This window comes from Chrysemys picta, chromosome 2 (assembly GCF_011386835.1).
Source record: "Chrysemys picta bellii isolate R12L10 chromosome 2, ASM1138683v2, whole genome shotgun sequence".
NCBI lineage: Eukaryota > Metazoa > Chordata > Testudines > Emydidae > Chrysemys > Chrysemys picta.
The window spans coordinates 205,844,141-205,977,448 of record NC_088792.1 but is presented as its reverse complement, the minus strand read 5'-3'; the positions used below and the strand labels follow the sequence as shown (position 1 = coordinate 205,977,448).

At 41.4% G+C, this 133,308-nt stretch overlaps 2 protein-coding genes and 1 long non-coding RNA gene across 8 annotated transcripts; 2 read left to right on the top strand and 1 right to left on the bottom strand.

The window, feature by feature from the left end:
• Nucleotides 1-12,383: 12,383 nt before the first annotated feature.
• On the top strand, nucleotides 12,384-77,658 carry LOC135981688 (probable basic-leucine zipper transcription factor R). Of its 4 annotated transcripts, none has more exons than XM_065585316.1 (7): nucleotides 12,384-12,484; nucleotides 38,442-38,522; nucleotides 40,668-41,689; nucleotides 56,003-56,139; nucleotides 62,387-62,544; nucleotides 68,830-68,942; nucleotides 74,306-77,658. In XM_065585316.1, exons 2-7 carry the CDS (start codon nucleotides 38,474-38,476, stop codon nucleotides 74,867-74,869), a joined length of 2,043 nt encoding a protein of 680 aa, XP_065441388.1. In that variant the 5' UTR covers nucleotides 12,384-12,484; nucleotides 38,442-38,473; the 3' UTR covers nucleotides 74,870-77,658. The 4 variants fall into 4 exon arrangements, with proteins under 4 accessions (XP_065441388.1, XP_065441387.1, XP_065441386.1 ...); XM_065585315.1 differs by lacking the exon at nucleotides 12,384-12,484 and adding an exon at nucleotides 16,450-16,494; XM_065585314.1 differs by lacking the exon at nucleotides 12,384-12,484 and adding an exon at nucleotides 16,572-16,703 and having other exon boundaries at nucleotides 62,387-62,439.
• Nucleotides 77,659-93,487: 15,829 nt separating this feature from the next.
• Nucleotides 93,488-99,293, bottom strand: TMEM200C (transmembrane protein 200C). 3 transcript variants are annotated; one of them, XM_005303143.4, is made up of 3 exons: nucleotides 98,882-99,292; nucleotides 96,766-96,870; nucleotides 93,488-96,067 (listed from the first exon to the last, which is right to left on the bottom strand). In XM_005303143.4, exon 3 carries the CDS (start codon nucleotides 96,022-96,024, stop codon nucleotides 94,396-94,398), a length of 1,629 nt encoding a protein of 542 aa, XP_005303200.2. In that variant the 5' UTR covers nucleotides 96,025-96,067; nucleotides 96,766-96,870; nucleotides 98,882-99,292; the 3' UTR covers nucleotides 93,488-94,395. The 3 variants fall into 3 exon arrangements, with proteins under 3 accessions (XP_005303200.2, XP_023964465.2, XP_023964475.2); XM_024108697.3 differs by having other exon boundaries at nucleotides 96,766-96,866; XM_024108707.3 differs by lacking the exon at nucleotides 96,766-96,870 and having other exon boundaries at nucleotides 98,882-99,293.
• A 69-nt stretch (nucleotides 99,294-99,362) lies between these two features.
• On the top strand, nucleotides 99,363-102,030 carry LOC135981687 (uncharacterized). The gene is made up of 2 exons (XR_010598824.1): nucleotides 99,363-99,501; nucleotides 100,572-102,030. It is a non-coding gene; the product is annotated as an uncharacterized LOC135981687 (long non-coding RNA).
• Nucleotides 102,031-133,308: the final 31,278 nt, after the last annotated feature.

Sequence of the window (133,308 nt, the reverse complement as noted above, 5' to 3'; positions counted from 1 at the left end):
AAAGAAAGTAACAGACCGCCACTAGCCGTCACCTACAGCCCCCAACTAAAACCTCTCCAGCACAACATCAAGGATCTACAACCTATCCTGAAGAACGATCCCTCACTCTCACAGACCTTGGGAGACAGGCCAGTCCTCGCTTACAGATAGCCCCCCAACCTGAAGCAAATACTCACTAGCAACTACACACCACACAACAGAAACACTAACCCAGGAACCAATCCCTGCAACAAAACCTGTTACCAACTCTGTCCATGTAGCTATTCAAGGGACGCCATCATAGGACCTACCCACATCAGCCACACCATCAGGGGCTCGTACACCTGCACATCTACCAATATGATATATGCCATCCTGTGCCAGCAGTGCCCCTCTGCCATGTACATTGGCCAAACCAGACAGTCTCTATGCAAAAGAATAAATGGACACAAATCTGACATCAGGAATCATAACATTCAAAAACCAGTAGGAGAACACTTCAATCTCTCTGGTCACTCAATAACAGACCTAAAAGTGGCAATTCTTCAACAAAAATCCTTCAAAAACAGACTAACATGAAGCTGCAGAACTAGAATTAATTTGCAAGCTGGATACCATCAGATTAGGCCTGAATAAAGACTGGGAGTGGTTGGATCATTACAAAACCTAAAGCTAATTTCCCCAATACTAATCTCTCCCTACTGTTACGGTATATGGGATGAGGAAGATAAGAAATGTAGAATGGAGGAAACTGAAAACAATATATCAAAGTAGTTCTGGATAGAGCCACAGGCAATATGCTACAGAAATTCCATGCTATGAGTTTGGTCCTGACAGGTGCTGAGCACCTTGACTTGATTCAGCAACCCACTTACGCATTTTCTTAGCTTTAAACGTGAGTAGTCCCCATTGACTTCAATAGAACTACTCACATGCTTTAAGTTAAGCACATGATTACGTACTTTGTTGGATCATGCCATATAGTCCACTGCATCTCACAGGACCGAGCTGTATGGGATGGATTAAGGGTTTCTCCATATTGTTCTCTGCCAAACATATACCGATTTTTCTTCAATAAAAATTCCTTCTTATTGTGTAGCTACCCTTCTGAATGTAAAGTAGGGGTGTGGTATCTTTCTGAGCGTGCATGCACAATGAAATAACGGGGAGGTGCGACCTTCCCTGTTTGTCTCAGTGGGATGTTGACATTAAAACTGAATAGCAGCAATTTAAACATCAATATTAACTACAGAGGGTCCTGTGGCACCTTTAAGACTAACAGAAGTATTGGGAGCATAAGCTTTCGTGGGTAAGAACCTCACTTTTTCAGAGGTTCTTACCCACGAAAGCTTATGCTCCCAATACTTCTGTTAGTCTTAAAGGTGCCACAGGACCCTCTGTTGCTTTTTACAGATTCAGACTAACACGGCTACCCCTCGAATATTAACTACGTCACTGCTGAGACAAGGTGGGTGAGGTAATGTTTTTTATTGGACCAACTTCTGTTGGTGAGCAAGATAAGCTTTCCAGCTTACACAGAGTTCTTCTTCAGGTCTGGGAAACATACTCAGAGTGTCACAAGGTGGAACAGATTGTTTAGCATAAGTAGTTAACATGTATTTCAAGGGACATTTTAAGGTGAGGCAGCCCCATTAACACCCCACACATATCTCCACTGGTAGAATAGTCAACACCCTTTACAACACATCTTTCAAGATCCATACACATGCCTAACACAACATGTGATGTACCTCATCCAGAGCATTAAATGACCCAATAACAGTTATGTGGATGAATCCAGACAATCACTAAGCTCTTGAGTGAACTCACACAGGACAATGATGAAGACAAAAACACCATTTCACCTGTGGGTGAACACTTTTCATAAAGCAGTTGCTGTAATTCAGACCTATCAGTTCTCATCCTCAAAGGAAATCTACACAGCTCTTTCAAAAGTTGAGCCTCTGAGCTTAAATCATAACTTTGCTAGACACTAAAAATCAAGGACTGAACAGAGACTCTGCATTTATGGCTTACAACAGCTATCTCCCCCCATCCCAGCTGCCTTCTCCCCCCTTTCATTCCTTCCTACAACTGAAGGGGTGCTCTGTGCAAAACAACTGGATTAATTTAAAACTACATTCTACTGGAATAAGGTGGCAAAATTTTAAAGATGCAAATAATGAATTTTTTTTTCCTTCAAAGATGGGATGAGAGAAAATAAGTCTAGCAGGATTGGGAGGCCGCTGTCGTTCTAGAGATGATTATATTAAAAGAAAAAGAATTAGGCTTAGATGAAGTTCATCAATTTTATTTAAAGCTACTCCACAAAGATACAATTACATTAAACAATTGCTTCCATATGTGCTTTGAGTGATTTTCTTCTAACAAAAAAATCTAAGGATTTTCCATAGAATCTGGGGGAGAATTTGCCCAAAGCTGGCAGAATTGCACCAGATTTCCAGGATCTCTCATTATAGACCAATTTCAATTTAATGGCTTAGCCTTAGAGGCAACATGACAGAAGCAGCCTGTAGGTGGACACTAGGGGCAGATGGTCAACTTGTGGAAATAGAACTAGGATGATTTATACCACCTGAGGATCTATCGGCCATAGATTTTCTGGCTGGAGGTAATGTGTTTAGATTCTGTGGACTGTCAATCCTGATTCAGCAAAGCACTTAAGCAGGAGCTTAAGTACCATTGTGTTGCTGAATAGAGATGGATTTAAGTACATGCTTAAATACTCTGTTGAACTGGATCCATAATGCATAAAGCTGGTTGTCTGGTATAGCAAAAAAGGGAAAAGTCATTTTAATTTTAAGAAAGGAAAAGTTAATAGCACACAATATTGTAATAAGTTATGAGGGAAAAACATCAAATAAAAATTCAGACTCCACTACAATGTACATACAGAGAACCAAAGTTATAAAAATGCACTGAGAACCCTTCTCTATAGTAGGCTGTCCAGAGTGACAAAAATAAGTTTTTTATTTAAAAAAAAAAAACCCGCCCCAAAACACCACCACTACTACAAACTAGATATGATGGTTTATGTCACGGGTGTCATTGCCACACCAAACATACAACATTGATAAAACATCATGAATTCCTCCCTTTTCTTCAGGTTGGACAATTGGTGTAGTAGTATTTGTGCTGATATCAGTGGTGGCATCTTAACTTTCTGTCTAGAGTAAAGATTGCATCATAGTAGCTGTCTAACAAAGGGTTTTAATCTGTAAATGAAATATGCACTAAAGCCCACTACACTGAGGCAACACCTATCTTTGAATTATACTCCAGGTTTCCAGACAAATTTTGTTTGTCCTGCAAATTAAAAACACATATGCTAGTTAAGTAGTTGTTTTTGATTTTACTGGTTGCTTAGGTGCTCGCTGACTGAATATTGATACAAAATTGAAGCACTAAAATAGAGTTGCAGAAAAGTAAGGTCCATCTAGATCAGCATTCAGATTGGGTGTAGTTACTGCAAAGAGTTCATATCCTCTCATGCATGATTGCTTTAATTGCTTTAGCTCCTATGGAGATACAGCACAGTCATACCAAAATATACTTTACATCCAGTCAGTCTTTTGACTTGGGATGCTTCATAAAATAATAGTCATAGAATATCAGGGTTGGAAGGGACCTCAGGAGGTCATCTAGTCCAACCCCCTGCTCAAAGCAGGACCAATTCCCAACTAAATCATCCCAGCCAGGGCTTTGTCAAGCCGGGCCTTAAAAACCTCCAAGGAAGGAGACTCCACCACCTCCCTAGGTAACCCATTCCAGTGCTTCACCACCCTCCTAGTGAAATAGTGTTTCCTAATATCCAACCTGGACCTCCCCCACTGCAACTTGAGACCATTGCTCCTTGTTCTGTCATCTACCACCATTGAGAAAGAGCAGACCTCCATTCTCTTTGGAACCCCCCCTTCAGGTAGTTGAAGGCTGCTATCAAATCCCCCCATTCTTCTCATTAGTCACAGCCTCAGATGACATGACATCAGATCAAATAAACTATACATTTCATAATACTATTTATTACCTGGAATAAGCCCAGTCTCAGGCAGAAATAATATTTCCACCCCTTGCAGCAGGCATTTCAGCAATGTCTAACAGTTTCTCTATCTTCTCTCATTAGAATGTTTAGCTAAAATGTCCCGGGGGAAGTTAAGTCTAGCATAAAGCAATCAATCTGATTTTCAGGACAGTGAAAAGCTGAGGATGGGATACAGTGGGGATGGGTGAAGGAAAGGAGAAAATAGAAAGATTTTGGACTAATATTTAATACCTAATCTAGCCAGTGTGTACCACCCACAAGCTTTTACATTTTGTGCACCCAGTACTGCACTCAGATACAAGGGGACACTTTGTATCCAATGGCAGAATTAGACCCTATTTACAGATAATGTATTCAAATGAGCATTAAATTTAATCTAAGGAAATTGCAATGGTATGTTTTTCAAATGTAGTTTCAAGTCACTCATTTATTGGTTTCTGACTTGTGACTTCTAAAAATGAGCTATGTTTAAAAATAAAACTGCTAAAACTAAATGCTTCACTTGTAAATATTACTGAAACATTACTTGGATTTGTGGACAATGCAAAAGCTTTCTCACTCCCACAAAAAAAAGTTTCTTAAACTTTATTATAATTTGCAGAATAAGTGAAATGTCCCCTATCTAGCCTCTAAAGGAAATTTTAATACTATTTTGTTGTTGTTGTTTTTTTAAATAAAAAACAGGCCCATTTATCCACAGCTGGGTATGAGTAAATCCTACTGCCTACTGTTTCTCTATCACTAGTAAAAGAACAAAAACATTTAACTAGCAGAATTACTGGCTGATTCATTTTTGCATTGCATCTCCTCTTGAAGTCAATGAGGAGCTGTGCTTAAAAATGGATGGCCCTTGTTTTTTCAATGCCTCTTGTAGTCACTGAGGCTCAGATCCCTAAAGGTATTTAGGCTCTTAACTTCCTTGAGGATCTGGCCCTGTGGGCCATTTTCTTCCCTGATGTAAGTCTCATACAACCCTAGTGAAAACAATTTGGTTACACAAAGTATATGTCCGGGCTAACTGCATTCATAGAATTTATAAAAGGTTGGGTCAAGCTTTTCAAAAGTGACTAGTGGTTGTAGGTGCTTCAGTTTTTGGGTGGCCAACTTGAGACACCCTAACAAGGGCTTGATTTTCTGAGGGTGGTTCCTTAGCACTTTCTGAAAACCAGACCCCCTTCGTGGTAAATCTCAAGTGGGGTATCCAAAGCCTCTTGTCACTTTTGAAAATCTTAGCCCGTCTCACTGCAGATTATAAGTAAGTCCTGTTGAAAGCAGCACTCTGGCCCGTATAAAAACAAAAGAATATAGGATGCAAAGGAAGATTAACTAGTGATTGTTCAAAGAAGCAGATGATATACCCTCTTGGTGAAATAGAATTGGAAAAGCACTTTTATTGAATAATTTCAGCAATCTCCATAGCCTTTCCTACTGGTGTTAGTAATGAATACTTAGGATAAGACGTGAGTTAGAAAAGCTTGATATGGAGAAGGGAAGTTGGAAAAATATTTCTAATTCTGCAGCATGTGAAATGGTACATTTGTCATTTTGATATGTTACCAAATTAACATTACCACATGCTATAAACTCCTTTAAATTGGTATGTTATAGAAGAATATGAAATATTTCAGAAGATATAGCCTATGAGGGCTGGAGCTTTCACAGGAGTGAAATTTAACTCAAAAGATATGTGACGGGGGATGGGAGGAAGATAACCCACAATATAATTTAAAATAAGAGCCATTTCAATTTTGTCAACTAGATATTTCAAAATATTCTTTGTACTGAACTCTGACAGGAATTAAAAGAAAGTTGGTGAACTACTAAAATGGGGTAACATCTTCTTCTAAAGTTCAAGCAGCAGTCAGTTCTGAAATAAAATTAATATACTGAAATTTTCTTGATGAAAAGGATTGAGTTTTTTTAAGACTGTCTAGAACATTTTGCTATGGCTACATTTTTCAACCGTTTTATAAATGTAGTAATAAATGTTATTTCTTCTCAGAGAAATAAAACACTGCATGATCTCCAGTCTCACTTTCTACTAAGCTAAATAAAAAAAAAAAAATCACATTGCACAAGCTGTGCGTGTCACATTAGCCCTATTTTTATAGAAGCTGAACATTTTCCAAAGCCTGTTTTATTAGTCTGTCAGCCCCAAAGACTAAGCAAAGACTCTTATAAGTGGCAAATAAAACAATTTAGGGATTTAATGGGCTGTCACTTTAGAAGAAAAATTATTTAAATTCAGGGAGCTATTGAGTCTCGCTGTGACCATTCTGCTTTCAACAATCCTCATTACCATAACCTGCTGCACCTTGGTTAAACTACTTTACCAAGTATGTGGACATGGCTGAAGTGATAATTTAATGTGGCAAGATTCAGGGCTGTATAAGTAAAATTCATTAAAAAGCCATGTTAAGATGGACAGAAGTAATTTAGTTTCGTCCTTCTCAGTTCTATTTCACTGTTTATCTGAACTACTGCAGTAGTTCAATTTGCACAGAGAATTTACATTTCTCCCAATAAAGAGAAAAAAATGGCATGAAATTCAGTATGGAATTTGACTTCCTCACCTGTAAAGGAAATGGGCATTTGTTCCCTACTTAAAATGCATGCTGGCAATGTTAGACATACTTCTATATTATTGTTGTGAGTACTCCATGGAAAGTGGTGAGGGAAATTTCAGCATTTGCTTTTTCTCTTCTGAAATCAAATGAGATGTGTGAAGTTTGGCAAGAGAATGTTAAAGCTTCATTGAAAATTCAATCTACTTTTAGAAATGTGCTACCTACATTAAATAATTTCTAATTCACATCTAACCTAACAAATTCTGCTTGCTGAGATAAATACCTGTATTGGATGGGAAAGGTATTGGCTGAGGTAATTTACTATCACTAATATTAAAAATCTTTTATACATCATTTGCATGGTGCTTTTCAAACACAAGATTAAATGACATTACTGCAGTTTAACATTGCAGTTACAGACCATTATAAACACATTCTCCATTTGGAAGGATAGGTGTTTGGCAAAAATAAAATTTGTGGTGAAGCTTTAATTCAACTATTTTAGCTCACGTTAAAAGCAGCATGCCTTTTCTACAATTGACTTTTCAAACACCCTAATTAAAATGTGTTAGCAAATATGCTCCAACACCACATCTTTTATATACCCCTAAGGGATAGTCTACACTATCCGCCCGGATCGGCGGGTAGAAATCAATCTCTCAGGGATCAATTTATCGCGTCTCATCTAGACATATAAATTGATCCCCGAATCGACGCGCTTACTCCCACCTCGTCAGGAGGAGTAAGCGCCGTCGATGGGGGAGCCGCGGCGGTCAATTTGCCGCCGTCCTGACAGCAGGGTAAGTCGAATAGGATATGCCGAATTCAGCTACGCTATTTGCGTAGCTGAATTTTCGTATCTTAAATTGACCCCCCCCCTTAGTGTAGACCTAGCACTAGTCTAGACAAGCCTAAGGTGCATCCAATAGACACATCAGGCCAGGCCCAAGGAAAGCCTCTCTAAGGCCCTCTAGGACTTCCAGTTGTTTGAAGAGGAAAAATAGAAAGGAGTCGGAGAATAATTTAAACCTCCAACTGCCAGAAACTGGGATTAGACAAAGATGACAGGGGACGGATCACTCGAAATTGCCCTGTTCTGTTGATTCTCTCTGAAGCAGCAGCCAGTGCCCGATGTCAGAGACAGGCTACTGGGCTAGATGGGCCATTGGTCTGCACCCATATGGCTGGTCTTATGACACTCCTTTGTGCTCCCCACCATGCATCCAGCCAACTCTGCTGCCTGGTACATAGGAAAGGCAGGTCATGGCTCTGTCCACTCACCATCAGTGATTTGGGGAGGAAGCAGCAGCTCAGGTATAGCCCTTCAGCTCCCCTAAATACCTAGAGCTGCAGTATGGGATGCCCTAATGCAATCTTACTCCTTCCTACATGGGTGGTAATGTAAAATCTGGCCTGAGGTAACTTTTGAAGAATGTTTCATAATCCTCACTTTCCTCAATTTTGTTATGAATGGGGTAATAGGGCTCCAGACCAGGAAAAGAAACATTGGAGCACTTACAACATCCAATACTCTGAAACTGCCTTTGAGTAGCTCTTTTGTTTCTTTCTGAAAGATCCTGCAGAATTAAGAATTTAAGAACATAAGAATGGCCATCCTGGGTCAGACTAATGGTACATCTAGCCCAGAGCCTTGTCTTCTCACAGTGGCCAATGCCAGATACTTCAGAGGGAATTAACAGAACAGGGAAATTATTGAGTGATCCATCCCCTGTCATCCAAGCCCAGCTTCTGGCAGTCAAAGGTCTAGGGACACCCAGAGCATGGGGTTGTTTCCCTGACCATCTCAGCTAATAGCCAATGAGGGATATATCCTCCATGAACTTCACTCTTTTTTTGAACCCAGTTATACTTTTGGTCTTCACGGTATCCCCAGCAACAAGTTCCACAGGTTGACTGCACAGTGTGAAGAAGTACTTCCTTTTGTCTGTTTCAAATGTGCGGCCTATTAATTTCATTGGGTGACCCTGGTTCTTGTTTTATGTGAAGGGGTAAATAATATTTCCTTATTCACTTTCTCCACACCAGTTATGATTGATAGACCTCTATCATATGTCCACTTAGTCAGCTAGTCAAGTATCAGGGGGTAGCCGTGTTAGTCTGTATCTACAAAAACAACAAGGAGTCTGGTGGCACCTTAAAGACTAACAGATTTATTTGGGCATAAGCTTTCGTGAGTAAAAACCTCACTAAGTGAGGTTTTTACTCACGAAAGCTTATGCCCAAATAAATCTGTTAGTCTTTAAGGTGCCACCAGACTCCTTGTTGTTTTAGTCAGCTAGGTTAATAGTGGGGGAAGAACAAATCATCCGAAAATGTGACTGTGGCACAGTTCATCCAGTTGGTAAGTATTGACTAAGGGCCAGATTTACAAAGTTATTTAGGCAGCTAAAGAAAATCTGCTCCTAAGGAATTCAGTATCAGGGCATTGGCAACTACAGCTCCTCTCAATGGGCATTTGAATTGCCAAGGAATTTTGGATCTGGCCTCAAAGTTTATACTGGGCTTTAAAATTTGGTTTGCAAACCATATACAATAAACGGGAAGAAGTTAGCATTGTAAGGGATTCAGTGGAATGTCTTGAAGGTGTAAATTAAAAGGTTAGAGCACATCTCACTTGTAAAAGTTATTCACATTCAATAGGAAAAAAAAAACAGCCTCTTGATGTTGTACCGACTTTCTGATTTCCAGCTCAGTAATTGAAAGGAGCTATTTTTAAAATTGATGTTTGTTAATCCCAGATGTTGTTACTTGGCATTTCAATCCAGGCTGAACTCTTGTAGGTTTGCTCATAAAAAACCCAAAGAAAGCTGCAGTTTTAAACAGAAAATCCTGTGAATATTTATCTAATAAATTTAAGCTGTAATGAATTTAAGAAGCTTAGAAAAATGCCACCAAAAGTCCACCAAGTTTCTAGCAGTGCAACTAATGTGATATGAAAAAAGGAAATGAATTTATTTAGGAAGGAAGGGCTTATGGTTGAAATTATGCATGCTCTTACAGATGTCCCATTGAAACAGAATGAGAGAGAACCCAGACACTTAAGAGAAACTTAAAAGAGAGAGAGCGAGAAAAAAGGAGGCAGGTGGGGGATTCTGTTCTATTGATCATAATAGTAGGCCTCAATCCTAATTGGAGCCCTCCAGGGATGTCTATGGGACTCTGCTCTGCATTGGCCAGAGCAGAAGAGCTTAGAGGATTTGGGGGCCTTACATTGTTATATTTACCAGTGCAAGTCCCAATCTTGTACTCCTTGCACACCCAAAGCTTGGATTCAGTATGAGACTTGGGTGCACAAGGAATGCAGGTTAGGCTTTAGTGACTTTACTCTTCATGGTTATGTTTGCCTGCAAAAATATTAACTTAGAGGGTGGAATCCTGGCCCTGTTGAAGTCAGTGGGGGCAGGATTTTATTCAGATTAATTAAGCATATTTTCAGTGTCTCCATTTCCTTGATTTCTGCCATATTTTTTCAAGATGAAATATACTAAAGAATTTTTGAAAATTTGTTAGATATTTTTACCACTAAGAATGAGAAAAGTGTCATCTTGAAAGTGTTAGCCAACACCTTCTGATTAGGCATCAAATACAGTCAGGTTAACTGATTTATTTTAAATGTATTTAGTAAAGAATAAAATGACAGCTGTTTTGTAATATCGCATCTTCCTACACTTTTGACAGCCTGCAGTATTTTCATTGCACTGTAACGTTTGCATGCAAAAGCTGAGCTAATTAGAAGTGGCTATCCAGAGTGCAGTCAATAAATAGCTTGACTTCCCAGCTTGTGATAATGCAATGCAAGATCAATAAGAACTATGAAGATTATTTCTTCATTTCCTTCTGCTGCGAGTAAGTTACCAATGAAGGGCAGACTGATTCCTTTCAAAACAAAAGTGTGTGTGTGTGTCTCCATTATACTGCACCTGTGTCACTAAAGGAAAACAAGTAAAATATTCAGAGTTTGGTATTGATGCATGTTGACTTTTATTTTTAAAAGCAATCCATGCTTAAACAAATTTTATGCAAAAATTGTAAATATGTATTTTTGCAGGCAAATGAAAGCATTTTAGGGAAAAGACACAGGACTTCATGTTGTAACATCAGTTCTTAGTATATATTCAGTGGATCTTCCTTTCTTTAGTGTTCTTGTGGGATAGATTTAGGTAGCCTTAAGTATTGTTAACACCTGGTCTCATTTAAATCAATGGCAAAACTCTCATTCGCTACACTGTGACCAGGATTTGGTTCCTATGCATAAATCTAGTATGACACAGAAGTACTATAAAACAATCAATTCATATTCCTTAACCAGAGAGTTCTACATCTATTTTGCTTTACATTCTATCAAATCTTCTGCGGTTGCGTTTGAATTGCATATAAGAAGGGGGTAAGTACTGTGTAAAATCCAAGTGTAAACTGCTCAGACTCCTAATCCCTGGAAGCTCCACAGTGACAGAGACCAGTTGCAATTCTCCAGTCATGGATGCCAGTTGTGATTCTTCACAAGAGCAGAATCCAGGACTCTACCCATCTCATTCATCCAATATGGTATAAAAATCAAACTTTTGAGAGGAACCCCACTGAACATACTCAGGGTGCCCCACAGACAGGGCCGGCTCCAGGCACCAGCTTCTCAAGCAGGTGCTTGGGGCGGTGGCTCTGGAGAGGGGCGGCATGTCCAAGTATTCGGCGGCAATTCGGGGGACAGTCCCTCCCTCCGCCTGGGAGCGAAGGACCTCCCGCTGAATTGCCGCCGCAGATCGCAATCGCGGGTTTGTTTGTTTTTTTTTTTTGGTTGCTTGGGGTGGCCAAAACCCTGGAGCCGGCCCTGCCCACAGATTTTCTGTGCCATTTCCTGTCATTAGAGGAAGAACTTCACAGGGACCACTGTGTTTTTCTTCCCATTAACACAAAGAAAATGTGTTAAATGAATGCATTATTTATCTTTACATCCACCTCAGACCACACAACTAGCCTGCTCCTAGCTGCAGCAGGCAGCTCTCTGTTCTGAACAGCATTCATCAAGCCATTCACTGCAGTGTGAAGTGTGGCCATTTGTCTTTTCCAACCAAACCCTTACATAACACTAGAAGCAGCAAAAAGCTCCCATTGACTGACAGGTCAGTTCCTGATGTCAGTCAGAGAAAGCCATTCATGCCAGCCATTTACCTCTTTGTCAGATTTTAGAGGTGCTCAGAGATTATCAAAATATTTCAGATAATAAAAGCCTGACTGGGATGCAATTAACTTGAAAGGTTTGATTCTTTCCATTCTTCTTAATTTCTGCATAAAAAGATGAAGAAATTATGCCTACTCTCCACAGTAGGTGCATGAGCTATAATTTTCAAAGGAATATCATGAACTGTGTCATACTACAGAAGCATTTAACGTAATTAACATATTGTAACTTACCCATGATTTTGCATTCAGTATATTTCAAACAGCTGAGCTCTGGAAAAAAATGCAGTTCTTTGCTTGTCACTAAATATCAATGGGGTTCTGCAGCTGTGGAATTTCTCCTAGCTCTGGCTTGCACAACAGCCAAGTGATTCTCTGGGAACTTAAGAGAACCATAGAAATAATAGCAGTGAGTGGAGATAATTTCAGCTCAAAAATGGATCAACCGTTGGGCCTTCTGGTTAAGTCATGAGTTTCTGAACCTTTTAAAACTTAAAAGCAGTGACCTAGCCCTGAAGATTTGACCCACCCTTTTCTAGGCCCCACATATTTGCTGCTATCCTGCCAGCTGAGAATAGTTTCACGTAATGAAGAGTTCATCCTCAATACCACTTATTAGTCAGCCAAAGGAGAGAAGTGCATTGCTTAAGAATATTCTATCACCTGAACATTCAGAAAGGTAAAACAGAGAAAATGGAACAGATATTGCTAGCTGGAAGCAAGAAACAGGCAGCTAGTTGCAAACTGGCTGCTTTTTTGCCAAATGTGGAGAGTTAACTCCAGAAAGGCATGCTGGGGGCAGGAGTTCCCAAAACTTGAGTGTGGGGAGAGAGAGTAGGGACCAGAAAGTCCACAAGGGAGGTGCTTCTGGGGAAAGGGACTGCTTTAGTGTTCTGTCTCTCACCACTGTGCTTGATATTTCACAGACTCTTGCCACTTTTGGAAGCAAGATAATACTATATTAAAGCTTGGTTCTCCACTGCCTTGCATTTTGCTTAGTTGCTTAAATCAATGTTACCTAGTGCTTCATTTGTGCCAGGCCTTGTCAGGACAGAGCCCTGGCACCTCTAGGCTTGGCAGTTCATAGCCCTGCACCTCTGGGCTTGGCATGTCAGTTATAAAAGTAAAAAAAAATTCTTGAGCCCTGGCACCTCTTTCATTACAAATTAAGCACTGATGCTACCCCTGGTGTGTGATTATTGCTTTGATAGCATGTGACACCTACTTTGCAGAGATGCTAGTGACTACCCAACAGGCAAGGCAGTAGAAGATTTGACTCTTAGAATTACTTGTGTGTTTTGCATAGAAGTACCAATCACTATTACTAAACTAGTTACTTTGGGTGGGATCCATAAAGGTATTTAAGCACCCCTGTGATCTACAAAGCTCCCTTTTTGTTGCCTAACCCTGCATATGCCAAAACTCACTCTGTGCCCAAGTTTTTGCAGTAATAGTTTCCTAACTCCCCATGTTTGTCTCTGGCATGTGCACTGCTGCCTTGTTCTAGGCAACCAGGTGCCTATTTCCTGCCTAAGCCCTAGAGCAATTTGTGAACCAGGGGAAAATAAACTGTTCAGCCACCCAAGTTCCAATAGAGGTATGCAAAGAGCCTGCCTAACTCCACACACAGCTAGCTGGGAAGAATCACCTCCCTGGTAACCTTTAGCCCAATGGCTAAGGTATTCATCTAAGATGTGGGTGACCCCCTTTGGTTCAAGCCCCGCCCCGCCCCACCTGTTGAGGAGGAGGGATTTGAACAGGGCTCTGCTACATCTCCGGTTAATGCCCTAACCCTTAGGCTATGGCATATTGTGATGTAGGACTCCCTCAACCTCTTCCACATTAACTGAATACTAATTAATTGGTCTAGTGCACATTGGAATGCTTTAGCCTACAGAGTCACTCACGTAAGAGTTGGCAGATCCCTGTTCCAGTCCCTTTTTGTCAGGCAGAACTGGGGGTCTCTCATACATTGGGTGAGTACCCTAACCACTGGGCTACAGGCTATAAAGGAGAATGGGCTCATCCTTCACCCCCAGCTGTTTTGTGTGGAGTTAGGTGGCCTCTGATCAGGCCCCACACATGACTTAGGCAGCCAAATGCTTCTCTTCCCAGTTTGTGAATTACAAGCAGAGATAGGCTTATCCCTGCGGACCAGACTTAGTCACTATACTCCAAGAGAGGGTTAGGTCGTAGCATGCACCCCTTTCGCTGGCATCTCCCATTAGCTACTTTAGGCAGCCCCTCACCTAGTGTGCTGGCTTTATGGATCATATTCTAAGGTGCCTCTCATTTCCCGTTTATTGCATAGGAGTGTAGGCACCTAACTCAGGCTTTGTGGATTGCAGTGTTCTCCCTATGATATTCTAGGTGCCTAAAAATAAGGCACTGTGACTCTCAGTGATGCAATACTTAAGCCCCTTCGGGGAGGTTGGGCCATTATATTTTAACTCCCATCTAAAGAACAGCACAGGCATTTTTAAAAGAAAATTGTTTAACCTCTTAAACTTTTAATAAAATTGCATGTATTTAAAAGGTTAATATGCCTGAGACTGAATGTCTGTGATAGTGTTTCTAAATGGGTGTATCACATATATAAGAAGAACATAAACCCCCAGAAATGCTCCAAAAACATCCCACTGAGGTGAGGATCATTCACACAACACTTGGGACATGGACCATGCTGCACAAATGCTAATTGTAGGCCTCAAGAGCAAATTCTGCACAAACAACTAAAGTTTAAGACAGAGGAAGAAGTAGCAGCATTTATTCAAATACTCATACATAGATTTTTTTTTTAAACCTACATACTTGCAAATATCAGAGGGGTAGCCATGTTAGTCTGAATCTGTAAAAAGCAACAGAGGGTCCTGTGGCACCTTTAAGACTAACAGAAGTATTGGGAGCATAAGCTTTCGTGGGTAAGAACCTCACTTCTTCAGATGCAATCTTGCAAGATTGCATCTGAAGAAGTGAGGTTCTTACCCACGAAAGCTTATGCTCTCAATACTTCTGTTAGTCTTAAAGGTGCCACAGGACCCTCTGATACTTGCAAATGTCATTGAGACAGCTGTTTAAATGACAGCGTTAAAGATGGAGGAACAGATGAGGGTTTAGTGGGTGATTAAATTCTGGAGCAATGCATTTTGATAGCCACAAAAGTAATTTATTGAGGCTATCCCAAAGCAGGAATATTGTTCCTATTACAGGACAAGACAAAAGAAGACACAATCAACCTCAACACTTCTAAGGAATGTTATTTTTCCTACCTTGTGAAAGTTCCGGGCTGTCGCTTTCTGAGACTTTCCTTTTATATCACTTTGGGAGCAAAGAATGATGTTTGAAAGGTGCGGCCTAGGAAGAAACCATAATGACACAGGATGTGCTCTAGTCTCACCCTGATTTCCTTGAGTTTGGGCCCAATTCTCCATGCTGTTGCACCAGTTCTTTATTAGTGTAATTCTGTATAAGTCAGCGGAGTCACACTAGTGTAAAAATGGTGTAACAGAAGGGAGATTCAGGCCTTTGGACTTCACTGAAATTACTTTTGATTTATACCAGTGTAACGGAGATCAGTACCATGCCCCTAGCATCGGTAACTATTTTCATACGTTGTGTGAGAGGATTTCAAGAACTTCCCTGTATTATAGGGCAATCCTTTGATGAAGACTGCCTGTAATGATGATTTTGACGGGTTTCTGATGCAATACCTGGTGGTATTGCATAGAAACACTATTGCATTAAATACCTGGTGGTATTGCATAGAAACACTATTGCATTAAAATGTGCTAGTGCACCATCATGGCAAAAAAATATCGTAACACTCTTGATACACTGGAAAAAAGTGGCAATAGCAGATTGAGATAATGTTTGATTTTTCTGGGACTAGAAATTTGTATTCCTTCTCTTGTGATATATTTACAGAGAGAACACAATCTACTAGTGCCAGCAGACTCTGAAATGTCATAATACATTGCATCATCTTTATTATGCTGCTTTCCTACCCAAAAGGTCAACCTACTTGTGTAGTAATTGTTGCCCAGACCCTCTTTGCTTTGGCCAGTCATATTGCTGGCTGAGGGAAACACATTTTACTGCCAATCTGCTAATATCTCAAACTGTTGGAGAAATCTCATAAACTACTCTGATCAGCTGTGATAATTTTCTGCCTTTGAAAAAAAACAACCAACCAACCAACCAAAAAACCGCTAACCTTTTCCCTGTATTTTTCTACAGCATCTGTTTTCTCCTGACATCTCTTTGCTCAGTTCTATTTCACATCCAAATGCAATACGAGTCTTTTCTTGAATATCAAACAAATGAGTGATGAGTAAAAAAAGAACAGTGTGGGAGAGGTTTTTATAGAAGTGGATCACAACCAGCCTAAAGCATCAGTGTATTAATATTTATCTGACAACACCTGATAGAGTCTTCAGCCAAAACACCAATTCAGTGACTGTTCTCTGACTCTATGCAGTAGGGTCTGCAAGATCTAACCAAGAAAACAGATCAGAATAGGAACTGCCTCATAATGAATGTTTGTATATAAACGGATGCACTGCCAGTTCTGAATGCTGTGTCCTTTGATGTGATCCAGATGCGTGCTCTCCCTCAGAACCCAAATAGACAGTAGCCTGCTCAGTTACACATTCTTTCCCTGATTGACTGGTTCATCCCTCACAGGTGCAGGTAGGTCACAATTATGAGAAGGATTAGCTCATGTATGGGGTGCTTGGTATAAAAATCCACCTCAGGGAAACAACCTTTCCTTTTAGCTACTGTCAGATTTAATTAACAATTCATGGCAATGTTTGTGTGCCCAACTGGGGCTATGGACAGAAATGTTCATGTCAATGCAAAGACTTCATACAGTGAAAACACAGCACCATTACCAGCAGGTAGGTAGTTAAGCAGGCACTTAGCTAGCTTTATAACTTCCTCTTTGTGCTGCCCTTATCCCTAGAGGAACTTTATGTGGTCATACAAACATACTCCATACAAAAAATGGCAACTCACAACAAGAGTTACTTTTTTCATTATTTGGGAAATGGTTAAGACTAGTAGGATTTCATTGAAAAATGTTGTGGCCTAACAAATGACTTGATGTGGACCTTTTAAGCCTGGGAAAATCTATCATTTGGTCAGTGGTTGGTTTCTGAGTTCAGCAATGTGTGATATGATACTAAGTGATGTGGTATGCTGCCTTCCTTTGTAAGGGAAGATCCCCTGGGAGTGTCTTCCTTGAGATATGAAGTATATTGTAATGCTGGCCATTAGTACTGGACTAGATTGGAATAAGCAGTGTTTGTATTATACATGTAGATTTTATGGGGCTTAATTCTGCTGAGGCTAAGCACTATATTTAGTTTAACTGAAATACACAGTGCTAAGGGTGTCTCTCTCTCTTTTTAAAGAGGGCTATGATGTAGAACTAGATGCTTTTCTTAAATAGTAACTGTCCCTCAGCAAATAGGAAAGCTGACACTGTTTATGTGAGTTAGAATGTAGCATAGCTTGGCTGCAAAGTGGGCTAGCTCCTGGGTTTATACTAGCAAAGAGAGATTAGTCAACGTTCCTGAATTTTGAAATTCTCACTGAAAAACAACAAAAGTCAATGGTGGTGGTACCATTTTTTCCTTCATTTTTTGACTAGCTCTAATACAAATCTTGTACTCTAATGTATCAGAACACACTGAAAGTGAGTCGTTCGGGAGGACACTTTGTGCAGAGCTCCAGATAATATAGATGAAGGTGCAGTTTGTTCTGGGATATGCCACATGATAAATAAGCCTTTTTTTTTTTTTCAAATTATGGCCTGCTATGCCACTTGTGGGCCCTGCACTAACTTTGAACACCTTTCCTGCTAAGGACAGTCCAGGAGAAAGCAAGGGTGATCCGACAATTAGAAGCACTTTACAATAAATTATTCAAGACTAAGTAAACTGTAGTCCCTGCTATATGTGAGAGAGTCAATGAAGTCAGCATTGAGCAGATTGCAAACCAAGATACAAAACTACAGGAATGAGTGGGAAACCCCAGAAAGGAATCCACCTTCCCTGGGCAACAATCTATCTGAAGCCTCTAATGGTTTCTAGCACAATTTTTATTGTAACTTTTATTTTAAGAAACCTTCAATGATACAGCAAATTGGGAAAAGAGGGTGTTTCATACAGTACAAAACTAACAGAATGGTAGTATAGCAAATTACAGCACAGATCTGTAACTGGAAATGTGCAAGGATAGTTTTAAGCCACCTTTGCCTTGTTCTGCCCTACCCGTGGGGCAAGCTAGATACCAGGGAGATGTTCTGTGTTGAGTGTTCAAACACTGTTAATGGTGATATGCCATTGTTAAGAGTAACTTTGTGGTTGTCACCACATGGTATAAAGGTGTGTCAACGACATGTCAAAGTCATTCAATTGGATATTTTAAGGTGGTTCTGGCCAATTCCCACCTTTTTCCCCCACCCCCCAAATTAATTCCTAACTCTGTCTCCCAAACCATGCTGGCATCTTCTGGGAGGAACAGGGTTGAAGCAATTATGGATTCCCTTAGACTACTTTCTAGCTAATATTTCTTCTAATCAATAGCATGTTCTAGACCAATGATGACAAAGAACAAATTTGTTCTGTTCTAATTTTTCCCCACTATCTAAGACAACTGTTTTTGTCACTGAGAGACCACAGCCATACAGCGTACACCTAGAAGTTGATTATTGTGAGCTTAAAAACCCGATAGAGACTAAAACTGGAACAAATAAGAACAGAAAGCTGACCCATTAAAAAGTAAAGCTTTAGTATACTGGGCTACTATGCATTTAGTTTTAATAGTTTTTTTTTTAAGTTTGTTTTTAAGAGTCACAGGTCAGAGACCAATAAATGAGTCATTTGAAACTACATTTGAAAAACATGCCATTTCCTTAGATTAAATTTATTGCGCATTTGAATGCATTATCTGCAAATAAGGTCCAATTCTGCCTTTGGATGTCCCCTTGTATCTCAGCACAATACTGGGTGCACAGAATGTAAGAACTTGTGGGTAGTAGACACTGACTTGATGGGGTATTCAAAATGGGTCCAAAGCAGCCAAATCTTTAAATTTCCTCCTTCCTTTCACCCACCTCCACGGTAACACACCCTCAGCTTTTCACTGTTGTGAAATTCTGATCGATTGCTTTATTCTCAATAGTCTCTGTATTTTGTGATTGAGCCTTAGCTATTGCTGGGTTTTCTGAAATAAAGGTGCTAACCCTGAGGAAAAGAGAGTTATGTTATCCAAATGTGTCCTAGTTTTTATAACTTTTGTTGAACTACTCATGAAAAATGCAGGGTTGGTAGCCCTGAAGTCCTTACTTTATTCACAGAACAAGTGCAGAATGAGCAGCAGTGGTGCAGACCTCCCCAAATTGCCCTGCTAACATACCACAATCCAGAACTCTCTGTTCATGCTATAGTGGTGAGGTTAAGAGGCAGTGTGTGGGTGGGTTGGGAATGTCTCTGGTACCTGTAGCCAAGCAGCCACTGCCTTTTATATAAATAATATATTTTGCTAGACTGAATTGTGGGCATTTTAGGGGAAATAATAAATCCATAACAGAAAGAGAAGACAGATACAGAGTTCCTTAAAGCCAATTGCAAAAAATTGAGCAGAGGCCACCACTTATGCTGAGTTGTCCAAAACACTCCAATAGTTTTGTGATGTGCATGTATAATTGTGTTGTAATATTATCTAGTAGCTTGCGTTCATCTAGGGTTTACACTCAACGTTCATCCAAATTAAATAAAGGTGTGAATTTAAAGTGGATTAGTTAAACGGCATTAAATTCCCTGTGTAGATGTTCTCCTTCAGAATTCAAGTGGTTAATTAATTCTAAAATTAAACCGAAGTAAGTCCACTTTAATTCTGAATGTGATTGTCCACACAAGGGTTTATTGTGGTTTAACTAATCCACTTTGAATCCACATCTTGTTTTAACTCATTAATTTTTCTGAGTATCCCAATGTAGTCAAACCCCTAGTTTTACAGAGTTGAAAGACTAATGCACTGAATCACTTTTTTTCCTTTGGCTGTTCTTCTAATGTTTAGGAATATAGTGATTCCTAATATAGTTAGTCATGCCTGACTAACCTAATTGCCTTCTATGATGAGATAACTGGCTCTGTGGATGAGGGTAAAGCAGTGGATGTGACTTTGACTTTAGCAAAGCTTTTGATACGGTCTCCCACAGTATTCTTGCCGCCAAGTTAAAGAAGTATGGGCTGGATGAATGGACTGTAAGGTGGATAGAAAGCTGGCTAGATCGTCGGGCTCAATGGGTAGTGATCAATGGCTCCATGTTTAGTTGGCAGCCGGTTTCAAGCGGAGTGCCCCAAGGGTCGGTCCTGGGGCCGGTTTTGTTTAATATCTTTATTAATGATCTGGAGGATGGTGTGGACTGCACTCTCAGCAAGTTTGCAGATGACACTAAACTAGGAGGCGTGGTAGATACACTAGAGGGTAGGGATCGGATACAGAGGGAACTAGACAAATTAGAGGATTGGGCCAAAAAAAAACTGATGAGGTTCAACAAGGATAAGTGCAGAGTCCTGCACTTAGGACGGAAGAATCCCATGCACTGCTACAGACTAGGGACCGAATGGCTAGGTAGCAGTTCTGCAGAAAAGGACCTAGGGGTCACAGTGGACGAGAAGCTGGATATGAGTCAACCGTGTGCTCTTGTTGCCAAGAAGGCTAACGGCATTTTGGGCTGTATAAGTAGGGGCTTTGCCAGCAGATCGAGGAACGTGATTGTTCCCCTTTATTCGACATTGGTGAGGCCTCATCTGGAATACTGTGTCCAGTTTTGGGCCCCACACTACAAGAAGGATGTGGAAAAATTGGAAAGAGTCCAGCGGAGGGCAACAAAAATGATTAGGGGTCTGGAGCACATGACTTATGAGGAGAGGCTGAGGGAACTGGGATTGTTTAGTCTCCAGAAGAGAAGAATGAGGGGGGATTTGATAGCAGCCTTCAACTACCTGAAGGGGGGTTCCAAAGAGGATGGAGCTCGGCTGTTCTCAGTGGTGGCTGATGACAGAACAAGGAGCAATGGTCTCAAGTTGCAGTGGGGGAGGTCCAGGTTGGATATTAGGAAACATTATTTTACTAGGAGGGTGGTGAAGCACTGGAATGAGTTACCTAGGGAGGTGGTGGAGTCTCCTTCCTTGGAGGTTTTTAAGGCCCGGCTTGACAAAGCCCTGGCTGGGATGATTTAGTTGGGAATTGGTCCTGCTTTGAGCAGGGGGTTGGACTAGACGGCCTCTTGAGGTCCCTTCCAACCCTGATATTCTATGATTCTATGATTGTGAGATTTATGCCAGTGCTTTGTTGCTGATAGTTTTGACTGTTAATAAGTTGCTACCCTAATGCTAGTAGAAAGCTTTAAATAGGTCTGCCTCACTCCCACGCCCTTTATTGGCTTTAATGTGAGTGGTCTGCTCTCTCAAAGTTATTGCAAATAAAACCTCTCCTCTAGCCTTAAGCAACAGAGAGTCCTGTGGCACCTTTAAGACTAACAAATGTATTAGAGCATAAGCTTTCGTGGGTGAATGCCCACTTCGTTGGATTCATGAGAGTGGGCATTCACCCACGAAAGCTTATGCTCCAATACATCTGTTAGCCTTAAAGGTGCCACAGGACACTCTGTTGCTTTTTACAGATCCAGACTAACACGGCTACCCCTCAGATCCTCTAGCCTTAGTTTTCCACCATCTCTATGACTATTCTTCATCTGATCTTTTTTGGGGGCTCATATTCAGTCAGTTCTAGAACAAAATCCTTGTCAATTGCCAATGACTTTCCTTCAGTCTCTTTTCCTACAGGAGTAGCAGGAGCAATTATAATTTCTTTATTTGTGATAGTGTGCTTCATTTTTCTTAAAACTGCCAGCTGTTCTTCCCTTGTACTATACCATTGTGACTGTAGGGTTTTCAGCACATCTTACAAATGGAAAAGTTTATTAGTCTTTTTATATGATTCAAAACTTTTTTCCTGTTGGTGGTCTGTTTGTGCTGTTTCTATTAAAAGGCATGTTAGGAAAGGATGTGTGAGAAATTCTCCGATCATTATTGGAACCAGTGGATTCACTATACTATGGAAATATTTGATCCACATCAGTTGATTGGTGTAAATAATATTTACTATGCATCTCTTTTGGAGGCTGCATTTATAAGTTTTGAACCATATTCTTATTACTAAGCAAATTGTCTTTATTTTAGCTTCTCTGTTATTCTAGTGTTAGTTGAAATGCTGTTTTCACTATTCTTCCACAAATTACTTAAGGTTTCCTTATTAAATGTTAGATTCATGAAATCATTATGATGTCTTTGCATTGGAGTGATCCATTGTTCGCAGTGGTATCAAAACATTGCCTTGAAATGTTGAATACAGAACAAAGGCCACAAAAGACTCACCAAGCTTTTATATCTAACAAATTTGTATTCTTGTATTTGTAGGTTTCCATGTCTCCCGGTCCTATCACACATGTTAAAAATTCAATTCTAGGTGATGAATGCCTCTGTCATAGATCTCTTCAGGGTGCTACTGAAATTGCTGATCATATGTATTTATATGTCCTTCATCTAGGATTGCGTGATTATTCCATGCCCATAAATCTATTCAATTCTTGCTACAGTTGCATCAAAAATCAATGGAAGTTTATTTAGAGCTCAGATCTAATCCAGGCTAGGATGTTGATGGAAAGGTTTAATTTTCCTACCTCTTAATCAACTTACTTGTCAGAAACCAGTAGAACAAAAGGAGACAGGATAGAGTCATTCCTTTTAATCCTATACTCTGCAATTAATAGTGCAAATATAGCTTTATGTGACTACACTATTGTGCCCCAGATAATTTCTTGTAGAAAGCTGAATTACATCCATCATATGTTAAAGTGTGTACTGCCTTTTAAAAAATCTCTAAAAAAGGCTGAATAATTTTTGTAAATAATTGTTTTTTTGTCATGCATTTGAGCGACTCATTGAGAACATTTATATTCAAAACTTCATTTGTTTTGATTGGACACTTGGGAAGTATTATGTGTGGTGGATTTTGTAGTTCTTGACTGGATGGGCACAACTCTTAGCATCTGTGGCCAGTGAGACTACTTGTCCCTATTCAAAATGGGTATTCCACAAACATTTAGTAACAGCTTATCCAACTTTAGTTAACATCTTGAGTTCCTGTGGGCATTCCTGTCAGTAAATGATTATGTTCTTACGTTCTTAAATTCATTGCTAAAATTTTTATAGAAACTGGCTTCCCAGTTCAAAGGCCTAGACCACTATCAGGCGCACATCCAAAGGGAGAGGTCATAATATCCAAAATGGATTACTTACATTGCTCACTGGATATCCCTACACTGCAATCACTTCTGCAAGTACTGTGTATCTTCCCATATTTTCCTTCTGATATACTATTCTCATTGTTGCACCTTGAGGTGTGTATATGGAGGTTCATATATGATGAGGTGCAGCTGGCTGAGGTGCAAGTGGACTTTTCTAGTGTGGCTCTCTGATTTGCCTCTACAATTGCACAGGAGGATCTGGGGCACAGTAAATGGAAAAGAACTGTATGATGTTTGTGGTATCTTTTATTATCCATGCTTATCCAGGCCAGTGCATCTGAGCATTCTGGATGTACACTAAACCACAGCAAGTATGGACTGCTTGTTTAAATAGATGCCAAAGAACTTTTTTCCTGTAGCTGAAATTGATCTGAACAGAACTGAACTCTGAACTGAAGCATTGAACATGGTAACAGTTATTCTGCGTGGAAAATGTTTTCAGTGCTATGACCCCCATCCTGAGCTGTGGAGGAAAAACATAAATATTATTGTCCAAGTGATGTGGCACCCCAGGGCAACTGCTTTGATCCTGGTTATGGTGAAGTTCTTTTGACAACTGTCAGAGGCTAGAATCCATGGCGGGACCCCCAGAAGCTGCTGACTGAATCTGACATTCTTAGACAGACTAGGTGGGTGAGGTGATGTCTTTTATTGGACCAACTTCTGTTATAACTGGGAGTGGCGTTGTCATTGTGAAAGAATTCTCTGAGGTGGAGTAGGCGGAAGAATTCTTCTAGTTCTCCATATGTTAGTAGGGTTTCAGGTTTTGTGGTGGAGCAAAAGTTCAGTCCCTTAGAGAGTGCAGATAATTCAGCTCTAGTTAGGGGTAGTCTTGATAAATTGATGATGATGGGGTGTCATGTAGTGTCCATGTGGTGGGTACTGGTACCACGGTTTCTCTCGGAGGTGGTGTTCTGTGCCTTGTGGACTAGTTGTAGCTTCATGAATGTCATGAGGTTTTTTTATCGCTGTTTTGGATTTCTTGCATGTTTTCCAGATAACTTTCCACACATTTTTACTTCCAGCATGTGGGAGCCTGTGATGATTTCTCATTTGAGGTGATCCCTCCTGGAATGTGTGAGGTGCAGTAAAAGGTTCCTCATTTTTTCTGAAGTCTGTCTGCAGAGCTGTTCTGCATATTTGGAGTTGTAAGTAGTGGTCAGAATGTTATGGATGTGAGACTTCTGGGGAAGATGATTTGTTTCTTGCATTTGCTCAGGAAGTAGATGTGGCTGTTAAGTTTTGCTTCCTTTTTCTTCATGTTGTGGAGTGTCCATTTCAGATAGCAAAATTCAGTATCATCTATGGCTGAATTGAATGTTGTTGTAGTACTCATGTTGGTCCCAGGATATTAGAGATGCAAAGTAGGTGAGGTAATATCTCTTACTGGACCAACTTCTGGTCTCTCTAATTTCCTGGGACCAACACAGCTACAATACCACTTTGGACATTCTTGGCTGTTTCACGGCTGCAATGAGACTGTCAATTTCAGTCAGCAGCAGCCGGTCCAGGGAGCAATATTTTATTTTGCTTATGCCATGCAAATTTCTGAAACAAGGTGGTTTTTGTTTGGTTGGGTTTTTTGGCGGGTGGGGAGGGGAGATGAAAGTTCTGGTTGTAAGAAATTAAAAAAAAAATGGGTTAATTCCAATTTGGAACAAAACCATTTTTTTGAAATAGCAAAATTTAATGTGGCTGGAAATCCTGAGTTTTGGTCAGCTTTGCTCAGCACCTAGAAGCTCCTATAGTGACATGGCTAGATTTTCAAAATCGGTGCCCAATGCATCTTGACTCTTCTGAAAATCTAACAACTTAGGTGTCTAAATAAGAGCTGAGCTCTTTCTGAAAATCTGGCCAGGAGTGTTTGGAGTGTGTATGTACATATATTCAGACACACACACACACACCTGTCTCCCTATGTCCATGTTTTGGTTGTGCAGTAAAACTATTTGTATCTGAATAAAATATATGCAAATTTTAAGTGAGATATGAACAATTTCCCATCATGTAAACAAATGCAACTCTTCATTGCTACACAACCAGTGCAGATCACCCTAAACAGGTCAACATCACCTGTAAAGATTGTGGGGGTTACTACTTTTCAATAGGTGAGCCCACACGCTCTCTTCCCTCCCCCAAACTTGTGCTGCTCACAGGAGCAATGAGAAAAATCAATAGAAAGTTTTCTTATTCAGATTTATTATCAAAGTGTAACTGCTTCTGTACTGATAAACAGGAGTAGATAGTTTTTATGTCTTTTGTCATCATTAAAGTAATATAGTTCATTTTTTTCCAAATAAAAGGACACAAAAACCACCTAACAAACAGAGTGCGATGGAAACACGATGTGCACACTATCAGTGGGGAAATAAGAACAATGAATCTTAACCTTTTCAGCAGAGTTATTGGCAAACTTCACGTGTAAATACTGTTTAAATCTATAGCAGGAAATCACACAGGAAGGTCTGACAAACGTTCTAAGCAGCAGCTTACCACAGTTAAGCAAAGAGAGAAAGTAGCTTTAGGGATAATGCTGTTTTCCTTATTTCTGCTAACATTGCTTGTTCAGTGTCAGAAGAAACTCACTTTATTTTTGTAACCATTGTCACAAAACACTTTCCTTTGTTCAGTTTCCCATTTAGATATTCACAGGGCACAAAGACTACATTTAAATTGAACATCAAAGCTTCTAATTTACACTTGCAGTGTTATACAATCGTACTACATAATCATGTACTTTCATTGCAGTCTGGAGTCTTTTGTCACTTGTTTTGGCTTTGCACCAAAAATGGAAAGACTTATGTTTAGTGTACTAAAGAAAACCATTTATTGTGCTGAACAGTCTTTAAAAGATACTACTGTAATAGCATCACTTTGTAGAGGAGAATAAAATAGCAGCTTTTGGTGTTTAATTTTAGATGTAGTCTTTGTGCCCTGATATATTGAACATATGAATGTGAAATTGAACAAAACAAGGTTTGCCAGTTGCTTTTGTTGACATTTAGAGGCCCATTGCTTTTATTTCCTCACTCGCATTTGTCTTTTACATCACATTTCCATCACTCTCTGCAGATATTTTAATTTGGAAAAAGGAGTTCTGTTCCTTTAATAGTGACAAAAACCATGCACACCAAGCAGTATCTACAGTATTCCTGTTTCTTTAACCAGAAGCAATTACTCGCATCATAAATTTGAATAAGAAACCTTTACATTGATTTTTCTAGTCTCTTCCATGAGCAGCACAGGGCATGGGTGACGGCAGTGTGGGGAGGAGAGCGGTGCTCAGTTTCTGTAGAAAAGCAGAAACTGGCATAATTGCCACAGGGGAGACATTGGCCTGTTCAGGATGAATTGCAGCAGGAGTATGGCACTGCGGAAGCTTTTGTTTATATGGTGAAAAAAATGTCCAAGTAGTGGTTTAGATTAGTGTATGTGTGCTACATTGCAACAAACCAACATCTCTCCGTAATCTCTCCCTACACCTCTAAAACATTCACAAGGAAACGGGTGTGTAATGCGTACACAGTGTTGATGGAATACCTCTTTCTGAATGTTTGTTTTAGTTGCTGCATATTCTGCCCTGGTTTAACTTACTGATGTGGAACGCAAAGTTTCAAAGGGGTTACATCCATTGTATATTTCATCTTCCTTTGTGCTCTCTTTGCAGAAAAATCTTTGAGGCACTGACATTTTTTTTATAAAGATGTTACACACCTTGGCAATCTTTTATATCTAACTCCTTCAATTCAGCATGTTTAAATTTTATTTGGGATTATTTTTATTTCCAGTTAGATGAATAATTAACACATCTTTGATTTATACTGGGGTGGGCAAACTATGGCCCGCGGTCCAGATCTGGCCCACAAGCCATTGTAAGCCGGCCTGTGAGCTCCTGTTGGGGAGCGGGATCAGGGGCCGCACCAGGCAGCTTAGCCCCTCTCCAGTGCTCCAGCCGGGGTGCTGCACCACGTAGCTCAGCCCCACTCCAGCCGGGACACAGGGTTGGGGCTGTGCGGGGTCGGGGCTGCACAACGTGGCTTGGCCCCTCTCCAGTGCTCCAGCTGGGGCGCTGCACCACACAGCTCGGCCCCGCTCCGGTGCTCCACTGGGGTGCAGGGTCGGGGCTGCACCATCTGGCTTGGCGGCTGGGGCACTGGGTCGGGGGCTGCACCGCGCTGCTCCCAGAAGCCGTGGCATGGTCCCACTCCAGCTCCTATGCACTCCAATGGGAGCTGCAGGGGCAGTGCCTGCGGATGGGGCAGTGTGCAGAGCCACCTGGCTGCACCTCTGCATAGGAGCCAGAGAAGGGACATGCTGCTGCTTCCAGGAGCCGCTTGAGGTAAGCACCGCTTGAGGTAAGCGCCGTTTGGAGCCTGCACCCCTGAGCCTCTCCCCACACCCTAACCCCCTGCCCCAGCCCTGATCCCCCCTTCTGCTCTCCAAACCCCTCAATCCCAGCCCAGAGCACCTTCCTGCACCCCAAACCTCTCATCCCCAGCCTCACCCCAGAGCCCGCACCCCCAGCAAGAACCTGCACCCCTTCCCACATCTCTGCCCCAGCCCTGATCCCCCTCCTGCATGCTGAACCCCTCTGCCCCAGCCCAGACCACCCTCCTACACTCCAAACTCTTCATCCCCAGCCCCACCCCCACCCCAGAGCCCACACCCCCAACCAGAGCCCTCACCCCCTCACATACCCCAACCCTAATTTTGTGAACATTCATGGCCCGCCATACAATTTCTATTCCTGATGTGGCCCTTGGGCCAAAAAGTTTGCCCACTTCTGATTTCTACAATGAAAAAAATGCATAATATTTAAAACAAGCAACTCTTACTATGCAGGATTTATTTAAGGGACTTACAGGTTTCAAAATTGGACTTGAGATGGCCAAAGGGATAAATAATTATTTTAAAGTATTTGTTAGATAGTGGGGTAATTCTGCAGAAATAAAACTGCAGTTATCAGCATAAATAAAGACAAACAAGCTGATCAAAGAATTGCCCCATCCTAAGATTAATTCTTCACCTGGTTAGAGAGCACAGCTTTCCACCGCATCAGGAATTTTCCCTTTTCTGTCTCTCCAGCTACCTTCCTCACAACTCTTCCCCTGAGTACATGTACAAAGGGAGATGAAAGTGAGGCTGCAGAGAACCCCTTGTGCACTGAGGATCAGCTAGACTTCATGAAGTTTCACTGTTATCTTTAAAGCTCTTGGGACTGGCTGAACAGATATGCTTTAAAAAAATAAATACTGGAGCAAATCCCTTCTTATTCACATGTGTAAAGTTAAGCATGTGTGTAAATCTTTGCAAGATTAGGACCTAAAACTCTAAACATTTTAGGGTAAGGATTGACTTCTATTGTGTTTGTATAACACCCGGCACACTGGGGTCCCAAAGCTGCATAGTTCTGTGTGCTACTTTAATACAAATAAAAAGTAACAAAATAGGTAAAAATCTTACCTCTGGCAAAATTACTTGCTAGTCGTTGAGCTTTGGGCAAGAGTCCCCCTTCTATTCTGTTCACCTCTCACTCCTTTTAAGTATACTGACAGATCTCAATTTACAAGGTATTTTCTTTGCTCACAAGCTCCTTCACTTTCTCTCATTTGTCAGAGAATAAGATTTGAAATGCTCACTTGCATATTTTTTTTAAAAGGGGTAGATATTAGTCTAGAGAAATTTTAGCCCTCTCTCCCCAAAATAAGGTTGAACATTGTATCCAAATTGGGAAATTCAAGGTGAAGGCTGACAATTTATCTTTTGCCTCCTACTCTGTTCTTAGTTTACCATGTTAGGTAGATGAATTAACAGCATATGGCCTGGGGATCTCAGATTTTGATGGTTCTGGGTTTACACCAAACATATAGAAGGTCAGGGACGGGCAACTGGCATGCCAGATCATTTTATCTGGCACACCAACCAGAGGAGACTGAGGCTAGGAGGCAGCTCTGCAAGCCCCTGGAATGCGGGCAGGGGAGAGAAGCTCTGTCAGTGCAGAGGATGACAAATGAGAGCAAGAGCTGTTCTTCCCACTGCCTGGAGGAGAAGAGGAGGCTGCTACTTGGCACCTCATCAGGTGCCAGCTCCCTGACTGCAGCAGATTTGCTCTGTAATGGCCCTGGTGGACAGCACCCATTGACTACCAATGGGGCAATGTGACACCAGCAGTAGGGACCAGGGCAGGGGCAGTATTCAGGGTGCAGGCTCATTTGCTGACCTGGAGATCTTGGGGGTGAACGTGGCTGGGCAGGAATATGTGACACAGTGCAGCATGTTGGTATTGGTATGGGACTCGCTGCTCGGTGTATATTCTCACAGTAGCAGCCAGGCAAGCTGCCCCGGGATAGCCAGGGCCACTTCTTCCTCAGTCACAACAGCTCACCGAAGGATTTTAGTGGATCTTATGGCCCTCTGCTACCTCAACGTTGCCCATCTCTGCAGTAGGTTAATGGACTAGATCAGGAATCGGCAACCTTTGGCACGTGGCCCACATTCCTCAGCCTGCTCTGCTTCCTGTAGCCCCCATTGGCCTGGAGCGGCAAACCGCGGCTAGTGGGAGCCACGATCGGCCGAACCTGCAGACACAGCAGGTAAACAAACTGGCCCAGGCTGCCAGGGGGCTTACCCTGGCGAGCCGTGTGCCAAAGGTTGCCGATCCCTGGACTAGATGTATCATCTAGGCACCAGTGCTAGAATTTAGAATTCTACCCGTTCATTCTTGTGAATCAAGAGTTAAACTACTACATTTTAATGTTTATGCCAGCCAGGACTGGAGGCCAGGTTGAGGGCCGCTTAGGAAATTTTGCTTAATAAATCTTTTCCATCTGTAATTTCTGCTGCTTTGTAGCCTTTTTGTTGACTCTTGGGTATGTAAATATCTAGGAAGACTATCCCAGGAAAACATTGGCCTTTTTTCTCTCGGCTGCTGATAATTATATTCTTTAACCAGTTAATTACACATTTAGGGTAAAATTTTCAGAAGTCCCCATGTCCTATTTCACAAGTGACTTGAGCACTTTGGCTCCTGAATTCCTTTATGCTTAATTCCAAATCCTTCAATGAGATTTGTGTGGATGGACCTCCAGTGAAATCAATGAGGCTCCATGCAGGCACAGGCTGTGGAGTGGCTTACAGTATATGGACCTTAGTATTTAAGCTAGCTTTGGAAATACATATTTATTGACAAATTGTAGTGACTCTTTAGCTGTATTGTGTATTCTAACATATAGCTATATGCTCCCAGATAAAATGATGGGTGCTTAGACATTTTTATGCATTTGAAGAATTAAATATATAAAAGGAACATGTAATCCACATTTTAGATGCTCTTTGCATGAGGGGATATTTGGTACTTATGAGGAACCATTAGAGTAAATCCTTTAGACTGCAGATTACTGTTGCAGCCAGTTCCAATGAAGACCATAAAACTGTGTCACTTCAGCTACTGCTCATGCCTTATTTCTGCTTGAAGGTCATGTCTTTAAAAGACAGCTTGAAATGAAGCACCTATAACAGTAATACTATTGCTTTGTGAAAAACTACGAACATAATGGAATCCTTAAAATTGTAAGAATAGAGCATGTAGCAGATGTTATCTGGATTATACCTCTGCCTGCTTAAAAAAGGCAGGCTTTCTATGGTGTGGAACTAAGAGTGCCGAGCTTTGTTTTATCTTAAAGTATAAAACAAAGGCAGAAATCCTGTGAAAAATGTATTGTATGTAGAGCTGACCAGAGGATGACAATTCCATTTTGTGGCAACTTCTGAGGTTTTGAATGTGTTTTCATTCTGCATTAGAACAAAATCCAATCCTTTCAAATGCTGTGAAAACAGGGAATTGTCAAGTGAGAGAGATAGGGGTGTGTGTCTGTCAGTCTGTCTATATAGCCTGGGATTGACCACTGGCCGGGGAGGTGGCAGACTCAGGTTCAAGTCTCTACTGCTTTATTTAGAGCAACAGAGGGTCCTGTGGCACCTTTAAGACTAACAGAAGTATTGGGAGCATAAGCTTTCGTGGGTAAGAACCTCACTTCTTCAGATGCAATCTTGCAAGGATACTTGCCTGAGATGTGGGAGACTCTTGCAAGAATCTTGCAAGATTGCATCTGAAGAAGTGAGGTTCTTACCCATGAAAGCTTATGCTCCCAATACTTCTGTTAGTCTTAAAGGTGCCACAGGACCCTCTGTTGCTTTTTACAGATTCAGACTAACACGGCTACACCTCTGATACTTATTTAGAGCAGTTTTTCATCTTTGATGGCTCCAAATCAGATAGAGCAGGACCTTAGATCTGAGTCTCCCACATCTCAGGCAAGTATCCTAATCATCCAGCTATCGCCCGTGTGTGTGTGTGTCTGTCTTTCTCTTTCATCTCCCCCACCCCCAACCCCAGGGCCCAAAAACCTTCTTGATGAAAGTTTTCTGGAAACCAGTACAACTCTGCAAAACATTTTGGCTCTGAGGAAACATCATGCTGTTCTGTTGAGCTCTAATCATATGAGATCAGTTGCTGATTTTTAAATCTCTAGAGGGCAGTTATTGTTTTAATTCCTTAAAATACCAGAAGTGTTTTAATCTCTCTCTCTCTCTCTCTCTCTCTCTCTCTCTCTCTCTCTCTCTCTCTCTTGGAATGATGTTGAGTTATACAAGTGTCTTAAATATAGAATATTAGCATAATCTCAAGTGTGTGCTAACTGACTTTCTTATGCAAATAGTCTTGAATTTCTCTTGGGCTAAGACTCTCATTTTAGAGCAAGTTGAATGATATTGCTAAACCTCAGATGAGCAATATTATATCAGTTACAGCTGTGACCAAGAGGTGTCACTTTATTTTAAAAATGCAATAACAAAGGAATAGATGGTTCATAGGATCAGTGATGAAATATAGAGCCTTTGCCTCTGTCATGACTGAAAGCCCAGCCTAGTCCAAAGATAATTGCTATGTAATAGCTGTTCAGTGACCTTTGTGAAGGGAGGTAGTGCCCGCAGTACCGTTTCAATGGAAAGGGGGTATCGCTTTTACTAAAATAGAAATACCACAGGCATCATGGTTACATGTTTTAATTTGTGGAAAGAAACTCTGACAAAAAACATCTATAACAACACTACATATTCTTACTGTAGCTCAAAAAGGAGTATGTGCAAGTTGAATGAAGATGGGGTTGTCTTGCGTATCTGACATCTCTCTTAATACTTGTATTGAAACAATTGTTGACAAATCAAATTACTTGCCATCTCTTAAAAGCTAATAACTGAATTGCCCATCCAATTTTAAGAGGATATGGGTATTCTTCACATCATGTCCTAAACTGTTCTACTTTGTTAAAAACAATAATCAACATTACACGTTTACTGTATCAATATAAAACTGCTAAAACTCTGCCCAGATATCAATATGTTACATGGTGCATTATTAAATACAAGTCAAGCATTATATGTCTTTAAAAGGTACTCTGTGATCAGTTCATTCAGTGTGGTCTCATAATGCATTGCATTATAATATGTCACTGAGGAAAAACGGGCTTCGTAAAGTACTTGTTGCCTTTGCAGTGGACCAGTTGTATCTCATTTCAACACTTTTTGACCAACCATAATTAATTACTGGGCAGAATCTTCATTCTTTATAGCTTCTATTTCTTTATATTCAAAAACCCCATTTTCTTCAGGGCTCCTCTTCTATTAAACAGCAGGTAACAAACGTTATAAATTGGCTGTCACTGTAATGAATTGGTGGGCTTATATTAAATAGAAACTTAGAACACATTATGCATTCGTTACTTGGACTAGCAATCTGGCAAATATGGATGTACTCCAGTACAATATAGATTTGAAAATAAGAGGCATAAGATGGTATACATTACTACTTCTATATGAGTGGAATGGAACTAAACTTAAAATGAGAACATCAAGAACCAATTTTCAGTATCTCTCGATTACCAAATAACTTTGTACACAGAGAAGACATTCGATGGAATGTCTTCATCCTGAAATGGTTTGGCTTAGACCTTGAATACATCTCTGTATTACATACAAATTTGGGAGCTTGAGTTTCACACAGACTGAGTTGAATTCTCTCATTGTGGTTACTTGTCAGGGACGCCAGATTCTATGCATCTGAAGAAGTGAGGTTTTTACCCAAGAAAGCTTATGCCCAAATAAATCTGTTAGTCTTTAAGGTGCCACCAGACTCCTTGTTGTTTTTGTAGATTCTTCTTACCACTCTTTTTTACTTGGATATTGGACCCCCTGACAACTCAGGAGGAAATGACAAAGGTCTAGAAGGCATTATGAGTGGTAAAACAAATTCTAAATTTCCATTATGTATAGATGACTTGCTGGCTTATTTTGTTAAGCTTAATTCCCCAGTTCCTCTCTCCTATATCATCTCTTATCTATCAGTGACAAATTTTCACTCTTCCTAGGCTGCAATAAACTAGTAAATATTAACAGCGCTGTCACAAATATTCTACATTTGCATCTGCTGACATGCCTTCTATTTAAGTTTAAATGGAAACCAAATGAAAGATGTTTTGTGACCTACTGTGGTGATTTAGAGAGGACCTCAGAACTCAGTACTGAAAACATGCAATTTAAAAGACCATTAACAATTGGTTCCCTGACCCCCACCTCACCTTTTCTGGTAGGGGAGGATATGACTATCAAAATTGTAATATCTTGACAAATCAATTACATATTATGTGTGTGCCTAGTAGACTGCCAATCTAATGTAACACTATAAAAATTCCTTGAAAAAACTAGGCCCCTATCTATACAAATACACCTCTACCCCAATATAACGCGACCCGATATAACACAAATTCGGATATAACGCAGTAAAGCAGTGCTCCGGGGGGGGGGGGGGGGGGGGAGGGCAGGGCTGCACACTCTGGTGGATCAAAGCAAGTTTGATATAACGCGGTTTCACCTATAACACGGTAAGATTTTTTGGCTCCCGAGAACAGAGTTATATCGGGGTAGAGGTGTACAGAAAAAAAAAGTATCTCCCTAGATTGTAAACTAAAATATGTTAATCTCCCATCTATGAGTACCATATGAGTCATACAAAGACTGCATGATTTGGACCATCCACAAGGGACTGACAGAGGCCAAGAGTGTTGCAGAAAATGGCTTATTTTCCCTGGCAAACCCTGACTCGGTTATCCCCTACCTTTGGCTTTGCTAAGATTCCTCAACATTGTTTTCACCATTTCAGCTCCACTAGTGATTACTATTGTTAATTATGTTTAGTACAAAATCGGGTCCCATTGTGTTAGGCGCTGTACAAACACAGACTAGCACAGTCCCTACCTCTATTTACATTCTAAATAGACAATAGAGATGCAGAGTGGGGAAAGGGGCATAATACACAAGCAGAGAGAACAATGCGATGGTGGCAAACATCATGTTGGTGCCACAACTTTTTTTTTTTTTTTTTTTTTATGGGGAAGGGGTTTAGTTATGTGTGGGGGAGGGATAGCTCAGTGGTTTGAGCCTTGGCCTGCTAAACCCAGGGTTGTGAGCTCAATCCATGAGGGTGCCATTTAGGGATCTGGGGCAAAAATCTGTCTGGGGATTGGTCTGCTTTGAGCAGGGGGTTGGATTAGATGACCTCCTGAGGTCCCTTCCAGCCCTGATATTCTATGATTCTATGATATGTAAATGGAAAGAAAAATGAGGGGAGAGGGGACATTGATGGGAAAGGGGGTGAGGGGAGACAGGGCAGGGAGAAGAAGATCCAGTATGGAATAAAGCTGAGGTGAAGAGACCTGGAGGGAAGAGGAGTGGGAGGGTTGGAGCAAACAACCAATCAGCACAGAGCAGAGAAAGTCCAGTTAAAAATGTAGAAATTTCTCCATATGTCCAAAGGTCTCTGCTTTGTTTCTACCACTAGAGTTTCTGCAGTCCACATGGCTGGGGGGAGGGGTACTGAGGGGAGTCACCACCTGGGTCTTAGCTTCCCCCAAGCAGGGTGTGTGTGCGTGTGTGTGTGTGGGGGGGTTGTTTCTCCTGCACAGCTTGGAGTCTGAGGAGGTGACCCATTTTACCCCTCCCCCAATAGCAGCAATCCCTGCTTTGGCTGCTTTTGCAGCTACTCCTATGGGCTAGAGCAGGGATCGGCAACCTTTGGCACGCGGCCTGCCAGGCTGGTGGGCCACGTGCCAAAGGTTGCCAATCCCTGGGTTAGAGTCTCTGGCTGGTTCCTCTCTTCAATCTTTCCCCAAGGCCACATGGCAGGGAGGTGAGGCATGACCTGGTTCCTAGTTTCCCCAGAGTGAGGGGGATACTAGTATAGACAGGACTCCAAGCAGCCATGAGGGAAGAAATTCAAACACACAAAGAGCAGTTAGGTGCCTAACTCCTATTTGTATCTTGGAAAATCTCCCCACGTCATTGAGGCTTGCCCTGAACAGGGTTAGTTGACATGGTGCTTAAAACACCAGCAGTCACCTGGAACCCTTCCTACACTAGCTGCCCCACTGTTGCTACCATTGGTGGAGCTGAGACTGTGGTAGCAACAATAGGAAACCCTTGGCAAAAAAGCATAGTGTAGGCACATTTCTAGGCCTGCTAAAGAGATCTCTTTACATTCCCAGGCACTAGGCCAGGCAAACAGTTGTCACACCAGTAACCCAAACAGCTTTGAGCGTTTTGTCTGACCTGATGTAGAGTAGCCACATAAAAGCTGCTATTTTGGCTTAGTCTGCCCAGGAAGGCAGTTGATACTAGCTGGTACTGGCTGGGGCTCAAGGGTGGCCAAGGCCTCATAGGAATAGGCTAGTTTAGTACCTTCCCTAGACAGCTTCCACTTCCAGGGTGCCTGGAGTCCTGACAACAGTCTCAATCGATTGACCACTGGATGAACCTCTAGAGAGGGTGTCAGTGTAAACATTGCCTACCCTCTCCTGGTGATGATTTCTCTCCAACAGGCTATGGTTTTATACTGGCCCAGCGGGTGCAGTTTGTCAACCAAAAGTGTAGGGATGAATTTCACACTAAACAAACCTTAGCTTAGAGTAGTAAAGTTTAATAATGTATGTATGTAACCTACATGCCTTATTCTGTAGCATTGGATTATTTTTAAGTGTAAAGAAAGGGAGAGCAGCAGTAGGGAAGAGACAGACATTTTTTGATTTAATTGTGTGTGTGTGTGTGTGTGCGCACAAGCAGAGTGCAGAGCATGACAACGTGCTAGAAGGACCCAGAAATAGCCAGAAGTTGAACAAACTCAGTAGCTGTTTCTGAAGCTAGGCAAGGGATTACATTGAGGGCAAGCAGTTCCACACATTCACTATCTGAGAGGGGAGCCAATCAAAGGTCAGGTGGGGTTGGGAGGTTATAAATATAGGAGTTAAAGACAGCCTAATGGACTGAGCAGTTGGATTGTTGTGAAGGCTGGGTCCCAATACCTGTAGCCTTTTGGATACAGGTGAGTGCTATTCCAGCTTTACTTACTGGGGAAGCCTTCCATTAGGATAATGTTTGATCTGCTGTGGTGAATTTGATGGACCTAGAGGAATATCTGGGACAGGAGTATTTGTTATTCCTAAAGGCTACAGAGCCTATAGAACTTGGTTAGCTGACAGGGTTCTGAAGTGTTCAGAAAAGAATTGAGATGCTGCCTTTCTTCTCAAGCTCTGAAGAGTCCAGATGAAGTCCACTGTGTATTATGGTCATGCTATGGTCGCGGCGGGGACAGAAAGTGAGAACAGGTGTTCACATGGGACGTTTGTAGCCAGCATTACAAGGTATTTACATGCCAGATATGCTAAACATTCGTATGCCCCTCCATGCTTCAGCCACCATTCCAGAAGACATGCTTCCATGCTGATGACGCTCGTTAAAAACATAATGTTTTTATTAAATTTCTGACTGAACTACTTGAGGGAGAATTGTTTGTATCTGGCTCTATTTTACTTGCGTTCTGCCATATATTTCATGTTATAGTAGTCTCAGATGATGACTCGGCGAATGTTGTTCATTTTAAGAACACTTTCCCTGCAGATCTGACAAAATGCAAAGAAGGTACCAAAGTGAGTTTTCTAAAGATAGCTACAGCACTTGACCCAAGATTTAAGAATCTGAATTGCCTTCCAAAATCTGAGATGCACGAGGTGGGGAGCATGCTTTCAGAAGTCTTAAAAGAGCAACACTCTGATACCGAAACTACAGAACCCAAACCACCAAAAAAAGAAAATCAATCTTCTGATGGTGGCATATGACTCAGATGATGAAAATGAACATGCATTGGTCCACACTGCTTTGGATTGTTATCGAGCAGAACCCATTAGCAGCAGGGATGCATATCCTGTGGAATGGTAGTTGAAGCATGAAGGGACATATTAATCTTTAGCACATCTGACATGTAAATATCTTGTGACGCCAGCTACAACAATGCCATGAGAACTTTCAGGTGACCTTGTAAACAAGAAGTGGGCAGCATTATCTCCTGCAAATATAAACAAACTTATTTGTCTGAGCTATTGGCTGAACAAGAACTAGGACAGAGTGGACTTGCAGGCTCTAAAATTTTAGATTTTTATTTTTGAATGCATTTTTTTGTACGTCATTCTACATTTGTAAGTTGCACTTTCATGACAAAGAGATTGCACTACAGTACTTGCATTAGGTGAATTGAAAAATACGATTTCTGTTTTTTTACAGTGCAAATACTTGTAATCAAAAATAAATATAAAATGAGCACGGTACACTTTGTATTCTGTGTTGTAATTGAAATCAATATATTTGAAAATATAGAAAGCATCCAAAAATATTTAAATAGCATTCTATTATTGTTTAACAGTGCAATTAATCGCGATTAATTTTTTTAACCGTGCGGTTAATCACGATTTTTTAAATCACTTGACAGCACTAATAAGAAGGAGTTTCTACTGGTGTAGTAAATCTAGGACCTACTAGCTTTTATTTAAGAAGTTATTCATAACAGAATTTGGAATATTTACAAAATTTTTATATGTATTCAATGTTTGTTTACTGTCCCTGAAGCTGACTTATAGAAAAACCTTAGGGCTAAACTCTGTTTTCTTAAAAGACAGAACTGTGGCCTGTGCTTCAGCAAAAAGTTGAGCTGAGTTACAGGAAGAAAGGGAGTGTAATAGTTAAACATAATATCCTGTCACCATCCGCTTACCCTGTCACATGTAGGCATAAATCTATTATTCAGCAGTTGCGTGCATGTAACTAACAGCTTTCTTGATTTGTAGGCTATAATATTGTTTTGTGTCTCTTCCAGTTAATCACTTAAGAAGTGAGGAATGTGTTCTAATGGCAGAGCTTCCCTTTCTTAAATCTGACATCAGAGAAATATTTGAAAGTAAGTATTGAGCTACTTTAGCTCTGAGATACCATGCTAGTTCTCTGCCTTTCATTGTAGGCAATCTACTTGCCAATTTATCCCAGCTTTGATTTAACACTCTTCTAGAAAGCTTTATCTTTTGATAAAGGCCTAGGGTAATATCTGACTTGTAATTAGTTTATGATCACAATACGTCCTCTATCTGGAGGCACCATTATTCTTTTTTTCCTGTAAGAATGTGTTTTCTTGCATTTTTAAATAGGTTGTAGAAGTGTTTAGAAATATGTTTCTCTCAGGCCATCAGTTTTAAAATATATAAACACACTTCTGGAAAAGTATAGTTACCTGTATGAGCTTTTGATCTTTTATCTATCTTCATTCCTTTTCACCTTGAATGATGTGCCTATTGCAAATAAATCAGAGTAGTTGAAGTCTGTGACCTCTCAATTCTCTCCTGTTAAGGAATGAATCCATTCTATGGAACAACTCCTCCACCTTTTGAACTCTTGGAAATTAGGACAATATTTTCATACCCAACCAGAGCAAATTTAATGTTTCACTTGCTGAGTAGTGTAACACATATCTGACCACAGAATAATACTAGTAAATGCCACTGTTGTCTTATTTATAGCAGGAACTAGCCAGAATTGCATATAATTCAGGTAGCTTAACATGTCACATTCAGACGCTGTTTTCAGCTGCTTAAAACTTTGCCAAACTTTAACCATTCAGGTTGAAATTTTCTATTCTGAGGGTCTATCTCAGGCTGATTTTTTTTTTAATATATTTTTTTAAAACCTCAACAAAATCAGCTGTTTTGGAGAAAGAGTTAAAATAGACATTGTTCTGCCAAGGTTAATTTTTTTGACCATTCCATTAAGAAGGTCCAGCATCTTGATGCTCTGAAGCAGAGACTTGAAGTTTGGCAAGATCGAAGGGAAAAGGTCAGAGTGACACAGGCCCCAGGGACAGAGAGGTGTTTTTTGCTGTCCCCATGAAAATACACTCAAATGTAGCCAAGATATAAGCCTCTGGAAATTACTGTTTGGTCAGAAGCAGATTGGTAGCTAACTCTTCAGAACATTCCTTCTGCACTGAGCATGCTCCATCCTGCAGCTGCGGTTACTGAACTGGACTTTTGCTGGAATTGCTCCTAGTGGCTGCTGTGGTTGTCACTAAAACTAAGAGCAGGGAGACTCTCTCTCTCTTGTGCTGTCAATTCTGCACATTCTGGTACCCAGGCAGAGTGGAGGGGAAGGAATGCAGAGGGAGGGTGAAAGAGGGGTAGGTAAGATGAGGATGGGACAAAAGAAGAGAGGGGATGGTGCCAGCAGAGGGGAATGGGGGACAGGATAAAGTAGGGATAGAGAGGACACCGAATGAAGAAGGCTGTAGGAAAAATATTATGTGATCATGTAATTAAAGACTGTATCATCATGCACACAAGGCGGCAGAATTAAGGCTGCACAGACAACCATAATTCTAGTATTTCCGTGCTTGAATTTACAACCTTAATCTTCTTTTAAGTTTGTTTCTACGTAGTTATTTTATATTACTGTGGTGTCTAGAGGCCCCAAATGAGATTGGGCTGTCACGGCACTGTACAAATGTGCTGTAAGAGACAGCCCCTGTCCTGCAAAGATTGCAATCTAAATAGACAAGACAGGCAAAAGATGGGAGGAGTAATAGGCAGAAAGAGTAAATGACTTGCCCAAGGCCACACATCAGGTCAGTGGCAGAGCTGGACATAGAATTTGTATCTCCTGCCTTCCAATCCGATACCCTACCCACTAGACCAAGCTGCTCCTTGTATATGTGACATCAAACATTACATCTCCAGGTAAATAAGATAAAGGATAAAATTCATTCCTGGTGTCACTCCATTGGCAGAAGTGGAATTACAGCAGTGGTGAACTTGGCCTTTTGTTTTTGTCCACTCTCATGAGATGCTGGACAACTTCATCCAAGGCTTTTTCTAGAGGGCCTGTTTCTGCCATCCTTATGTTGGGTGGTGTGGGAGTCATCTCATTGTCACCCCTGGGACTATTGGTGAGTTCTGCTCAGCATGAGTTAGGCTTGTAGAACTGCGTCCATAATGCATTACTGGCATGTAACTATCTCTGTATCTTGCAAATGATGGAAGTGTTCTGCCATCTGTTTCAGTTCCTTTAAAAAATGATTTCAAGCCCCGAAAAAGGAGGCGGCAATTTTGGAGGAGGAGTCAACTTTGGAGGAGAAAACTCTGGTGCCATAGGCCAAAAGTGATGGAGCAGCAGCAACGGGGCAGAGAGGAGAATCAAGAAGTAACACAGGAGCAGAACCCTACTAATAAAGGTCCAAAGGTGATTGTGCAGGTGCAGCCGCAGGGCCAAGGAGGGGTGGTCCCACAGGTGACTGTGCAGGTGCAGCAGTGGGGCCAAGGATGGGAGGCACCTCAGGTGACTGTGCAGGTGCAGCCACAGCAGCTGGGCCCAGGATGGGAAGCCCCAGGGGTGACTGTGCAGGTGCAGGCACAGCAGCAGGGCCAAGGAGGAGCAGCCCCGCAGGTGACTGTGCAGGTGCAGGCACAGCAGCAGAGCCAAGGAGGAGCATCCTTGCAGGTGACTGTGGAGGTGCAGCCGCAGACGGGCCATGACAGGGAAGGGTCCCGGGTAACACAGACCCAGCACCAGGACCAAGATGAGGAAGGATCAAAGACCATGGAACAGCAGCTGAACCTACATGAGAGAGAATCACAGGTGATGGCCAAAGATGAGAGAGAACCAAAGGAGCTGGAGCTGGAAGGGAACCAGGGCCAAGACAAGGAAGGGGCAGAAGCAATGGAGCAGCAGCAGGACCAGAGCCAAGATAAGGAAAGGTCAAAGGCCATGGAACAGCAGCTGAACCTAGATGAGAGCAACTCAAAAGTGAGGGTCGAAGATGAGAGAGAGCCAAAGGAGCTGGAAGGGAAGCAAGGCCAAGACAAGAAAGGGACAGAAGTATTGGAGCAGCAGCAGGACCACAGACAAGATGAGGAAGGGTCGAAGGCAGTGGAGCTACAAAAGTCAAGCCAAGAAGAGGAAGAGCTGAAGACTATGGAGATGGAGCAGCAGCAGGGCCAGGCGCAAGATAAACAAACAATGTATAAGAAACACCTGAGAGAGATGCCAAATTATTTTGTCTCTATCCCAATAACAAATGATCAGGTATTTTCAAGTCACTGATTTAATTAAGTAAAAGTGTTATATATGCATACCTGACAATTCTAAAATATTGTTGAAGTTATGCCTGTTGTTTGCATCATGTTCAGGTTTTTTTCAAGACCCATAATGCCCTAATTTTGTTTTTCTGCACTGGTAAATATGGAGATTTTATTTCATGGGTTTTCTTTTTAACTTCTGTTGTTCCCTTTCATCAGGGTGATGTCAGTGAGTGTTTGCAACTCTGGCAATAGTATTTGCTAGTTAACTAGTTGTCGCATGTGAAGAGGAAGGGGTGGCTTGCTCAACCTGTGTGTGTGTGTGTTTGTACTAAAAAGTGGTTTGGAAAACACAGCATGCACCAGAGCTGAGATTTTATTTCTTTAAGGAGGCTATCATAGATAACTTTGTAATAATTTCAAGATTGGTCAAGAGTTGGATTTGAGCCTGGCTGTAAGGTTAAGAAAACTCTATTACCGGAAATTTCTTTCTGTTTTAAGGAAAGTGGTAGGAATTTTTACTATGAATCCTCTTTAGATGTGTCAAGGACAAGATTTATTTCAACTGCCTGTGGTGGAGGAATTATTTGCACATCGTTATCAACTGATCAGGATTAGCAAAAGCCTGTGCTGTTCCCAATTACTATATTTTTTTCTCAGAGATAGTTGGCCCAGTTCTGCTTTTTTAAACATAAGATTTAACAGCAGTTTGTATCTTCTATGCTAAACTGTGGGCATGGAAACACAGATACAGACACCATAATAGGATTCAATGTGGAGGCCACAACTTTATTAAAACTATTACATAACTGGGTGTGATGGGGCAGAGAGGCCCCACACCAGGAAAGAAGGCCTTAAGAAGAGCCTCTGGGCTCAGCTAGTCCCACCCTGCTATACCTGCAGCCAGGCCTGGAGAGGGAATAAAAGGAGAGAACTTGGCTCAGTTCTGGGCTGACTGGTCAGGACAGAGTTCTGTCTCTCTGCCTAAAGGGAGCTTAGCCTTCAGGGTTAAAGAAAGATGGGCCTGAGAGTCTGAGAAGCCATATGGAAGGAACAGTTAGATCCCAAGGAGTGAGTGATACATGAGTAAAGACTGTTTGGGAGCCAAGCCTGCAGTAAAAGGCAGGGACACCCTATGCAAAGACAGGTGGGCACCCCAGTATTGCATTGGCTTTTCGTTTCGCTCAGCCCCTCCAGCCACCCAGAAAGGGATAGGACTGACTGCAGAATTAGTCGGTGGGCCACATTCCACCTCAGTGGACACTGGAGACAGAGACTTCTTCCTATTGGGAGCCCCGTGGTTGTGCTGGGGTACCTGGAAGATCCACCTGGGGGAGCTGCTCCAGCCATGCCACTACACTAGTGTAAATCACCCCAAACTACCTGGCGGGGTTATTCCAGTAGGAAGCACCAATGGCCTCCATGTACTCTGAACCTGAGGGTGAGTGTGAAGACCATGTCCCCTCTCCAATTTCATGCCTGTCATTGGATCCTGACCTTTTCCCCCTCCTCAACACCAGAGGTAGTAGAAATGAGAGGGGAAGCCACAAACTGGGACAGACCCCCTCACCATGCAGTGTTATGCTCAGAACCAATTTCTAAGCAGCCCACTAGGTTATAGGTATTTCAGTCAGACTCCTTCTAACTCACCAACCACAGTGAAAACCACCACAGCAGATGACAGCATTCACTTTAGAGGTCCTTCTCTACCCTGCTGGCCAACTAGAAAGGAATCCATGTAGCACTGAGGTCCTCCCACAAATTGTCTGACCCCACATAAATGTACTCCATCCTCTCAAAACTGTGCTGGGAGGCATACTTAATTCACACATAGGAAATCACTCTCCCTGCCCCCTGTCATTTTAGTATACATACATTCCAGTTAATTATTTTTCTGGTCTGATCAATCTTTGTCAAGTCAAGTGGCCCTCATAAAACCTGATGTAGAAGTATCTCTGACCAGGTCAAGATCACTCCAGGGAAATGAGATCTCGATGGGGCTAGTATTCCTCTTTATTACAATTATCAAATCAACTCCTTTTGTAGGCCTAAATCATTCTACCCCAGGTGAATAATGATCACCTGCAGGGAATGAAAACAGTCTGCCATAGAATGGCAGAGGGGCACTATCTGGTCCCCCTCATGTCCCTCCTTCCCTGCCACCTCAGACAGACAGTCAAATGGGGGAACCTAGCTGGCAGCCTGCATACTAGACAGATGCTCCTTTGCTGGCCCAATGGACTCTACTACATCCTCAGTTTAAATCCTGTAATCAAAATAGTAACTGGTTTTCTGCAATCTACCCAATGGCCCCTTTAAATGACTGTAGAAATAAACCTGCTTGTTTTGGAATCTGAAGTCCCAAAGAGTGATGGCCAGTAGGGTTAGAAAGGAAAAAAATAGCAGATATATGATGTCCTTCATAATTTGATTCTTTGACCATACCAGTCCCTTGGAAGTACACTTTGCCACCCATGCCACCTGCAGCATCCGAGTGGACCTGAAGGCAGCAGCCGTTCCTCACACCAGGAGGATACCCTTTTGTGTGTTCTAAAAAAACAACAACCACCCTGTCTCAAGTCTTATTACATCTCCTGGGTTACTTTAATATAATGATGAGGCCTGGTAATTCCCATTGTAGCCACCACTAGGCATGTGTTAAAGGAGACGCTTTTAAAAAGCGGAGACAAAAAACACTCACTGGTGTGTGTAATTTAATCCCCCAGCTATACCAACTGGGAAACAGAGTCAGAGCCTTCTCTTTTTCTCTTGCTATTGGTACTCCCCATAGCTTGTCCAGTGCCTGAAATGTTCTCAGATACAGTCCCTACTTTCCCTACAAAAAGAAAATCATCAACACAATGCTCAACCTGCCTATGTCCTGACCACTAAATGTGGAACTAAACTTTTCAAAGGCCAAAGAGAAGATGAAGCCTCCCATTGACATAGCTCTGTTGAATTAAAATTGGCCCTCAAATTAGTTAGTAGGAATCTGCAGGCTGACTTAGGATCCCATTTTGCCAGCAGAATTCCTCTTCCACACACCCTTGTCACATTGATGTTGTAATTGAAGGAAGAGTAACCCATTGAGCAGAGGTCGGGGTCACTAGCTTCATTGGCCAAGCTTCCTCGTGGGTAAAATAAGATGGTTTAAAATTCCATTTGAGGGGGATTGGTGTAATGTTATATAATTTGAAGTCAGTCAAGGACTTCCCATGTGTTAAGGAGGAGATGAGGTGGTGCAAAATTGAGGGAACTTTCAGTTACCAATAGCTGGTTTGCTGGTCTCTCCTTCAGAAGAGGTTTGAGTCATCACTTTTCACTCGGACTCAGGAGTCTGGCTTTCTTTGCCCAGCTGTGCCACTATCCTGCTGAATGACCAAATCCAAATCAATTCCTCTCCGTGCTTCAGTTTTCCCCATCTGCAAAATGGGGATAAATCTGCTTTGTAAAGCACTTTGAGATCTAGGATTAAAAAGAGCTATTATTCTAGTGATGGGCAGGGCTGTCTCCGGTGCAGTTGGGGAATCCTCCTGGATATACAACTGCATTGTCCCTTTGTGGCTTTAGCATTAGCAGGGTTCCAACTTGGGTGGAGCTAGTGTACACTGCAGTGACAAGGATGGCCCCTGTCCACAGTACCACATGCAGTGGGTACGGGACCATGGAATCCCCTGAAGAGTGCTCATCCTATCAATGTTTCATAGGGATTTTGTTGAAGAATCTCACCTTTTAAACAAGCAGAGAGACACACTATTTTGAAAGTGGCTTCAATTAAGTTATCAAACAACATTTACAAAAAAGGACTGCGTAGTGTTTTTAGGCACACCTGCATCGCTCTAAGGATTTTTGTTCCCACAACGGATTTCAGTTTCTGACGTAGAACACTCCTTTAGCAGGTTAGCCCTGATTTAAAAAAATAAAACTGCCTCTGATCTACCATGGGCAAAGATTGCATGTTGACCTTAGCAATGCTATCAACACTGTGCAGTCTTGCAAGGAGCCTAAATTATGGTAGTGTCATAAATATGTTTGCTTAAAAAAATCATGATATTGATATGAATGGGTTCATTTCTGAGCCTGGATTATCTATTTATTAATCAAAGATAAATCAGCACAATACAGAGAGGGTATACATTACCAATCTCTGGGAAACAGTCCTGCAGCATCTAGTCTGTCCCAAAAATGATTACAGAAACTGTCTGTTTTATACTCATCTTGTTTATAACAGATGGAAAACCCCCAAATTCCACTATTTTAGCATAACAATTTCATCCTTTTTCTTATCTGGTTCCATACATGTTTTACAAGACACAGAGGTGTCCGTACCAACCTAAACCAATACAGATAATTATCCATTCCTGGCAGATGGTGCATATCTCACAAGCCTCACCAGAACATACATCTTAGTTTCTGACAGATTGTACACATACAAAGAAAAGAGCTACATATACAAAAACAGAGATTGCAACAGTTCAGTTACTAGTACTTTTCCATAATAAATTTAAGCATGAGAACAATTCTTAGTTCTACAATTCAGCATTTTAGTAATATATGATATGCTTTGTCTACTATTAGTTTCTTATTTTAGTCGCACAACACACCTTATCCAATTACGTCTTGTAGCTACAGCAAAAAAGCAAATTACATATTTTAGTTAGAACTAGTTTCACAGTCCAGAGTACAGTTCCATTTCTTATAGTGAAACTACTGCTGCCGCTTCATCACTATAGTTTCATAGGCAGTAGCTTTCCACTTCGATTTTGGTCTAGCCCATAGAGCTGTATCATTCAGTTCAGGCAACAATGATGTGATGTGTCTTTTATGATAATAAATCAGCTTTAAAGTTTTCAATAGTATTCTTCTTAAACTCTTTCATCTCCATGGTAATTTTGGGGAAAGGTGGGAAGATCCCAGTTTCTGATTTTGCCCTGGGAATCCTGAAAACCTTAGTGTAGTCCAGAGGGAAAGAGATAAAAATTAATCTCCACATACTAAAGGGAGGGTGACTGTTTGTAGAGGGTGCAGGGGTGTGGGTAATATTGTGGAAAAATGCCCCAACTGTTCCCAGCTGAGATCTCCCAGATAGCAGGGTGATCATTTGTAAAGACTGTGACAAAATGGCCAATGTTGGTATGGTGGGTCCTATGCTTTTCTTGGTGGGAAAGTAGGGGGTTAGGGTGCCACCCCTTGCTCCTGCTCTTGGGACACCAAGGGCCCCGATAGTGGCCTGGGAAGGTGGTAGAGGAGGGAAGTGGGGAAGAGGGGGGGGGGTTGGGTTTGCTCCTCATTCTGAGCCCCAGCCCCTCTCAACCCCTGTGGGTTTCTTACCCTCTTCTCCATGGGTAGGGTTACTGTTGGTCCTTGATTCTGGGCGAGGGAGTCTCCCTGCTCTTTTGAGGCAGGGTCTCCCTTCCTCTGGTTCTCAGGTCTTTCAATTCTCAGCAACACATCTCCAAACTCCAGTCCTCTCTCCTTCCTCACTCCACACTTCCTGAAGCAGAGGTTTTTTAATTAGGTTCCTGACAAGGGCTTAATTGGCTACAGATGCACCAATTAACCTGTAGTAATGTTCCCTAGGCTACAGGGAACCACGCCTTAATTAGCTTAGGGTTTGTATATCTCCCCTCTACCACTCTCCCACTGCTCCCGGGCCCTGCTGTATCACCTCCTTGGCAACTTCAGCCAGGGGGATCTGCCAGCAGCCTTTTGTCAAGTCCAAGGTGGTCAAGTATGGGACCTTGCCTAACTTATCCACCAGCTCATCGATACGTGGTGTCGGGTAGGCATTGAATTGGGATACCTTGTTTAACTTCCGGAAGTCATTACAAAACCTCAGGGTGCTGTCAGGCTTGGGGACCAAAACAATAGGGTTTGATTACTGGCTGTGGGATTCTTCAATCACCCCAAGTTCCATCATCTTCCTTACTTCCACCCTAATTTCTTCTCTTTTTGCCTCTGGTGTGCGATATGGTTTTATCATCACCCTTGCTCTGGGACAGATTTCGATGTGGTGTTGTATCAGCGTCATACGGCCTGGTTGTGTGGAGAACATGTCTTGGTTCCACTGGATCATCTTGATGACCTCTGTTTGTTGTTCTGGGGCTAATTTGAGGGATATCTTTACCTGCTCTTGTGGGCCATCTGCCTGGGGTGGAGCTGGCAGGATGGCCAGGCACATCTCCCGATTGAGCCAGTAAGTTGACGTTGTAGATCTGCTCTGGCCATTGGCGGTCTGGCTGCTTCACCTTATCATTCACCTCCCCAATGGCTTCCACAATCTCATATGGTCCATGCCAGCTGGCCAGGAGCTTTCTTTCTGTTGTTGGTACCAGCACCATCACTCATTCTCCTGGTTGAATTTCCATGTTTTCGCCCAACAGTTGTAGTAGGTTTTCTGGGCCTCTCGTGCTTTCTCCAAATGCTCTCCTACATGGGGGTCATTCGGGCTATTTGTTATCTCATCTGGGCCATGTGTGCGATGACGTTCTTTCACAGGCTGGGTTGTTCCTCCCATTCCCCCTTTGCGATGTCTAATATGTCACATGGATGGTGTCCATACAGTAGCTCCCAGGGGGAGAATCCAGTAGATGTCTGGGGAACTTTTTGTATCGCAAACATCAGGTATGGTAGGAGGGTATCCCAGTCTTTTCCATCTTGGGCCACCACCTTTTGGATCATACTCTTGAGAATGCGGTTAAATCGCTCGACCAGACCATCTGTTTTGGGATGATAGACCGAGGTCTGCAAGGCTTGGATGTGGAGCAGGGTACATAAGTCTTTCTTTACTCTCGACATGAAGGGAGACCCTGGGTCTGTCAGGATCGCCTTAGGGATGCCTACCTTAGCAAAAACCTTGACCAGTTCTTTTGCGATCACCTTGAACATGGCTTCGGAGTACCATGTAGCGTAGTCCAGGATGACGAGTATGCTTCGGTGGCCCCAGGCTGATCTTTCTAGTGGGCCCACTAGATCCATGGCTATCCCTTCAAAAGGGACTTCAATTACAGGCAAGGGTACCAATGGGTTGGGGGCTATGCAGTTGGCACTCTGGGCAGGAGGTGCAATAGCATTGGACTTCTGCTCGTACACCCAGCCAGTAGAACCTCCTTAGGACTCTATCCAGGGTTTTATCTGCTCCTAAATGTCCCCCAAACAGATGACTGTGAGCTAACTCTAATACAGCCCTTGTGTGCTTCCGTGAAACCTAGAGCTGTTCTACTACTTCCTCCTGTATTGGCACTACCCGGTACAACAGATCATGTTTGATTATATAGTATGGCCCTGGGCCTTTGGTTTTCCCTTCTACTGGCATGCCGTTTACCTCTACTACCTCCTCCCTCTCATTCACATACAGTGGGTCTTAGGCTTCATCCTGACCAAAACACTTGGTGCAGGACCGATCTGGCCTGATTCTATTGGATTGGTCTCCCCTCCATCACTTGAGATGCTTCTGCTCATGCTTGGGGGGCCGTCTCTGGGTCTCCCTTGGTCCGTGCTTCCTTGAGGTTTCCCTGATGGGGCTGCCTACCAACCAGAGTACCTCTCTGGTTTGCCACCAAAATCCTGGTTCCTAATCTTTTATCTGCCCTCCTTCTGGGCACTTCCTGGGGGTGAAAATAACTCTGGGGAAAACCCAGCAAAAATTGGGGTGGGGCCATCCATAGGCACCTCGATCTCTGCCTGGGGCTTACTGCCATCCCCTAACTCAATGAGGGTGGGGGGTTAGGGTGTTGTTTCACAAACTTATACAGGATCGTTTTAGGGGTTAAGATCTCCACCAATAATGTTGTCCCACAAACTTATACAGGATCGTTTTAGGGGTTAAGACAAAGATGCCACATTTATTAGGATAACAATTTGATTTATGACCAATAACTAATATTTTAATCCTAATACACACACATTATACCTAATACCTATAAACACACACACACATTTACACACACACACATTTATTAGATGTTTTGCAGCTGCTGCATAGTTACCAGTCCTGCTTGAGTTTGTAGCTTGTGGCGGCTAACTGGCCAGGAAAGCCAGGCACAAGGACGAGCTGGGTCTTTGTTGGGCATGCACCGATGCCCTTCCATGTTGGCAGCAGAATGTTACCCTTTTTTAAAGTTTTTTATTTTACCCATTTTTTTTGTAGGCTTTAGTTTGAATTTAGAGTTTATAGGTTTTGCTGTGTTACGCTGCCTCTGGGTTTGGTGATTGATCACCTGTTAATTGCAGACATGACTTTCAGCCTCGGACCGAGCTTTGATCTTTTTCTTATTGTACCTTTTTTTTTTTTTTTTAGGGTGGATTTTTTTTACTTTGTTAGGGCTTTTGTCTGCATCTTCAGCCGCTGGTGTTTGAACGCTATTTAATTAGGACAGGCTGGGGCTGGAGGTTGATTTTATTATTTATACATACCTTATTTACACATTTAAACTAAACTAATAAGATTACAGAAGGGTTTGCAAAAATGAAGGTTGCAGCAAGCTCTTACAAAATGGAGTAAGCATTTTAAAATGGGGTTTGAATTACAATATGGCAAACAGTGAACAGAAGTTACAATATAGACAAGTATAATGGATGGCAAACAGTAAACAGAAGTTGCACTGTAGGCAAGTGTAATAAATGGTGAACAGAAGTTACAATACTGAAACAGTGCAAGTTTTAGTGATTTAAGCAGGAATTGGATTGATAGTGAAACTTACAAAGGCAGCTGACTGAACAGCTATGGCTCTTAACAAGCATTTTAATTGTTAATTAGCCAGTTATTGGGGTAACCGGTTTTATGAATGAATATTGTTTCATTCATAAAACTTTACTTATGAAGTTACATTAATAAAGTAAACAATGAAAAACAATTTTATTTATCAGTGGGAAGTCCCTGCCAATTAAGGCTGGGTAGGGGAGCTTGGGGACCACCCCTGCAGTCATCTTGATAGTGTTCCCCTGGATCTCAATCTATATTGGACACATGTCATTCTGGTGCTCTTGGCCCAGCTCAGTTGGTCTTGCCCTACTAGCTTCCCTGAAACCAGTGTGACCGCACTCCCAGAGTCCACCAAAGCTATGGTCTGGTTGCCGTTAATCTTTACAGGTCTGGTGTACTCATGTGGGGCCATCACCACCCCCACCAGGCTGATTAGGCCACATTGGTCCCCGCGATCGCCCAGATTGCATTGCATGGAATCCTCCCTGTTGGAGCACTGCGCTGCTATGTGCCCCAACTCCCCACATTTGTAACAACGATATCTCATCCCAGAGGTTGCCCTTTGTCTTGGGCTCTCTGACCTGCTCCACCAACCCTCTCCCCGCGGACCCGCAGGTCCCTTTGGGGCCTCAGGCCACTCCTTGGTGCCCATTCTTCCAGTTATGGCTTTCCTGGAGTTCTTGATGATCTGGGGCCTCGGGGTCAGGACTGACTTCCTGAAACGCCATGTTTCACCTCCTGGGGTTTCGAACAGTTCACGGGCTGCCAGTTGTCTCTCTATGAGGGTGACCAGTTAGTCATAGGTGGAGGGGTCATTCTGGCCTATCCAGGCTTGGAGGCCCAAGGGTAGTCCCCTTGTATAGCAGTCCAGCACCAGGAGCTACATTTTCTCAGAGCTGAGGGTCCTCTGGTTGTAACCACTTCCGGGCTAGGTGGATTAGGTCAAACAGTTGTGACCGCGGTGTCTTGTCTTCACTATACTGCCATTCATGGAAACTCTGGGCTCGCAAGACTGTTGTTACCCTGGACCTGGCCAGGATCTCTGCCTTCAGCTGGAGGTAATCTGCCACCTCCTCTGCGGTCATATCATAGTAGGCTTTCTGGGCTTCAGCCGCAGGGCCTCCTGTTGGGCAGCTGCCTGGATCCGGGTAGCCTCCTGCTGGGCAGCGGTGGCTTGCACCAGTACTTTGACCACATCCTCCATCTTGGGGACAGGGTGGTAGTGACCCACCCTGGGTTATGTTCATGGCATGGAAATCCCACCCCTGACATCACATGACAAAATGGCCAATGTTGGTATGGTGGATCCCACACTTTTCTTGGCAGGGGGGCTAGGACACCACTCCTTGCCCCTGCTCTTGGGGCACTGAGGGCCCCGCTAGTGGCCCAAGAAGATGGTAGAGGAGGGAAGCGGGGAAGGGGTCTGGGTTTGCTCCTCACTCTGAGCCCCAGCCCTTCTCAACCCCTGCAGGTTTCTTACCCTCTTCCCCCTGGGTAGGGTTACCCTTGGTCCTTGATGCTGGGGGAGGGAGTCTCCCTGCTCAGCTGAGCCAGGGTCTCCCTTCCTCCAGTTCTAGGGTCTTTCAATTCTCAGCAACACACTTCCAAACTCCAGTCCTCTCTCCTTCCTCGCTCTACACTGTCTGCCTGAAGCAGGGTTTTTTTATTAGGTTCCTGATGGCCTTAATTGGCTACAGGTGCTCCAATTAACCTGTAGTAACCTTCCCTAGTCTACAGGGAACCATGCCTTAATTAGCCTAGCACTTATATTAGGGCTGTTGATTAATCGCAGTTAACTCACACAATTAACTCAAAAAAAATTAACTGTGATTAAAAAAAAATCAATTGCGATTAAATCGCACTGTTAACACATTTCAATTGGCATTCTATTGTATTTTTGGATGTTTTTCTACATTTTCAAATATATTTATTTCTATTACAACACAGAGAACAAAGTGTACAATGCTCACTTTATATTATTATTTTTGATTACAAATATTTGCACTGTAAAAATGGTAAACAAAAGAAATACTATTTTTCAATTCACCTCATGCAAGTACTGTAGTGCAATCTCTTTATCGTGAAAGTGAAACTTACAAATGTAGGGTTTTTTTGTTACATGCCAGATATGCTAAACATTCATATGCCCCTTTGTGCTTCAGCCACCATTCCAGAAAACATGTTTCCAGGCTCATGATGCTCGTTAAAAATAAAAAAAAGTGTTAATTAAATTCGTAACTGAACTCCTTGGGGGAGAATTGTATGTCTCCTGTTCTGTTTTACCCACATTCTGCCATGTATTTCGTGTTATAGCAGTCTCAGATGATGACCGAGCACATGTTTGTTTTAAGAACACTTTTTCATGGCAGAGTTAACAAAACGCAAAGAAGGTACTAATGTGAGATTTCTAAAGAGAACTCCAGCACTCAAACCAAGGTTTAAGAATCTGAATTGCCTTCCAAAACCTGAGAGGGACGAGGTGTGGAGCATGCTTTCAGATGTCTTAAAAGAGCAACACTCCGATGCGAAAACTACAGAAACCAAACCATCAAAAAAGAAAATCAACTTTCTGCTGGTGGCATCTGACTCAGATGATGAAAATGAACATGCATCGGACCGCTCTGCTTCGGATCGTTATCAAGCAGAACCCGTCATCAGCATGGACACGTCTTCTGGAATGGTGGTTGAAGCATGGAGGGACATATGAATCTTTAGCGCATTCGCCTTGTAAATACCTTGCAATGCCGGCTACAACAGTGCCGTGTGAATGCCTGTTCTCACTTTCAGGTGACATTTTAAACAAGATGTGGGCAGCATTATCTCCTGCAAATTGCAACCAAACTTGTTTGTCTGAGTGATTGGCTGAACGAGAAGTAGGACTGAGTGGACTTGTAGGTTCTAAAGTTCTACATTGTTTTATTTTTGAATGCAGTTATTTTTTGTACATAATTCTACATTTGTAAGTTCAACTTTCATTATAAAGAGATTGCACTATAGTACTTGGAATCAAAAATAAATATAAAATGAGCACTGTACACTTTGTATTCTGTGTTCTAATTGAAATCAATATATTTGAAAATGTAGAAAACATCCAAAAATATTTAAATAAATGGTATTCTATTATTGTTTAACAGTGTGATTGATGGCGATTAATTTTTTTAATCGCTTGACAGCCCTAGCTTCCTCTCTCCCACTCTCCCACTGCTCTCTGGCCTTGCTGTGTCACAAGACACAGGCCAAAGCTGTGCACATCATTTGTGCATGAGCATATACAATCTGATATCCTCTTCTACAAAGCAATACGTGAATTCAGTTTTGGTGTAATGCATGCCATTACCTGCCTGTGTGCTTTTTCAGGTGGCTATATGAAAATGCACCCCTCTTGCACTTTATTTTCATGCTATTTTATTTATGACTCATTTATATTACTGCTTTTTTGAAACACATCATTTGACCTTGTTCTTATTGGAGTGTTATTTTTTAACTGAGTTTGATTGGCGTAATCTCTGGAAGCGATCACGAGGCAGGAGAAAGGTCTCCATATAACTTTCTGTGGCCCCCTAAAACTGACTGGTCACGTGTGGCCCTTGAATGGGTAAACAAAAGTGCAGAAGGGAGATAAAGAACTTCCTTTCCCCCCATCCATCTGTATACTTGCACAATTACTGTCTCCTGAACAGAAGTTCTCCTTACTAGTATCCTTAGGCAGATATACAGCCATAAGGACCTGGGGCCAACCTACCATCCTCTCTCCTTCTGGACCAGATAAGCACAGAAGTTATCTCATGCTGCAGTGTGAAGGGAAGCTCCAGAAGGCATTCTACCAATGGGAGGCAATTAGGTCTCTACCAACCCAAATTAGACTAATTGAGCCTTGCGGTTTGCCTGTCATTACTTTCGATTTAAAAAACAAGAATAGGTTAATAAAAATCAGCTTTCAGTATGAGCTTGCATTGGAAAGGTTGCTGATGATGTTGGGGCGATATTGTAATTGAGTGAGACTGGACACTCTCATTGAGGAGGAAAGCTCTGAAATTTTTGATGGTGCTTCCCCACATCATTCTGGCAGTGGGGAGAGGTTTGAAGTCCATTTCATAATGCACAGGGGTCTGCGCCAGAAAGTACCATCATAATTAGCTTCTTTGACAGTCTCCTAGAGACTGGAATTGAATGGGCAGAAAGATTTATCTACTCTCTCATCTCAAGGATATTCTTGAAACACGTTGTTTGGATGATGGGAAGGAATCTTACACGGCTCCTACCTACACTTGCCCTCTTATGTGGAGTGAGGGCTTTGGTACCCAGGGCTGTTTGACACTCCGCACACCACTGAAGCTCTCTTTGAAGAAAAAACATTCCCTTGTAAATATTTTGATTTTTTTATTGATATTTTTTGCAAATGTGCCACAAGTAATGGGCCAGTTTAAGATACCTTTATTCATGACAAGCGGTACCTGACTGTAGGAATGGTTTCATAGGTGTCATTGAAAGGGTGGCAGAAGGTGGCCATAACATTGTAATTCAAGTGGTTCAATATTTTTTCATACTTTCAAACTAAGTTGTCTTTAGTTGTATCGCAAGATGTTCAGTAAATGCCCATTACACCCAACACCAAAATCAGCATTTTGGCCAGTAACTAAACTGTACAATAAGTATGCCAAGCTTTTCTGCTATCCAAGAGTAAAGTGGAATCCTTACAAATTCTCTCTCTCACACACATGCACACATGAATTACAAATTGGACCCATGTGGAAATTTAAATATCTACAAAGAGTTTTGTTATTATACAATTCCATTATGTGCTAAATTTCCTGTGTACTAGAATTCCCTTTTCTTTTTTCTTATTCATTATTTTTATTCCTAACCCTTATCAAAATTGTTTCAAAAGAATTCCTTCACTTTTCATTGAGTCAATTACAGTAATATACAAATAGACCCAGAAGAGCTAGAAATTGCCCAGGCAGCTCTACAAAATGCTATCTCAAGGAACAATACATTTAGTCAGATGAACTATTTTGTTTGCCATTACAGTTCCCTTTTGGGAAGAGACATCAATTTCATCTGTGATCAAACTTGTAATCAGATAATGGCATAAAATTAATTATGGAAATGCTATTCAATTTCCACAGACTATTAACAACTGACAACTGCATGATGATCACATTAATATTTGCACAGGACTTGTGACTTTATTCCAGCACACTTAAGGTCAAATTCAGAGCTGTTGTAAAGTCCATGGAATTAGCAACTGCTTACACCAGTTCTGAATTTAGCCCATAGGATTTTAAAGGAAAGTAGTTTGGCCTTTTGAAATGATTTTGATATAAAAATCTTTGGTACAAATTCTACTGTTACAACTGTGCAACTCCATTGAGGTTAATGGGCTGGACAAATATCTTTGAAGACAGAATTTTGCCCTTTGAGTGACATGATGCATTTACTTAGGATTTTGAGCTGTAAATTCATGTTTTCTAAAACTGGAGAAACCTGGCTGCCAAGTTCAGCATTAATCTGCATTAAACTGCAAGCTACAGTTTTATGGAAATTCTTACAGCAAGCCCTAAGCCTTTTTTAATGTAAAATGATGTTTTCTCCTTTTTATTTATTGCATTGCAGATTTTGGACAAAATTGAAGATGTCCAGGAGCTAATATTCACTAAAGAACCTGACTTGTTGAGAGCTCTAATTCCTGTTCAAACAATGCATCTCACCATCATTGTAGCCCATCTGAGAACAGAAGAAGAAGTGAAAAAGTAAGAATTCTTTAAAATAAATGTATCAGAGGGGTAGCGGTGTTAGTCTGAATCTGTAAAAAGCAACAGAGGGTCCTGTGGCACCTTTAAGACTAACAGAAGTATTGCAGCATAAGCTTTCGTGGGTAAAAACCTCACTTCTTCAGATGCAAGTGATCTTCAGATGCATCTGAAGAAGTGAGGTTTTTACCCATGAAAGCTTATGCTCCAATACTTCTGTTAGTCTTAAAGGTGCCACAGGACCCTCTGTTGCTTTTTAAAATAAATGCAAGGCTAACTTTTAAGATGACATATACAGCACTGTAGCCGTGAATAACTACTTTTACCAAGGCCTAGATAAGCTTTTCCTTTTCAGCTTTTTTTGAAACAGTATCTGGTTTGCTAGCTTATTGAATGCATAGCCAAGAGCTTCTTACATGAACTCTAGGTACAGTGACTTTGGAGTTTGAATTTTTTAAATTAATTAATTAAGTGGTGGGAAGTGAGCAGCATGGGTATTAACTGTATTGTTGCTTTATGATCCTTTCCTATAGAGTTAAATGAAGGAAGAATGTAAATTTATCTGTACAGAAAAGCTCATGGAAGTTATGTAGCAGCCACAGACTTTTGAAAAGGGGTGCCTACTTGTGGTATCTGGAAAGCCTTAGCAACTGGGATAGCTTAGTATTCTATAAAACATTGAAAAGAGAGGAGAAAAAAAATGGAAATGTGGTTGGTACAGCTTGATAGAGAGCTATATATTGACTAGCTGTAAGACCGCTTTGAATATGCATTGTTGGGGAAACTAACTAATTGTAGGTTAAAAGCTGTGGGGGAAGGCTCCCAGGTATCTAAGTCCTAGCTGACAGACTCCAGTGGAAATAGGAACTGGACTCAAAGAGCATCCTTTCCTGTGTGCCTGCTGAAGGAAGCCAAGGTTAATGACTCCAACCTGAGCATTAGGGCTTTGACATGACTAGCTCATATGAACTTGAAGGTGTTAAACAGGGTCTACGTCGATATAAAGGGGGATTTTTAGTCTAGTTAAGCAAACTCAGTTGAGCTAACTTTATTGGAAGAAAACCAATCTTTTATGCCTGAAAACCTGTTGTCATGCTGAGGTGCAATCCAGACTAGTGACAGATTGTATCACTGCCACTCTGTAATCCTGAGTACCTCAACATGCTTTGCTGCTGTGATTCTCTTCTCTGGACACAGGCAGTATCCTGAGTGGCTGTGTGCTGTGCAGCCCTGGTTTACCTCCCTGACCACAGCAGTCTGCCTACAACTCAACAGCCCCTCTCTACTCTCTGTTATCCAGTGAACTTATGCAGGGGTAATCCCAACATACTTCCAGTCCTGAATTTCCCCCCAAATCATCTGTCCTGGAGTGAATAGCCTTCTCTTGGAGCACTCAGAGGAATAATGAGGATTGTTTTCTCCTTTAAAGAGACAAAAGCTCATCACAGCTTATTAACTTAACTGGGGTAAATACACCTTTCCCTTCAATTACAACTCTGAATTGGTATATAGTAAAAATATAACAAGTTTATTAACAAAAAGACATGGGTTAAATGATACCAAGCACAAGGAATAAAGCTAGAAAGGGTTACAAACAAACAAAACTAAAATATCTTTCTAGAGTCTAAGACGTAACTTTACCTTGAACAAATGCTGTAGCTTGTTGTTTCCTTATCAATCTTTGGTTCTGAGATACTTCAACCCCCTTGTTTGAAGGACGCATCTTTCTCAGCTTGGAACAGCTCTGGCTTCTGTCTATCTAGTAATGGATGCCAAGATGGCTTTTCCTCTCTCTCTCTCTCTCCCCCTCCCCTTATATCTTCCTAAACTTCATGAGTCTGAGGACAAAACAGTATGACTTCATGCTGTTCTCCTCTTCCTGTGGTCTTCCCGTCCCCCTGTTGATTTGTATGTAAATGGGTCTTCCACTGTTTTTGGTCACACCTTGCTTAATTTCACTGAAGACAGGTAGATAGCTGCCTTCCCTCCTGTCTTGGAGAAAACCTGTTTTTCCCTGTGTTTGGTCACAGACTTTAAAGCATAATATCATTAAGTATTCATATTTCCTCATACAGTGTTCACATATACATTTCACAATGATGTTAATCACCAGTGTGTCATTAGCTTTCAGAAAAGACCTTACTTGATACATTTTTATTATACAGAAATATTTTATACAATCAGTTGATTCAATTGCTTATCATTTAAGGTTCAGTCCCCCTGTATTTATAGCCCAGATAAAGTTTCTCTGTCCTGCTGGGAAGTAGATGCTAGGCTGCCTTTGCCCAACTTAATAGCTTTGTTTACCATCCATCGTTGTCACTTCCTGATGACAAACAAACTAGTACACATTCCTTTGTCTAGGGCAGACGGTGCTTACTGCATTGCTGCCCAAGGACATTTTGAGAACATAATTCTAGCACTTATTCATAACTGTTTGTACCCACCCATACATCATACGAGAATGTTAATTATCAATGACTTATTAGTTTTCTAATGAGATCTTACATGTCATCTTTTAGATACAGATAATGACAACAGTGTGTTAAGTGTAGTCTGTCAGGCCTGATGAGCTGCTGACACACAGCAGTGAATCATAAATGCATTTCTGTGTCACACCCATCTTTTTTGCCTGTTTAGATAGAGCCTTGTAGTCTTTTTATCTATCCCCAAAATGCCCAAAAGACATCATACATCTATTTGTCTGAAATAGGCATTTCTATTGGTATTGCTTTTTTGTGGGGCTGGGAGAAGAGATGTGAATGCTCTTCTGTGAGTTCATTCTGCAAGGGAATAGATTATGTAGTGTATTTCAGTAATAAATTCCTGCCCTTGCTGTTGGCAAGGCAGGCTGTTCTCCAAGAGGATAAGAGGGTGGTGGAAAGAGGTAATCAAAATATGAATCAGACAATTACAGAAGTGATTGGAGCTAAGTAGTACAAATGAACTTTCAAAAAGAATGGACATGTGCCTGTAATACAAAAATAACAGGAGTAGCTATTGAAAAGCATATCTTTCTTGTCAAGTTCTCTTCATCCTTTATCTTCTGTTTATCTATAAAGATGTACTAAATAGGTCCAATCCCTACAGCAGGTATTCCGTACTAGTCACATGAAAGACCATTTCATTTGGTCTTAATTAATAGAGGTCTATAAAATCAGGACTGGTGTGTAGAAAGTAAATAAGGAAGTGTTATTTACTCCTCCTCATAATGCAAGAACTAGTGGTCACCCAATGAAATTAATAGGCAGCAGGTTTAAAACAAACAAAAGGAAGTATTTCTTCACACAACTCACAAGTCAACCTGTGGAACTCTTTGCCAAGACTATAACAGGATTAAAAAAAACCTAGATAAATTCGTGGAGGATAGGTCCATCACGGGCTATTAGCCAGGATAGGTAGGGATGGTGTCCCTAGTCTCTGTTTACCAGAAGCTGGGAATGGGTGACAGAGAATGGATCACTTAATGATTACCTGTCCTGTTAATTCCCTCTGAAGCACCTGGCATTGTGCCCTGTCAGAAGACAGGATATTGGGCTAGATGGACTTTTGGTCTGACCTAGTATGGATGTACTTATGTTCTTATTTGATAGGTTTACTATCTCACTCCTCATGCCAACAATATATTTGAAGAAGCAAACCCAGCCTTTGGGAGAGGAAATGTCTTGCCCTATTGCAAAAATCCCTTTAGCAAATCCCATTGTATTGCTAGTTTGGAGGACAGTATCAACTGATCTGAAGGATGGGTCACTGCAGTGCTGGTGGTTGATGATGAGGGTGCAGAATCTTCTTCAAAGGGCTCTTGCTGCTCTCCTGTAAAAGATCTGCAGAGTCCTAATGAGCCAAAAAGAAGCAGCTCTTATGCCATTATAATTGGAAAAATAGGATTCATATAATATTGAAGACTGTTTGTCCTTAATATGGATTAGTAGCTGTTGGGATTCATAAAATAATACTTAAGTGGCTTTTATATAGGCACAGAAAATGCTTTCCTAATGGGATTAGTGTGCACAACTCCTATGCACAACATACAGTGGATTGCACAGCCTGTCCTAGCTTTGTATAACATTACTTTACTAATTTTTTATGCAACAAAATCAAATTTGTTGGCATGTAATTTGCATATGGTGTAGTGTTCCATAACATTCATAAGTCAAAGTAAACAATAGTTAAATGTCCCTAAACCGCTGTGATATAAGTACATAATGCTTTATTGTCTACAGCTTGAATTCGAGCCAGGCTTTATAGCTGGGGGCTCTAACAGAATCACATCTGCACAAAGAAAGGAATTTTTAACACACTGATCCAGTGGTTTACATCTAACTTATCTCAATCCCCCCAAAATAACACAAAAAGCCTATTATTTTAAAAGATGCATTATCTAGACAGTGTATTAGTTTCTCAGTGTATTTAGGCCCTGATTTAGCAAGTTACCTTTAGGCCTGTGCCAAACTTTAAGCATGTGAGTAATCTAATTTTGATGGAGCTACTAGTGCTTAGTTAGGTATGTGCTTTAATACCTTGCTGAATCAGTAAAGGTGTAAAGGTGGGGCGTAAAGCTCCCACATTTGCACTGACCTGACATTGTAGCAACTTTAAGAATGCTTTCCTGGATTTGTAATGTATTAGGTCAATGATCCAATAAATGCACTTCATTTGAGATAATGGATTTGTTTGGGTTGGAAGGGACCTCAGGAGGTCATCTAGTCCAACCGCCTGCTTAAAGCAGGACCAATCCTCAACTAAATCATCCCAGCCAGGGCTTTGTCAAGCCTGACCTTAAAAACCTCTAAGGAAGGAGATTCCACCACCTCCCTAGGTAACGCATTCCAGTGCTTCACCACCCTCCTAGTGAAAATGTTTTTCCTAATATCCAACCTAAACCTCCCCCACTGCAACTTGAGACCATTAATCCTTATTCTGTCATCTGGTGCCACTGAGAACAGTCTAGATCCATCCTCTTTGGAACCCCCTTTCAGGTAGTTGAAAGCAGCTATCAAATCCCCCCTCATTCTTCTCTTCTGCAGACTAAACAATCCCAGTTCCCTCAGCCTCTCCTCATAAGTCATGTGCTCCAGTCCCCTAATCATTTTTGTTGCCCTCTGCTGGACTCTTTTCAATTTTTCCACATCCTTCTTGCAGTGTGGGGCCCAAAACTGGACACAGTACTCTAGATGAGGCCTCACCAATGTCGAATAGAGGGGAATGATCACGTCCCTCGATCTGCTGGCAATGCCCCTACTATAAAGCCCAAAATGCCGTTAGCCTTCTTGGCAACAAGGGCACACTGTTGACTCATATCCAGCTTCTCATCCACTGTAACCCCTAGGTCCTTTTCTACAGAACTGCTTCCTAGCCATTCGGTCCCTAGTCTGTAGCAGTGCATGGGATTCTTCCATCCTAAGTGCAGGACTCTGCATTTGTCCTTGTTGAACCTCATCAGATGTCTTTTGGCCCAATCCTCTAATTTGTCTAGGTCCCTCTGTATCCTATCCCTACCCTCCAGCATATCTACCACTCCTCCCAGTTTCGTGTCATCTGCAAACTTGCTGAGGGTGCAGTCCATACCGTCCTCCAGATCACTGATGAAGATATTGAACAAAACCGGCACCAGGACCGACCCTTGGGGCACTCCACTTGATACCGGCTGCCAACTAGACATGGAGCCATTGTTCACCACCTGTTGAGCCCGATGATCTAGCCAGCTTTCTATCCCCCTTATAATCCATTCATCCAGCCCATACTTTAACTTGCCAGCAAGAATACTGTGGGAAATAAAGAAAGAAAACAGACTAATTCAAAACTGTGTAACAATATGGCTCTACCTTCACACCACAAAAAGTCCAAGTTCATTCTTTTGGGTTTTTTCAGTTCTTGAGCAGCAGTTTAGCAGAAGTTTTGCATATTAATGACTTGATCACTATGAAGCACTAGCAACAATGTCAGGCAATTTTTTTTAATGGATCAGTCAGTACATACTTGAAGAAGTTATTAATTCTCTAATGTATCAAGGGGTACATAAACCACTTGCACATCTTCTAGTTGTAATCAAAGTGGTTATATCCAATTTTACAGTGAAAATACACTGTGCTTTCATGTCTTGTGCAACACTCCGGAATGACCTTTCTGCCCAAAATCAATGTATCATAACAATCCATCATATCGCCAATGTTGTACCCTCCAGATGATTATTTAGCTGTCGTGTGATCTCCCTTTTTGAGTGTGGATTTTATTTATTTATTTTAAGGGCTGGTGTGGCACTGGAGCAGAGCAAAGCTAAAGTGGAAGCCATTTTGCAGGGTAAACTCTTTAACATGACATTTCATGGGATTGGGCAATTTAACAACCAAGTGATATATGTGAAAATGTCAGACGATGAACAGCAAATGTTAAGCAAAATTGCAGGTGAGTATCTAAACAGATTTACCATTTGTGTAAAATAACTCTTGTTTGAGATGGCTTTTTAGGCTGTTTTAAATGATCAGGGCGGCTGTGACTTCTGTGCTTCATGTTTCTTTAGAAGGTGGGTGGAGAAATGTACCCTGCAGAGGCATTTTTAGTAGTTGAAGCATAAAATTTGGAATAACCAGACTGCATAGAAACTGATGGATGGATAGACTGAGTTCTGTGCAGTTCAATAATATGGGAAAACTGAGACACAGAAATGTTAACTTTTCAAGGTCGCAGAGCAGGGAATGGAAGACAGTTCTTCTGACTATTGTGACTTTTGGCTCACTCTGCTCTTTTATGTGTGGGTCTTTAAGGTATGACCTTAAGAACAGAGGTCCTATCCACTCTAATAGACCTTAAACGTTGCATGATATTTTCTTTTTAAGAGTGGATATTTGCCCCAGTGGTGTTTACCAACATTTCCTTTCCAAGTTGTGCAGCATGCTTGTAACAGTTATAATATAATTAATGGAGATATCCCATCTCCTAGAACTGGAAGGGACCTTGAAAGGTCATCGAGTCTAGCCCCCTGCCTTCACTAGCAGGACCAAGTACTGATTTTGCCCCAGATCCCTAAGTGGCCCCCTCAAGGATTGAACTCACAACCCTGGGTTTAGCAGGCCAATGCTCAAACCATTGAGCTATCCCTCCCCCCTTGTTCACCTGTCTGCTACCATCCATTAGGTGGCTGTATTTCCGTGGTTGTTTCAGGGTGGAGTTTGTAAAGCACTATAGGATCCTTTAGGATGTAGGTGCTTTAGAAGTATAATATAATATTCATAATAATAATTTGTTTAACAGCATATTGTATATGATGTACACATTTTAATACACTTTTCTTTCTAAAGAAATTGGCTAGAAATTGATTTATGAAGAACTAGTAATTAAAATGTATGAAATCTTTATTTTCAGGGTTGGAATATGATGCATTTAAACAGTGTCATGTGCTAAATTCAGAATGGCTTTTCATACCTTGCTTAAGTTTCCAAGAGCTGTTTTAGCCTGCAATGCAGAGCCTAGTCTAAGTATCCTGGGTTCCCAATTCTAACAAAACAGAAATAATCAACATGATATTCTTTTTTTTTTTGCCAATTTCATACTTCGCGCAAAAAAAAAGGCTCTTCTTCCAACACAGAATTAATCCATCTGCTCATATATAATTTCTTTCAAAATATTCCCCCATTAGGAGGGGAGTAAAGGTCCACAGTTAGTGAAGAATAAGAGGATGCTATGTAAGTCCACTAACCTTGATGTCAGTTGTCTATCCTTTGCAAAGTTCTGCTTGGTTTTATGTTGCTGAGGCAACGAAGTTAGCTACAAAGTGTATTCATTATTATATTTCCTTCAGGGCAAAACCCTTACTCCTTTTGAATTCTGAAATCTTGGCTTATAGCAATTTTGCTTTTCCCTTTTTAATTATTTTTCTCTTCTGCATGAAATAAGCAGACAGTATTGCATCCACATGGGAGATGCTTGTATCTCTTAAGCAGACCTGTCTGCTTCTCTATCTCTATGTAACTCTGCTGAATGAAATTAGCCACTTTACTTTCCATTACCTTTTGCCTGACTCTGTAGTCCTCATTTTTCTTGATTATCTACATCCATAGCAGAGGATAATTTTGGACCAAACCAGCTGTGCTTTTGTTAAAAATATTCTGACACTGTCCTCACTCGTTTGGATTTCACCACATCCAAAACTGTTTCTTTTCTGATGTGCTTCTGGCACATTTGTCTGTGACAAAATTATTCTGATTGAGGTTAAATGAATCCTCATCATGTGCCCCTTTTACTTAATCATCCACAAATCTGGGCACCATCTAAATTAATGCTCCTTTTCTTCCTCGGAGCACACAGCATATGCTTGAAAACCTACTGAAAAAGGAACTGTGTATATTGTGCTGTGCAATGTCCTCCTAACTTGCATGCCCTTCTGGTCTGTTTTAGATTAATACATGTGTATCAGGGAGAGGATTACCTGTGGTGAGATCCTGTCTACCAGTCTGTTCTTTCTCCTCTTTTTTTCAAAGGAATGACTAGCTTTCTGATCCTGAGTACTTCAAAATTCAAAAGCCAAAAATAAGTATTCCAATAATGGTCTACTCCCTCTTCCATCAGTTGTCCAGAAGGGCAGCCAGTCCTTTGACTGCCTTTTCCTTGTCCAGATGCTGTTCCTGATTCTGCCCCCCACAGCCCTAAAGTTTTATTTTCTTTGCAGTCAGTATTATTTTTAGTGCAAATCAGTCCTGCTACACAAGACCAATCTCCAGGATATAACTCTAGCACAGGCAAAAATGTGCTAAATTTTGTTGGCTTCACACGTGAATGTTTTGTGTACCTTCCCCCTTTTAATGATAGTAAGATTGTAATGGCTTTTAGAATTACTAAAATATTGGGCTTACAGATTCCCATATGTACTCCCTGCATGGGTAACCTAGTATTTTCAGAGATTCTGGAAACTTGGCAACTAGTCCCAGCAATATGACCCCTCCCTCCACCCCATTGAGAAGAGAATAATTTTGATTGCAAACCCCAGGCATGTGCTTTCAGTGCTTGATTTTGTTAATATCTGATTGCACATTGATTGCCTGAACTACTTCAAAATTGTCCGACCATGAGACAACCTGCCAGTTTTTGTACTGTTCACTCAGTTACTAGTGCTCTTGCTACTGAAAAATACTCAAGAAATTGAATATTCCATATTTTTATTCTCCTTTATCCACAATTTTGATCATCTTCTTGCATATAATGAGCCTTGAAAATATGCATCAAAATATCCTCTTTCAAAAATATCTGAATAAATGCCTTCCAAGTTGGTTAGACTAGAACATAGAACAATTGGTCAATTTGCTGTAGAGACGAAAAACAACATCCTTCCTTCATTGCATGGTCACACTTGTTTAAAAAAATACATTGCCTTTGATGTGGTCAGGCTGAATGAGGAAAACCTGCTCTGTGGGATTGATTATACAAGCAAAGTTCAAACGACTTATTACCAGCTTTATCTGCTTCAATGTGCCCCTATTGACGCCGCATGTCTTTGTCAAGAAGGTTTTCATTGGAGTTGGTCAACATTTTTGAAATTTGAACGTTCAATGCAATTTTAATTGGAATTCCAACATATGGGAATAAAATTTCACAAATCTTTTCCCTATTTGCTTTAACCTGCTCTCATTCTAATATGCTGGAGTTGGTCTCTAGGGAGGCATTACTCTGTCTCCTGACATGAAATTTGATGCCCTAGAAATCTGTAGTCATAGACCTCTGGCTCTGTTAAGGACATTTTAATCATAGGTACTTGTTCTGTCCACACTATACAAGTAATTTGTAATATTTAAGACTGAAACTATCAAGATTAATTGGCAATAAATTAGAAAGTGCTCATTTTTGTTAAGCACAAGGCACTACTTAAACAAGTTATAATTTTCTTCCATGCATCAAGGGAATATAAAATTGAGCGGAGCTAAGGCTCTGTAATTACTGACTCCTTCTTCAAAGTAGGTTAAGTGGAGTTGCCTAAATTTGCCAGAAACCTTCTTTAGAGTATTCCCAGAAGTGAAATCCACAGGTGCTTTAAGTCACACTTTTAAATTGAATCTAGTGCTGGTGAAATTCAGCTTTAGAGTGACTTACAGGTGATAGATCAGGCCAGACCATTGCTGTTAGCCCTGGGAGGCGGGTCGCTGGGCTGTTAGCTGCTAGGCACTGACAGTCGGAACAGTCAATAGAGAGGTTGATGCAGTTTCAGTGTAAATGAAGTACATCGACCTATGCACTACACCTCTTGCAGAGGAGGAGGAATTAGGTTGGTGTAGTGGGTGACTTACATCAGCGGAAGTAACATTGTCGTATAGACAGTTACAGAGTTAGATCGATGTAAGGCAGCCCAGGTCTCAGTCTCAATACCTAGTCATTCAGTCATTGACCTTTATGATGAAACTAACAGGGTGATCAGTCATGATGAACCCTTTGTGATGTAGACACACACAACCCAATCCACAAGCCACCAAATTACCAAGGTATTGACTTTCAGGTCAGTAGCAATGCAGCGGTAACAGGACTGGTATTGGCTTTTGGTTGAATAGTGGAGGAAACTATTTACAGACATGTTCACAAATTACATTTCAGTTTGGGCATGGTTCAGGTTCTCATGTTCACGTCCATCTTGAGAACAAGTTTTGTTCCTATGAATATGTGGAGAGGGGCTTCAGTGAACATGATCCTGCATATTCTCCTGCACTAGTGTGTGTTCACACTGGAAGTGCTTGCCCAGCCACTCCTTACGTATTAGTTTTATGGTTTGTGAGTAAGAGTGTTAAGAAGCAAAGGGTGACTTAGCAGTAAGAACAATGTGTTTTTATAAGAATAAAATTAAATACTGATCAGCGCTAGTGAGGAGGAGGGGAGGAAAGAGTATTAATGGGGAATGCTTGAGATGTAGCACAAAGAGCAGTCCTTTGACTGGAGACACTTGAGGATTGTTCTAACTCCAGCACATGGCGATGATATGTTTGCAGAGTGGCCAGATGTTGAGGTAGGGGAGTAGGAACCAGAGAACAAATGCCTTATGTAGGATGGGACACTTTAACATATCACTTTTCTAAGCCCGAGACTTGATACTAACATTTAATCAAATGAGATGCATAAGGGCATGGGGCAACTCTTTTTTTGCAAGCAATATCTGGGCTGTGGTGAACAAAGATGGAGACGGAAAATGGGAGATGGGTGAATGCACTTGTCAGACATGTGAAGTCCTGTTATATAGCACATAATACTTAAAGGTCCACATTCTGCACTTAGCCAGAGGCCTAGCACTGAAGCAATTAATGAGAGAAAAAGGTAAGGATAAGGGAGGAGCTCCTGCTATACTACTGTTGTTAGCTGTTGGAGCCCTGCAGGGAGCTGCATGTTGCTTCTGCTGATTTATTGGGCAGGTGTGGTTCTTCAGAGTACACCCTGAATATAAAGGAAGAGGGAATAATCCTCTGGCAGGAACAACAAGGAGTCCAGTGGCACCTTAAAGACTAACAGATTTATTTGGGCATATATTTTACCCATGAAAGCTTATGCCCAAATAAATCTGTTAGTCTTTAAGGTGCCACCGGACTCCTCGTTGTTTTTGTGGATACAGACTAGCAGAGCTACCCCTCTGATACCTCTGGCAGGAGATGTGATCTGGGACAGAGTGATCCTGAGGGAAAGAAACCTTAAAATCAACTCAGCCTGAGAAAGAGGCTGAGGCTGGAGTTCATTTAGTGTTATTTTGGAATTTTGTTAATAAAACCACACTAGATTTCACATAATTCCCTACCAGCTTTGCTTATTTTTTTTGCCCAGGAAGAGTGTGTGTTCTCTGCCAAATCTGTTTAATTAACATTGTTTAATTGACAAGTCTGAAAGAAAGTAAATGATGGAGCCCTATTCAGTCTATTGAATTTGAGAATAAAACATTGTTTTATTGCCCAAGGGGCACTTATTTGTCCTTTCTTTTGTAAATAACCTATAAAAAAAAGGATCAAAGCAATTGTGACACTCCCTTCTCCAAAAGGTTTTCTTTGAGTTCTGAGAAGACATGTAGCCAAAAGCAAAATCACCTTTCAGTGGAAATAGACACCTCTTCTCATTAGCAAAGCAGTTCAGAACCAAACAGTAGGAAACGTGAGCATTTCATATCACTGAGCATTCATTAACCAGAAAAGGGGATATATAGAGTATAAGGGTATAAAGGAATTGACTTTCCTTTATTGTACTGTTCTAACTGTAATACTTGCATCTGATTCACAATCCTTTTTTGCCATTGTGGGTAATCTGCCAATTTTTGCCCCCCGCCACCCATTTCAAGCTTCTATCTCATCCTCTTGCTCTGCATGGGAGTGTGGGTAACCTTCCACCTCATTGTTTCCTCCACTTGAAGCTGCTGGTATTGCATACTGTTTCTTGTGGGGCTGACATATGCGCACACGTCCTCGAACTCTGATTATGGGAAGGCTGTGCAAGGAGAAGTATCTTGTTTCCAATCTCTTGAATTTAGGAGAAGTTTGGCTCCAGAGCCAAGCTTTGCATCTCAGACCTATTTCTAGTTTTACATTTCACTTTTATTTTGAATGTTGAGACAAATGAAGAAATGTAAACCATGGCAGTTTGGCTGGCCATGGCCGTATGTAGTGTTTCGTATAAGAAAGTGATAGTCTTTGACGGTCTCTGCTGTAGATAACTGTCTCTTTTCACTCACTTGTTTACCAGAAGCTGTGGAGGGATCTTTCAGTGAAATGGGTCTCGATATTACAGGGAGTAAGGACTTCAAACCACACCTTACATTTCTGAAGCTATCCAAAGCACCTGCATTGAGAAGGAAGGTAATTAAGTTGATTTAAATTCTTCCCATTAGGCTTTGTTTTAAAGTTTCTCCTGAAGAGGTTTTTAATGACTCTGCAAAAAAATAGTCTTCATTGTAATTCATGAAATACATAATTTCCTAGATCTGACTATGCTGTTTTGCAGACTGGCCAAAATAGAGTAATATTGGATGCATTTATGTTCATACCCAACTGAGAGAGACAAAGTGTGTCCTTCCTTCATTGTGTAAGCCTGTAGTTTGTAGACGGTATAGTTTGCTTTTGTTGCCATGGCCAATATCACTGTTTAACTGCATCCATACCAACAGGATGGCTTTTGAACAACATTTGTCTGGAACAAGGGTAATGTCACATTGAAGCCAGACTGCTGGTTTCTTTTACAATATAAATATATGATGTGCTGATCTAACCTTTACTGCAACATGGCATGGGATTTGACTGTTTTTATCACTTACAATTAAAGTGAAAAATAACTCTCTGATTAGTTTATTCTTTCCCCAGTGGAATATTGTCCTGCTAGTTCCCAGGAATAGTTCTCATATTTATGAGGTCAATATAATCCCAAACTAATACACTAAAAGTACATGCACAAAGAAAACAGAAAAAAGCTATAATAGCAGAAGAAAGTGACCTTGTATTTGTATGCATCAGGTATGTCAGATTGACTTGATGTTTGCCTTTTGTGTATGAAATGTAATCCAGGCTAGATAGAAAATATCAGAAGTTAGAGCTGATGGTTCTGTGCTGGAAATCTTGGTTTTTTTAATGGTCTTTGGGGGATTATACAAATACAGGCACTATCGATGTCTAATACAAAAGAAAAATAGAATGTATGTGTAGTCATTATAATTGACTTCTGTCTCAAAACTATGAAATTTGCTTAGCAGCACCTTTAGCTTTAAAATAAAGAAATGGATTCTAATGAATATATGTGTCATTGTAAAGGGATATTGTTCAGTAATTTAACACAGCATACAATATTATTTTCTACATAGTTGTCAACTTTTGAGCAGGAATTTCTCAAGATTTTTTTAAAGTCTACTGGAAATAGGGCTTTTAATTTGGCAGTTGTGAACAATAGAGCGTCCATCTGTGTTTTAATCCCCTGAAGTGCTGAGAACTTTCTGAGAAGAGTTGAAGGTGTTCGGCATGTTGTGTAGGACATGTCTAAGGCTCTGATCCTATAATCTGATCTATCTGGATGGTCCCTTGTTCAGGGTCTAATTAAGACATAGTCACAATATGTCTGTGCTTTAAGGTTGAGATCAGAATTTCAGGTTTCATTTATAAAAATATTCCTGGCCTGATGGATTGAAAGAAAAGCTTGATAACTGCTGCCCATCTGAATCTGCAAACAGCCTTAAACACAATAGCTCCAAAAGGTGTGAACTGCCCCATTCACCATAACTCTGATACAATGCCACCAGGGTCTGGCCGTGGAGATGCCATGTGGGGTGTACTTAGGACCTATGATTGCCTCAGTTCAGTCCTACTGTTATAGAATCCTAGCAATGTAGGGCTAGAAGGGACTTGGAGAAATCATCAAGTCCAGCCCCCTACACTGAGACTGGACCAAATAAATCTAGACCATCCCTGACAGGTGTTTGTCCAACCTGTCCTTAATAACATCCAACCTCCCTTGGAAGCCTATTCCAGTGCTTAACTACCTTTATAGTTAGAGAGGTTTTCCTAATATCTAGCCTAAATTTTCCTTGCTGCAGATTAAGCCCATCACTGAAGTAGGACAAAAAGTAGACATGAAGGTCAACTGATCACCGTCCTCTTTATGCCTAAACATAGTCCCAATTAAGTCAATAAGGCTCGGCAAGGTCATAGGATTTGCTCAGGCAGATCAAACTGGAGGCTCAGGGCCTATATATGTGAAAGATCTCTGACATGAGAACTGAGAAAGAGAATGTTAAGAATTAACTTGGTTTTAGAACCTTTTTGAATGAAAATCTAATGGTAAAGAAGGGACAGAGAATGGAATATCTTGAATTGATCCATTACTAGTGACTAAAGGAAAGAAATTAACCTTTATAAAAATCAAAATCAAGAAATAAAGGACAAGATTTTGTTTTAGCTATTATGATGCCATCTACTGGTTATAATTACATTTTTCATATAACAAACTACCACTTCACCATTATACCAAATGCATCTTGAGTGCTTCTTGTGTGAAGTTGGAAAAATAATTATAACCTGGTCATATATTGAGAAATATTTTATATTACCAGTGGCTAGTAAGATGTGTGGCATGGATAGTTGTCAAAGATCTTGTCACTTAGAAAAGATTAACTTTTGATCCTCTTTCAATGAAACACTTTTGCAAGCACTAGCTTTTGTCTTCATGGAAATAGTATGTTATCATGTAACGAAAGACTGTAGGAGTAGGCTGGGTGTGTTGGCTGCATGCTACTACCAAATGAGCAATTGTCAAATGGGCAAGTTTGGCTGGCAGCATCTTTGTGCTAATATAAGTTACAGGGATAGAGCTCATTTTCTCACCACAGTCCCTTTAACCATAGATGGGAAATGAGTCAAATGAGACACCTCATATGTTAAAGCCTGATGTTATTTCTGTTGAAGTCAATGAGTCTTGCTATTGATTTAGAACATAATCTAGCGCATATTGAGCAACCCCGAGAGAGCCTCCATCACTCTCCCAGGGAGAGCAGTGAGGAATATGTCCCAGTATATCTCCGGGCTTGTCTACACCGAGAGTGCTTCAGTGGTGCTGCTGTAGTGCTTAGTGAAGATGCTACCTATACTGACAGGAGAACTTCTCCCATTGGCATAGGTACTCCACCTCTCTGAGAAGCTCTCCTGTCAACATAGCACTATCTACACCAGCGGCTAGGTCAGTAAAACTATGTTGCTCCCAGGTGTGGGTTTTCCACAGCTCTGAGCGAAGTAGTTATACTGGCATAAGTTCCTCGTGTAGACTGAGCCTGAATTTGATAAAAGAAGTGATGAGAGAACATTAATGGCTCTTAGCCAAGGCTGTAGTAGATTCATCAATCTCTAGCTGGGCTAGGTGGCACTAGAGAGGGACAAAGATTTTTGGGGGGTTACACAACATCACAACATTATTTTTAATACAGATACTTAGAAGTCTGTCCATGCTATTGTGCACACAAAAATACAAGTTCTGCTTGCAAATATAGATGAATGCCCAGTTATCCAGATTGCACGTGTATCATAGAAAATCAGGGTTGGAAGGGACCTGAGGAGGTCATCTAGTCCAACCCCCTGCTCAAAGCAGGACCAGTTCCCAACTAAATCATCCCAGCCAGGGCTTTGTCAAGCCTGACCTTAAAAACCTCTAAGGAAGGCGATTCCACCACCTCCCTAGGTAACCCATTCCAGTGCTTCACCACCCTCCTAGTGAAAAAGTTTTTCCTAATATCCAACCTAAACCTCCCCCACTGCAACTTGAGACCATTACTCCTTGTTCTGTCATCTGGTACCACTGAGAACAGTCTAGATCCATCATCTTTGGAACCCCCTTTCTGGTAGTTGAAAGCAGCTACCAAATCCCCCCTCATTCTTCTCGTCTCCAGACTAAACAATCCCAGTTCCTTCAGTCTCTCCTCATAAGTCATGTACTAGAGCCCCCTAATAATTTTTGTTGCACTCCGCTGGACTCTGTATTTTTGGTAACTGAATGCACAGAGGAAAAGTCTCACAACTTTACTCATCACGGTAACTATGCAGGCAGGTTTACATATGGCTGGCCTGTAATGTCTAATATTTTAACAGAACGTTGAATTTTGAAGCTCTCTTTCTGATTCCTACTCCAGTATCAAAGTGACTTTGCGACTGTTTTTACAATTCTCATGATGCTCCCATGCTGCAGACTATGCAAATTTTCTGCACTGTAGCTCCCATTAGCTGTAGACTTAGAAAGTAAACTGCGAAGAATTCTTTATTTTCATATATGTTGCACTCTCTTAATCTTAAGCCTTTTCAGACTGCTGGGCTGAACAAAATTGGTACACGGGAATTCACTGGTGTTCTGCAAAGGGCTCCCAGGAGCCCTATTAGTTTTCCCATTCGGCTGAAGGGAAACTTGGGATGATTTCTCTACTTTTTACTAGTTCATCTAGCCTTCGCTCATCTTCTGTGTAAGCACATGGACCCCTGACTCTTCTGGTTTGTTATAGGCTAAGGGGCAAAAACTTTTGTGGGAGATCCTTGTTAAAATATTGGCAGCATGTTACTGAGTGAATTAGAACCTTTAGGGATAGCTTAACTGTAAAATTATTCAAACACTCTTAATTAGTTTCTATAAAGGGCAACTACTTTCATAATACTTGAATCCACTAATCAGGAGAATTGCAATGAAATTACTCAGACCATATTTTTACCAGTGGAGTTATGGGAACTTTTAGTGAATTTTTTTTTTAAATTTTGACAACACTTAATTTACAAAGATCATTGAACATACTCCTAGATCATGATGGAATGGCCGTTATTAGTATGTGTATGAAGAGAACATTTGTTCTTTGAGGTGTTTTCATATATTGACATTTCCATTTATACATTGTGACTACTGTAGTATTCAGCTGCCAAGATATCAACAGCGATAAGTAGTTCTCTAAGAGCTGGGGCTTCTGGTGTGTTTGTTTTCCTCTCTTTCAGTTTGCTGAAATAAGCTTGCTTTCACAATAGGCCACTGGGTTGAATCTTTTTAGCACTTTTTGCTTCTGGATAAAGGGAAAAGAAACTGTGTGAGCTCTATTTGTAATCTGTCTCTAGTGTACAATTTTCTTTCCATTGTAAGGTGTAAACACCAAGGAGGGAGATGAATTATTCAGTATGTACAAGGTGGTAATGGGATGAAATTGACCAAAGGAAACTTTATGTGGCATAATAGAGAAACCTTCCTGAATGTGATGAAGGAGATTGTGAAAGTCTCCCAGTGGATGTGGTGGATACAACATCATTTGAGAAATATTTAAAACTGAAGTGAGCCAGGGCATTTAAAACTTATTGGGAGGTTGGATTTGATCTAGTTTCTCTGCTTTTTTTGATTGTCCTAATGCAAATGACCCCATAACATCCTGTTTGAAAAAAAGTTACACATTTTTTGCTTAGCCAAAAATAGTGCTATACCTTATTTTACTCATGGCATACATCTCTTTACACCTTGAAACTGAAAAACAGAGTAGATCTACTATCCCCCCCTTAATTTAGTATTGTATAAACGTGGCTGCACTGGGGCGGGGGGGGGAGAAGGAGGAAATTTCTTGGTTTTTATAGTGTATTAAAGTTTTAAATGTTTTTATGAAACTTAAGTTTATTTAAAGACTAAAATCTTTCCTAAGTATGTAATGCTAAAATGCTTCCTTAATGTTTAGGGCTTCAGAAAGATTAGTTCGGATCTATATAAGGAATATGAAGACAGCCCTTTTGGCACAGAGGTCTTCAGTCAAATTGATCTTTGTGCCATGCATAAGAAGAAGCAGGAATCTGGTTACTATCACTGCGAGTATTCAATTAATGTATGTTCTGGCAGTGCAGAAGAGAATAAGGTGAAGACCGAATACTTGGGTGAGATGGCCACTGAGGTTTCTCCAAATGGTGCTGCAGAGGTGGAAACTGAAGACATTACGGCAGGCTGTAATTGTGCATCACGTGTAGCAAAAGACTATGACAAACCATCTGAAAATATTGCTGAAGCGTCAGTCACAAATAAAGAGACAGAAATCGATGAGAAGGATGTACAGCCTGAAGCTAAGGATGAGACTTTCACTGCAGATGGAGAGGTCTGCTCACAGTCAGCACCTGATCTCTTGCCAGTAAACCCAGACACATTAAAGGGTGTGGATGACAGACAAGAAAAAGCAAAGCTTGCAGATGGTAATTTGCAAAGAGTTGAGGCAACAGAAGTGGCATCTGATCAGCTAAACATTACAGCATAAAGGACAAACTGTTCCAGTCCTCAGCAAATGTAGATGTAACCATTATCGGTGATGCCAATCAATGAAGGAAAGCCACTAGGGTACAATCCAGTTAGAGTTGGATACTGTACAAAGACAGAGACATGTTACTTATTCTGAATGCCATTTGGATGATTACTTTTCAGCAGAAATTGAAACTCTTTTCTAAAGTAGTCAAAAAAATCAGAAGTGGGACAAAGATTTCTACATGGGAAAATTTGAGTGAATAAAACAGATTTTGGTGGAAACCTAGAGCTCAATCCTGCAAATATTTAAGCTCCCTAAACATGTGCACTTTCAGAGACTAATGATATTATGAATACTCATGAGCATGTGTCTGTGGGAATGGGTCTTTAAAAGTAGTGAATTCATTACTCCAAAAGAACCATTACGCAAACAACCCTTGCTTTCATGCCCATACTTGGTAGATGATGTTAGTTTGTAAAGTTTGAAATTTCTTTTGAATGATAGCTATTTAATGAGAAAATATTTTGTTTGAATAATAGAAATAGCTCACTTAAAATCTACACAGAAATTGAGTCCTTGATTTTTGGCTTTAAACTAATATAGTATTACACAAAGGAGTAATGCATAAACAAACAAAAAATCCATAAGATATAGTATGTTTTTGTGAGATGCCTAATTTAAGGAGGAGATGGGGCACAACAGCCTTTAAAGCAAGAATATGGAGTTATTTGAGACTGAACTAAAATATATATTAATAAAGAATGCAGTAAAAGAATTAATAGAGAATTACTTTCTTCCTTGTAGAGATGAAGTATTTTTTGTTTTTCAATGTTACAAAAAGTCATTGGGCCAAATTTTGCTTGTCTTACTCATGCAAGCTGTCCTATTAAAATCAATGAGATAACTTGCATGAATAAGGTAATCACCATTTTGCTCATAGAAAGCGTGTTTGTTAGCTTACATGAACATAGAGGATTTAGAACCTAGTGGCAATGTTATACCAGTAGATGGCACTAATGGAAAAACAGATGTAACTGGTGAAACACCATGAAAATGAAAGGTTGCAGAATTTGCAAGTGGAGAAGTGCTACCCTGAAGATCTTTCTTTTGTACTTACTGGGGGACTAAAAACCCACAAAGGGCAGAAGTAAATGTTGAGAGGAAGCACAGTTGAAACATTTATAAAATACCATACTTCCCTAGCCTGCTTTGAATGGTCATTAAATAGTCATGTTTGGTATATTAAAAGCTCTATTTTTTACCAGTAAATTCATGCTATTTCAAGTAAATGAAGAGCACACGCGTTTCTGAAAAAATAGTTTCAAGCATATGGCGCTGGGAATTCTACACATGGTATAGAAATACTAATCTTGAGGCAATTCAGTGCCTCTGAATTGACACATCAAATTAATACTATGCTGTTTGAAAGCCAGTTAAACTTGTTACCGGACTGAACACTCTCTAACATTTCCTGTAAGAGGAGGTTTGTAGGAAAAAAAGATAAGTTTAGTGTTAAAAGTAGCCATTTTGCACTGTTTCATGCACTGTGCTGAGTAAAGCACAGGTGCAGTATCTTGAGGCAGAAGGGACCAATCTCATCCCTGGTGTAACTCCACTGCAACTAGTGGAGTAATATCCAGGATGAATTTGGTCCAAGCTTTAGGAATTTCTAGCTATTTCATTCACAGATTCTGCCAGTAGGAATGCAGTTGAAAAGGTTTTTTTTTTTAAGTAAAAGTAAGTGTAAGAAAAGGATTATTATTTTCCTGGGTTTTAAGTTCTGGGTATCTTAAACTCTTAATTATATATTAAAGCCACATACATAGTTTGTGTTTTAGAAAACCCTTTTCAGAAGTATTTGCACTAAATATGAAGCAGGCATTGAGAAACAATGAGATTCTTAATAATTCATAACTGAAAAGAGAAATAGTATAATCATCTTCTTATGAAATTAAGTGGATTACACAAATTCCCCAGTCCAAACTATTTTTTTTTTTTACTACAGAAAATTCTAATTATCTTCTTCTAGAAGCTGGTACTGGAGCATAGCAAATGTGTGCTGAACCTGTTATCCTTTTGAAATATTTGCTTTTCTAATTGTATTGTATAGATTTACATTTAAGTTTTAATGCTGCTTTTGGTTTATTGAGACATTTGTGGAAGTAGATTACCTTATCTCTTAGAAATACTGTGCACTTATTTTGAGTAAATTGTTAAATACTATTTATTATGTTGTACAGCTACCGCTATTCTTGACCGTTCAGAGCAGCTTTTAAAGTATAAAATGTTTAGCATGTAAAACTTTCAACTCTTTTTGTCTTGGCAATCATGTCAAAACAAGTTTATGTAATGCTGTTCAAGTTTCCTCCCATTCTACAATCTGTGGTGAAAATATGGTATTACAAATGCTGGAGTGGCTTGACATTTTTTGTTTTAGCTGTAGTGATCCATGATCTTGTTCCCACTCCTGTCTTTTCTATTCAAACTAATTGGAAACACGTTTGATTATTATACATTTATGATTTGGGCAAGGCAGGTGGGAGACAGCTTCTAAAATGAAAGTAATTATGTACTGCAGAAACTGATGAATTATCCTGCATTGTGGCCATTGTATGAAAATTACATTGTGAAATCTAGGTCTTGATTTGACGCATTCTTTATGATCCATGTGTTTAATCTTCTATCTGTATCCATAATACCTACGATGTTCCCTTTATGGTCTATGATCACCTATGTTTTCCTTTTGTGAACAATTTCCTTTATAAGTACTGGTGGTTATATGGAGAATAAATACAATCCTCTAATTTCTTTTAACTGAATGCAGTATGACTTAAGGGGAAGAAGGTGGCTTGTGTGAAATATTGCCTGTTGGCTTTGTTTTCTGTTGAGGGAAAATGTTATATGCTGAATTATGCTAAAACTATAAGCAATCCCCCCGATGAACTGAGAGGTGGGGGCAGCTTCTAACACAGTGGTTGTTGTATCTTCCCTTTCGTGGTGTTTGAGCCAGACTTACTCAGCTTTCTCATGTTAGTAAGTTCAACTAACTGTTCTTTTAACAAAGACAAAAAGATGGAGGGGAAGAGTCAAGAAAAGAAAATAATTCAAAACCCTTGTAACTCTGGGTTTAAATGAAGAATCATAATTGAGAATATCTTTGGTAATGTGAGGAATCCAAGATGGTCTTAAAAAAGGGGAGATTCTCTGCTTCCACACTCTTCGTGCCAGTCAGGCACTGCAAAGGGAGGAGAGACTAGCCACCACACCCTTGCTGGGGAATAGATCAGAATTCTAGCTAAAATAGCATACATCCATAATTATTCATCCAGAAAGCCTGACTGAAATAACTTAGAATCCTCACGATGATATTAGTGTTTTCAAAAAACAATTAGTGAAATTGTCCTAAAAGGTAAGTCCCTGGGCTCCCGGTACAGATGGAGGGTATATCTACACTGAAATAAAAGACCCATGGCATGTCCACAGTGGCCCAGGTCAGTTGACTTGGGCTCATGAATCTTTGGCTGCGTAGACATTTGGGCTTGGGCTGAAGACCGAGCTCGGGGATCCTCCCCCACATGGGGTCCGGAGCCTGAACATCTACACAGCAATTTTACAGCCCCGCAAGCCCGAGTCAGCTGACCCTTGCCTGCCGCTGGTGTTTAATTGCTGTGTGGGCATCCCCTACATCTCCCATGATGCACCACTTCCCCTCTTCCAAGAGAGGAGACCATGGTGCATTATGAGAGTAGTAATCTGACTAGGGAGCTTGGCCTGTAGAGGGGAAAATAGGAGCTTGAGGGACCCAAACTACAATTCCCATGAGACACCATAGCACAGTGGTTCCCAAACTTGTTCTGCCACTTGTGCAGGGAAAGCGGGCTGAGCCGCCGCTTCCAGCAGCTCCCATTGACCTGGAGCAGCAAACAGCGGCCACTGGGAGCCGCGATCGGCCGAACCTGCGGATGCGGCAGGTACACAAACCGGTCCGGTCCGCCAGGAGCTTTCCCTGCACAAGCGGCAGAACAAGTTTGGGAACACTGCCATAGCAGCATTTCAAATCAAAGTATTTTGCTATTCCAATTTCTGCCAGAAATCTAAATTTTTTCATGGAGGGGGAAAAAAATATTTTTTTTACCAGCTCTACTGTAAAATATTTATTACTGCTGGTGATATAGGAGCCTGAAACAATTCAGCCTGAATGGGCAGGGCTGCTAGTTAAAAAGTAGTCACAGACCAGAGCTAAAATTCTGAAGGCTGGTGCAGTAAGGAAACTCTCACTACGCAGCACCATCGCTCCTAAGCATATAACACATGGCATGAATAAAAGGGCAATGTAACATCAGACAAAAAGGGCACAGGTATCCACATTGGCAGCAACTATGCAGATTACACAGAAGCAGCAGCAAGAGAGTTATGTTCTACCCTTATACCCCAGTCTGGCCCTGATATCACAGACATGACAGATGGAATGGCTGGTAAGAATTTAGTAAGTGTGACAGACACAGAACATGAGCAGCTGATAATTCTGCAACATACTTGTTACTCAAAGGTGACAGGCACATGCTCCTTAGAAGCAAAGGGCAATCTGTATAGTGCAATACCGCCAACACAACTGGGGAAAGGAGCACACAAGCCGCACCTTGCATGCTGCTTAAACGTTGAGACTTAGTGCCAGCTTTCTATTGCCCATATTGTGTGCTACCCCATACATTGACTGGCAATTATTCTTGCATTACCTCAGTGCAGTGGCCTTGGTACTTTCTGAGACAGACTTTTACTCCAGATGTTTTGGGTCTCCCTTCTTCTGAGGCACTCCCACGGCTTTCATGAGTTCTGGATGTGTGGGCACTCTTTATTTTGACTTTGTTGGTGTTACCGCTTTTTCTGTAATTCTTGGCAAGTTCGCAGTACACCACCATTTCTGTCCTTCTTCCTAATTGCCATGCTTATGCCTTTAAAACATTGCTATGATGGCAGCAGCCATTGCCTCATTACATATTCTAGGACACCTGTTTTAAATTCTTATGCATATGTTGCACCATATGTTATGCCACAGTTTCAAAGAGTTCTAAGGATTTGGCTCAGTTATTGGCTGTGTGCAAAAACTGTGTATATCACTTGTGCGTAAACATGATGATTTACACACACACGATCTCCCTTTAGCATGCAAATTTCAGCACAAATTGTTTTTTCACTTGTAAACTAAATAACTGTGTACGCATTTTTCCACACTATTTAAATCACACCTCTGCACCTGCACAGGTTGTGATCTCTCTGAAAAGTTGGCCACTGTTGTTTTCTGATCAGGCCTTGAATTCCCTGTGTGTTTGTACATCTCCTGGCACAATGGGGGTCCCACCCTTCACTGAGGTCTTTGGACACTACTGTAATGCTACTACTACTAATGTAAGATCAGATGCTAAGGCCATTTAAAGCATTACTGGGGGCATAATCAGGCACTTTGAATCCAAAGAGTATTTCAATCACACAATTCTAAGCAGCTTCTTTCACTGACAACATTTACAAATATAATTATACATGCATTGCCAGAAGTGTGGGGTTTTTTAAAGAGGATGAAAATATTCTACCTGCTGAGAGGCTTAGTTCAAAATTGTAAAAATGACTCCTATTTATATATTTTGCAAAACACACAAATTTGAAGCCTTTACTGTAGAACAGGCAGTCTGCCCTGCTTATTTTTAAATCAGACAGGAACAGGATTTGATTACCTGACTAGCAAAATATATGTTATATAAATGTGCATGTGAGTAAACATGGAATAAATGATGAAGTGGTGTAGCATAGAGGTGAGTGTGGAATAGGTGCATTATCACTAATGTTAAAGTCCTGAATGAGTTGCACCGGACATTCTAAATTCATGCTGATGAAAGCTTTTGACTGCACTATCATGTGCACTGTTTGCTACCTATGTTATAGAAAAACTATTTTAAGAGTGTTTAAAAACACCCTTTTTGTGTGCTGCCATGGAGCACGATCTGTCTCTGATCTTTATACAGGCTCTCATGGAACGTATCCCTCTTAGATAGGCCCTGGGCCTCCACTTTTCTCAAAAGGGAGCCACGTGGCTCTGCTACTCCATGAGTGGGTCCCTGGCTTCAATACCTATTTCCCACGGTGGCTCATCAGGTCCAAATGAGTTTGGACTCCTGTGGGAGACTTACCCTTTTGGAGCTGTGCAACCAACAGCTGTTTGCAGTGACCCAGGACAAGACATTATTTATTAGACAACAGGAGTACAGTATTTAGGAACACTGGATTAAATATAATTATATATGCATTGCCAGAGGAAGATAAAGCAAACCTAAATGCGTAACTTTCACCCCAAACTTAGAAGGAAGACTGCATGCTGGCAGCAGACCTTTCTCTGTGTCTCCCAGTCAGTCTCCGCCTGTCAGCTTTTCACTATCTCGCCTGGGCAGCTTCTCCCAATTTACTCAATCCTTGCTTATTTTTCTGAGTTCAGTCCTGTAATCAGGGCCGGCTCCAGGGTTTTTGCCGCCCCAAGCGTCGGGGGGAAAAAAATGCCATGATCGCGATCGGTGGCAGCTCCACCGCGCCTCTTTCTTCAGCAGCAATTCGGCGGCAGGTACTTCCCTCCGAGAGGGACCAAGGGACCCGCCACTGAAGAGCCTGACGTGCCGCCCCTTCCCCTTGGCCACCCTAAGCACCTGCTTGCTGGGCTGGTGCCTGGAGCTGGCCCGGTCTGTAATGGTTTATTGCTCTGTTTGATTTCCCCCTCTCCCATCACAACTATACGCCTGGCTCTTGTATCTGAGTGTTTGCAGAGATGCTCCTTACCTGGGCTCTTGTTTTACCATTCCTGCTTGATTTCTTTAACAATCCCTTTTGATAGAATTCAGAGCAAGTAACCCACCATAAACAAACACACATTCATAAAAATATTCCTATTTCCCAGATCGTCACATGCAATACCTTTGTTTCCCTCCTCCTGCAACGCAAGATGTCTTAATTACCAAGATTCTAACTGCATAGAGCTCAGAGGGAGCCATAGAAAATTCTTAAAATTGCTTTTCTACACCTTAAATTCATCATGCTTTTAAGTCTGAAATCTCAAATCTTTCCAAAGCAATCTGGTAATCTCAAATCCCAGTAGGGTAAATCTTCCAGTCCCTGCAAGAATGAGGGACATTGGACATTAAAACAATTACACTTTTAGAGGGGGGGAGGCGTTAGCATTAGAATACGTCTTGAGGAGATGCATTAGTGGGCAGTCAAATGTGTGAGATGAATGTATTTATCAGATGGCCTGGATATCACCTCTATGCATCTGTGTGAGAGTCTTTATAACCTCTTTCCCCCCACACCTCCCTCCCAAAAATGACCACATGCAACAAACCCAACTCCATAATACAGCTTTGCTGGGCAAATGATAACTCAATAATTTAAATACAACCTTAAAATATTACTTTTTTTTTCATTTTTACAGTGGCAGCAAAGTTTAAGAAAACTCTGAAGATTAGAATTTTAGAAGTACTAAATGTACTGGTTTCCTTCATCACTTTACTTACACATACACACACAAACCCTTACATTAGCATCACTTTTTTGTATCATTTCAGTTTTGGAAGTGTATAAACCTCTGTTCAGAAGGGTTTATAGCTTTAATTGACTCCTGGGCATGAAGGGTCAATTAACATGACATCCTCTCGTCATGATTCCCACCTTTCAGTGGAGACGTGTGCTCAGCCATCTCCACCATCACATCTTCCACAGCCTGCAGAAGCCTCTCCAAGTTCGCCTGGGTAGGTCCTGTGGTTCAGGATAGAGACTGCCCTGTGAGAAACTGCACATTGTCTTCTCACTGCCCCCACAGAAAATTGGCAAAAAAGCTAGTACGGCCCTTATTCCTGGTCGCTGAATTATTTAAAACACATATTTGGCTAAAATACCAGTGTGATTTTTATCTACAACTGTCAAGTTAAACAAGCCATTCCACTGAAGAGTTGGATACAGAGCTAGAGTAGTTTGCCAGAAAAACTAGCCATTGAGGAATTTGTCTTTAAATGTTGCCTGTGTGAGAATTAACAGAATTGGCTGGTGAATCATTACGTTGTAAACTATGCTTATTTGAACAGAGACTAAACTAGTTCAGTAGTGGAATGTAAAAATACAGCAAGGATTTTACCTTAATATATCTCTTCAACTGTAATGAATTAAAATGCATCGAATACTTTTGACTTTGGGCCACATCGTCCCTTTGGATCGACAATTAAGAATAAGCAAAATAGAAGAAAGCCCTGAAACCTTAGTAATAATCCAGAAGAAAGTGTTCCAGCACATGAGGCATGATGATTTGGTTATAGTTCTCTCAGGGAAGGGGTGTGCACATGTAAAATTATACAAAAGCTGGGTGGGGTCGTGCATCTCATCCGCTGCACTAGATTCACCAATCAAAACGAGCAGAAAAAGGCCTATCTACCTGAAATAGCATTCTAACAATGGCTGTGCAGAAAACACACTGCAAAGACAATGCACTGTGACAATGGAGACAGTGTTAGGCAACCGGACAGGAAATGCATTAACCCTCAATGATAAAGGAAGCAAATAGGGGCTCTACTACCCCCAGCACAGAACTGCTTGCTAAGTAGCCACAGCAAGTATGTAGCATCACTCTCTGCCATTCCAAATACCTGTCCTTTCTTCTCAGTCTCCTGTTTCCACTTCCTGTCTGTGTGTGATGACCGATGGCTACAATGAAATCTGTGACTGGGTTGCTGAGGTTACTGTCTAACCTCTTTAACTTATTTGTGCCTCCTCCTACCTTCAGTTGTTCTGAACACTGTCTCTCGCTCTTTTAAATGCCGTGTCAGGACAGCTATGTTACTTCCCTCCCATTCTGCTGGCTTTTATCACCTTCTGAGTATCTTCTGGCACCTGCTAGTCCCAAATGACAGCTGATTAGAGTACAGTAGGTTGATTGTAGTTATGAAGGCATAATTGGAGGGATTTTCCTGTAACGAGAGTTTACAATCTAAACAAAGACAAAGGGTGGGGAAAGAGGTACTGTACTACATACAAGCAAAGAGATTAGGGTTGGGGTGGTGTTGTGTTGTCAGTCATGTCATATTTAATATCACATCACTGTAATTAATGTAGTTTTTATATTACAAACATTTTGTTTTGAAAGGAGGGTGAGTGAGATACTTGGGGGTTGAAGTGGCAAAGAGGAAGGGATGGTTGGGGTAAGTGAAGGCAGTCGGGAAAGGGAGCCAGAAGAGGGAGCGGAGGAGAGAAGGAAAGGGGAAAGAAGGAGGGAGAGATGCATAATGGGGAGAGAGATTGAGGTTGGGCTGCTGAAGGGTTGCAGAGGTAAGGCAGGGGTGGGCTAAAGGGGGACTGACAACTGATAGCTATAGAGCAAAACAGAAAAATAAAGCAGAGTCCAAATTTCAGAGCTGAATGAAAATCAGAAGGCTGTCGAGGCCTCTTCTGGCTGCTGCTGCTTTTCCCCACGGGGCGGGACAAGTATTTTGAGCAGATTGCTTTGGGCCCTGTTGGGTAATAGGAAGGGTGGCGGAAAGGCCCTGACTTACCCTCTCCCCTCATACACACACACAGAAATGGAAGCTGAAGCTGAGGCCAGCTAGTTTGAGGAAGGAGCCCTGAGTGTCTGGGATTTTGATAGTCTGCCTCTCAACTGCTACTGGTGTTCCCAATGTTGGGGCAGAGAGGAGGTGCTGTTGGATTCAGTGCCAGTGCAAGATCCCTCTGGTTCTGGGAGAGCAGAACTATCGGTGGGATGCTGTTAAAGTTAATTTGTGGTTTGCTTTGGAGTTTAGGAGAGCAGCAGTTGGGAGGCTTTAGTAATGAGTCAGAAGAAAAATGTTCATGCTGGAGCTGGAGGAAATTGCTTTTAGGTTGCAATTGAAGAACTAGACAAGAGGTTGGTCGAATTTATGTAGGTGAAGTGTGTAGGAGTGGGTCATTTAAAGTATAACTTGGTTAGCGTGTCTGTGCTTTAGAATAATTGTTTTAGAGAATCATAGTTGAGGGTTCTGCTCAGGGAGTAAAAAGTGAAATGGGTTAGCCATAAGTGGAAGTTTATTTGGAACTTCCTGGGACCTGCTTCAGTCCATACATGGACAGCAATAAACTGGGAACTTATGGGAGTTTCCTAGAGAACCGTAGGCGCTGTGGCTCCTATAAGGCCTTTTGAAGTGTTCCACAAGCCACTGCTTTGGGGGCCATGCAGGGAACTGTGGCCATGTAGCAACATGTATGCAATGATACCATACCAGGTTGGGTTGGCTAATTTACCCCATCTCTCCAAAATGATGTCATAAAGGGAATTGGTATCTTGTAGCATGAGTTGTTTCCATCTGTCTTTCTCCAGCAAGCCCATAATAGGGCACCATAATTTTCATTCAAGCTTTCACTCTTTCAAGCTTTTCATTCATTAGTTCTTGTTATCCTTTTAGAATTATCTTTACTGCTGCTAATGTAATATTTAACCTATGTAGTGTCATTTGTGGATTTCAAATGCACCCATCACTAGGGTATCTAGGCATCCAATACAAAACTAGTCAACCCTTCTCTCCCCGCCCCCCCCCCCAACGACTGCAGTCTAAATAGGCCCATTTTCAGTCTCCTCTCTAATCCCACACTACCCATTTCCCTTAGAATGTGCTGCCTTTCTGGGAACTGATTTTGGATTATGTAGAGATTTGCTTGGCTGTTTAGAAACCTACATTACTAAGAGAAGGCCTACTTGAGAAGAGAGTCCTGGACTCTGCTTTGAAAACAGCATGAGCTCATTTGGGATGGTAGGGGGTTCTGAGATTGGAGTCAGTTTGAGATTACAACTGGCATTTTGCCATTGAGGCATGGTTGATGTTATTGTTTAAATCCACTTTTACCCTTTCCAGTCTGTGTTTTTCTGTAAAATGAATACATCTGTCAGTACTTTGCTGTGTTCAGCACTAGATGAACTGTAAAAATGGAATGCTGCTGCCAGTTTAAATGTTTCTTCACTCTAGTATCCATTCTCTCTGCGGACTGAAGCATTTCTAAATGTGTGCTTGAATTAAATTTCCTCTCCCTATTTTTTTCCCCAGTGGAACCACTCAACCAACATTCTCTTCTGGCATATAATAAAAAATCAGAAGTACATAGTTATCACATTGTTAGTGAAACACTCAAAGGATTCTTTTTTCTTTAAATCTCTTACATTTTTCTTATCAACACATTATATCCCTAAATGATCATTAATCAACAGTGTCAATAAATCAGGAGTTTTTTTCCAGCATAAATTGAATTAAACTAGCAATAGAAATGTAAAGAATTGTGCAACCATATGTGCAAGGATCCTCAGCATAGACATTAGATTTAGTTCCCCAGACCATTCTAGTCTGAGAGTTGTGTGGTTACATAAACAGAGGCGGGATTCGCATTTAGGTCACTCAATGAGACTTTAGAATTCTATTGCTTTCTTGAAGCATTCTATTTTTCTTCACTACAAGCCACAGCTACCAAGTACTTAACCCAGATTTAGTTATTTGACAAATATTTTTTTTGCTTGCTGTATTATTACCACAGTAAATTGATAACCTGTGTCAGGTTTAGACGACAAAGGAAAGTTCCTCCCTTCCACAATTAAAACTTTGGAGTTAAACCAAAGCTAATGTATAAATTCTCTGGTACCCTTAGTGTACCAAACAATTCTGTACCAGTGATTTCAGTGGGAGTTAGGCACCTAAATACATTTGAGGATCTGGATCTTAGCATCTTTCTGGCATGGTTCTCTCTGTTTCTTAGTCACTCTGTTCCCCACTTTACAGCACTTTCCTACCTCACAGGAATGTTTTGGGGATAAGTACATTAAAGACTGTGAGGTGCTTGGGTACTGCAATAATCGGAGCCATAGAAGTATCTTGGATATTAACAGTTGTGATCAAAATGTCTTATTTTAAAATGCATTGGTGGTGTAAATTTGCTGAAGTAGAAGACATGCTATACTTTATACAACCCTAATAGTATTAAAATACATTTCAAGAATAAGGCCTCCATCTCTCCTACAACCCCCGTAGGGCATCACACTGTGGTAAGTGGGCCGCACAAACCTGGTAGTTGGCCAGAGGGGATTTCCCTTGGTGCAGGCATTGTGGAGTCTGTCTCTGGGATCCTTACACAGGCCTCTTCACAAGCCCTGATGAAAGGGGCATGCCAGTATCATTGGGAGCATCTTAGGAGCAGGAGGGAAGTCCCTGTAGGGTGCACTGCTACCATGCTTCTGAGCTGCGGAGCCATCCAGAGGGAGCCCTTGGGAGTTATTGGCCATTCTCAGCCCAGAGAAGATGCTGCCAAAGTTGTTATAAATTATAAGTTTTTAAAAGAAGGTTTAGCTAACCTATTAAACTCTATAAGGTGCCACAGGACTCTGTTGCTTTTTACAGATCCAGACTAACATGGCTACCCCTCTGATATTAAACTCTGTTCTTATAAAATCACTAATATTAGCTTTGAAAGACTGCCTTTTCCATGGTTTTGAAAGGTGAGTTGCATTTCCTGTGTCTCCATCTTCTTCCCAGCAGGAGGTCTAGTTTAATGAAGTATCAGCAAAATGTCAGCTGCCATCAGTGGCTTTGTATAGGTATTGAACCTACTGTACACTTGAAAACATTGGTTTCAATAGGCATAGAGGATGCAAGTCCCCATGCTTTGTTTTCTCTACTGTCATTCAAACTCCCTATCCATACCCCTACAATAAACATGGCTACCTCAAGTTCCTATTTTTTCCAGCTGACATTTAAAAAAAAAAAAAAAACTAACCCGCCCCAACTTAATTGTCTTTTATGTACTTAGCCATTTCAGTAAAATAACTTGGTAGTTCCTCCTTTTACTTGGTAATAAACACATCCTGGACTAATAGATTCCATTCCCTTCGGCATCTGAGTTTATTTAGCCAGAGGATAGGTATTACCTTCATAAAAAGGCTGAATGCCCAAAATATCATCTAAATAATCCTAGTACATTCTTTCTTTCTTTCTTTCTTTCTTTCTGTATTGAGCTTTAACTGCAAAGTTTAGTTTGGAATTGGACTCAAATTTTCTCAAAGTTCAGGAAGGGCTTGTTGGGTTTGAGGTTCATTCTCACCAGAATGAAGAGGGGGAGAGTGTGAAGAGGATAAAAGAAGAAAAACCCCACAAGTAAGTATATCTAAGACAGAGCCTTCTCAGTACCAAGGAAGGAAAAAGAGCAGAAAGTTCATGGGCCTAGATTCTCAATAGTGATTAGTGATTTTAGGTGTCTCCATTTTGGGGTTCCCATTCTCTGAATATCCGGCCACTTTAAATTTCTCTACTTGGGCACCCAAAATGTGAGGCACCCTTTGAAAATCTTGTCCTTGAAGCCTATAAACCACCTGGCCATGACGACTTATTTACTTGAGAAGCACTGAGAAACTAGTGAAGGGCACAATTTAAATAATAAAAGGGAACCCCTACGATAGATAGATAGATATAAATATATCATTTTATATAAATATAAAATCCTCAAGTACTTTTCTATTAAGATTTACTTGAATAAAATATTGAATTCACTTCAGCTATATTTGTACTCTCTTTTGTGTTTGCTTTCTGGGAATACTCTATTGAATGAGTTTACTGGCCAGAATCTTTGCAGAAATAGTGAATTTTAAGAGACTATTAACAGAAATTGAATTTGAAACATACATATGAGTAGAGTAGTGCCCGAGCATCTGTCAAAGCAACACGGATAGATAAAACAAGAAACTGAGTGATGCATAAAAAAGATAAGTCACACACTCTCCATCAACATCATTTTCAGTGACATTATTCCCCATTCCCCACCTCCTTGTTTTCTCTCCTGGGCCAGGGTCCCTACCCTGCCCCTAGGCTTCACATCTGTTTCCTTCTCTTCTGTCACTCAACCCTGAATGTGAGAGTTTTTCCAATATACTTAAACATTACTATGCTGAAGGTTTCAGTATTGGTAAAGTACATAGGAAGTTAACTTTTCCACTGCCGTTTTTTCTGTGGCTGAGGATTAATAAAGGACTATCAGAGATTTTGTCTGCAAATGCTCTGTGCCTTGCTCACAATCTGAGGGCCCAAACTGAATCATTGTTTGTTTATTTAAAGTTACAAAGTTTAGATGCAGTCTTTTTTGATTATTTGACAACCTCGAAGAAGCCGGAAACAAACTCAGCTGTTTCTGGAGAGAAAGTTTGTGAGCCATTTGATATTTGCAGGTCTCTTTCTTTGAATTTGCTAGCTGTCAGCCACTACTGAGAACTTTTTATGTGTTTTCAGTGCGGGTGGGTGCATAACAGGCAGGGCCGGCTCTAGGCACCAGCGTTCCAAGCATGTGCTTGGGGCGGCACTTTTCAAGGGGCAGCACTCCAGGTTTTTTTTCTTCAGCAGCGGCACTCCGCCACCCCCCCTTTTTTTTTTGCTTCAGCGGTGGCACTCTGGTCCCCCCCCCTTTTTTTTTTTTGCTTGAGGCAGCAAAAATCCTGGACCCAGCCCTGATAACAGGGTCTGATTTTTGTTTTTGTTTTGTATTTTGTTATGCCTAAAGCCTGAGCTAGGTTTCCTTTTGCTTTGCATTTTGAAATTAAAATAAATAACTGCTTAAGTCAAGTTAATAATGAAAGGTGTTAATTGGAGATCTATTTAAGATATGAGTAATCTGACCAAGAACATTCATTTGTATTTATTTCCCCACTATGAACAAAATCCTCTGTTTTTATATACTTGTTTAACAAAAAAATGTTAAAATTAATAATAGATATTCCTATCAAAAGTTCTCCTTCATACCTTAAGATGCATGGTCCTAACAAACCATGTAGATCAGGGGTAGGCAACCTATGATTTTTCAGTGGCACTCACATTGCCCGGGTCCTGGCCACCGGTCCAGGGGGTTCTGCATTTTAATTTAATTTTAAATGAAGCTTCTTAAACATTTTAAAAACCTTATTTACTTTACATAGAACAATAGTTTAGTTATATATTATAGACTTATAGAAAGAGACCTTCTAAAAACATTAAAATATATTACTGGCACGCGAAACCTTAAATTAGAGTGAATAAATGAAGACTCGGCACACCACTTCTGAAAGGTTGCTGACCCCTGATGTAGATCATCATTATGGAACATACAAACTATGCCCTGTTAATACATTTTTTTTTAAGTAAATATTCTTGTGGCTGAGGCTAAAGTGCATTGTTTTGAGTTTAATCCATATTGCTGCTGCTTCTATGTTGGCCTTGAAAACATACCTGTTTTTAAAACATTTGCTGTGACAAGCAGTGCATGACACTAAATAGGGAGAGTTTATATTAACATCCAGCTGCAAAGATGTTTGTACACAAGCTATGACTCGCTGTTTGGGGTTACCGTTTGTGGACAGGATTGTTTAAAAAAAAAAAACCACACAAACATTACCTAACCAAAATGTTTCAGCAGAATAGCTTAACAAAGCCTGCATTATATCTCTCGCAACAGAACAGATGATGTATTAACAATTTTACCCAAACATCAGACGACATATGGATCTGATGGAAAACTAGAAGAAAATTGATCAAAATGTATTGTCATGATATATATAATCACTCAACTAGATTTATTTTAAGCTAGTTTATATTAGAGGTATTCTGAAATACTGAGCTATATGGAGGACTTCAAAATTGTTAAAGTATTTAAGATGTCCCTTTGTATTAACGTGCAAATTCTCCCTAAAGTCATCTATCCTCCTGCACACAACTTCTTCCCCAAATGACTTGTATTAAGGCTGTCTGAACTTCACATGAAAAGAGGTAGGCCTGCAAGCACTATGTAGCTTTGCTTACATTTCAAAACCCAAACATTTCCCCCCTCTGTCTTATAGACAAGTTTAAAACAAGTATCTGTGTTACAAAAAGATAGTGGCAACTTTATGGCCAGTCATACAACTGCCCTGAGGAATTCAGACAGAAACCCAGCTTTTTCTCAAGGAATTTTTCTTAGGACCTTGGTGGAATGGTTGGTCTCTGCAGGTCTTTTGCTTTTAATATGTTAGCTTAGTGCACACACCTGATAATTTATGTTTGTTATATTCAAAGTGTATTTGCAAGAGATACAGAGAGTGTTATGGGTACAGATCCTAAGCCTCCATTAAGGCATGTGGAACAACCAGTTGGGGACAGGTTATGGGGAAGAGGTTGGAAGGAGGACCTCAATGCCCAGGAGGGGAGGGGAGAGGATAGGGATGGGAAAGGGACGAGATAGGAGAGAAACTGAGGGGGAAAAGATGGGCAAGTGAAGGTTGATTGATACACAGAAGTGGTAGGGGTAGGGGCAGGTCCAGGAGGCAAGGGGAAAAGCAGCGTGCCAGATAGGGCAGGAACAGGGAGAGATGAATGTCCAAAAGAGGTGGTACTCAAAGAGTTATGTCACCAGGTCTGATGCCATTAAAATGGATTAGGTTATCCTTCTCTATCAACCAATCTCAATTTGACAGCATTAGGGATACTTTAATATTAACAGTATGAATGTTCACACAAGAAATCTGCTGCTGCTAGGAGTTAAGCTTATCCAACCAGAAAACAGAAACACTAACCTTTGACCTACATTTCCATACAAAAGTAACTCACTCAGCTTGAGTTTTGAACAAACTCTACAGAACGCAAAGTCTTTACATAAATTGTTCCATGAAAAACTGTAATTAGCAAATAAATTTGCAAAAATCATAGGGATTCATGGACAATTTGCAAATTGGAAAAAGGGCTTCATCTGTTTATTAAATTAATTGCTACAAATTATTCACTCAGCTCTACTAGCCACTGAAGTGGAATTTCATTGGTCAAGCTCAGTTCTGTATACAAACATTCTGTTATTCAATATGTTCAGCAACCTAGGAGAAGTCTAAAACAGTACTTATTGAAAAGGGTGATCATTGAAATTGAGTTGTGCTATTTAAAAAGGCTTCCTGATTGTATTTTGACACATGTAACAGATTCTGAAATACAAATAACAAATTTAATAATAATCTCAATGAAATAAAATACTGTCTCACTGTCCTACAAGAAGAAAAAATCCCCCAAACTCTAGCCCAGCAATTTAAAAGTACTTTCCTTCTAATCAAATAAAAGGTTTGGGTCGCATCTTGTGTTATCTTTAAATAAAGTGATTGTTATAGCTTAGATGGCTGGATAAACTTTTACTGAATGAGAATAGAAACAGTATATATATTATATGATTTTTTCAGGTTTATTTAAAAAAAAATCTGTCATTTTTCCACTATGGTGCCAACCCTGCAATGAGATTTGGTGGGTAGACTCCTGCTCTGCACCCATGTGGATTTGAACAGGCACCTTCCCAGACTGGATCAAGGCAAATCTCCATAACTGTGTATAACTAGCATTCTTGTCTCAGTGCCTGATGACCCTTTCCTGATATTTCAATAGATGTCTGCTGGAAATCATGGGAAAAGCACAGAACAGCAGTTTCCTTCTAACTGTTAGGCCTAATTTTGAGCCAGAAGTAATCATGTTGAAATCAATTCTGATTAAATTGCCTTCTAACACCGTTAAGCTGCCCACTTTATGCAGGGCCTAGTCATGTTTGTTTATCTTTTTGTAAATCAAATTAGTGTTCCAGCCTACGCACACAGTTTTAAAACATATTTTGGTCACTTCCACACTGGCTGGCTAAACAACATTAGATAGCAGTTTAACAAGAACAATGCTTAAACAAAGTTTATATGGTTACTTTACTCGGTTGCCATTGACAGTACATGAGGCTGTGACGCTTGTGCCTTTCTGTTGCCAAAGGGAACTTCATTTCCTCATTGGAAAATTGTAGAGCCTCAAGATGGCAGTCTCTTATCTGATATTTTTAAAATGATTCATTCTTATATTTAATAATTATTGTTGCTTTTCACTCTTCACAGTTAAACATACTGATCAGTATATTTATTATATTGTACCTATATTTAATTATTAGATATGTACTAAATACTAATCTATTATGGAAACCTTAATTGAGAGAGAAAACCAATGCACTACTTACATATCATATTGTTTAACTTCAATAACTCTGTAGTTAACATAATGAAACATCATATGCATATTAAATATATATTTGAAATAGAAAATTTTGTTGGTATCTGAAATTAGGAGTTGAAAGAGATTTTTCTAGTAAATTAAGCAAATGCCAGTCTTATTATAATTATTAAAGTTAAATAATTCCCAGTTACCAAATAGCTGTTTGATTCATATATTATATATATAGTCCAACCATCAGGAAACCTGCTATTTAACTCACTCAATGTGAAATCCTGCCTCCATTGAAGTCAATGGCAAAACTCCCATATAATTCAATGGGGACAGAATTTCACCCTCGGAATATAATAGGACTATTCGCATTCTTAAAGGTAAGCATGTGCATAAGTGTTTGCAAGATTGGAGCCTTAATTGTAGAAAAACTTAATCTTAGAGTGACTGTTCTTGAGGAAGTCAAAGATCTATGAAGTATGGGCCACTGTTTCTGAGATTAATGTATTAGTCATGAAAAATCTAATTTTAATGGAAGGTAAAACCTTAATCAATTTTTCTCTTTAGAATCTTGAAATCTCTGATTCCTTACCATCTAAAATTCCAGTTAAACAAGGGTTAGAAATAAAGGCAGAATCTGCTGCTTGTACTAAAGTGCAGTGTGCTCAGCGATTGAACCCAAATATCTTTGTTTTGAAAATATTACTAAATTACTATTACCATGTCAAAAGCAACATAAACAAACCTTCGTCCTTTCTACCTTGTCTCTAATACTTAGTAATTTGATACAAAAGTCGTCTTTGATCTGTAAGCGCTGTAGGGGGGAGAACTGTTTTAATATGATTAAACATTTTTATTTAAAATTTTTTATTAATGCTATTGGTACATGTGTGATAATACTTAATAAAAGTATCATGTCTTATTAGGTTTCTAATTTAAGACTGTAACAGTTCCAATTAGATTATGAGAGCTCTGTCCAGCTCCACTCTCTCCTCCCTTGTCATCTTTCCAGAATTTAAACAAATGCCTGTAAGAGTGTTCTTTGTGAAGATACTTCATCCATAAGGCCCTGCAAACTTTTAGAGTGATTTAACCAAAACAAAGGGGGGAGGGCTCAGCTTTGCTGAAGGAAAACCACCTTGCTCTGGAGCTAGAACAGGAGGTGGTGGTTTCGAAGCAGTTAGTGACAAACAAGCATCAGAGTACCCAAGGAAGGGGGAGAGGGGGCACTTAGAAATAAAAACTATAAAGTGCACAGTTATGTTGTCCAAAATTGTATTCATTTGCTTCGAAGAACTTGCTGGACTATTGATGTGTAATACAATTTGGTTTGCATGGAACATACAATCACAATCGGACAGAAAGATTTTTTGTTTCCTGGTATCATCTACGGGAATTTATTGAATGCAATTCAAGGATAACATACTGCAGCTCTTTGGATATTGACCGGGTTCCGTCCACAAGGAGGCAGAGGGCTTGCAAGTTGTCCTGATGCTTTCTGTTTGTTCAAACGCCCGTGCTTTCCAGTTCCCCATCCTCCAGCCCTGCCGTGGCGTGCGACCTGGAAATCATGAAGAGCTTCTCTTTATTTGTATATTGTCTCTGAATTTGCTGAGGTTGCTGCACTGTTTGTTCTTTACTGGCTCCCTCTAGGGGGCCGATCTCCCCTTTTGGGTCCTCCTCACAGTCCTGGGTTTTACTGGCGGGGGTGTTGGCAATAGACTCCAAGGAGGTGCCTGCCTCCTCCAGGTGCGTGTAGCCCTTATTGCTGCTGGATGGGTCAGACTGGGAACCTCTCCTGACCCCAGGCGGAGTGAAGGGAGGCGAGCCGCCCAGATCCAGAGATCTGGAGTAGGTGGAAGAAGCAGCCTTGGCTAAAAGGCTGGTGGAGTCCAGCTCCTTGCTGCTAGCCCGAGTCTGAGGGGAGCCAAGGGAGAGGGGCCGCCTGGAGTCGGGCAGGCAGCTTGTGCTCTGGCGCCTCAGTACCCGCGTGTGCCTGCGCCCCTCCCCTGGCCCTAGGGGGCTGCCGCTGCCGAGCTCGCTCAGGCTCAGCTCGAACTCGCCCCGAGGGCTTCCCCTGGCCCCGGGCTCGCCCGGCGGCCGCCGCCAGCCGCAGCTCTCCTCGCCCGTGCCCTCGGCCTGGCCCAGGGGCAGCAGGGTGAAGGCGCTGAGCGAGGAGCCCACCAGGGAGCTGGCGGTGCTGCGCCGGCCCCAGCCGGGCGCGGGGCTGCAGGGAGGGGTGGCGGTGCCCAGCGGGCGGCCGGCCAGGGCGGCTCGCTCCCGGTAGATGCTGTAGACGGCCTCGGCCAGGCTGGGCGGGGAGGCGGAGAAGGAGGAACAGCGGGGCGCGGGGGCGCCCAGGGCCGGGGGCCAGGAGCTCTGGGCCAGCCTGGCCGCGGCGCCCAAGGCTTCCCCCCCGCTGCCGCCGCCGCCCAGCCCCCGGGCCTGCTGCACGTAACTGACGAAGCCATTGAGCGGGGCGGCGGCCGGGCCCCCGCCCTCCTTGGCCCGCAGGCTGTGCGCGTCGATGACGGTGGAGTAGAGGTCCCGCAGGTTGATGATCTTGGTCTTGCGGTCGCGGTTCTCGTGCAGCACCGCGTTGGCGCAGATGAAGAGGAAGATGCCGATGCCCATGATGAGGGGGCCCAGCACCTTGAGCTTGTCCGAGTGCAGGTAGCCCGAGAAGAGCTGGAAGAGGAAACCCACCGAGGAAGGGGCCGGCGCGGCGCGGGGGGACCCCCGGCTGCTGCTGCTGGAGGAGGAGGAGTTGGCTCTAGGGGTGTCCGGGTGGGATCCCCCTTGCGCCTCCGGCTGGCCCCGGCTGGAGCGGTTTTTGGTGGCGCCGCCCTGCGCGGGCAGGTGTTTGCTCCCCCCGAAGCTGCCCTCCCGGTAGACGGGGCTGGGTTTGGGCCAATAGCCCACCACGGCCAAGGCGATGCCCACAAGCAGCACCAGGATGCCGCAGAGGGCGATGAGCCCCGAGACGGAGCACAGCTTCAGCTTGCCCTTCACCACCACCACGTCGTTCTTGCGCTTCTTTCTGGCTTTGCGTTTGCGTTTGGGAGGCTGGCTTTGGGGTCGCAGGGGGTCCTGTTTCCTGGCCGAGATCCTCAGGAGGCCTCCAGTGGCGATCATGGCTGGCTACCCAGGGCACTGCTCCCTAGAGCGGCTCCAGCTCCTGCAGCAAAAGGGAGAGAAGAGGGTGAGGGCCGGGGACAGAGCTGGAGGAGCAGCTCCTCGACAGATACCTCACAACATGCCCGTGCTTTAACACAGTCAGGGAAATCCCTGTTTAGTTAAAATCCTGAGAAGCAGGGTCTCAATCACTGACAAGCTGGGCCCTCTTACGCGTCCAGACAGCCAAGATAGCACCGTTAGGTAACCTGGGAAGAGAAGCAGCCATGTATCCCTCCCATGACGTTGCTCAGTTCACTCTTTGCAAACAGCTAATTGATTTCTACAGACTCCAAATGAGTTAAGGAAAGAGTCGTGTCACCAGTGCAAACAAACAGAAGATCATCCGTGCTGGGTAGAGAATGAGGCTGCAGGGCAGCCTGCTCCTGTCGTTAAAGAAGCTGCTGAGATCTTTCCTGGGCCCTGTTCCTCTAATAGGGTCACAGGGTTACACAGCACAGTGTAGGGGGTTGGTGTTAGCCGAAGTATCACGCAGAAGCCAGTGCCTTTTAGTGATCTGGATATTTTGGAAATAAAACCAGACGGGCAATAAGAATTGTTTTATGGATGTCATTGATTTTATTACACTGCTTAAACGTAGCTGAGGGAGTTTAACCGATTATGTACTTTTTGTGTCAGTGAAAGGGAAATTAATTACTGGAAATACAGAAGGGAAGCATTTGAATACCCAGATAATAGTACCTTTTGGAAGCTTCTTCCAGATCATTTCCTTCGTATTTTAGCTGCAGTGCTCTAGAAACCCATCCTCTTCTGCTTACGGTATGGGTACATCATCTGGACAGCTGCCTGATTTGGAAACATGTATGATGTTCAAAGTAACTGGTTATGTAACAGCAATGATTGCCCCTCCCCCCTCCATGTTAAAATGTAGCTGGTATATAAAGATAGTATGTCAAATCTTATTAAAGAGTGAATCACCATGAAAAAAGATAATGCGTCGGGAAACTGGCATATGAAATAACATTCGTTACTTTATTTACGGTATCGTCAGGATTCATCATCTGAGTATTCAAATAGCTGGGAGACAACTAAGTATGAACAATTCACACGATATTGCAAACCGTTCAGGGAAGCTTTGATATGCTGAAGGAGGGCTTTTCTCTCATTTTGGGAAGAGTCTAAAATAATGTCCAGGAAGGAAATATGACAGCAATCAATACAACATGCTTCATAAAGTTACATTCCTTGCCTTGAAAGCTGGTTAACAGCATCTAAAGTGATCCCTTCCCCCACCCAGCTTTTTCTAAATTTCGTTTCTATCCTATTCCCAAAATAGCCCCAGATTCGACAGTTTTACGTTCCATTTGTTCGGAATGTATTTTCCCATAAAATAATGGTGTTATCGCTGTGGGCACTGTTTTGAGAGAATCTACAATATATCTGAGAGTAATTTAACAATGAATGGAGTCTTGCCTCCTCTTTCCTATTGTCAGAGCATGTATTTGCTTTTTTTAGAATGGTTTGGTACACAAGTGTAATTATCCGAGCATGATTTCTTTTTAAGTGGTGGCTTAGTTTGTGATCTGATACTCCCCACTACACCACTAGACAAGATGCTGTCTCAGTTAAGATGGAAAAACAGATGGCAATCAGACCTGAACAACGTTTGCAATCAATATTGCCTTGACACTTCGTTTTCAATACGCAGAAACAAGGGTGGATGCGTGGGAGGGTGGGTTTTTTTTAAACCACCAACTATTATTAATTATTGTATTATTAGAAAACAGCGAAAGTCAAACAGACGAAAGACACGGTATACAATCACATTCCATATAAACTGGATGTGGTCTGTAATCATTAACAAACTGATACTTATGTCATAGTGAGCACTATTTAAATAATCCCCAGAGGATATGTCATGTTTTAACCCGGATCTCAATGACTATTTTAAGGATGCTCTGCAAAGACCGAATAGAATTGTTAATCTCACTCAGTCACAGGTTTTAAAACGTACACGGTGGGGGGTGGTTTAACACTTTGTTTCCTGGACACTAATAACAGACTAAGATACTCGCCTATCTGTTATTGACCAATACAGGATTTTGTGTTGCTTCAGCTATTTGTATGTGTAGAAAATGGAAGAATACTCTCAGTTCGGGGGGAAATGAATTATTTGGAAGGATGTTAATTTGCAGCGATTGATCATTTGCTCGACATCACTTCGGACACTTTCTAGCATGCTGCAATAGATTTCGCAACGTTTACTAGCGACTAAAATGTTGTGGCTGGCATGCTTGGCAGTATTTCTTTATACATAACGGAGTTAGCAAAGTTGCCAGTTTACATGGGGTGTAGTTTCGGTGCAGTTTCCAGTATATTCATGGCTGGCTGGCAGAATGTCTAACAATGAAGCTGCCTGTTAATGAGGTAGGTCTGTAGCTATTGATTGAGTACCGCTCGCCAGGTGGTCTGCCAGGTCTTTGAACTTTTGGTTGTTTCTACTAACGAAGGCTCAGAGCGTGTGCAATATCCAGCAAGGGCCTCTAAACCGGCTGGGCACCAAAACCGGGACCAAAGACGTGAATTGATTTGGCAACCAGCCAACAGCCCGTTGTAAATTTCCCACCCCGGCCCCCGTTTTATAACCACATCAACGCGATGGACTAATTTTGTCGCCTCCAGGAAAGTAATGGGGCCATTCAATGTTTTCTCCAAGGCAGAGAAAACACACGTGAAAATCGACTCCCTCCGCCCCACTCTACACCCCCCTCCCCCAGACCAGAGTAAGGTGAAAAAACCTTTCGGGATCGTGGGCGAAATTATTGCTCAAAATGGCAGCAAGTCTAACCTCACTTACCCAGGAAGACTGGGGGGGAATCAAAGCTGGCAGCGAGGAGCTCAGGCACCATAAAGAAACCATGGAGAAACTTTCCAGCCCAAGTGGACATCTCAGCGCAGACACAACCCCTCCAGATCCGTAATCTCGCCCTTGCTCATAATCCCAGCAGAGAAAGCGGGAGGGATCGACCGGAGCTTGTCAACCCCCGCGGAGCCCCCGGACAGAGCCATTCCAAGGAGTTTCCTAGAAGTGTTGTGCCTTCTCCATCCTTCATCCTTCCCTGCTTGTTTTATTGTTTCCCCCTGCCAGATGCAGCCTCCTCCTCCTCCTCCTGTCTGTGGTGGTTGTTGTTGCTAGTTGATTTGCCAGCCTGGCGGAGTTGCTGCTTTCTGCTTCTGCTGCTCTTGAATGGTGCTCAGGCGGCAGCTGCTGCTGTGCTGGCCGGACTCGGTGCTGTTGCTAGGAAACAGGAGCCATGACACAGGGAAATTGCTGCAGGATGGCAATCATTACCCTCCTAACTCGCCTCTTTAGGAACCGTCCCCCCCCCCATCCATTCTTCCCTCCTCCTCTCTACTCCCTCCCCCGGCCTCCCGTGGCTGCCGCCTGTTCCACCATGCCCACCTGCAAGTAACAAGGTGAGCTTGCCAGCCCCGATCCCTTCCCCGGCCCCCAGAAGCAAGCGGATGGTGCCATGGCATTGTCTGCAGCCAGCCCCGTGGAGGGTCCCAGCTGGATCTCTCTCTGCCTCTTTGCAGAACTACCTGTCTGATTGACGTGGTCGCAGGGGAGATTAAAGACAGTCAGACATTGGTTCCTTCTCATCAAATACTTCACTGGCTCTTTGAGAGAAATCAGGGAAGCACCAAATGCATCATTTTTTTTTTAAAGTGCTTCCCTCTATTTGTGAATATTTTTTTTTGGGGGGGGGGAGAGAATTTGAAGTGTGTCTAAGCACAGTTGGTGTGAGGTGTATTCTCTTCTCTCCACTGATCTGTCAATCTCTTGTCAACAGCTATCTCTTGTTCAGTCTCCGACTGGGTGAGACCCTGGCTGATTTTGTCGCTTTACTCCTGATAGATCTCAATTCTTTGGGCTTCCTCCCTGAGCAGCAAGCAGGGGGGAAAGTGGGAGGTTTTTTGTCTATGTTCACTAGAAATAATATCCAAGTAACGTTTTCCCTTGCGGTGCTCTCACCTACTGTATGCAAAACAGGAGAGAGATGGTGTTTTCAAGATGAAATGATTCTGTTTGAAAAGGGGAAACACCAGACGCAGGGAGATCAAGAGGATTTCTTTTTTTAAGCCGAGGAGTGATCCAAGAAACAGATGAAAAGAGGGAGAATGCAAAAAAGGAAGAAACGGACAAACTGATGGCCAAGATATGAGATCTGGCCTTTATAGATTCCAGGAAACAAAATTCAGCTTTAAGCGTCTTTGGGAAGATACTTCTTAAATTGAAGATACACAAAGCTGTGTGACTGAAGGCCACAGAATACAGCTCACAGTGTCTTACTGAAGTGTTTCTCTTATACCTACCATGTTGAAGTGACAGACCCATGGGTGATTGCATTGGGTGTAAATCGGGGGAGAACTTGGTCTTTATTTGGTGGCCACCACTAGCCAGAAAGGCAGGTTAAACAAAACAGCCAAGTGAATGTGGAAGTCTCGATGTCTAATTGGGATTTCACTGCTGTTTTATATTTCAGGGTTTCTGGAATGGAGAGACTGCACTTGCCTGTTTGTAAATGTAGCCTTGGACTCCTATTCAAGCTAAAGAGGATTCTGGCCTTTGATCAAACAGTCCTTTCTCGTCCACTTCTGCTTGATCTATTGAGAGGCATGAATATCCTGTGTTCAACTAACTACAAGTCTCCAAGGGACAATAAAGGGAAAGTTTTGAATCTGAAACTGGGATTTTAAAAATATAGGGCTCTACACAGAATGGAAGAATTGTAGGGAGAGGTTAAATATATATTCCTTCAGGTTTTTGCTATTAAATGCTTTTGACCCCAGCTATCATTGCCTGATTTGAGAACAAACAAATCCCGAAGGGGCATACTTCCTATATGCATTTTAATCTCTGCTGAAAGCTGTATTGTCAAAATGGCTTGGGGCACAGTTTCTCTCGTACACATCAAACTTTTCCTTCTGAAACAGGGCCTAAATCTAAGATTTAGTATTCAAGGACTGCTTTTCAAACTGCGCTTTGAACTGTTTAATTGAACCTGAGTCTTCTGACGTTCAGTAATTTGATTTGTGTTCGACCCAGGATATCAGAGGAAACCAAACATATCACATCTGTTTCCACTGGAGACCTGTATCACATCAATAATGCAGCATCACCAGACTCTCCCTGAAGAGTCCCTGAGATAAAGAGAGAAAGACAGAGGTTTTACAGGGAAAAGAGACCCTTTCCCTACCTGAGTCACTTGTTCTATTTCTGTCAAGACAAAGCATTTTATTTATACCTTCCTCAAATAGCTTAAAAAGTTTTGAGTCACTAGGCCATCTCCTTGATACTCAGGGGTTTCAAAACATACAAAACAAAGGACATTGTAGTCCAGTCCAGGTATTGCAAAAAGAAAGGCAGCTAAGCTCTTGACGATGATGACAACAACAACAATAATATAATAAAGATGATAAAGTGATACAGTAATATAAAGACAGAGACTAGCTGTATAATCACAAGACTTGGACTTTGATCTCACACATCCCTATAATCACAAACCTGACTCCTTATAGCAAGTTACAATGCTGAGATGTACATCGTTAAACTACTGTGCCTTCTTGTTTACTAAGAAACATATTGAAAACTGATCAAACATTTACTATTCCATTTTCTTATTTGATAGGGTGCTTTGGGGAAGGTTGCTTTTATACTCCCAGAAGTGATGGGTGGAGGTGGAAGGGAGCTTTTCTATTGATTTGGTTTACTATTTGGCTGAGTGACTTTGTAATTGTCTGTGTAATGTTTATACTGATTGCTTAATGCTGCTAGCAGGCCTCATTTATGTGTTATCCACATATGATTATTTAATGCTTCTGGGTGGTTGTTATTATGTTGTGAGACTAATTAATTGTCAAGAAACCTAGAGCCTTTAGTATGGGTATATTTTATTGTATTCTGTAACCTTACCTATCTAAGAAAAATACAACTCTTGGGACTACATGGTTGGTTATCAAATATGTTTGGAATATGTTTGGATTAATTCAGATATCTGAAGTCCACTATTTCAGATAATCTAACAGTATGGAGGCATTGACAGTGGCTCCATGGTTAAGATTGCATTGAGATTTGCACATAAAGCAGACCTTCTGATTTATACTTTAATACATGTATTTGTTTTTATATTTGGCACAATAATTCTTCAAAGGGCATTTGCATTTTTAATGTAGTTTTTGCACAGGAAATGTGTAAAAATATTCACTCTTTGAAATTTTGCATATATCCCTCACATTTCTTTGCGTTTCTTTATCTTAACGCAGATATATATGTATATTTGTATTGAGGTAAGACATATGGGCTCCAATCATGGATCAAGGTCTCATTGTGCCAGGCACCGTACAAAGACATACTAAAGAGTTGGTACCTGCCTTAAAGTGCTTTACAATCTAAGTATGAGATGAATGTTAAAATAAAAAGATAGAATGAAGAGATAAACTTTGAACAGGCTTCAGCTTTCTCCATAGTAACTCATCCTTACAATCTCTCAGACTCAGATTAAGAGTGGACCTCCTGACTGTTGGAGGGTCATTCCCAACTCAAACCCTGGCCTGCCACCCTAGCAGAGTGCCAGCTGTACAGGAAGGATGGGCACTTCTCTGGGATAAAACTCTGGGTTGCTTCTAGTCACATCGCTCATTCTCACTTAAAAGCTCACTTTAATTTTAAATTTAATCTATAGTATATTTGTTATGTGCACTGTAAAATAAGACTGTATCCATTGTGTCCACACACTTTAAAGATATATAAACTAACAGCTCAGAGTATTATTGTTGGAATCTAAGGACTTATCTACACTGGAAAGTTTTCGCAGTTATAGTTACATAGCTATACCAGTATAATTATAATGGTATAACCCCCACATGTGCACACTCTAATTCTAGTATAAAAGTGGCTTCTTTGGTTTAGCTTAAATCACTTCCCAAGTTATATAAGATGAACAACAAGAACAACAATAAAGAAAAAAGAGGCACCCCTACCGGAATAAGAGTGTCGACATGGGAGTTATAGTGGTTTAAATTCACACCTTAAGTTATATGGAAAAAACTTTCCTATGTAGACAAGGCCTAAGATAAATGGGGAGACAGAAAGTGCATAATGGCGGGGAGTGTGGTATGATGAATATTATCACAAACTAATGATGATTTGGTAGCTCAGATACAAAGGAGCAAAGCAGAACCATCAGTGAGTTATATAAGTTCATCCTCACAGAAAATACATGTGAAAGCCCTCCTTGTACATTATACCCTCATAGTACTTATCTGAAGTATTTAGAATCAGAAGTAACTTTACTTTTTATTGTCTAGGAAGTCTTAGTATAATTCACTGAGAGCTAATGGCAATTTACATGTCTGTTCTTTCAAAATAAATTATGGCTCAGATGCATACTGCTGGTAATGCTCAGCAGGATGAAAGAAACGCACAGCCATGAAATCTGGCTGTTGAAAAGTAAAGTCCCTTAACATTTTAAGATGGACAGGCTTTTGCAATAAGAGTGAAGGAGCTACTGATCTATCTCCCTTTGGTTTTCACTGAAATTCACTGTAAATAGATGCTGATTTTTTGAGGCATGTAGTGACACCTAGCACAGTTTGTATATTTCTGAAATTGACATTCTGTTGAAAGCTTTAAGCAAAAGGACTGACTGTTAAAAGCTCCTGGGTCAGTTGTCAGATAGAGCAGGACGGTCACATCCTGGTATTATAAACAGCATTCAGGGCATGTGTCTTTCAGTTTCTTTTAAGTGTCCTACACTTGACTTCTCAGCTTGTATAGAAAGCTGGAGGGACTTTTCCAGCCATGTTAATCATTTTGATCTGTTGGCCCTAAACAACAGAACTGCAAATTCCCTTTTCAGTGCATTTTAACTCATTAACTCATTGCGCGCGCACACACACACACACACACACACACACACACACACACACACACACACACACACACACACACACACACACACACACACACACACACTATAATCCTGGCTATTTGAACACTCACAACCCCCCCCATCCCCCATCCCCAAATCTGGAACTAAAATGACATTAGTCAAACACTATTCTGATCCCTTCTTTTTGCATGCCCTCCCCTTGCCCAATTCTGATTGGGCCCCAATTCTAACTGGGCCCCAATACCATTATCTAAGTAAATATAATAATGAATAACTATTGAAAGCTCCCTTTTAATTAATGCTTGTGTATGCTCTTGTTTTATTAACTTTAGGTTTAATGACTCATTATTACCCAAACATAATTTTTGTGACCCAAATTTGGATGGTTGGGACTCTTCAGTATGTAAACAAATTATAATGAACATGTGTTTCATAAAATTATGGATAGCTGGTTTTATCTTTCAAACTCACAAACAATCTTTTGAAGTCTGCAGGGTTGTGCTTGCTTATGAACGTGGTGGTGCCAAAGTATGTTCAGTTGAGTTTTGGAAAATGGAAGAGATGTTAAAATAACTAACATGGATGTCCAAGCTCTTGCCATAGAAGGAGAATATTAGAGTGCCACAGTAACATATACGTCACATGCTTTCTTTTTTCCTAGCAGAACAGATGCTAGAAATTTTTTTGCGCTTGATAATTTAATGCAGCTTTGCAGAATTCTATTTATCTAGATAAAAAAATCTGTCACTAACAGCACTATACATGAATTTTTCAACAAGGAGAGGTGTATGACCCTTATCCACATCACTCAGCATAACTACTGACATCAAAAGGGTTTTGATGAGCAAATGAGAACATTGCTTAATCATGAAGTGCTAAATGTTGTATCTTGAGGCGATCTTCCTTAATAAACTGTATGTAAAGTTGTGAAAGAATTTGGTCAAGTTAGTCAAACTACAGTCACAAGGGAGTGTAGCTGGGAAAGGCTGGCTAGGCAGCTGATGTGCTATGACCATTGTTTATTACACTAATCTTAATTATCTTACTGTTACCGTATGATTCCCCTGTTTATTGCAAGCACTTATGGTCTCTCGTCATATACTTAGATTGTAAACTATTTGGGACAAAGGCTATGTACAGTGCTTGTGTAACAGGGTAGCTGGCCCCTTAACTGACATTGGGCCCAGGTCTCTTGTTCCATTCCAGGTGTGCCCCAGTTTGGAGTAACGAGGAAGGCAGGGCTGCCCCTGGGAGCTATAAATGAGAGCGGGCCAAAAGGTAAGGGAGAGTGTAGAATCCAGAGATGGGGGGAGAAGAGCTGAGGGTGTTTGGAGAAGTAGAGAGAGTGGAGAAGTAGAGTAGAGAGAAGAGAAGCAGAGCTTGGCTGAAAACTTCAGAGAGTGGATGCCCCTGAAGGAAGGAGCAGTGAGAGTTCCCTAGTTGAGCAGTGGAACTATAGCAGGTGGGCAAAAGCTGAAGGCAGTCAGGGGTCACCTACAAACTTCCCCAGGCCAGACAGCCATGACTGGAGAGGACTGAAGGCTAAGATCCACAGAGGGAGATGCCTGCTGGCTCTCTGAGCTGGAAAGCCAGAGAGGGCTGAAGGCTGGGGAATGATGGAGGAGTGAGCCCGCTGATGTCTCTGGGACAGAGATAGAATTATATCTGAGAAGGAAACAGGGAAGAGAGGCATCCCGGCTAGAGGGACTAGGGGGAGGCATGGTGAGAGATGCTGGAAACAGACTTGAGAGTCAAAGTGGGGTGAGAGTCTGGAGTTGTATTTGGTGTGCTGATGGGCTATTGGGACTTGAAGGACTGAATGTACTGTTTGGACTGTGCTGAGAATTCTGGATTATGATTGTGGGACTCCTATAATAAATTAACCCTGTAAAAGGCTATTTATATTTGGAAAGTTTGCGTAGAGTTACTGGGGACCCTGGAAGAGGGAAGTTGAGGCAGGGCAGCTTGTAGGGCCACCGTGAGGCAACAAGGGGTTCCTCAGATGGTGAACTGGGAACTTTTACAACCTACCACAATGGGGCCTCAGTTCTTGAGTGGGGTGTACAATACAATAAATAATAGTAATAATTATAATGACCAATGAAAGGTGATCTCTGCAACCAATATAAAAGCATATTGTGCAGAGAGCATAGACTGTGTAGACTGTAACCTCTTTTATCAGCCCAAGGAATAAGACAACAGATGTATCGTTATCTCTAAAAGAAGTGTGTTGTCAGATCAGCATTCATTGTCTTCTTGTGCATTTTATATAGGTATTTGTGCTCTTAAGTTTTTAAAAGAGTAAATTAGCATTATAAAAATGGATACTGTTTAAATACAATCTTGATATGCTATCAAGATTGGTCACCCCAATATTTTGATCTTTATTTTTGTCTTTTTCAGAATCTCAGCCATTCTACTGAGGCTGTCAGTTATTGTGCTGATTTTGTTGTTATTTTTTGTGCTTTGAGCACCTACCCGCCCACTAGAAACTGGATCAAGACCACAAACTCACATAACAGTAATTACATGGCAACAATTTATAGTAAATACTAATTCTGTTTCCTGATAGATAATAAATTCCACCCTATTGCTTCAAGGTTCCATATTTCATTACCAGATATTTGAGACGAGGGTCTGCTCGAAGTACGCTGCCAGGTCCATGATCCAATTTCAGCACCATAAAGTAGCTGGGAATATGCCTTCCTGGGGCAGCTCAGGAATCACTGGACTTGTAGTGCTCTATGCCACCCCTTTACAGCCTCCTCAGTATAGGGGGCATGTTGTGGGTGCATCCAGGGCATGGGTGAGGGGGAGTGTAAAAGTGTATCTTAAGTGACCAAATTCTAACAAACATAAACAAAAGTTCTTCTCATAACCTAATAGCAAACAATCAAACTTGCTTTAACTCAGGATAATCAAATAATGGTCCATAGCTGGTAAATGCTAAAATGAATAAATAATGAAATCATTTTCAGAATCAGGTAGTGAATATTGTAATTAAGCTGTATACCACTTAATTAAAAACAATGAAGATGTTCTACAACACGTCATATCAAGGGGGTGACTTATTTCTTTGGAATTCATGATATACACACATGTGACTGTAATTTGTTTTTTAATATGACTGCACTGAGTAATTCCTTTCTAGTGAAGCATTAGTCAAATGCCCAGTATTGTATAATTCTTATAATTCCCAGCCTTTGTAGATATCAAGTTATATGGCTGACCCTGATTTAAATAAATACATAAATATAGCTCTCTGTGTTTCTAATCTGTATAGATACATCTGAATGGGATTTATGGAACTCTACAGACATACAGTAAACACTATCTTTGCCCAAGTTAGGGCACATTCACAGCAGGAAATCACCAGGAGTAGTTATTTCACTAATGTAGAAACATTATCACAAAAGAGAAAAACAGAATAATTAAAAAGGAATTCGTAGCAACATTGCATATCCCTTCTGTTCCTCCTTCTATTTTCCTTCCTTCAAATTTAAGGAGAGAAAAACAGGAGACTTTAAATTGTACAGACTAAAATGATTTATTATTAAGGTCCAAACCCTGCTTGCTCTAATCATCTGACTAGTCCACTGGGGAAGATCATGACCCAGTTGCATCGGTATATCTACACTGAAGTCAATTAATTTACTCTAGAGTTTTATCAGTGATACTGGGAGCAACATCTGGCCCGCTGACTGCCTGGCAATATTTGCTTGTATAAAGCAACCAGGATTTGGCCCCAAATGTAAAACACACCTCGTACTGTTCATAAAACAATCTAGGTGTTTTGAGACAGCCCTTTAGATTTGCAGGTTCCTAAGGAGGATGAATATTTTCTGTGAGTGGAAGGAGAATGCATATTGCATAGCATTATGCAGAGGTTACTTGATTTTCAGTCAGTTTTATATCCATATTTTTTAAAACAGTTACTTCATTTAGTTTTATTTATTGATACTAGTGTGTTGAAAGAGAGTAAGTATGCTGGAGGGCATGCTCAGAAAACAAACATAGCATCAGTTTTGTATTTCTGCCATTTATCTGTGAATAGATTGCCCTGCTCAATGGAGAGAGGTGAGGACCTTTCCTGCTGTTTGATACTCCTTTTGTTTGGACACTTTGGGAGTGCAATGAAGCTTGTCATTTACGCTGGTTAAAAAGGGTCTCTTTTCCCTCCCTCCCTCCCCCATTTATTACAAGTCCATTTCTCAGTGAATATTTATTACTCATGCATAACCAGGAATGTAAAGATGACAGAGGCACTAAGAACTGTCTGCTTAACTTAAAGACAATCAACCAAGCAGAGCATAAGGAAAAATCCCCACTAATTCAGTATCTTTATGCAGTCCTTACTCAGAACCCCAAGTCCCCTACTTGGATCATCCTCACATAAGAGAATAAAACCCAAGATGTTTTCCTCTCATTCATCTGCCCAGTGGGTTGGGTTTGTCTCCCAGTGGAAGCGGCAGGGGTTCAGCTCTCCATGTCACAGGATTTGAGGGACTGATGGGAGTAACAGTGATCTGTACAAAAGCCCAGAGCCTCTGCACAGCCACCTGGTTCCCACAGCCTCTTGACAGCGAGGCTCCATGGGCTTCCATGACTGCTACTGCCCCAGAACTTTCCTCAGGAGTATTCCATTTCACAGAGGGGGAACCTACAGACTGCAAATACCTCTGGTTTACCCCAGGAATTTGGGAGAAGCATACAATGGAAAGCAGCCCTGAGACTCCCATATATTCCCCTCTCTACACATATACACAGAACCCGTTGAGCCAAATCCCTGAAGAAGGACATCCCTGAACATTTGTATGGCCAAGGGAAGTGGGGAGCATTTCCCTTTCCTGTTGTAGCCCAGACATATAGGAGGGGAGGAGCTCTCAAAATGGAGAGGTTCTCAGTTCTTAGTTGGGGGAAAACTCTCATTAGGAACATAGGAATTGCCATATTGGATCACACCTGAGGTCCATCTAGTTAAGTATCCTGTCTCCAACAGTGACCAGTACCAGGTGCTAGAGACGATGGTGTAAGAATCTCACAGTTGGCAGATGTGAGATAAGCTACCCCCTCTCTCTCCCCACGCACATTAAATCTCATTGTGATCTCTCATAGTTAGAAATTGGTTTAAACCCTGAAGCATGAGGTTTATAGTCCCATTCCAAAAGTTTACCATTAATTATGATAGCTCTCCTATATATAGTCTTATGGTTATCCATATAAATGTCCAGTCCCTTTCTGAATCTTGATACCAATGGGAGTTTTGTCTGAATAAAGGTTGAATCAGGATTTCAAGATTGGCTCCTGATCCTACAGTCTTTGTAAGGATATAACTTCCATTGATGTCAGTTGGAATATTGCATGTGTAAGGACTGCAGAAAAAATAAATACAATTCACAGTGTGATGGGGCTCTAGGCATAGACCATCTGCCTCTCTAATAATGGGGTTAGCTCCTTTTCATCCCTGCAGGGAGAGGAAACATTGCTAACCTATGCTCATTGCATGTGGGCAGTATTTTTGACAAACAATGGCCTGGCATGTTTTTTCTCTGGCCCTAGTTGTAGATTTCAGTCTCACCACCTTCCCACTAGTTATAAGGGATAAAAAAACCTACCCCAGTGTGGGCTGTGAGGGCATTCTGTTTTCCACAAAATTGTAGTTTCATTAGCTTTAATGACATTATAACCTTTCTGCTGAGTCATCTTTTGGGCTGGGAGGAATTTTGTCAATCATTGAAGAGCAGCAATGAAATAGTTGTGGATTTCTTTCTGCTTTCTCCTGAATGTGCTGTACTTTGATAGAAGTCAATGCTAGGGCTGGGCAGGAAATGGTTTTCCCATCCTGGGGCAATTTTTGAGATTTGGAGCATTTTCCCTTCCCAAATTAGGATGAAAAGTTGTAATTGCAAAATATTTTTGCAAACCAACCATCTGAAAAAAATTTTTTTTGGGGGGGTCAAATGAAAACATTTGGTTTTGATATTTTTGAAATGTTTCTTCCCTTTTTTTGTGATTTCAAGCTTACATTTCAAGACAAAAAGTTGTGGGGAAAAAAATTGTTTTGACAATTTTGAAACTTCCCCCCAGAACTTTTCAAAATGAGAAATTTGTGTAAAATAATCTTTTCTTGTGAACACGTTCAGTTTCAACAAATTGGCGTTTTCTGACAAAAAATGTTTATCAAAATATTCCTGATCAGCTGCAGTCAATGAACCACTACTTCAACAGAGCCATTGCTTATCCCACCCCATGCCCACGTCTGGGAAAGACTGAGGTAAGGATATGTATTTTGACAGGGCTCTTTAACACTGAGTACAAGTTGAGATGCCCTCTTGTCTTCACACATGGGAGGGGCAGGGTCTGTTCCAGATGCCACTGATCTGTGGGCTAGCTGGAGTTCCCATTTAATTAGTCATAAAGTAATGGAACAGGGCTACATAGGACAAGTTCTATGGCAAGATTCCAGAAGTGGGAATGTAATACATGTAACAGTTCATTAAACATTACACAGATTCATTAAAAGCAAAGAGCAGCTGTGTGGGTGCTTTATTTACCAACCTTGAGTGGCCATGACTAATATCTTTCTTGTGAATATTATTTTGAGAAAAAACAGGAAGCAAAGACGTTGTTTGAACAAACAAAACATACAGCATAGCATTATGGTGACAAGATACTATGATGGATGTCAGTTCTTTTGTGCTTTGTGTAAATATTTTATTGTTTCTGATAAAAATAAAATGTCTAGCATCACAGAACGGTGATTTAGGAGTTGGTAGAATATATAATGAAACACTTAGAATTTCTTATTTTAACTCTTGGCTAGTTTGTGTGTGTGTGTGGGGGGGAAATTGGGCAAATTTTGCTCTTGGTTACTTACACCTGTGTAAATCTGGAGGGACTTCATTGTTTTCAATGGATGTATGCAACTGGTGTAACTGAGAGCAGAATCTGGCAGTTTGTGTTTAAGATGAGTGAGTCTCAAACTGTGATGCCATTAGTTTTACTCCTAGGACACATAGCATAGCTCAAAAGGCTGCATGTCAATCATTGTGTACTTTGCACACCACTTTATCAGAGTTCTAAACTCACATGTGGCATGTACACCAGCTTAGGTGTAAGGATAATGATAAACTGAGGTCAATTTCACCTGGATAATTCTGCAGTACAAAGGAATAATGGGTCAAATCATTCCCCTATATGGGTTATTCCCACTAAAGGAACTGGAAACTCTCTTGAGTCTTGATTTCTAGACAGCCAGGCTGAGATTTGTTGCTTCATTCCTACTGTCCATGTTGAACAGGGGATTTGGCTCTGGAGGTTCACAGATCCATTTGCACAAAGTCCCTGATGCTCCATGGCAGCATAGCCATTCTCCAGTTATGCCTCTGTTGGCCCTAAACCCTCCACCACGTGGAGGAATCTGTGTAAATTAATGCTAACTAGGTCAGCATTAATTTATTTGGGTATTATCAGTGGGGTTGTGGGGGGTTCAATGGGGAGTGACAGTCTCCACAGCCTGCCCTTTCCCAACCTACCTGATCTCTTCAGAGTATCAGTGAAGAATCTCACACAGGGAACTGGAGAAGCATGTCATGGAGCTGGCACTTCCCAACTTCCACCCTCAAGCCAGTCTAGCTCTGCTGTTTTTAGCTCCTTCTACTACAAGAAGAGGAGGAGACCATGGGGCCCCGCCTCTTATATACATTGGTAGTAAAACATTGTTAAGCGCTGAGCAGAAACCTGCTTAGTTTTTCAGCATAATCTCTAGCAATTTTTGTTTTCTGCAAATTACAAAGAATGGTAAAAAAAACCAACAACAACCAAAAAACAATAAAAAGATACATTACAGATGTGCTGTAGCTCGTTATAACTTCCATTCACATTTGGTGTTACATATTCCACATAATATATTCAGTATCACCAAAGTGACTTTCAGGGAGAAGGAATGTAGCTGAAAATTGTTAACCAAGTTACCCATAGCTGAAATTCTGCTACTAGAACTGGGATTTGGGCAGTTGCATTTAGTCTGGCCATCCACCATGAGAGGTATCAGAGCTCCTTTTTAAAACATCAGGGAGTTCACCTAGAATTCTTCTAATAGTTCTCCCTGGGTGTTTAATTTCCCAGTATAATAAAATAAAATAATTGTCATTATATGGCATCTCTAATACAGTATCACAGAATGCTTGAGAGAGAGATTGACAATCACTAGGTAAAGAGAAAAGGAAGGTTTTAAGGTGAGATTTAAAGAGAGACTTTGGTGGGTGATCCAGGGCTGCTGAGGAAGAATATATTATCTATTACATACAAAAACCTCTGTTAAAAGAACATTAAGGTTGCAAAATCAAGCACTCAAAAATTAGGAAATTGTGTATGTGCATTATAACAGAATCCAGTTGGGTGACATTCACTTGCCTTAATCACAAGATAATCCATTCTCTTCCTGCAGCCCCTTACCTTCTTCATTATAAGCCTTCCATTTTATGCATATGTATCTACAACCACATTTGCTACTTACTTTTAAAAACATAGGGCCAGAAGATAGCAGGAAACTTACAAAAATGGTCCCATGTATTGCAGAAGAAGAGGGATTGAGTCTAAGCATTGCATCTCCCCTCCTTCCAAGCTTGGATGGGTAAGGAATGGTGTCCCTAGCCTCTGTTTGTCAGAGGGTGGAGATGGATGGCAGGAGAGAGTTCACTTGATCATTACCTGTTAGGTTCACTCCCTCTGGGGCAACTGGCATTGGCCACTGTCGGTAGACAGGATACTGGGCTAGATGGACCTTTGGTCTGACCCAGTATGGCCGTTCTTACGTTCTTGCTGAAGTCTTGACTATAGTTCTGGGGCTCTACAATTTTAGGGCCCTTGGCAGGAAGGAAAAGGTGTGGCCTGGGTATGGAAATTTCTCCAGATCTGTGGAATTCCTTGTGTAAGTGCTGACCCATGGCAGTGTTATGTAAATTGAGTTCTGCTGCACACTTTCAAATGCAAGGGCTGGAGAGTGGGGGTGGAAAAAGACCTGTCTGTGTATCCAGTTAGGGAACTACATTGCTATGAGGGAGGGAGAAATGGCCTGAGGAGTAGCATAGAGCCAATAGGCCTTTGAACAAATGTACCATCCCCCACAGATGCCCTAAATACATGAGATTTCCTTGCTGACTGTGGGCCATTTGCAAGTTAGAGGGATGATTTCCCTTACACAGTTCATATGATTTGTTTGTGTGTGACGGAAGTCCAAAACTCACCCATTCCAAAAGAGTGATTAGAAAGTAATTGCTATCTTGGCTGTGGAATTATCTCTTGAACTTTTGCCCTCCTTGTGGGTGTTTACATGAGATGATGCACAATAAACACACTACAGTAGTAATTCGTGCACTCATTTATTTAAAAATTGTGAGTCTAACTGTAAGCAGAGTCAGGATGAGCTCTACCCTGGCATCTGGTGGTGAATTATGGCGAGTGTGGAAAAGAACTCCAGGGGCTGATCTTGTTTGCATAGGCACACCCACCCGCCTGGCATGAGACAACAGCAACTGATAGTGGTTACTTTGGATGGGGTGGGATCCCCAGTTTCTCTGTTATTGGGGCAGGAGGAATAAAGTGTTGTTACCCTGATTATGTGAATCAAGGACAATGAAACTGTTTTATGACAGAGGGTCTCACCATCACCTAAGTAGCACTCGCTAGACAAGGGACATGGGTTTCACAACCCACTGAATGGAGACAGGATGGGGATAGGTATTTGCAGCTGATGGTAAGCCTCCTCCCTCCCTTTGAGGGCCTGAAACACCAATTGTACCATCTCCTTTCTCCACTGTTGAATGTCAGAGCTAACTTTGATTCCATTAGGAGTCTAGTTACAGGCTGCTGAGCTGAATTCACTTTGGGCCAATGGTGCACCAGCACTGGGGCTCCCCTACTATGAGCTGAAATCACAAAAGAGCTGAGATTACTGAGTGCTGTGTTAACTAGTGGGGGAGCCTGAAGCTATATTGCTAAGCAGCTGGCGGAGCAGTTTGTGGGGATGGCTAGAGGAGCAGTGAGTGGCACGGAGCCTTGCGGGGATGGTTGGAGCGGCCCAAGGAACGGCGAGCGGAGCCGTTTGCAGGGACGGCTGGAGCGGCTCACAAGTCGGTGAGCAGAGCGGAGCCATTTGCGGGGACGGCTGGAGCGGCTCACAGGTTGGTGAGCGGAGCGGAGCAGCTCGTAGAGCAGAGCAGTTTGTGGGACGGCAGGAAGTGGACTGGCTTGTGGTGAAGGCTGCGGCAGAACCCCACGGAGAGACGCAGGTCGGCCTCGGATCACGTAAGGTGCCCCTTAACACCCTGCATGCCCCCCTTTTACTCTAGAGCTGCACTGACCAGGGACAGAGACTTTGGGGGTTGTTGGACTTTTGGGATTTTGGGTGGTTGCTGGACCCAAGAGACTTTGGGGGTGTTGGACTTTGGGGACTCTGGGTGATTTTGGGGTTGCTGGATTCAAGAACCAAAGGGAAAGGACACGGCCCAATTTGCTGGGGTGGGTCTTTTGCTCATGGTTTGTGTTATGAATCCTGTTTGTAGTGTTTTTTCCAATTTAATGCTGATGTCGTTTATCTCATGTTATTAAACATTTTCTGCTACACTCAGACTCCGTGCTTGCGAGAGGGGACGTATTGCCTCTTAGAGGCGCCCAGGGGGTGGTATGTAATTGTCCCAGGTCACTGGGTAGGGGCTCGAGCCGGTTTTGCATTGCGTTGTTGAAACGGAACCCCTAGATACAGAACCCGGCCCTTGTTACTGCCAACTTAGATGGGCAGGAGGGTTACATAACATTATATTGCTCACCAGGGAGCTAAACATACTTTCAGAGGCTAGATGGATCTATCTGAAAAAATACTTGGAACAAATCCTGAAGGTCAGATCTTGAATAAGGGGTACACTGCCAAGGTAGGCCATTTTTAAAAAATCACAACAAGGTTGACACTGCTCTTTTAATAGAGTATGATCTTACTTGTGGAAATTAATTGACATCTGGCCCACAGTTAACCTCCTGTCAATCTACAAATGAGCTAGTGGTTGATATATGTGCACCAGACTGGATAAAAGGGCAATGTGGTAGTTTGCATATCTGCCTTTCAGTTTCTTTACTATTGGCTGGTGATTCTAACACTGACAATCCTATTTTTTAGCTGCTGAATGCTCTGTATGTTTTATTAAACTGTTCCTATGTAACAAAATAGGGCTCAGATTTTATGCTTGACTCAAAATGAGCAATCATTCAGTCTGGTCATTTGTCACAGGCTTGTAACTATAGAGGAAATAATCCATTTTTGAATTCAGAGAAGTGTGGAGCCTCTTTATAGAAACTGGTTTTGCCACATGTTTTTTATAGTACTTCAGCTTACATTGTTAGTTTACAGGGCAACTGACATTGAGAATCTTGTGGATAGGAGATTCAGGAGATTTGGGTTCAAGTCCTGGCTTTGCCACAGATTTCCTCTCTGACCTGGGGCAAGTCACTTAATCTCTTTGTGCCTCCATTCTGTATTTGTATAATGCGGAAAATAATAACACTCCTACCTCACAGAGGTGTTGTGAGCATAAATCTATTTATGTCTGTGAAGCACTCAGATGCTGTGGAGATGAAGGCCATATAAGTACATCACTGGATAGCAGAGATAAGAGATGGTGGTTTTTAAATATGTAAGATATTGTACTTTACATTATTCTATTGATTCCCCGTCAAGTAAATGTTCTTGTTCGAGGCCTGATTCAAATCCTATTCATATTTCATAAATGTTTTCAGGAGCTTCTTATTTCCCAGCAATGGACTGAAAATGATGGGAAAGGGAGGGATCTAATAAGAAGCCTCATAATAATTTCTTTTTTTATCACTCAGTGCAAATGCTTTTCAAAATAACAGGGGGAAAGCTTCTTATAAGAAGGACTTAATTGTAGACTCAGCTGAGCAAAAAAGAAACATTGGGTCTGATTCCATGCTCTCACCAGCTTTTTACTCACAACTTTAATGCAGTTACTCCTGATTTACATTGGTTTAAATGAGACAAAGGCCAGGCCCATGACTTCTATGCAGAAACCAGCAGCAGACTGTGGAAACTCTGACAAGTGGCTTCTGCCACACTGGAAGCTGGCTGTTTATTTTGTTCAATTGGATCCTTCAGTTGACAGAAGCAAGGATGCTCAAAGGCTGTTACTCAATTGTTTTCTTGCTTTGGGGTTCAAGTCTATCATATTCAGTAGTACTTTATTTCATAAGTGATCCTGTTCTTTTTTAATGGGGCCACATGTGAAGTGAGCTTCTATGTAGCACGAGTAAGGATGGTAGAATCTGATCCTTAGTACATTTTGGCTTGACTCTTAAGGTTATTTTTAATTTTTTTGTTTTGTTTTTTCTTTGTTAGCTTGTGATTTGCAAGGTCTACAGTGTGTCTCTGAGGCACTCTTGAACTAGTGTATTTTAGAACTTTAAAATCTTCAAAAGACTAGCAGTGGCATTGCTATTGTGAGCCAATATGAAACCTGTACCAAAATTATTCTTTTGATTGCTTCAGTACTAAATTTGGCCTAACCCATTTAAGTCATTTTTAGAGACAGAGTTGCATTGGGCCTGAAGGTATGAATGCCAAGTTTCAGCCTACAATGAGCAAAAACAGCTGAACAGCAATATTATGAACTACGCTGTTTATAAAGGAAATGGCTCCTAACCCTCAATTATAGCACTGTGACCACAATGTCACAGTCATCTGACAATATTCACAAATATTGGTACATGAGTTCCAAACATGTTTCCTTCCTCAGATTTCAGAACATTTTCCAAACCTCAGTTTGCTACAGTGATGATTTTTGCCTTTGTCAGCTTCCCTGTGTCATTATTTGCAAAGGACCTCAGTATTGCTTGTAATTATTTCCACAGGGCTAGATTGTGCCTTTAGGCACAGCCCTGAGCAAAACACCATCCCAAGAACAGCTCCATGAGGTATTGTGCTACACACCCCTTTGAAGCACAATTTCCATGTTTCCCCCTTACTCCAGCATAGGCATGGAGGGTGTTGCAGCACCCCCAGGTTTTACACAGGGCTCCACTGCCAGCCTCATGCCCAGGGTCCTGGATGACAGTCCCAGGGTCCTGGCTGTTGGCCCCAGCTCTGGCCCTGCGCCTGGGGCTCTGCTCCTGGCCCTGCAAACAGGGTCCCGGCTGCAGGCCCCATTCCCAGGGCTCTGCTCCTGGTCCCGCGCCTGGGGGTCTGCTCCCAGCCCCACATGAGGGGTCCCAGCTGCCAGTCCTGTGCCCAGGGCTCTACTCCAGGCCCTGCACCCAGGATCCCAGCTGCCAGCTCTATACCTGGGTCTCTGCTCCTGACCCTGCGCCCAGGGCTCTGCATCTGCCCCCAGCTGTGGCCAAGCCTCGGCTCCCTTACCCTTGTCCGTGTCCCCTCCTCCCAGAACCATGGCCCTGCTCCCAGCACCAGCTCTAGGGGGCGTCTGGGGGCACAGACAGAGGTTATGTGGGGGCACTGCACCCCCACTCTATTAAGTGTTCCAGCACCACTGTACTCCAGTAGGAGTAGCGATTTGCTGTTGGTCTCTATAACAGCAAACTAGAATCCCTCCTACATCAGCTCAGCTGTGCTGGCTAATGTACTAGGGGGAGGAGCCAAAGAGTTGCCAGTTCCCTGCCCCGCCTCTCCCATTTCCCACGCACCTGTTCTGTTATGAAGGGATGGAGTGGGCAATCAGTGCTCACTAACTCCTGCATACCTGGACCCACGGCCTGGCTAGCCTGTGACATGGAGTTGGGGTTGGTTCTTAATCCTATTTATTCCCCTGTCTGGGTGTGTAATACAGTCAGTCTTTTAGCCCAGGAAGCAGTGGAATGGGATCACAGGAAATCTGATGAAATATGTCAAACCTGGTGTTGTGTGCTCACAATGCAAAGTATGAATGTCACCATTGTACCTCACAAGCAGCATTTTTTAATGAAGCACAGTAGCACAGCAATACTCTGAAGATTAATTTGATTGAGGAGGTTCCACCCCCAGGTTTTCTAAATCTTTCTTGGAGATTTTTATTGCTTTACAGACCTGTGTAAACTCTGACTTCAAATTTTATCATTAGCTGCCCACTTTCTCATCAAAACTGTGCAATTTAAAACACACATTTTCTGTGTAGCCTTTCACGACACTGCTCTGTATCTATATACAGAGAGTATCTTGAATTTGGACCTTTAATGTACATTAATTACATATGTTTGTGCTGTAATCTCTGTATCTAAGTGGCACTCTCCTTGGGGAAGGGAAGTTTGTCCTCTTTTATTGCCTGTACAGTGCTGAACAGAGCATCAATGCTCAGTAAATAACAATTCTGAAAAAGAAATCAGAAAAAATAACTAGCCTGAATAACTAAGGCCAAATCTTAGTTATTCAGCTAACAACCAGACCTGATTGTTTTGAGATCACTGTCAGTTCCTGACAAGTTTCTTCTTCCTTGCTTCAACTCCCAAGAGGCCTCCTACCTTTGTGACTTCCTTCTGGGATTCTCAGCAGGTCTGACAGTCTTTGCTGAACTAGCTCTCATCCTCAAATCTCACATGTTCAGGGAAGTTTCTTGGGACTGGAAATGCACTCTGGTGTTTTTGACGCAGAGACGCATTGAAGGTACACAAAAGTTGAATTGTGTAGCTACCTAGGGCCCAGCAGATGGAATATATCACCCAAGGTAGGGAGCTTGGTGGGAACTGTGAGAGATATTGCAACCCCCTGAAATATCTTTGGGGACCTTATTGTATTAAGTTTCTGAATGGTTTATGTATCACTGTGGGCCAGGTATTCTGTGCAACTCCAGGGGGACAGTTACCACAGCTCATTCAGGAACTAGAAACAGTGGGGAGTAATTTAGGTGAATTGTAAGGTGGTACCGCCAGAGAAGTTCCACATTCTTGGGAGGCTTGCATGTACTAGTTCAAACGGGGTTTTCCAGAGACCAACAGACAAAGAAAGGGCTTTTGATATAAAAAGCCTGGGTTTAATTGACACAGAGCCTTCATTTTGGTTCAATAAATGGACATGATTCTCCATCCCAGGAGATGCCCCAACTCTTGTTGAAGGGTGGAAGGGATGGTGGCCTATCAGACTCCCCGCGTAGAGGATGGTGACTCCTGGTATGATTAGCATGTGTTTAGGTCTGTTTATTGTTTTTATTAGGTTTTCTCTGTAATGCTTTTACCTTAAGAATTAATGTGCTTTCTAAGAAAGAGCTATGTGGTAACTTGTAACTGCTTGCAATACGCTGTTCATACCCTTGGATAGAAACCAATGCATAGGTGCTAGCCTTTACACAGACTGGCTTGCTGAGGATATCACAGGGTAAGACAGGGAACTGTGCAGCCTTAATCCCCCTTCCCCCATCAGAAGGGAGTGGAACAAGGGTCTTTGCCCAGAGACATTTGTTGGCTGGAGATCTGAGACCTGACTGGGCACTCCTGGAGTAAACTGTGCAGGTGGGGATACAGGTGCAGTTGCCTTGAAATAGATGCCGACTCCATGGGTGCTCCAGGGCTGGAGCACCCACGGAAAAATATTAATGGATGCTTAGCACCCACCAGCAGCCAAGCTCCCCTCCCTCTCCCCCCACTCCCACCTGCCTGTGGCCCTGCAAATCAACTCCCCCCCCACCCTCCCAACACCACCTGCATGCCCCAGAACAGCAGGGGTGGGAAGGGGGCAGGTGGAGTGGGGTGGGACGTGGGATGGAGTGGGGGTAATTAGAAAATTATAAGCCAGTGCCTGTGGTGACAGGGACCCAGAATCTATCAGGGAGCGAGAAGTCGAGTGGTGTTGGAGCTTGAGGTAGAGGGTCAGAGAAGAGAGGCATTGTCAGGAAGTGGGTTAAAGAAAGAAGAAAGAGGATTGGAAAGAGAAAGATGTAAGATGGCCGAAGGTTCAACTAAGTTCAAACTTTTCCAAATGGTTGAGGGCTTTGGGAAATAAACCTCTAAACCGTGGAGCTATATCCATCATTGTGTGTCACTTGAGTATATTCCAGTATAACACAGCTTTCTCTCTGTAAAAATAGTAGATATGCTATCCTAGAAAACTTTTTCTTTTCACCTCTTGTGTGTGTGATCTTTGTTACAAGGCTTTTTGCAGGTCTAAAACCATGATGGCTCACATTGTCCTTTGGATTGCCACAGTAATGTTTCTTTTTGAGGAGAAATCCCAGACTGTCATTTGCTGACTCCTTCTGTAGAAGAATGTGATGGCACAGCCTTCAGAATCCTTTCAGCATGACCAATTTTTCCTATTAGAACTTCTGCAGAGCCTTGAACATAGCCACTTCAGACATCACAGTGCTTTATACACTATTGGAAACACCTCTTCATACATAATTCATGTTCCCATCAGCACAATGCTGATTTTTGGCTTTCTTCCCAGGTTTGGTAACATTCAGTGCTCAAAGTAGGGGACAAAAAAAAAAAGATGGTGGTCTCCACCTTTTACTCAACTTTGTCTTCCTTTGTTAGCCTGTTTTCTTTTTCAGTCAGCAGTGGTGAGAACTGTGAGTATGACAAAACCACCTGCCCCAGTATTTGAATACCAGTGACATTAAAACGGTCAGTATACTCTCTTAAAGGAGCTGGAACAAATTCAGAATGGGGACTATGCCAGCTTCTGATAGTGTAGATGGAGTTTTCTGATAGTAGAATGTTTCCCTGAGGGAGGAAGTTTATGTTACCAAAAATCAGCTGCAATCTTTCATACACTGGGTTGGGAGTTCTATAAAAGCCAGTAAAGCCCCAAAAGTGGGCATTTCTGGGCAAGGATATATTATGGCCAGGAGCTGGTAAATGCACGGTGTCAACACATTTCTTCAGCAGCTTCTTCAGGCAGAGTGCCCTAGGGAACCATGATACTAACAGAAAGCTGATCCTTCCCAGGGGAAAGCCTTGAAGGAACAAATCAGTACCAATGCCTACTCTCTTTCAGGGTTGAATCCTCCTACAGCGCAGAATGGTACAGGGAGATGTAAATTACACCTCCTGTACTAGCTTGGTGGATCTGATTCTCTTCCATCTTACACTAGCTTGCATGATTGGTGCAAAAGTGAGTTCATTAGGGTTACTCTTGATTTACATTGATGTAACAGATTTGAATCAGCCTCCTCGTATTTATTATCAATTTCATCTTTTCAAACAGAAAGGTAGTTTACCTTATTGAAACTGGTGCTTTTGCTGTCCCGTGCTGTACATTCTGATCTGTTGATATTACTTTGTTTTGAGAGAATTTCAGTGTCTTTTCATGACATTTTAGTGTTACTGGTAAACATTAATGACATGAAAAAGATATTCAGTTTTTCAGAGGAGTGGAACAGTGGGAAGCCTCGAGTTGAAGAGAGGGTGGTAGGAGGTGGTGTGTGGTTATGCTTTCAAAGTGAGAAAAATTGGGAGGAAAGCAAAACCCAGTACCCAAAGTGGTGAATTATGTGTTTACCCTCTAACTTGTCATATCTGTTAGTGAGAAGCTTAGCTGATGATGGATGGGGCAGACAAGACCCAGGCACAGCAAGGGGACCCCGGCCTTTGTTTACATCCATTTAGAGGACAGCAGTTATCAAAATGCATTGAAACCAATACTAGAAAGAAACAACAAATGGGATAGTGTCGCTTTCTTGGAGCAGGATTCACAAAAGGATTAGACATTTATATTGATAATGATGACATCCACAGTTACATGAGGATAAAAATATAGGGAATTAAATCCCTCCTGCTTCAGGGTACAAACCAAGTTAACTGCCCGGGATTAGGAATAAAACTCCCCATTCTGTAACAGTCCATTACTTAGATTATAGCATCTTCCTCTGAAGCATCTGCCTCTGTCAGAGATGGGCTATGGAACTGATCCAGTTTGTCAGTTCCCATCTTCCTAAGTTCTTCCCTGTGTTTCCTCAGGTGGCAAATATTTATAAAGAAGTATCATCAAACAATTGATTACTGTTATGTGAGTGCCAATCAACTAGGCTAACTTTTATTTCTGTTACTTGGCACACACACTTTTTCAAAGGTTTCTTTATGAGACATTCTTCCGCAAGAATATGCAGGATAAGAGTCTATTTGGCCCATCCCCAGCTGAGACCTGTGCAATGCCAGCACAGTTAAGCACATGCTTAAGGGCCGGCTTTGCTGAATTGGGGCTTATAAATGGCACTCTCCATGAGGGGACCCTGGCTTTGGAACTCTCATCACCTTGTTGGGATGTGAGAGGCTGGATTTCTTTTTACCTTATGGTACGCTGCAGAGCCTGCCTTTTCCCAGACTTGTTGGGATGAGAGCTGAACAAGTGTCATCAGGTGGTCCACTGGGAGTCTTTTCTCACTTTATGCACAACCCCCCACCCGCAACATCCAGGTCTCCTTCACCACCACAGTGCTTTCTTATGCTGTTCCAGCAGGACACCACTAGTGCTATTTACACAGTTACAAGTCCGGGCCAACTCCCCAACTTGGGAGTTGTATTAACAGATCTGCCTTCCTTCATACTCTCTGCTTCCTTCCTCTCCATTTCTCTGCTCCCAGCTGCTGGGGCTGCTTCCCCCTCTAATTAGCCCTTCTCCCTGTAGCTCCACTTATTGATTGATCCTCTAATTAGGTCCCAATTAACCTATATTGCTGGGGATTTGAGTGATAAAGTAGTCAGTCAGCTCCTGATTCAGCATCTAGTTACAACAAACTTCAGCTTATTTTTCTCATATTAGCTGGTGGATCTATTTGTGCTAAATTGCATAATCAGTCCTTTATCTATTGTATTTTGGTGAGTATTTTAGTTCATGGGATGCGTATCAGAGTATCAGGAGGGAGCATCTAAAGGATTTTATAAATCTGAATAACTAAGTACAGAGTAGTAGATTGGTGCTGCCTCTTTTAAATGAATGTTTTCCCCTGCCCTTTCCCTGTCCCTTTCACCTTTATTTTGCTGATGTTTCTACTCAGGTGTTCAGATACCACAGTGATAGGTATAGTGTAAAGAATCTAACCAGATAAATAAATAGATCCTCCCACTCACAGAAGGTTCTCCTTTAGGAGAGAATGAAATTTGTACTCATTTATTTTCTTTGTGACTCCAGAAAATAGTAAAGAGAAAGTTAAACTACACAGAGATTTACTGGAATATTTTAGCAGTAGTTCTCAGCCCTCCTTAAGATGCCTGCGTAGAATTCCTTCCTCTTCAGTGCCTGCACATTGTGCACACTTTCAATCATGTGAGTATGAGGCAGCCTTTGAAAACGTGACACAGCAACAGGAATTTTGCTCTTTGATCTTCAGCTCCCCCCTTCCCTGTCTGTTGTGTGAGTTTTGTTTTCACTGACACAAAATAGTCGCTTTTGATTAAAAACAAGGAAAACTGATTTGTCATCCTTGTATGAGGCCTTCCTCAGTTTAGCCTATTTTGCTTTATATATGAGTATCTCTTGGCTCTAAATGCAATATGTAATAAAGGCTTCAGGTAACAATTTAAAAATAACCACAAATCTTTCCACTTAATTTAGCGTCTAAGGGCCTGATCCTGCAAAGATTTATCGCTTGATGTAGAACTTGCTACTCTGAGTACCTAGCAACAGAGGGTCCTGTGGCACCTTTGAGACTAACAGAAGTACTGGGAGCATAAGCTTTCGTGGGTAAGAACCTCACTTCTTCAGATGCAAGAGGTGAGGTTCTTCAGAAGTGAGGTTCTTACCCACGAAAGCTTATGCTCCCAGTACTTCTGTTAGTCTCAAAGGTGCCACAGGACCCTCTGTTGCTTTTTACAGATTCAGACTAACACGGCTACCCCTCTGATATCTGAGTACCTAAAGACAGACTACTCAGGACAATAAGTGCTATGCCAGGGTAGACAGAGAAGCTGGCTGAAAACTGGTAAAGGCTGGTCACAAAAAACCTGAACATTATAAAAAACATTTTTTTAAGAATATTTTTCTTTAATTTGAAGTTTTTCTTGAAAAATTTCAACAAAAATTCCTTTTTTATTTTTTCAGTTTGTTTTCCCATATTTCCCCCCCCCCCCCCCCGTCCTTATTTTTTTCCATTGGAAAAGAGGAAATGGGTGGGGGGAGGGGTAGAAATGAAAACTGAAACTTTTCTATTTTTAAGTTTCTTAAAAATAGAGCGTTTTAATTTTTGAAAAAGGTTGTTTCATATTAAAAAAAGCATCTGAAACATTTCAACCAGTAGTAAATCTTTGCAGGACCGAGCCCCTAAGAGAGTCAAGGACACTGAGGGAGGATTTTCTTGGAGTTAAGGCATGGGACTGGCAAATCTGGGTTCTCTTCCCAGCTATGCCTGGCACTTCCTGCGTGATCTTGGACATGTCATATTGGTTTTTCTTCATTTCTCCATCTGCAAAATGATAGTTATGAGGTAGTTATGCTTATCTGCACCACAGGAGTTTTGAGAGGTTCACTGTATTCATATTTGCAAAAGACTCTGAGATTCTCAGTGGAATGTGCTATAAAACTGGAAAGTATTCTTATTTATTAAGGTAGGCTAATTTAAAATGTAGGCAATAGAAAAATCTTTTGGTAGACTAGCAATTAACCAAAAATTAAATGAAGACCCCTTATTTTTTCAAACATGGTTATATCACACCTTAAAAATGCATGAAACTGCAATTCAACTATAGGGTATTTATTTTAGTAAGTAGATTAATAGATTTCAAGGCCAGAAGGAACCATTGTGATCCACTTTGACCCCTGGGATCACATAGGCCATAGAACTTCCCCAAAATAATTCCTAGAGCACCTCTTTTAGAAAAACATCCAATCTTGATTTCAAAATTTCAGTGATGAAAAATGCACCATGTCCCTTGGTAAATTGTTCTGATGGTTAATAACTGTCACCATTAAAAATATACGCCTTATCTTTTGATACCCAAGTGGATTTTTTAAGACTGCTGAAATTAAAGGCTAGATCAGTGATGGGCAACCTGCGGCTGATGGGCTACAGGTTGTCCACCACTGGGCTAGATTGTGGCTCTAAATCTAAACCATGGTGTGTGTGTGTGTGTGTGTGTGTGTGTGTGTGTGTGTGTGTGTGTGTGTGTGTGTGTGTGTGTGTGTGTGTGTGTGTGTGTGTGTGTGTGTGTGTGAAATGTTGTCAACTCACCCTGCCCCTTGCAGGAATTGTGCCTCATTCTGGCAAAGGCCACACAGCATTAGCTACACCCTTTTACAGGGTATAGCATTAATCTTCCCTTTGCTGGCCCAATTTATCTGGACAATATGAAGGAGAATGGACCCTGAGCATCACCCTGCCCTAGCTATCCCATAGAAATTATGGTGCCCCTCTGGCACTGGAGTTTTTTTATCTTTGTGTGCTGGGAGTGCGTCAGGTTGTCCATCTGGCTTGGTCTGAGTGCAAGGGAGGAAAGTTGTTGTTGGTATTTTTTTTAACCATCTTAACCCCTTGCGATGTTCAATGATCACACAGTGTTTAAGTTGCTTGCAAGAGCTTCTCAGACCCCGTCAAGACTTAGTCTGGGAAGCTCAGTCCTTATTGGCACAGACCCCCAGTACCAATACCCCTTTATAGGCACTGGAACTAAGGGTGCTGGGGATGCTGCCGCACCCCCTGGCTTGAAGTGGTTTCCATCATTTACAGGGTTTACAGTTTGTTCATGGCTCTCAGCACCCCCACTGTACACATTGCTCCAACACTCCTGTACCCCATGTGCATCTGTGCAAATCTAGGCACTGTCTAATCTCAACATTCTTTTTCCATGAACTCAGTTTCCCACAACTATTGCTTTCTACACAGTTTGACGTGGCAGATGGAAAGGATGCAATATGACAAATATATAGTTACTTTTTGGCAGAATCAGGTCACAGACCATGGTTTCTACACCCGACTGCTCAAAGGGCATTCAGGGAACTATGATAATGCTTTGTATCTCAGCAAGCAGTAGTGACAAAAGTAGTAAGGGTGGGGTGGGATGGAGGTATATGGAAATTAGTGGGATTGATGGAACTTAACCCAGCATCATTTGACAGGGATAGGATGAAATCTTTAAAGGGCAGCTTGTTGAAAACAGGACATGATAGGATCACTGAAATTTATCATTTTGGCAGGCTTTAAAGTAATGAGAAGGTGAGTGGATAACGGTGGCTTGAAATCAAAATAAAGTAAGATGATGTCTCCTAGCTCTTTGACTGTTTCTTTCCTTAATAATGTTTATTTTTTATTCAATGCTCTGTGGACAGTATGCTTTCTGAGTGCCAATACGTATGGCGAAACCTGTTTTAAATGACACCTCAAGAGGCTGATAATAAGTAGCCTCGTAAGAGAAGCAGTCTCTTAATGAAAATGGCTGAGAAGCTGAAGGAGAATTACATACAAGATTAAATCATGTGTGTTTGGTGACAAATGTTATTTTATTGTGTTAAGACATTTAGAATACAATTACTTTTATTTGTCATAAACTATTTAGAGACAGATATTTAATGTGTGAAATGTCACTTGGAGCTGAAAAAACAATCTGTCTGCCAGTTACCTGGACACATCTATCATAGGTTGTATATATCTCCTGTCACTGAGATACCCAATCACTGCACAAAGAACACAAAAGTTTGTTCCTCCTGGGTGGGCAGGGGTGTGTGACTTTATGTGGGTGGCTCTTCCCCCCTCCTCCTTCCTTTATCAGCATTAATTTTGGAGGAAGGTTTTATAAAAAAGGTGTTTTATCTGTGGTGTGAACACCGTTAGGCTTGGGCTCAGTCTGGATAAAAACGGAAAGCAAGACAAAACCAAGCAAAGTGCAGCATCTCCCAAATTGTGTGAGTGTATATGTGTGCCTTATAGAGATTGTGCTAATCTCCTAGGAGAGGCTGCTTCTGAACTGGAGGCTCAACTCTGAGCAGTTTCTATCCTAGCTCACTTTGAATTTCTGAAAGAGTTTCATTGAGTTCAGTGCAACTATCTGAAAACGAAGGTACTACTCACAGTGAGTAAGGATATCCGAATCTGCCCTTAAATAAACAAAAAGGGGGTTTTGCACACAGGTTTTAAACATGAAATATATATATATATATATATACAGAAAGCTCTAGTTATACATAATAATTATTGGTGAGCTGCTAAGATAAAATTAATGAATCTGTTACGTGTTATTGAAAAACAAAAATTCCTGATTATTTAAATCAGTTACATAAGAAGAATTTCTGATTGCCCGTTTCTTAATTGCTTCTTACAGCAAATGAAGTAAAGTTGTGCAGAGTTTGCGAGACAACAGTTTACATAATAATTGAAATTAAATTGGCATTACACTTCAGAAAATAAAAACTAAACTTTGTGGCAGCATTATATTATTATGCGGTGATGTTAAACATATTCCGGTGTTTAAAGAGCAGTGTCACATCCCAGTCCTTATGAACTGGTAACATTCTCAGCTGTTGAAGGTAAGCTTCTGAAGAGTTCTTTGTTATGTCACTTTAAGCTTGGTACCTGACAGACAGAGTGACCTAAAGACCTTGCTCTGTTCTTTTGCACTTAGGCTGCATACTTCCTACACAGTGGGAAGGATTCATACACTATGCCCTTTTGACATATTATATGTGCTAGATGACCAAAGCACATAGGTCTATTGGTATCATATTGCATGAGGTAAAACCTGCTTCTCTCCTAATTTGGTAGAGATGCAGACACACATGGAATTTGCATAGGTTCTCATACATAAGCCTCAATGAGTCCATACCTGCTCTCAGTGAAGACAATGGCAAAAGTCCCATGGATTTTTAATGGGAATACAATGGAAATATATACCAAGTTCAACTATTATACATAAAATAAATATTTATTATTTTGTGGCAGCCAAAAGTGTGCTAAGCTCCTAAGGGACGACATAGAAAGACATGGTCCCTGCCCTAAAGTGCTTGTAATCTAAATTTTAGACATGATAAATCGAGTCCCAGTAGCCAATAGAAGGGAAGCAACGAGATAGGGTTGTAGCAACAAGGGTTGCAGCAACAATCACACAGTTACTCATTTAGTCATGTGGAATTCTTGGAGCTGCTTTTATATATATCTTGTTAGGTTTATATCTATACATATACATAGATCAGACTGCTGCAATCCTTCTGTTTCCCCATCTCATCCGTTCCCTACTTTTTGTCACTGGTTTGATTTGCCATGACTAAAATGCAGGGCAGGCTTTAGGTTTTTTGCCGCCCCAAGCGAAAAAAACCCGCCAGGAGCACAACTGCCAAAGCAAGCACGTGCTTGGTTTGCTGGTGCCTAGAGCCAGCCCTGCTAAAATGTAGACTGTAAGCACATTTGGGGCAGGGACCATGCCTTTCTTGTGTATATCTCTCTCTGATAAAATAGTATAATGGCATTACTGACAGCATTGTTGTAAATAAGGGTTGGGGGGGTGTCTCTTTTATATTTCTGTTTCAAATAGCAGCTACAGTAGCTTCAGGACTAGTGACTCCCACAAGATACCTTGCCCCAAGCCCTCCAATATCTAGCAACTGAGGTGTATGTGCACCCATGGAGAAGCTCCCTGTAAAGAAGGGAACAGCTGGCAATGGGAAAGGGGAGCATCCATAATCCAACCTGCCCAAGAAAAATAACCAGGGAGAGGAGAGGCTGCAGAAAAAAAAATAGTGGTGAGAAGCCAGAGACACTGCTGTTGGGGAAGGGGCACAGCAGGGGAACACTGCTGTTGGGAGGGGAGAGGAGAGGGTAAGCTACAAATCTGATACTAATTCAGTGGGAAGACAATATATGTCAACTTCCATCCCTCTTGACTCCAGTCCTTAGGGCACAGACTATGAATTTTATTGTTATTCACATTTTGCAATAGATACCAAATGATCCTTGGGTACTGCAACCTATGGGCCCGAGTCCCAGCTGGTGGAACTCTACTGAAGTCAATGTTAGGCTGTTACTTGGTGTTCCTGAATGTGTGGTCTCTGGTAACATAGTTCAGTGGATAGAGTACTAGAGTGAGAGGCAAGGAGAACTGGGTCCTATTCCCAACCCTCTTATGCATCAGCTGTGTGATTGCCAAGTTGCTTACCTCTGTGTGTCTGGCTTTCACCATCTGCAGAATGAGGTTTATTAGTGTGTACCTGCTTTTGTAAAATGCTGTGAAATCTATACAGGAAAATTGCAATATGGGCTAAACATTATTATTATATTATGTTTAGATGAGTGTATGCGTGTGCACACTTATGTATATACTATAATAATATAGACACAGACAGAAAGAAAGAGAATAGATATTGGTATACGATAAAGGTTTTATGGGCATGGCCTGGGAATAGATATATGAGTGGAGAGGATCAGAGTAGGTAGGAGTGGAAATTTCTAATGACTAAGATGTGCCATTGTAGTTTTTAATAGATTCTTTAAGTTGTCATCTTTATTTGTTTTTAGTGAGGTATACAATGATGGATGATGTGATGTCAAAATTGGCTTCTCGGAAAGGAAACATTTTCTGTCAGCAGATGAGCAGGTAGTGAAACCCGAGAGGCGTGTTTCATTATACTTCCCATGCAGTGCCCAAGCTTGCTCTGCCCGCCTCCCCGTGGCCCTTTGATCTGCTGCTGGGAGGTTTTGAATGTTTAGCCATAAAGCCTGAGCAGGGTATGTCCGATTGAAATTGACTAACAGTGAAATACTTTTGAAAATAGATCCCACACTATTGTTTAATGGATAGATATATGTCTTTTGAAATCATTGTCATCTAACAGGCAGAGACAACATGCAGGCTTATTGAGGAAGCAATTGTTGTCCAAACAGAAAAGGGCTTCCATGTTCACATCCTCTATCCAGCATTAATTGTACCAAACTGGCAGTGGAAATGGGGTGTGGAGTACTGGTATTTTTATTGAAAATTTAAGGCATCTTCCTAGAGTGTTGGTAACCAACAACTACTCCTTTAGATACACTTCTCCATCTATCTGGAGCAATGGAGACAAAGCTTGATTTGCATTTTTCTAAGATTGTTAAACTTGAAAATAGGGTGGTAAATCTGATACACACTCTAAAGCCTATAAAGAAAAGAGTAAAATTCCCCAAACAAAGCTTGATCGTTCTAAAGCTGGAGACTGCCATGCAGGGTCTCTGCCCCCCTAAGTATCACAGGCATATTAAATATAACTACACGTTTCCCCTGGACAAAATCCCATGACGTGCGGGAGTGCAGCACTATAGAGATGTCCTGTGGCTACAAACATTGCTCCACAGTCTGTGGTGGGGGGGGGGAGAAATGCATACATCACATACAACCCCTGTTTATATGGCTTTGCATGGTTGTTAGGATTTGTCCCTATAACATCACCTAGTGCATCAATAAAAGATCATTGCCCAGATCCTCAGCTGGTGTGAGCTGCAGATTGAAGTCAATGGAGCTATGCCAGTTAACAGGTGAGGATCAGGTCCCATATTTCTTTAACTTTAATGATCCATTCTGGACTTCTGTTCAATGATCTAATTTACAGAAGAAAAAGCAGAAGAGTTTCTATAGTCCGTTTACAATGCTCACAATTAGAATGAAATATAAAATTGACATTTTCAGTATGTTTCTTCATCCAACATTATGTGTTATGCGCCCACTTACATCCTTTGGGTGATATTATTGAGTAAGGATGTCATGTGAACATAGTGTCTTATCTGGAAGAATCCTAACCCGGAGTTTCCAGGTATATCCATGTTCTTTACTGGAGTTTGGAAAGGTACAAAATTATTACCCATTACCATATGTTCAAAGTGAGTCAGTCCTGCTTTGCCACACCTCAGAAACCTTTTGTATTACATGCAGGGTGCAAGGTCATAATATATGCTCTTCCTGGAGCAATAATAGATATAGGTGATGGTCAAAAGCACTAAACCTTTTCTGAGCGAATAGCCAAGTTTTAATGTATTAGAAATTGTGGTGACGACACAGGAAAGGAAATAGAACACCAGGTTTCTGGTAGCTAGAGAGCTTCAAAAGCCTCAAGCAAAAAGCCTCCGAGGAAAACTTTTCCTGGGGTTTTTATTCTTCTCCTTACTTTGTTTACAACTCTTCTTAGTGGTTACATTCTTATGCATGAAGAAAACATGCTGTGTACAATTACATAAAATAGCAAACCCATCTCTTGTGCACGTGAATACCAGCTGCAAAGGTGATGTCAAGTTGCCAATAAGTTTCCCAAATACAGACACTGGGACAAGGTCACTCCTGCCTCGTTGCCATGGGAGCAGTTTGCCGCGCCCGTGGGCTGGCGATTCGGGAGCTATGCATTCCTACAAGAAATGAAAGGAAACATATCTTTCTCATATTAAGAAGTGCTCTGCAGGGATAAATGGCAAGGAATCAAATTCTAGGAGTGGCATGGCCATGGTTTGTGTTTGCCATAGTGCTACACTGTGCCCTCACCACCCTTCTTGTGAGATTAGCAATTGAGCAATCAGAAATGAAATAGTGCCAAAGCTCTGCAACTAGGAATCCCACCTTTTTCAGGGATGCCTGTAAAAGTCAATTAGCTGTACTGACCTCCCTCCCAATCCTAAATCAACATCAATATCTAGTAAGAGGTAGCACACAGAAAGCTTATTTCCATGAGATAAAGTGTCCAAAACAAGAGAACACAATGATCACAAAAAATGTACCTGTTTCATTCACTGGTTCATATTCATCTTCCCCCTCACCACACATTCTTAATTAACATTTAAGGGGGGAAAACCTCCAAACATCCTTAAACACTAGTGACAGCCTGAGAAAGTCAATTTACTAATAGTTACTACACCATAGTGTCTAAAACACTGTAGTCTGTCACTTCACTTTGAATATTCTAAAGACACCTGCATCAAAAGCTGTTCAATTTGCAACGGATGGACTTACTACTTTTCCAGGATTCTGGTCTATACAGGAGGATGCTTAGGACGACTCCCTGCTAGAGGAATCACCATAAAAAGTCAATCTTTAGCACATAGAAGTATTTGAGATAAGGAATTTAGTTCTTATGCTAAGTAAAATGGACTTAGAGAAAAGTAATGAAGAGGTCCTACAATGGATGCAACTACCTATAATAATACAAGTAGTACAGCAGAAGAAATGGGCATGTTTGGAATATCTTTTCAGAATGCCTAATTATAGGCTTAAACTAGCATTTCTTTGGTGATGCTCTGGCAAGTGATGAAGCGGCTGACCAGAACACTCTGTAGCACAGCGGCTGAGTCAGATTGTTACATCTCAATATAGAAGACCCAGGAAAAAGAGCCTACGATAGAGATGATTCATGCCATTGATTTTTGCCTTATGCACCAGAAGGTGTGGGAAGGATGATAATGGTGATGATGATTCCTCTAGCTGAGGCACCACGTACACAAGTATAAAGAAAAGATGTGCGTCAAAGATAAACTGTTGTGGATATGTTCAACTGCTTTGTCAATGGAACTGTTTGTACAAGTAGCGTTACACACATGTGTGTTTCCAGGACTGAGCCTCTATTGATTAATCCCCAATGACACAAGACAGTGTCATCAGTTTTTCGGTCAAAAACAATTTTAATATTTTTAAAATGACAAACCAGGGGCTGCTTGCAGGACTGAAATGACTATGTGTTTGCAGGATTTGGCCCTAAGTTATGAATTGCCTCAATTAACATAAGCTGTGGATGTCCAACAGTTCTGAAAATGAGGCCATTTATTTAGGTACCAAATATACCTAACTGAAAACCTTGGCCAAAATGAACTGTAGCATGATTAATTCTCTATGGACTGCCCACAGATAAACTTAGGCCCTGCTTTGCTTCTAACAAATATTATGAAACCTGAAAGTAAAAGAGTAAGAAGTAAGTGGATGCAAACAGTAATTAATATTAGAATCTGGGTAAATGCGAGACTGTTATTGTATCCCCAATATTTTCCTTTAAAATAGTGCAAAAAGCACTGAAGTTTCCATAATGTAACAATCTCCTCATGGAGATATTAGTGTTATTATCAGATTATAAAATGCAATGTAATGAATACATTGCTTATTGTTTGCAGATGCTTTCTGACTGACTTTCAATCTTAAGAGAAGAAAATCAGCGCTCTTTTATGTTGGAAAGAGTCAGATCTTTTTTTCCCCCTTTGGGTTGAATAGTCCTTGTGTGTAACAGAGAAATGACTACAGGAGCAAAGACTGAGAGGAATTAATGAATCACGAAAACATGTGCTTTACTTAGGAAAGTGTGAATGCTTTTATTTTATTTTTTTTATAAGTACACAAAAATCTGCCATGCTTTCTTTTAAAGCACTGAGCCCTCCTATCTTTTTCAGTACATAACTGAAGATTCATCACAGTCCAGATG

Excerpts from the sequence above, each read along its gene's own strand:
- TMEM200C (XM_024108707.3), bottom strand. The coding sequence starts at position 96,024 with ATGATCGCCACTGGAGGCCTCCTGAGGATCTCGGCCAGGAAACAGGAC.
- LOC135981688 (XM_065585313.1), top strand. The coding sequence starts at position 16,607 with ATGGCAATGTTTGTGTGCCCAACTGGGGCTATGGACAGAAATGTTCAT. Across the intron at positions 41,690-56,002 it reads TCCCAATAACAAATGATCAG|ATTTTGGACAAAATTGAAGA; the intron begins GTATTTTCAAGT and ends ATTGCATTGCAG. Across the intron at positions 62,545-68,829 it reads AATGTTAAGCAAAATTGCAG|AAGCTGTGGAGGGATCTTTC; the intron begins GTGAGTATCTAA and ends CTTGTTTACCAG.